At 42.1% G+C, this 139345-nt stretch overlaps 2 protein-coding genes across 6 annotated transcripts; both read left to right on the forward strand.

Moving 5' to 3' along the window:
* Nucleotides 1–767: 767 nt before the first annotated feature.
* Nucleotides 768–103106, forward strand: ULK2 (unc-51 like autophagy activating kinase 2). 5 transcript variants are annotated; one of them, XM_060203172.1, is made up of 27 exons: nt 768–1416; nt 2821–2913; nt 4404–4445; nt 23994–24026; nt 24583–24619; nt 32126–32299; nt 33081–33154; nt 35337–35438; nt 37217–37275; nt 39015–39097; nt 40681–40728; nt 41084–41172; nt 48370–48541; nt 56496–56556; nt 65546–65653; nt 66691–66836; nt 67867–67947; nt 73171–73451; nt 73905–74092; nt 74799–74902; nt 78634–78783; nt 82068–82276; nt 85107–85285; nt 86603–86721; nt 87551–87708; nt 99588–99723; nt 100819–103106. In XM_060203172.1, exons 1-27 carry the CDS (start codon nt 1327–1329, stop codon nt 100878–100880), a joined length of 3078 nt encoding a protein of 1025 aa, XP_060059155.1. In that variant the 5' UTR covers nt 768–1326; the 3' UTR covers nt 100881–103106. The 5 variants fall into 5 exon arrangements, with proteins under 5 accessions (XP_060059155.1, XP_060059154.1, XP_060059156.1 ...); XM_060203171.1 differs by having other exon boundaries at nt 769–1416; nt 65516–65653; XM_060203174.1 differs by lacking the exon at nt 768–1416 and adding an exon at nt 21818–21927 and having other exon boundaries at nt 2819–2913; nt 65516–65653.
* Nucleotides 103107–129128: 26022 nt separating this feature from the next.
* On the forward strand, nt 129129–137125 carry ALDH3A1 (aldehyde dehydrogenase 3 family member A1). Its single transcript, XM_007526172.3, has 11 exons — nt 129129–129239; nt 130523–130689; nt 131633–131864; nt 132258–132343; nt 132499–132707; nt 133077–133194; nt 134447–134588; nt 135090–135256; nt 135907–136006; nt 136751–136881; nt 136973–137125. The coding sequence occupies exons 2-11, from the start codon at nt 130528–130530 to the stop codon at nt 136985–136987; spliced, it is 1362 nt and encodes a 453-aa protein (XP_007526234.3). The 5' UTR covers nt 129129–129239; nt 130523–130527; the 3' UTR covers nt 136988–137125.
* The last annotated feature ends 2220 nt before the right edge of the window (nt 137126–139345 follow it).

Raw genomic sequence — 139345 nt, forward strand, 5'->3', positions numbered from 1 at the left:
AAAGCTTTGGACTCTCATGCATGAGGTCCTGAGTTCGATCCCCGATAACACATGTGCCAGAGTGATGTCTGGCTCTTTCTCCTATCTTTCTCATAAATAAATAAGATCTTTAAAATAAAAAAAAAAGGTGTGTGTGACTTCATCTTCTCAGAAGGATGAGTTTGTCAGAGACCCACAGCTGAATGACAGCTCCCCAACATTTTTCTAAGTCATGCCAAGGGACAGCAATTGCTTTTCCACGGGGAGCTGGGGGGCCTGACCATCCTCTCTTGGGCTGGGGCAGGGCAGAAGGGTAAGGCCAGCTCCTAAGCTTCTCCTGGCCTCCAGGTCCTTTCTGGCTCTTAGCTCTAAGTAACATCTATGTCACAGTAGGCATGCGGAGACCGATCCTGGGGCTCAACCTACACCCCAGAATCGGTAGGCCTCAACGGTTCCTTGGAAATAGTCTTGAACTGCCATAAGTTCCCCACAGAAGCCCAGCATGTCCCCCCCGACCCCAGCCATGTGCATAGCCACCCCCCACGCACCAACTTCTGCAGAATTGAGCTGTGAACTCAACAGGGTCAGGGATCCAGTCTGGCAGCACGGCCTCTGGTTTCAGTGTAGGCTGCAGCGGGTAGCTAACTTGAGCTATGCGGACTCGCAGCCCGCTTCTCCGCCACGCTGAGGGCCTGGAGATTCCGCAGCGATGGTTACTGGGGGCCTTCAGGAGTGTGCGCACTCCTTTTCCCGGCGGAGGCAGCGGGCGGCCGCGCGCTGTGTCCTACAAATCTTGCTGACGTCGCGGAGGCGGGCAGTCCTCGCGGGAGCGGCCGGGCGCGCTCCTGTGCGTTGGGCGCAGCCGGGAGGGAAGCGCGCGGGCTCTGCCCGGGCTGTGACGATCCTAGGGCGGCGGCCACAGCAGGAGCGCCCGGGTAGGCTAGCCCCGAAGCGGCCGGAGCAGCGGGGCATGGGGAGCATTGGACTCCTCGCCTCTCTCGAGCGCGCGTGTGACTCCGGGCGCGAACACTGACGGCCGCGGCGCCCCTGGCCCGGCTTCCCCGAGGCCGCTTCGCCAGGGAGCCCGTGGCCGGCAGCGGGCCGGGCCATGAAGAGAGCCTGGGGTCGGGCCAGGCCTCGCTGACCTCGGCCCCGCTTGGTAGCCTCCCCCACCCCCGCCGCGGCCTCTCGGCATGAGCGCCCGCCCCAGCTCGGGGCCCCGGCTGCCCCAGTGCGGCGGCCCTCGGGCGCGTTCCGGGCCTGGGGCCCCGCGGTGCTGATCCCGGCCGCCGCCGCCACCGCCGCCCGCTCGCCTGGCCGCCCGCTGCTTGCCCCCGGGACGCGGCCATGGAGGTGGTGGGCGACTTCGAGTACAGCAAGAGGGACCTCGTGGGACACGGGGCCTTCGCCGTGGTCTTTCGGGGGCGGCACCGCCAGGTGAGCCCCGCCAGCCGGTTGGGCTGATGCCCATGCCCACGCCCGAGTGTGCGGGCCGCATTCGGGCCGGCGGGCTTGGAAGTCTGGGCTCCCGACGCGCGCTAGGAGCCGGGCGGGGATTGTCTGCGGCGGGGCTGTGCTCCACCCCTATGGCCCTGCTCCACCCCTGTGGCCCTCCCCCCTCGTGCGCACCCCGGGAGCCACAGTGCTCAGCGGGGCTCGCCCCCTGCCCGCGGGAGGCAGCTCCCCGAGTCAGTGCGCCCCGAACCCCAAAGACGCACCTCCCCCAAAACCCACTGGGGCGCGGCAGGAACCTACCCGGGTATCCACCCCGCCCCGGGCACTTGTGAGGCGGCAATCGCAGAGCTGATGTAACCCAGGCGGATTCCCACCTGCGCCAGGTTCTTACCCCCCCCCCCCCCCCAGGGTGCAGGGTTGTCACATTCTCAGCACTGGTCCCTCTGCAGCCAGGCCTGCCCCAGCCTGCCTGCCCTTTCTTGGAAATCGGCTTCAGCTGGAAAAGATGGTTGGACGATCCACCCCCCCCCCCACTTTAGCCCAAATAAACAAAGCATGTTCAAGCCCTATTTTTTTTTTCCTTCTTCAACTTTTGCTGTGTGGCAAACAGGGTCACACGAGGTTTTAGAATCTAAAGAATTTGGAAAGTCACCTCGGGAGTGGAAATGTTAGTGTAGGGCTTGGTAGTTGTAGTCGTTACCAAGAGGCTTATTTAGAATGGGGTGACCAGATTGCTCACCAGAGGAGGAAATATATGCTTTTCACCTATTATTAAATAACTTAAAACTCAAGTGGTTAAAAAAAAAGCTGGGGGAGTTGGGCAGTAGTGCAGCGCGGTTAAGCGCACGTGGTGCAAAAGGCAAAGAACATTGTAAGGATCCTGGTTTGAACCACTGGCTCCCCACCTGCAAGGGGAGTCGCTTCACAGGCAGTGAAGCAGGTTTGCAGGTGTGTTTCTCTCCCCTCTCTGTCTTCCCCTCCTCTCTCCATTTCTCTCTGTCCTGTCCAACAATGATGACATCAATAACAATAATAACTACAACAATGAAACAAGGGCAACAAGAGGGAATAAGTTTTTTTTTTTTTTTTTAAAGTTGGAGTCTGGTTTAATCCTGCCAGCCTATCAAATTCTGTTCTCAGTTAACCATATACCACCTTCCAGTTTATTAGCCACATTCCTCTGTAATGTAAATGGCTACAAGCCATATTCTCTCTAACCCCAATGCTGGTTACTTAGTGGGCTTCATATTATTTTTAGTGTCTAGTTCTATAGAACATTAGTTTGCTTCAGTATGACTTATGAAATAATTTTTCAAGGTTCCCCCCACCCAGGAATTAGCCGTGTGGAATAATTTCTAGGAGTAACAACTGTTTTTTCCTCTTCAGAAAACTGATTGGGAAGTAGCTATTAAAAGTATTAATAAAAAGAACTTGTCCAAATCGCAGTTACTGCTGGGGAAGGAAATTAAAATCTTAAAGGTATGTTTTCTTTCTTCTGTGGCTTTTGATAGTAGGTGAGACTTATTTTAAACTAAATACATACATGATGCTATGCTTTGAGATTTAGCAGTGGGGCCCAAGTTTGAGAATTTTCACCTGTTGTTCTCATTTTTGCATGCTGAATATTTTGAAAGATCGAGTACTCTGAAGCTATTTTTAAGATAGATGTTTGTGGCTCTTGGCCATGCTTGGAACGATTCTTTGAAAACATTTGAGTGTCTGGTAATTTCAACATTTCCCTGGTTGTGCTATTGCTTGAGAAGAGACTGGTCTGTTTTACACATTATCTGCCTCATTACTTTTTTTTTTTTTTTTTGTGGTGAATGGGACAGTTAGGATTTTTTTTTCCTTGTTACATTGAAGAGAGTTTCAAAGTTTCAGGCAGTTATTTAAATGACATGCTTTGAGGGAAAGAAAAAAGTGTCCCCATGTCAAATGTGGAGAATCTTGTTTACTAAATACTACTTGGAGAGTCACAAAGCTCTTGGCTCATTAAAACAAAGACTGAAAAAATGATGCAATGATGAAACTGGATTAGATGTATTTAACCCAGTGTTTCCCAAACTAATTTGAGCATGGAAACCTCATCTCACATCTGTTTTCATCAAAACAAGTAATCAGTTCAGAGCTCTTTGGTAAGAATTTTCTTGAGGCAAATAATTTACTTTTAAAGAGCTCTCTGGGGGCATTATATCTATATTGTTAGAAATTGTATATTAAATTTAGAAGGCTAGTAGGAAATCTGTGACCATATTATAACATTTATCTGTGACTAAAAAGTTCTCATCTTCTTAAGACTTTAAAAAATAAGATTGGAGAGAGAAAGGTTTCAGGTCCTAGAAGACAGAGTGGGGTTTGAATTGTTATATGAAAAACTGAGAAATGCCACACATGTTCAAACTATTGTATTTTCCTGTTGACTGTTAACCAATAATCCCCCAATAAAGAAATAAAAAAAAAAAAGATTTATGCCTGAGATTCTGTGGTCAGTCTTAGACATTCCATGCAGATTAATAAATAGTGAGACGGTGTTTTGTTTTTCATTGTTAATGAGAAATAAAATAAAATCTGGGTATACATTTTTAAAAAAAAGGAGTGGAAAATATTTAGGCCCCAAGTAAGTTTGATCAGGTACATTCCTTTCATTTATTGTTATTATTATTTTTACCAGAGCACTGTTTAGCTCTGGTTTATTGTGGTGTGGGGGATTGAACCTGAGACTTTGGAGCCTCTGGCATGAGAGTCTCTTTGCATAACCATTATGCTATCTACCCTCTGCCTGATCAGGTACATTTCTAACTCCAAAGTAGATTGAATTGTTCTAATGCAGCAAAAATTAAAAAAAAAAGGTATATCAGAAAAAGTGTATATTTATATATCTGTATATATTTAATTTTATTTGCATATTGAATTGTATTAGCATTGTGAAAATAAATACAGATGTTTTAAATTCCCAATTTCTTTAACAGGAACTTCAGCATGAAAACATTGTAGCACTCTATGATGTTCAGGTATCTTATTTTGTTTTTTTTTAAATGTGCATGTCTGTTAATATATTAAGAACTTAACATTTGGGGACTGGGCAGTAGTGCAGTGGGTTAAGTGCACATGGCGCAGAACATAAGGATCAGCTTAAGGATCCTGGTTCAAGCCCCCGGCTCCCTACCTGCAGGGGAGTCACTTCATAAACGGTGAAACAGGTCTGCAGGTGTCTATCTTTCTCTCCCTCTCTCTGTCTTCCCCTCCTCTCTCAATTTCTCTCTGTCCTGTTCAACAACAACAAAAGCAATAACAGTAACAACGGCAACAAAAATGGGAAAAATGGGGATAGGAACAGTGGATTTGTAGTGCAGGCACCAAGCCCCAGCGATAAGCCTGGAGGCAAAACACACACACACACACACACACACACACACTCACACACTCACACACACACACACACACACACACACACACACACACACACACACATATTTAAATTAATCATAGTAGAAAATTGCCTTATTGTTCAAAAGATGTGGCTTGAATTGCATCTTTAAAATGTCATCAGGCAATAGGATAAAATAATGTCTACTTGAGTAAATTTATTAACAGTCATATAATATATGGATAATATTGTTTTAAGTGGAAAAATATTGATAACCAACTCTAGCATTTCTGTGAAAAATGTAGAAAGGGTATGTTTTATGGACCTATAAGAGATCAGAGTCCTTTTTCTTGTTCTTATTTGTAGATATTAGGAAATAAAATAAACAAAAACTAGAAAACCTCATATTCACCAAGATGGAACTGTGATAGCATTTTGGCACAGGTTAAAGTTCATTTTATTTTGAGGTGCCTGCTCTGGTTTCTGAATTCGTTTTTTTTTTTTTTTTGTAAGCCAGAAAACACTGCTCAAATCTGGTTTATGGTAGTGCTGGGGACTGAACCTGGGACCGAGGAGACTCAGGTGTGACAGATCTTGTGCATAAACACTGTGCTATTTCTTTCTCTAGCCCTAGTTTCTGAGATCAGATGAGTTCAGGCATGTTCAGGGTGGTATGGCCACAGACTGAATTTTTTTTTATGTATGTATATATTTATTTATTTAAAAAAGGAGACATTAACAAAACCATAGGACAAGAGGGGTACAACTCCACACAATTCCCACCACCAGATCTCTGTATCCTGTCCCCTCCCCTGATAGCTTTCCTATTCTTTTTTTAATTAATATTTTTTATTTTATTTTTATTTTTTAAATATTTATTTTTATTTATTTATTCCCTTTTGTTGCCCTTGTTTTTTTTTTTTTTTTTGTAGTTATTATTGTTGTTGTCGTTGTTGGATAGGACAGAGAGAAATGGAGAGAGGAGGGGAAGACAGAGAGGAGGAGAGAAAGATAGACACCTGCAGACCTGCTTCACCGTCTGTGAAGCGACTCCCCTGCAGGTGGGGAGCCGGGGTTCGAACCGGGATCCTTATGCTGGTCCTTGTGCTTTGCGCCACCTGCGCTTAACCCGCTGTGCTACAGCCCGACTCCCAGCTTTCCTATTCTTTAACCCTCTGGGAGTATGGACCCAAGGTCATTGTGGGATGCAGAAGGTGGAAGGTCTGGCTTCTGTAATTGCTTCCCTGCTGAACATGGGCATTGACTGGTCGATCCATATTCCCAGCCTGCCTCTCTCTTTTTATAGTAGGGTGGGGTTCTGGGGAAGTGGAGCTCCAGCACACATTGGTGAGGTCGTCTGTCCAGGAAGTCTGGTCTGCATTATGCTGGCATCTGGAACTTGGTGGCTAAAAAGAGAGTCAACATACAAAGCCAAACAAATTGTTGAATAGTCATGGACCTAAAGGCTGGAATAGTGCAGATGAAGTGTTGGGGGGGGGGGTACTCACTGCAGACTCTTGTGTACTTCTGCTTTCAGGTATATATTTTGCCCTAGTCTATGGATACGTGTGAACATATGCTCTATCTCAGGGGACCTGGTCTATATCTAGGTTTTGGTACTTTGTTAGGAAGTGAACTGCCTGGAATGGATTTAGAGCATATTATGAAAGGAAAGGTCTCACCCAAGTAATGAAGCTGAAGGGTTGTCATTCCACACCTGAAGTCTCTGGACACAGTCTGAAGTGAAGCGTGCTGAGGTGGTATTTGTTGCGTTGATTAGGTTGGGATTGGTAGATGCAATATTATTTGGTATGAATTAAGAGAAGCTTGCAGGAAAGTGCGCCCCACCCTAAGGTTCCAGGACTGGGGGAAATATAGGCTTTATAGTGGAAATCTGAGGTTCCTTTTGTCTTGGGGTTCAAGAAGACAATAGTTACTATTATAATCACATTGTTAATTGGGTTAACTTTGAAAAATCCCTTTGTTAGGATTTGCTGTATAATACCCAACATCACCATAATTTATGTCCTTTGATATTATTTGTGTATAGCTGTGCCACTGGTTGCTTCTGTTCTCCCTGGTCTATGCTTTTGAGAGAGTCAACATATCAAAGACTCAGCATATGTATTAAAAAGACTCAGTCTGTGCTTTAAAAAGTTTGAGACATACAATCAATTTTCCCCTCTCATATTAATTAAATAGAGATTTATATGACTACAGATTAATAGGAGTGTACATAAACACCATTCCCACCACTAAAAGACTGTGTCTTATCCTACCCCCACCCCCGTCTCCCCCCACCGCCCTGGGAAGCTGAATATCCACCCTCACCCTTACCCCAGGGTTTTTACTTTGGTGCCCTACTCCAGATTTAGTCAAATTCTGCTTTTAGTTTCCCTTTCTATTCTTCTTTCTCAACTTCTGTTGATGAGTGGGATCATCCCATACTCATCTTTATCTTTCTGACTTAGCTCACTTAACATAATTCCTTCTAGCTCTGTCCAAGATGGGTCAGAGAAGGTGGGTTCATTTTTTTTCTTTTTTTAGTTATCTTTATTTATTTATTGGCTAGAGACAGCCAGAAATTGAGAGGGAAGAGGGGGCAACAGAGAGGAAGAGAGACTGATTCACCACTCATGAAGCTTTCCCCTGCAGTTGGGGACTTGAACCTGGGTCCTTGCATATTGTAACATGTACGCTCAAGCAGGTATGCCACCACCCAGCCCTTATTTTGGATTTTTTCTTTATGAAAGACTTATTGCTAATAGTATTTTTTATAGAAGTACAACTTGACTCATTAAATTTCTGTATTACATTTCCTTTTTTGTATAAGTGTAACACTGACCATATAGTTGTTTCTTTTTTATTTTTATTTATTTATTAATTTTTTTAAATTTAATTTAATTTTGTTATTTTTTATTATTATTTTTATTATTATTTTTTCCTCCTCCAGGGTTATTGCTGGGCTCGGTGCCTGCACCATGAATCCACCGCTCCTGGAGGCCATTTTTTCCCCCCCTTTTGTTGCCCTTGTTGTAGCTTCGTTGTGGTTATTATTATTGCCCTTGTTGACGCAATTCGTTGTTAGATAGGACAGAGAGAAATGGATAATAATAACAATAATAACAATAATAACAATAATAACAACAGGGAGTTGGTGGTAGCTCAGTGGGTTAAGTGCAGGTGGCACAAAGCGAGGACTCTGGTGTAAGGATCCTGGTTCAAGCCCCCAGCTCCTTACCTGTAGGGGAGGTGCTTCACAAGTGGTGAATCAGGTCTGCAGGTGTCTTTCTCTCCCCCTCTCTGTCTCCCCTCCTCTCTCCTTTTCTCTCTGTCCTATCCAACAACGACGACATCAATAACAACAACAATAATAACTACAACAATAAAACAACAAGGGCAACAAAATGGAATAAATTAAATAAAAAAAATAAAATAATAACAATGATGACGATAAACAGCAAGTTCAACAGAAAGGGAAAAAACATCCTCCAGGTGCAGTGGATTCGTAGTGCAGGCACTGAGGTCCAGTGATAATCCTGGAGGCAAAAAAAAATCACTAGCATACTGACTGTATTTGTGCTTTATTTACCTTTTCGTGTCTCTTCTCTGACTTTATTGTCTGACTTTGTGATACTTCTGCTGTGTTCGTTTTTCCTGCTTATTTCTTTGTGATTAGTAGTGCTTAAACCAGTTAGGAATATAGTGACAAACCAAATAGAATAGTTCTTACCTTTGTGCTCATAATATGTTGGATAAGGTGACATGAAGAGAATGGTTACTAACTATTAACTATAAGTTTGCATAATGCCATTAGAGAGAACTACTAGAGGGGTCTGAAAGAAACAACATGGGGGCTGGGAGAAGCAGGACAACCCACTTTGGGGCCGGATAAGGTTCCTGAGAAAGGGGAAAGAATGCAGGGCTTTGGACATTTATGACACTACTGAATGGACTCCTAGGCCTAACATTTTTTCCTCCTCCTTTTCCCCCATCCCTCACCCTCTGCCTCCTCTACTATCCCCCCTTATTTTTTTGCCTCCAGAGTTATTGCTGGGACTCAGTGCCTGCACCATGAATCCACTGCTCCTGGAGGCCATTTTCCCCCATTCTGTTGCCCTTGTTGTTGTAGCCTTGTTGTGTTTATTGTTGTTATTGTTGATGTCATTTGTTGTTGGATAGAACAGAGAAATGGAGAGAGGAGGGGAAGACAGAGAGGGGGAGAGAAAGACACCTGCAGACCTGTTTCACTGCCTGTGAAGCGACTCCCCTGCAGGTGGGAAGCTGGGGGCTCAAACAAGTATTCTTACACCAGTCCTTTCACCTTGCACCACCTGCGCTTAACCCGCTGCACTACCGCCTGATCTCACCCCCTTTTTTTGAGAGACAGAGAGGAGAGAGATTACTGCACTGCTCCACCATTGTTTCCTGATTTGTCTCACTTGGCATGTTATCTCAAAAGGCATGGCTTCATCTTTTTTAATGATTTTTCAAATGTTTTAATTATCTTTATTTATTTATTTGATAGAGACCATCAGAAATTGAGAAGGAAGGAGGAGATAGACAGAGAGACACCTGCAGCACTGCTTCACCACTTGTGAAGCTTTCCCTCTGCAGGTGGGGACGAGGGGCTTGAACCTGGGCCCTTGTGCATTGTAACTGGTGAGCCACCACTTGGCCCCGGCTTCATCTTTTTAATAACTGAGTAACAGTCCATCAAGCTTATATTGCACAACTTAATATAACAAAGCCACATTATTATTTTTTTTTTTTGTGCCTGAAAATGAACCCAAGGCTTCATACATGAGAATCCTGTGCTCTATAGCACTTTACTACATCCCTGCACCTATATCATCCAACTCATCTCCTTCACCTAATTACCTGTTAAAGACTTCTCCAAACTCTTTTCTATGTAAGATGCAACAATTCTCCCCACTAACAGCATACAAGTGCTCCTGGAGGCAGGTGGTGATGTGTCTGCTCGAGCATACACATTACCTAGCACTAGGACCGGGGTTCAAGCATCTGGTCTCCACCTGTAGTGGTAAAAACAGTGCTTGCAGGCCTGTCTCCTCCCACCTCTCTGTCTCCCTCTTCCCTCTCAATTTCTCTGTCTCTATCCAAAAAAAAAATATATATATATGAATATAAAAACAATAAAAAACCAAGTGCTTCTAATTTTGCATTTTCAACAATATTTGTTGTTTCTTTTGTTAATAATCAGTATTTTTTTCTGAAACTTTATTTTATTTGATAGAACAGAGAGAAATTGAGAGGGAATGGGGATTGAGCGGGAGAGAGTGACATACACCTGTAGCACTGCTTGTAAAGTTTTCCATTACAGTTGGGGGCTAGGGGCTTAAACTTACATCCTTGCACATGGTGATCTGTGCACTTAACCAGGTGTGCCACCCTCTAGCCCTCTATTTGTTGTTTCTGCTCTTTTGTGATACTAGTATGAGGTGATCTCTCATTATGGCTTTAATTTGCATTTCCTTAATGTTAAGTGAGCTTGAGTATTTTTTCATATGCCTTTGGGCCATCTATATGTCTTTGGAGAATGCCTAAATGAGTTTTAAAATCAGGAAAGTGATATTGTGTCTTTTTAAATAGGTGCATATATTTGAGTATTCTGAGCATGAAATACATATTGTCAGTGAGGGATACTTACTTGAATGATTGTCAGTGGTTGCAGATACCCACCTCTTGACAGTTTTTTAGTATAGTGAGAAAAAATAATAGATAGTGGTAGCAAAATTAAAATATCTGGGAAAGCGAGGTTATATTCAAAGTCTTATTATTTCATAAAACAATTTTCAAATAAAGACTGAGATCTAGGGCAGGGGAGACAGCATAATGATAGCAAACAGACTCATGCCTGAGGCTCCAAAGTCCCAGGTTCAATTTCCCACACCACAGAGCTGAGCAGTGCTCTGGTGTTTCTCTCTGTGTGTGTCTTTCTCTGCATGTCTCTCTCTCAAAAAAAAAAAAAAAAGACTGAGATCTATAAAATAAGCAACAGCAGTCTTATAACATTCAGATTAAAATATATAATTCAAGAAATAGTGAAGTGTTTTGATTAGGAAGAAATTTTTTTAACCCGAGCACTGCTCAGCTCTGGCTTATGGTCATGCTGGTAGTTGAACCTGGGACTTTTTAAAAAATATATATTTTATTTATTTATTCATGAGAAACGGTAGGCGAGAGAGAGAGAACCAGACATCACTCTGGTACATGTGCTGCCGGGGATTGAACTCAGGATCTCAGACTTGAGAGTCCAATGCCTTACCCAGTGTGCCATCTCCTGGGCCACGGACCTGGGACTTTTAAATTTCAGGCATGAAAATCTTTTTTTGCATAACCATTATACTATCTCTCCAGTCATAACTTTAGTTTTTAAGTCTTTTTCCTTTATTTTCTTATGCAAGTGGGAGACATGAACCAAAACACCTTTCCTTCATTTTTTTATGATTTTCCATTTGTTTTTGTCTTAAAAATAAACAGATCTGGGAGTTGGGCGGTAGTGCAGCGGGTTAAGTGCACGTGGCACAAAGCACAAGAACAGGCATAAGGATCCCGGTTCAAGGCCGCGGCTCTCTACCTCAGGGGGGTCGCTTCACAAGCCGTGAAGCAGGTCTGCAGGTGTCTATCTTTCTCTTCCCCTCATCTCCATTTCTCTCTGTCCTAACAATGACGACATCAATAGCAACAACAATAATAATAACTACAACAACAATAAAAAGACAACAAGGGCAACAAAAGGGAAAATAAATAAATTTAAAAAAATTGAAAAAAAAAAACCCCACAGATCTGTCTTCTGGCAAATAATGCCATGAGCAATTGATAGCTATAAAAAGGAACAGACATTAATATAGACCATAAGTTATATGACTGTTATGTAATATGTTGGGGCGGGGGAAGCCCAACCATTTACTATTACTTTTTGGCTTTGTTTTTGTGAGTTTCAAGAAGAAGCTAGGGTGATAGGAATCAGAAATTTCCTTTTGGTAGTTGGAATTGATAGCAAAAGGGGTATAAAGGAATGTTTTGGTATTAGGGCAAATGTTCTTTTTTTAAAATGTATTTCTTTATTGAGGAATTAATGTTTTACATTTGACAGTAAATACAGTATTTTGTACATGCATGGCATTTTCCAGTTTTCCATATAACAATACAACCCCCACTAGGTCCTCTGTCATCCTTTTTGGACCTGTATTCTCCCCCTCCGTCCCACAACCACCCCAGAGTCTTTTACTTTGGTGCAATATGCCTATTCCAGTTCAGGTTCTACTTGTGTTTTCTCTTCTGATCTTGTTTTTCAACTTCTGCCTGAGAGTGAGATCATCCCATATTCATCCTTCTGTTTCTGACTTATTTCACTTAACATGAATTTTTCAAGGTCCATCCAAGATCTGCTGAAAATGGTGAAGTAACCATTTTTTATAGCTGAGTAGTATTCCATTGTATATATATACCACAACTTGCTCAGCCACTCTTCTGTTGTTGGACACCTGTGTTGCTTCCAGGTTTTGGCTATTACAAATTGTGCTGCTAAGAACATATGTGTACACAGATCTTTTTTGTATGGGTGTGTTGGGTTCCTTAGGATATATCCCCAGGAGAGGAATTGCAGGATCATAGGGTAGGCCCATTTCTAGCCTTCTGAGAGTTCTCCAGACTGTTTTCCACAGAGGCTGGACCAGTTTACATTCCCAACAGCAGTGCAGGAGGGTTCTTTTGACCCCACAACCTCTCCAGCATTTGTTGCTGCTACCTTTTCTGAAGTGTGACATTCTCACAGGAGTGCAGTGATATCTCATTGTTGTCTTTATTTGCATTTCTCTGACAATCAAAGACTTGGAGCATTTTTTTCATGTGTTTCTTAGCCTTTTGGATCTCTTCTGTGGTGAATATTCTGTCCATGTCCTCTCCCTATTTTTGGATGGGTCATTTGTTTTCTTGTTGTTGAGTTTGGCAAGCTCTTTATATATTTTGGTTATTAATCTCTTGTCTGATGTATGGCATGTAAAGATCTTCTCCCATTCTGTGAGGAGTCTCTTTGTTTGGGTATTGGTTTCTTTTGCTGTGCAGAAGCTTTTTAATTTGATCTAGTCCCATAGGTTTATGCTAGTGCAAATGTTCTCATATGGATGTTTATACTAGTTCCAACACATTGAACTATACACTTAAATGTATGCATCTTAGTAGAGATAAATTATACTTAAGTAAATGCAAAGAAAAGGCCAGTAACAAGCAATAGTTGGGGAAAATTATGGCAGATAAATGGCTAATTTATCTAGATGGCTAATCTATCTAAAGCATGTAAATCCTAAAAAAAAAAAAAGTTGTCTTTTGGTTCTCCTAAGGAAATAAAATGACTTATGTGAAATTATGTTCACAAACAAGTGGTCAGGGAAATGTCAACTAAATACCAATGAAATGTCACTTGTACATGTATAGTTGCCATATTTAAAATAGTGTAGTCATCCTTACTGGTAGAAATGTGAATTGAAAGAATTTTTTTGGAACCAAGTCTGGCACTGTTTTGTTTCCATACCATGAAAGAATACTCTCAATATTTCAATCAAAGTAATGCTGACAGTATAAGTCAGGGCATGTTTATTCTCTGCCTGGACCCATCCTGTTCCTAAGAGTAAAAGCCAAAGTCCTTATTGACACAGTCTGACCCTGTTACCTCTGGCTCCATCTCCATCTTGAGACTGCTCCATGCACATATACCACTGCGTGGTTTCTGAAGCATTCCATGCTCTGCTCCTTTGTTCTGTTTTTCCTTCTGCCTAGGACCATCTTGCTGATAAAATGAATGCGCAGATATTTTTGTGTGTCTCTAGCATATCCATACAGATGTATCATCTAACTTCTTTGGATCTTTATTCAAACATTTCTAGTAATACTGTTGTTGTTTTTTTGGGGGGTATTGGCAAGGGGAGAGAGGGAGAGGGAGGAAGACTATAGCTCAAACCTGGGCCACACGTGTCAAAGCAGTGCACTATTCAAGTGAACTATTTTGCTGTCACTTCAATATAACACTTTCTTTAGGTACTCTAAATCAAACTGCAGTGAATTTTTTAGTGCCAGCACCTAGCCCAATTGATAATCCTGGAGGAAAAACAAAAAAAAACCCTGATATGTTTTGGAGTTTGCAAGGTGGCTCAGCCCTGGATCAGCCCTTGACACTATGTGAGAGAGTAAAAAAAGACAAAATAAGCTACTTTCCATGGATGGTGAAGTGCTTTGGTCTCTCACTCTTAAAAAAAAAAATTTAGGTCAGGAATACAGTCCTGTGGTAGAGCACATGCCTTACATGCATGAGGGCTTGGGTTCAATGCCCAGCAGCATATAAAAGCAGCAAGCTTATTTCTGATATCTGAGTTTACATCAGATCTCCTAGGTTAAGAGCTCAGTCCTATAAGGTTGTATGTATGTGTACACACACACACACACACACACACACACACACACACACACCATGCTGGTCACAAGTATAGCTTGTTACCTGTACTTCTGACTTGCTAAGTAGATAAAATTTTTGTTTTTAATATAATTTTTTTCCCCACAAGAGCACTGCTCAGCTCTGGCTTGTGGTGGTATTGGGGATTGATCTTGGGACCTTGGTGCTTCAGGCAGGAAAGTTTCTTTACATAACCACTATGCTATCCCACTAACCCTTGACCTGCTGGCTGTAGATCAGAGGCACCAACTGCCTTTTTGAGTTTTTTGATTTGTTAGATGGTTCACAGAACTGAGAGAAACATCTTACTTAACTACATTTCCAGTTTATTATGAAAATATACAACTTTAGGCTAGGGTCTGTGTGTGGTGAACCCCCCATTCAGAATGTGGAGCTTCTGTAGCTTTTGGGAACACCCTTCTAGAATGTTTGTGTGCTCATCAGCCTGGAAGATCTAACACCATCCTTTTTGGCCTTTATAGAAGGAAGCTTCCTCCATAGGCATCATCAGTTAAATCACTGATCATCAGTGATTTGTGGGGAGGGGAGAGTGGGACTGACATACCAATTCCTGGTAGCTACCCTTCATGCTTCAGTTATGAGGGGCCTTATCCCCTCCTCCATTGTTTTTTATTTGTTTGGCAGAGCATGTGTGATTCTACTGCTCCAAGCCATATATATATGGATGGATGAGAGAGAGAAGTACTGGAATATCTTCTGGTCTCATAGCACCTTCATGTGGTGTTAGCCCTGCATGTTACCCAGTGAATGTGTTTGTGCACTTGCTCACTCTCTCTGTACAGAACTGTTCTTAATATTGTTAAAAAGCAAAAACTCAGCCAAATAGATGGAAAGATCTAAGTAACTCTCCAAAGGCCTGTACAAAGTGAAAAGCTTTTATTGACAGAAAGAGGGTGAGATAAGGTAATATTTTCAGATTTCAGGCAAGTGCACCTTCCTTTGGGGAATGGAAGGAACCCATCAGGCAGATTACTTCATTAGTAATGATCAGGCTAAAGGTCACATTTCTGGGAAATGTGATTGCATTTCAGGTTGAGTATCATGCCTTGTTTTGCTGATGTGGGCGTTGATATGTGACTCCACATGGGCCCTGCTAGCACCCCCCTTTTAAAACAATATCAATTTCCAGTTTAGTATATGAAGTAAGACACATATTTTTCCTTTCTCAGTAAAGTGGAGATGATAACTCAACGAGGGCTACAGGAGTAATGTATCCTCTTTTCCTCATGCAGGAACCTAAAGTTGCCTTCAGAGTGGAGAATGAATTAGAAAAATTGGAGCAGAGACCAAACTTAATATATATTTCTTTTCTTTTTTATTTATTTATTTTAAATTCTTTTTTGTATTTATTTATTCCATTTTGTTGCCCTTGTTGTTTTTTATTGTTGTAGTTACTATCGTTGTCATTGTTGTTGGATAGGACAGAGAGAAATGGAGAGAGGTGGGGAAGACGGGGAAAGAAAGACTCCTGCAGACCTGCTTCACCGCTTATGAAGCAACTCCCCTGCAGGTGGGGAGCTGGGGGCTCGAACTGGGATCCTTACTAAGGTCCTTGCGCTTTGTGCCATCTGTGCTTAACCTACTGCACTACCACCTAACTTCCTCTTTTTCTAATTTTTTTTTTTAACCAGAGCACTACTCAGCTGTGGCTTATGGTGGTATGGGAGATTGAACGTAGTATCTTGTAGCCTCAGGCATGAGAGTTTGTTTGCATAACCATTATGCTATCTACCCCCAATTTAATATATATTTAAAGTTTATTTTATTTTACCAGAGCACTGCTAAACTCTGGTTTATGGTGGTGCGGGGATTGACTCTGGAACTTTGGAACCTCAGGTGCACGAGTCCCTTTACATAACCATTATGCTGTCTACCCCCACCCTGTTTTATTTTATTTTTATTTGAAAAAATATTTTTAAGAAATTGGCAGCTCAGGACTTCCAAGTGGAGGGCCCTGAGCTTCATTCCTGACACTGCATGTGCCAGAGTGATATTCCGGTTTTTTTCTTTCTCTCATCTTTTCTCTTATTGATAAATGAATACATCTTTAAAAAAAATTAATGGGGGGGGGCCAGGTGATGGTGCACCTGGTTAAGTGCACATTTTACAGTGCCAGGTTCAAGGCCCTGGTCCCCAACTGCAGGGAGAAAGCTTCACAAGAGGTTAAGCAGGGCTGTAGGTGTCTCTCTGCCTCTTTCCTTCTCTGTTTCCTCCTCCCTCAATTTCTCTGTCTTTATCCAATAATAATTAAATAAAAATATTTTAAAAATTGAATGGAGGTGGGAGTCGGGCTGTAGCGCAGCGGGTTAAGCGCAGGTGGCGCAAAGCATAAGGACCGGCATAAGGATCCCGGTTCGAACCCCGGCTCCCCACCTGCAGGAGAGTCGCTTCACAGGCGGTGAAGCAGGTCTGCAGGTGTCTATCTTTCTCTCCTCCTCTCTGTCTTCCCCTCCTCTCTCCATTTCTCTCTGTCCTATCCAACAATGACGACAACAATAATAATAACTACAACAATAAAACAACAAGGGCAACAAAAGGGAATAAATAAATAAAATAAAATATTAAAAAAACTTAAAAAAAATTGAATGGAGGTGTAGTTGGCATATAGCAGTTTCAGTTGTGTAACATAATTGTTATTAACTTAAAAAAGTAATAAGCTGGGAGCTGGGCAGTGGCACAGTGGGTTAAGAGCATGTGGTGTGAAGCACAAGGACTGGCAGAAGGATCCCAGTTCGAGCCTCCAGCTTCCTACCTGCAGGGGAGTTGCTTCACAAGTGGTGAAGCAGGTCTGGTCTGCAGGTGTCTATCTTTCTCTCCCCCTCCTCTCTCCATTTCACTCTGTCCTATCCAACAATGACGACATCAATTCTTCTTCTTCTAGCGTTTGCCCTTCTTCTGTAGCCAGTCAACAGTGTCAGGTTGAGCCTGATGTAAAGTTTCGAGACCTCCTTTGAATCTGGAGAGGTGGCAGTCGTTGACTATGTGGGTCATAGTCTGTCTGTAGCCGCAGGGGCAGTTCGGGTCGTCTCTGGCTCCCCAGCGATGGAACATAGCGGCGCACCAGCCATGGCCTGTTCGATAACGATTGAGGAGGGCCCAATCATAACGTGCTAGGTCAAAGCCGGGTTGACGCTTGCAGGGGTCTGTGATGAGGTGTTTGTTCTTTACCTCAGCTGACTGCCAACTCTGTTTCTAAGAGTCTGGAACAGAGAAGTTCAGTGTAGGCGTAGGGGACCAGATTGGGTGACGAGACGTCAAGCGTTGGACAGGGTGGGCGAAGATATCCGCGTATATTGGCACGTCCGGTCGAGCGTAGACGTGGGACGAATATCTGGCGGGGCGATGTTGCTAAGAACTGGCAGCCATGGAACCGGGGTGGAACGGATGGTTCCAGAAATTATCCTCATGGAGGAATATAATTTGGAATCGACCAAGTGGACATGGGGGCTACGGAACCATACTGGGGCACAGTATTCTGCAGTGGAATAGCATAATGCCAGAGATGATGATCGTAGTGTGGAAGCGCTCATGCCCCATGAGGAGCTGGCCAGTCTTGCAATGATATTATTCCTTGCGCCCACCTTTGCTGCAGTTTTTATGAGATGTTCGTGAAATGACAGAGTGCGATCGAGAGTAATGCCAAGATAGACTGGCTGGGCTTCATGCCGGATTCTCGTATCGCCAAGCTGCACATTAAGTTCACGCGAGGCCGAGGCATGGTGTAGATGGAAAACAGATGATACCGTTTTTGCAGTGCTAGGAATTAGTCGCCATTTTTTACAGTAATCAGATATCAGAGACACGTCTTTCGTGAGTGTTTCCTCGAGGATGTCGAACTTGGATGCCTGAGTTGCACAGCAGATGTCATCGGCGTAGATGAACTTCCTTAAAGAAATTTCTGGGAGGTCATTGATGTAAATATTAAATAGCGCAGGAGCCAGAACAGAGCCCTGGGGGAGGCCACTTGAGACAAGTCTCCATCTGCTAGACTTGTCACCCAGATGCACCCGGAATCTTCTGTTTTGGAGAAGAAACGATATAGTGTTGGCCACCCATGGAGGCAGGCATCTTGAGATCTTGACTAGGAGACCACGGTGCCAGACCGTGTCATAGGCTGCTGTGAGATCAACAAAGACAGCACCCGTCTTTAAATTCTTCTGGAATCCATAACAGCAATAAAACAACAAGGACAACAAAAAAATATAAAAAACCTTTTAAAAAAAATAAGTAATAAGCCCTCCCTCAGTAGAAAAAAGTGATTCAGGGGCTGGGGAGGTAGCATAATGGTTGTACAAAAGGCCACCATACGTGAGGCTTCCAGGTCCTAGATTTAATCCCCAGTACCACTATAAGTCAGAGCTGAGCAATGAATGCTCTTGTGGTGGGGGTGGTAGGAAGAAATCAAGTGATAAGTATATAAATTAAAAGGAAATACCTTTTCCTGATACTTTGTTTCTGTTTTTCAGACAAAATCACTGTTGTGCTTCCTTTAAGACTTAAAATTGATGTGTGTATACAGTTTTTAAAAAAATATTTATTGTTTATTCCCTTTTGTTGTTGTAGTTATTTTTTAAATTTTATTTATAAAAAGGAAACATTGACAAAACTGTAGGATAAGAGGAATACAATTCCACATAATTCCTACCACTACAACTCCGTATCCCATTGCCCTTCCTTGATAGTTTTCTTATTCTTTAACCCTCTGGGAGTATGGACCCAAGGTCATTATGGGGTGCAGAAGGTTGATGGTCTGGCTTCTGTAATTGCTTCTCCACTGAACATGGGCATTGACAGGTCAGTCAATACTCCCAGCCTGTCTCTCTCTCTCTCCCTAGTGGGACGGGGCTTTGGGGAAGGGGAGCTCCAGGACACATTGGTGGGGTCGTCTGTCCAGGGAAGTCAGGTTGGCATCATGGTAGCATCTGGAACCTGCTGGCTGTAAAGAGAGTTAACATATAAAGCTAAACAAATTTTTGACTAATAATGAACCTAAAGGCTGGAATAGTGCAGATAGAGTTGGGGGTGTGTGTCTCCATTTTGTAAATAGCTAGTAGGCATATTTTAGTTATATTCCAAAGGGCCCATGACTATACCAGTTTTTTTTCCCCTGAGGCTGAAATCTGAAATGCAGCTGGATACAAGTTATTGTCTGGGGAAATGATGTCATGGCTGGAAAAAAGACCAGAATGCTGGACCAGGGAAGAGAGTAGCTCCCAGATACGGGAAAGGTGTATAAATATTGTTGACTGTAAATCCCACTGACTTGATGTGATCTGGGGCCCGTATTCAGCTTAGGAGCCCAAGTGACCTGTAGATCTGAGCTCACATTCTGTGGTCATGAGTAGGAACGTTCCAGGCTGCCCCAATATCGACCCATCTTCCTCAGGTGTAGCATACTGTATGTTGTACAGCCTCCTTTCAGAGGATGGAACATTCTCTACTGTTGTTGATCCAAGTTGAGGGTCCTATGGTAGGCCCACAAAGGGGTCTGTTGTGTTGTTCCTGATAGAGATGTCTAGGTCTAGGTCCTGATACAGATGTCTAGGTCTAGAGATGTCGAGGTCTAGGCCCGTCACGTCTGTTTGGGAATCTTAGGACTCCCCGAATAGGGCCCCAGCTGATGGGGTGACTAAAGAGTCATCGTTAAAGTATGCCAGTCTCTTGCCCTTATTCAGCTTTTGCAGCCCTTGCTTTGCTAAGGTTAGCTTTGGAGTGAGTGAGGGAAGTCTAATAGGAAGTAGGTGAGGAGGATATCTAAGTAGACACTATTTCATTATGAACTTTATACTGACTCACTGTAGACTATTGTGTGCTTTTGCTTTAGGGTATATATTTTGCCCTGATTTATGGATACATGTGAACATATGCTCTATCTCATGGGACGTGGTCTATATCTAGGTTTTGGGACTTTGTTAGGAAGTGAACTACCTGGACTGGAATTAGAAAATCCTATGAAAGGAAAGGTCTCACCTGAGTAATGAGGCTGAAGGGTTGACGTTCCATGCCTGACGTCTCTGGACACAGTCTGAAGTGAAGCATGCTGAGGTGGTACACGTTGCATTGATTAGGTTGGGATCTGCGGATGCAATATCATTTGGTTTGAACTGAGAGAAGCATGCAGGAAAGTGAGCCCCACCCTAAAGGTTCCAAGGACTGGGGGAAATATAGGCTCTATAGAGGAAGCAGGAGGTTCCTGTTGTCTTAGGGTTTAAGAAAGCAGTAGTTATTGCTATAATCATATTATTTGGCAATTGGGTTAACTTTGAAATATCACTTTGTTTGGATTTGCTGTATCATACACAACACCACCATAATTATGACCTTTGACATTATTTGTATATAACTGTGCCACCAGTTGCTTCTGTTTTCCCTGGTCTAAACTCTTTTTTTATTTATTTTTCCCTTTTGTTGTCCTTACTGTTTTTCACTGTTGTTGTAGTTATTGATGTCATTGTTAGATAGGACAGAGAGAAATGAGAGAAATGGAGAGAGGAGGGAAAGACGGGGGGACAGAAAGAGAGACACCTGCAGACCTGCTTCACTGTCTGTGAATCGACCCCCCCCTTTCAGATGGGAAGTTGGGTGCTAGAACTGGGATCCATGTGCTGGTCCTTGTGCTTTATGCCATGTGTGCTTAACTGGCTGAGCTACCGCTTGACTGGTCTTTTTTTTTTTGTCTCCAGGGCTCAGTGTCTGCACCACAAATCCACTGCTCCTGAGACTATTTTTTCTCACCTTTTGTTGTTTTATCGTTGTAGTTATCATTGTTGTTATTGATGTCATTGTTGTTGGATAGGATAGAGAAAAATGGAGAGAGGAGGAGAAGACAGAGGTGGGGGAGAAAGATAGACACTGCAGACCTACTTCACCACCAGTGAAGTGACTCCTCCCTGTAGGTGGGGAGCTGGGGGCTCCAACTGGGCATCCTTATGCCTGTCCTTGCACTTTGTGCCATATGAGCTTAAGTCGCTGCACTACCACCTGACCCCCCCCCCAGTCTAATCTTTTAAGAGAGTCAACATATCAAAGACTCAGCCTGTGTATTAAAAAGACTCAGTCTATGCTTTAAAAAAAGTTTTGAGACATTCAATCAATTTTCCCCTCTCATATTAACGAAATAGTGATTTATATGACTACAAATAAATAGGAGTGTACATAAACACTATTCCCACCACCAAAAGACTGTTTCCCACCCCCCCCCCCCCATTAAGCGGGACATCCATCCTCACCCTCAACCCAGGTTTTTTACTTTGGTGCCCTACTCCATATTGTTGTAGTTATTATTGTTGTTACTGATGTCATCATTGTTGGCTGGAACAGAGAGAAATGGAGAGAGATTGGGAAGACGGGGGGAGAGAAAGACCTGCTTCACCGCTTGTGAAGTGATTTCGCTACTGCCCAACTCCCATACAGTCAGTCCCTCCCCCCCCCAAGAGGAGCACCAGGAAATGAATTAAGAACCTTGCATATATCTGATACTGCTTACTGGCTTCTCAGATCCAATGTTTTCATGTTTTATTTAGAGAGAGAGGAATGGAGAGAAAAAAGATGAGGAGAGATAACACAGTGCCCTCCATGGGTCTTTTCTGGTGCTATCTGTAGTGTTAGCATGTGGTACCAGGGATCAAGTATGGCAAGATATACACTTTCCCTGTTGACCCATATTCTAGGCTCCAAATCACTACTACTTAAATTTGTGCAGTGTTGGGGTTGGTCAGTAGTGCAGCGGGTTAAGCACATCTGGCGCAAAGCACAAGGACCAGCTTAAGGATCCCGGTTTGAGCCCCCAGCTCCCCACCTGCAGGGGGCTTGCCTCACAAGCGGTGAAGCAGGTCTTCAGATGTCTTTCTCTCCCCCTCTGTCTTCCCCTCCTCTCTCCATTTCTCTCTGTCCTATCCAACGACGACATCAATAGGCATTGGTGGTTCAGTGGTAGAATTCTCGCCTGCTCCGCTCCCTTTCCTTGTCACACCCTGATTTTCACCAGTCACTTTTCTCTCCACCCTCTCTACGTCACATCCTGTTCACACCCTACTTGGAAAATATATATAAAACAACATTGTTCGTTTTAGTTTTAGTTTAGCTTGGCTTAGATTGTGCTGCGTCCTGCGTGAATAAAGAGATACTGCCTACAGTTCTACCATGAGTCCTGGGTCGTCTGTCTCCCGTCAGTGAAGCTCAGCCGGACAACCGTGCCACCTCCTGGATCACAAATCGTTTCAAAGTGTTTTCTTCTCCTTCTCCTTTTCTTTCTCCTCCTTCTCCTCCCCCCCCCCCCCCTGCTCAGCTCTGACTTCTGGTGGTGCAGGGGCTTGAACTTGAGATTGTGGATCCTCAGGCATGAGAGTCTGTTTTGCATAACCATTATGCTGTCTACCCTCCGCCCACAAAGAGTATTTTTCTAGTGGCTGAGATTCCTTTTGAATTTTTTTCCTCAACAAGTGATAACATTGTCATATCTACAAATGAAAGATAAATTTTTCTTTAAGTCCATAAGAGAATTTAATTAAAAAAAATATATATATATGACCCAGAGGAGAGAAGATTAAAAAAAAAAAGGAAAGACATTCAGAAGTCATTATAAGGTGTAGTTGTGACTTAGAAAGGAAGAGAAGGCAGGTCCATAGGGAAAAAATGGGCAAATATATATAAATATAGATAGATATAGGGGCCGGGTGGTGACACACCTGGTTAAAGTGGACATGTTACAATGCATAAGGACCCAGGTTTGAGCCCCCAGTCCCCACCTGCAGGAGAAAAGCTTTGCAAGTGGTGAAGCAGTGTTGCAGGTCTGCCTCCCTCTCTGTCACCCCCTTCTGTCTTGATTTCTGGCTGTCTCTATCCAATAAATAGAGATTGAAAAATTAAAAAAAACAAATATATATGTAGAGATAGTTATAGAAACAATAGTCAACCCATATCTGACCTTAGGAGAACCACTGTAGTTTCCAATGGGGGGACTATGGGGACATAGAACTCTGGTGGCGGGTGTGAAACTGTGTGAAATTGAACCACTGTTATTTTGTAATTTTTGTAACTTCACTGGTATACTACTGATAATAACAACAATAATTTTAAGGCAAATGACAAAAAAGAAATACATTCATCAGTGATACATAAAGATTATGAGAAACTTTTCTAGGTAAAAAAAATTATTTAATGGATAGAGACAGAAACTGAGGGGGGGAGGAGATAGAGGATAGACCCCTGCAACACTGCTTCACCATTCTTGAAGCTTTTCCCCTGCAGGTAGGGACCAGGGACCTGAACCTGGGTCCTTGCACATAATAACATGTCTGGTTTACCAAGTGCTTTACTGCCTGCCCCCCAGAATTGAACTTCTAGTTGTATACATTAGTGTCATCAACTCTTGACTGGACTCTTATGCTGGGATGCTTTAACCATGGTTTGGGACTTTTTATTAATTTTGGGAGGGACAGAGAGAAATTGAGAGGGAAGGGGATGATAAAGAGGGAAAGAGACAGATAGCTGCAGTACTGTTTCACCACTTGTAAAGCTTCTTCCCTGTAGGTGGGGGCCAGGGGGTGAAACTGGGGTCTTGACACTGTTATGTATGTGCTCAACCAGGTGTGCCACCACCCAACTCCCAGTTGTAATATTTTTAACTATCATTATTTGTAACCTTATGCTTGTTTTTATCCCCTCTAATCTAAATGATATTTAATGTTTACTTTTCAGGAATTACCCAACTCTGTCTTTCTGGTAATGGAGGTCAGTATTATACAAGCTTGTTTTATTTCTAGTTTGCTTTAATTAATAGGAACTTAAAAAACTTCAATAGATTATAAATTGAATAACTGACAAAATTGATACAATGATTATATTCTGTGTTTTTATTTATTCTCTTTTGTTGCCCTTCTTGTTTTATTGTTGTAGTCATTATTGTTGTCGTTGTTGGATAGGACAGAGAGAAATGGAGAGAGGAGGGGAAGACAGAGAGGGGGAGAGAAAGACAGACACATGCAGACCTGCTTCACCACCTGTGAAGCGACTCCCTGCAGGTGAGGAGCCGGGGGTTTAAATTGGGATCCTCATGCTGGTCCTTGCACTTTGTGCCACATGTGCTTAACCCGCTGCACTACCACCCGACTCCCGATTATATTCTGCTTTATAGCAAGCAAATTAAAATTTTTTAATTTAAAATTGCACTTTTTAAACTTCACTTAGTTTATGTACAGATGACTTAAAGTAAAAATTAACTGATCATGAATTGAATTAATCTTGAATCAGTTTCGTTATTTTAACTACTTTTTCTTTTATGTGTTAGTATTGCAATGGTGGAGACCTGGCAGATTATTTGCAAGGTAATTTGTGTGTTTGTGTCTTTATTAAATAAAAGCTGTCTCTTTCACCCTGAGAGTTATTTTTGAATTATACTACTCTGTTTTTTGCACTTATGTAAATATAAAAATATTTGATCAGTGTTTGCATATATACTTACTGGTTGTGATTTTGTTCCTAATTTTTACTTGTGTTTAAAGATTTTTATGTGTGCCTTTAAGATTTTTTGAGAGATGGATCCTCTGAGAGAGGAAAAACAAAACAAATAGAGTATCTATTCTCCAAGATTCTTGGGATGCTATAAGTGAACCTGTAGTCCTTTTTCATTTCTTTCAAAATAAATGATAGTGGAATAATGTATCTAAGAATACTGATGTGAATGTTTCTTATGAATTTAAAAAGTTCTGAAGGATTTAAGGTAACACTGAAATTATTTTGTGGGGCTGGCAGTAGCTCAGCATGAATGTGTATGTTTTATCAGGGGTTCAGTTCCTGGCACCACATGAGAGTGTCATGGGCAGCACCAGGCAGAGGTGGGCAATCTCCTTGTATGGTGGAGTAGTACTATTTTCTTTCTTTAGTCTCTCTTCTGCTCTCTTTCTCTAAGCATAGAGAAAAAAAAAAAGGACCTGTGAGATCAGTGAGTGGTATTATTAAAAACAATTGAAAAAGGCTGTGAGTTTATGCTTGTATGCCTCATTAAAAAGAAATTCTAGGGGAGCTGGGCAGTAGTGCAGTGGGTTAAGCGCAGGTGGCGTGAAGCTCAAGGACTGGCGTAAGGATCCTGGTTAGAGCCCCTGACTCCCCACCTGCAGGGAGGGGGTCACTTTACAAGTGGTGAAGCAGGTCTGCAGGTGTCTATCTTTCTCCCCCCCATCTTCCCCTCCTCGCTCCATTTCTCTCTGTCCTATCCAACAACGACGACATCAATAACAACAATAATAACTACAACAATAAAACAACAGGGGCAACAAAAGGAAAAAAACTTAAAAAAAAATTCTAGGTTAGAGTGTTACGTGGAAAACTGAGAATTGTTACACATGTACCAACTACTGTACATTACTATCGGCTGTAAACTATAAATCCCCTCAATAAAGGAAAAAAATACAACAAATTTTTGACAACTGTAAGATTTTAGTATTAAAATTACTTGAATTGATATCCAAATGTATTTGGTATCCAAATATATTCATGTAGGATATAAAACACTGAGATCAAATTATCACCTTCCAGAATCTGAGAGGTTCACCAAGTAGAATGTACATTTGTTTGTATGTGAGGCCCTGGGTTCTTTCTCTGGTGCTGCATTAAAAAAAAACTAATGGAGAGAGGACTGGGCGGTAATGCAGCGGGTTAAATGCAGGTGGTGCAAAGCGCAAGTACTGGCATAAGGATCCCAGTTTGAGCCCCCAGCTCCCCACCTGCAGGGTGGTCGCTTTGCTAGCGGTGAAGCAGGTCTGCAGGTGTCAATCTTTCTCTCCTTCTCTCTCTCTTCCCCTCGTCTCTCGATTTCTTGTGTCCTATCCAACAACAACAGTTATAACAACAATAACAACCACAACAAGGGCAACAACAAGGGCTACAAAATGGGAAAAATGGCCTCCAGGAGCAGTGAATTCGTAGTACTGGCACTGAGCCCCAGCGATAACCCTGGAGGCAAAAATGAATGAATGAATGAATAAATAAATAAATAAATGGAGAGCAGGTGGTGGCACCCCTGGCAAAGCACAAACATTTATAGTGAGAATATTTTGGAGTCCTCAGAGTGGAATAGAAAACAACTAATGTATTAATTTTTAAATATTTATTCCTTTGTTGCCCTTGTTTTACTGTTGTAGTTATTATTATTGTTGTTATTGATGATGTTGTTGGATAGGACAGAGAGAATTGGAGAGAGGAGAGGAAGACAGAGAGGAGGAGAGAAAGATAGACACCTGCAGACCTGCTTCACCACTTGTGAAGCGACTCCCCTGCAGGTGGGGAGTCGGGGGCTCAAAACAGGCATCCTTAACACTGGTCCTTGCACCTTGCACCACCTGCGCTTAACCCGCTGCACTACTGCCCGACTCCCTAATGTATTAATTATTACTGCATTTCTGGGAGGGTTCACAGTAGGGAGAGTACCAGACTTGCATACAGAAGGTCCTGAATTTTATCTCTGGCACTACATGTGCCAGAGTGATTTTTCTGGTTCTCTCATTAATAATAAATAAACATTAAAAATAACAAAGCAAGGGTCGGGCAGTAACACAGTGGGTTAAGAGCACGTGGTGCCAAGCCCCTGGCTCCCTACCAGCAGGGGAGTTGATTCACAGGCGGTGAAGCAAGGTCTGCAGGTTTATCTGTCTTTCTCTCCCCCTCTCTGTCTTCCCCTCCTCTCTCCATTTCTCTCTGTCCTGTCCCAACAATGAACAACATCAGCAATAACAATAATAACCACAACAAGGCTACAACAACAAGGGCAACAAAAGGGGGTAAAATGGCCTCCAGAGGCAGTGGATTTATGGTGCAGGCCCACTGAGCCCCAGTAATAACCCTGGAGGCAAAATAAAATAAATTAAATTAAATTAAAAAAATAAAAATAAAACATTCAAGATCTGTGAGACAATAATATAAAGAGCTCTGGATTGCAACAGGGTAGGGTGGCTAAGCAGTAAGAGTACATGCTTTGCAGGCATGAGGACCTGGACTCAATTCTTGGCACTAGCCTCTCTATCTCAGAAAATCAATAGATTTTTAAAAAAAAATGTATTTATTTATAAAATGGAAACATTGTCAATACCATAGGATAAGAAGGGTACAATTTCCACCATCATAGCTCCGTATCCTATCCCCTCTCCTGATAGCTTTCTTATTCTTTAACTATTCTTAGTATGGACCCAGGGTCATTATGGGATGCAAAAGGTGGAAGGTCTGGTTTCTGTAATTGCTTCCCCGCTGAACATGGGCATCGACAGGTCCATCCATACTCCCAGCCTATCTTTCTCTTTCCCTAGTGGGGCAGGGCTCTGAGGAAGCAGAGGTCCAGGACATATTGGTGGGGTCATCTGTACAGGGAAGTCTGGTTGGCATCATGGTAGCATCTGGAACCTGATGGCCTCACCTGAACTTCCCAGTTTTGAAGCAGCCTCCTTGCAGAGCTCAGGCCATGGCTGTTGTCTCCTGAGTCACCATCTTGCTCAGCCCCCATCAATAGATTTTTTTTTTTTTTTGGTCACTGGACTTTCACTGCTCTGGGCTGACTTTTTCAGATAGGGGAGAGAGAGAGACAGAGACAGAGACAGACACACAGATGGGGTGTGGGGAGGAGACAACACAGCACAGAAGCATCCTCCAATATGGTGGGAAGCAGACTTGAACCTGGGTCTTATACATGCCATTGCAGGTGCATTATCCAGAGGATTTGTTTTTCTGGCCCAGTGGGAAGTGATCTCCACAGTAATTATATTCACAATAAGTCCAATTAATATCCACTCCAATTGAGACTTAAAAAAAAAGTTCTGTGGTCTGGGAGGTGGCACAGTGGTAAAGCTTTGGACTCTCAAGCATGAGGTCCCAAGTTTGATTCCCAGCAGCACATGTGCCAGAGTGATGTCTGGTTCTTTCTCTCTCCTCCTACCTTTCTCATAAATAAATAAAATCTTAAAAAAAAAAATCTATTGGGACTTGGGAGGCATCTCAACAGTAAAATACATATCTTCCTTCCATGAGGCTGTAGGTTCAATCCAAGCACTGCAGAACATGAAGATAATAAAAGACAAATAGAACATCACTAATGGTGGAGCTGTGCTCTAGCTCATCTCTTTCACATACACTTAAGCTAAAATTTGTTGATTTGCAACAAGGGCAACAAAAGGGGGAAAAATGGCCTCCAGGAGCAGTGGATTCATGGTGCAGGCACTGAGCCCCAGCAATAACCCTGGAGGCAAAAAAAAATTGATTTGATAGAAATTTCTAAATGTCATTTATTAGTAAGCAAAATGCAGTAAGAAAGCTCCTTTCAATTTACTAGTGGCAGAAAGGATGTGAAACTAGAAGGCACTGGTTCTACCTTCTCTCGAGTCTCTGAATATTGATTTCCTTGATGTTCTAAGTGATACAGATAAAAACACCTGGCAGCTGGGATCAGATTATGCTGGCTCTTTATCATTGGAGTATCAGTTTCCTTCATTAACAGAAATCCTGGTGTAGCAGATTTAAGTTAACTTAGATAGCATTTTTGTCCAGTATTGAACTCTGTATTTGATACTGTAAGCAATATTAGAAAACTGAGGTGTGAGGAGCTCCCTTAACTTAAATGTTGAATTTATTTATTTACTTACAGTAGCAGGGAATGAACCTGGAGTTTTGTACATGCATGATAGCACTACTGAATGATCTCCCTGGGCCATTTTTTAAAAATTCATTTTAGAGAGAGGGAGACTTACAGGGAGACATCATAACAACTTCCTGATCTGTGTTGCTTCCCCAGTGCCATTCATGGTACTCCCTTGTGTTAATAGTGAAGCCTAGGAGGGTCTTGGCACATTGTAAGGTCTGTGCTCTATCCAGTGAACTCTGTCCCCTGGCCCCTTAATTTGGATTTAGACAGCCCGGTTTACCCTTTCTCAGTTTATATTGAGTTGTCTGGAAAGTCATAATGCGTGTGTGTGTGTGTGTGTGTGTGTGTGTAGAAAAAAAACAGAAAGGTATGTCGTGACTTTTCCAACAACCCAATATTACTTAGGTCCAGTGTGATTTCAACTAGGGTTATTGAATATTTCCCTAGTCCTTCTCTGCCACAGTAACTTAGGAAATTCTTTGTATTTGGAAAACACTTGTGAAGACTTATATGGCTGACAAGATAGCTCATCTAGTTAGTGTGCTTGCTTTGTCAAGTTTGTGACCCAGCTTCAAGTCTGACCACCCCAGTGGAGGAAGCTTTGATACTTTGGTGTCTTTCCCTCTCTCCTGTTTCTCTGTCACCTTCTGTCTGAAAAAGTTGACCCAGAGCAGTGAAGCCCCAGTGATGACAGAAGGAAAACAAACTTGCAAACACTAAAAAAATAAATCCAGGGAGTCGGGCTGTAGCGCAGCGGGTTAAGCGCAGGTGGCGCAAAGCGCAAGGACCGGCATAAGGATCCCGGTTCGAACCCCGGCTCCCCACCTGCAGGGAAGTCGCTTCACAGGCGGTGAAGCAGGTCTGCAGGTGTCTATCTTTCTCTCCTCCTCTCTGTCTTCCCCTCCTCTCTCCATTTCTCTCTGTCCTATCCAACAACAACAACAACAATAATAACTACAACAATAAAACAACAAGGGCAACAAAAGGGAATAAATAAATAAAATAAATATTAAAAAAAAAAAATAAATCCAGTCCTCAAGGGCTGTGTAGAGCTGTACTGTCCAAGTTAGTAGACTCTGACCATATGTAGAGCTGTTGGAGGATCAAACTTGGGACTTTTTATTTTTGCCACTAGGGTTATTGCTGGAGCCTATACTTGCCCTGATGTCTGTTTTTTTTTTTTTCCTTCCTTCCTTTTCTTCCTTCCCTCCCCCCCGCTTATTTTGGCCTCCAGGGTTATTGCTAAGGCTCAGTGCCAGCACTATGAATCCACTGCTCATGGCAGCCATCCCCCCCATTTTTTATAGATAAGATATAGAGAGGGAGAGAAAAATATAGACATCTGCAGATGTGCTTCACCATTTGTGAAGCTCTCTCCTGCAGTGGGGAGCAGGGGCTCAAACCTGGATCCTTGCGGGGGTCTTTGCACTTAGTACATGTGCACTTAACTGTGTGCACCACTGCCTGGCCCCATTTTTTCTAATATATATATATATATATATATATATATATATATATGTATGTATGTATGTATGTATGTATGTATGTATGTATGTATGTATGTATTTTTTTTTGCCTCCAGGGTTATCTGGGGCTTGGTGCCTGCACTATGAGCTCACTGCTCCTGGAAGCCATTTCCCTCATTTTGTTGCCCTTGTTGTTGTTATTGTTGCCATTGCTGTTGTTGTTGGACAGGACAGAGAGAAATGGAGAGAGATGGGGAAGGTAGGGGGAGAGAAAAATAGACACTTGCAGATCTGCTTCACCGCTTGTGAAGAGAGCCTCCTGCAGGTCGGGATCCAGGGGCTCAAACTGGAATCCTTACACTGGTCCTTGTACTTTGCATCATGTACACTTAACCTGCTGCACTACTGCCTGGCCCCTTATTTTTTTTTTAAATAGAGGAGAGAGAGAGAGAAAAAAAACACCCACCTGTAGCATTGCTATACCATTTGTGAAGCAACTTCCCCCTGCAGGTAGGGACTGTGGGCTTGAAGCTGGGTCTTTGCTCATAGTAATATGTATGCTGTACTGGGTGAACCACAGCCCAGCCCCAAGACCTCATACTCAAACATTGGTCTTTAAAAAAAAAAGAAAAACTCCAGGGACTGTGGTTCAGTCCACAACACCATAAAAGCCAGAGCTGAGTGATGCTCTGTTAAAAAAAAAATTAAATTTGTGATTGATAGTGGGTTTGTAAGATTGCAGGGTTCCACACTGTAGCCACCACCAGCGTAGTGACCCTTCTCTCCCACATCCCCCAAATAGCCACCATAGTTCTCACAAAGTCTTAGAAACAGTTTCCTCCTCCTCCTCCTGCTGCTGCTGCTCCTCCTTCTCCTTTTTGCAAGTTCATGTGTATCATTTCTCTGGATTTTACATATGAGTGAAATGATCGGGTAATTGTCTTTCATCTCTGTACTTATTTTGCTAAGCATAATTACCTCCAGTTTCATCCATTTTGTCCCAAAGGACTCAAAGTCCTCTTTTATATTTGCAGAGTAGTATTCTGTGGCATAAAGATCCCTTAATATCTTTAGCCAATTATCTGTTGATGGGCATGTAGGCTGCTTCAACACACTGGCTATTGTGAATAATGCAGCTATGAACATAGGGGTTTTGTCCGTTTTTAATTTGTGCTCATGTACTGGTTGGAATTACTTATGGGCTTTCATCCCAGTTATTTGACTAACATGAAGGTAAACTTACTTTTTAGTTTGTTGAAGATACTTAATTTATTGAGCACCTGTTATATTCAAAGTAGTATAGACACCTTCAGCAGAAATAATGGCACAGGAAAAAACAAAGGGAAAACCAGTGAAGAAAAAAAAGAAAATATAAACCAGTTTTCTATTAAACAGATTAATTTTTGAGATATATTGTCTGTTTATAGACTTAAATTATTATTACTATTTTTTATTTTTAAATTATCTTTATTTGATAGAGACAGAAATCAAGAGGGAAAGGGGAGGTAGAGAGGGTGAGAGACACCTGCGGTACTGCTTCACCACTTGTGAAGCTTTCCCCCTGCAGATGAGGACTAGGGGCTCAAACCTGGGTCCTTGTACATTGTAACATGTGCGCTCAACCAGTGAATCCAGCTCCTGCTACTTCTATGTTTCCTAAAGAACTCAATTCTGTTGATAGAATGTACGGATGGGATTTGACTCTGTGTGCTAAAATATTTGTGTGGCTTCTTTTCTCCCAGCTAAAGGAACTCTTAGTGAAGATACGATCAGAGTGTTTTTGCATCAGATTGCAGCTGCCATGAGAATTCTGCACAGCAAAGGAATAATCCATAGGGATCTCAAGCCACAGAACATCTTGTTGTCTTATGCCAATCGTAGGAAGTCAAGTGTCAGTGGTATTCGCATCAAAATAGGTAAATGGCTGTTTATTATTTAAGACAAAAGACACTTTGAAAGATTATTTCTGTTCATTTTAATTTAGTTTTGTTAGGATGGTGGATTTTATTTATGCACTTTCGATTCAGTGAGGTACCTATATGTGTATTCCTTTATGTTACTGGCAAAAGATATGTTGGGAGCTCTCAAGATGCATCACAGTGGCAAATACTGCTCATCATAGGGAGGCTGATATCCTATGGTTGCTGGCAGCAAATTAGCAACCCTGATTCTTTATAGTTTTTGAAATTTTAACACAGGGCTTGAACAGACCATTTATTTCAACTTCCTTATTTGGCATTTTTAGTACCTTTGTATCTTAAACTTATTTGAAGCAGTTTGTAATGCTAGATTTGCCTTAAAGCTGTCCTTTTGGTTGTCAGGAAAATAATTTTATCAGTATTTTAATAGATTCCTGATATAGTTTATACCTAGTATCTGGAAAAGTTTCACATTCTACACCTAGTATCGATATTTCTGTGTTAATAAGTCATGTACCAGAAGCAGCATTTTCTCAGGTAATGTTTGGTATTCCTTGGCTATGAAACTAGTAGAATAGTGACCTTCAGATTGGTGGTTTCTACTGCTTCTTAGTTTGTTAAAATTGAGTTGCTCCTTTTTTCTTTGGACAATCTTATTCAGTAAGCTAATTGCTCCCAGTTCTTTCATGCCTTCATCTTGAACAGTCAGTCATATGGTCACTGTTGAGTGTGATACAGAGGTATCATTTGTTTTCCTCCTTTTTGTTTTGTGAAATAGCGGATTTTGGTTTTGCTCGATACCTGCATAGTAACATGATGGCTGCAACCCTGTGTGGGTCCCCGATGTACATGGTGAGTGAGTGTTTGCATCCTTGAGTGTTTAGAGCATGAGCTGTAAACATTGGAATTAAAGTGCTGTGCTTTTCCAAGCAAGATGTGACTTTAAATATAGCCAGAATTGCTGTCATACTGTAATATAAAGACATTGTTTACTTTAACATAACGGGCAATAAAAGTAGTCTTTTAAAAAAATTTTATCATGGCACCAGGCGAAGCTTCAGTGTTCTGCTGTCTCCATGAAGAAGTTGGCTCAGGAGAGCTGCAACCAAACGTGTGAGGCTCTAAAGCAGGGGAAGAAAATAAATTTAAAAAAATGATGCACTTAATGTATAATGTTAGAAAAACCTGTTAGGGATACCTCTTTACCTATAAGATATCATTATCATCTTCATCTTCTCCTTCTCCTTTTTCTTCTCCTTCTCCAAGTCCTCCCCCTCCTCCCTCTCCTCCACCTCCTTTTTCTTTTTTTCAGATTATCACAGCTGTTTCTGTCATTACCAAATTCATTTTAACCATACCTTGTTCCACCACATCCACCAGCAATTACTGCTGCCACCAATGCTACCTCGGCATCCACAGTCCACAGTGCACCCACTTCCTCCATTGGCATACATGACAAACCTTTGGTGCAATTAGCATTTGGTTCTTTTGCTACAGGATAGTCTTTGAGGGTCCTAATTGTCCAGAATAGTTCCTCAGATTACTTGCTTCAAACATTTAATGAAGAGCCTCCACAACTGCCCTTTCAATTTATAAAGAAATGGAGAGAGACAGAGAAGGAGGGACACCATAGACAACATTGCTTCATCGTTCATGGAGTTTCCCCTTTGTGCCTTATACTTGAACTGTGATGGGAACTTGAACCCAGGTCCTCAAACATAGTAATGTATGTGCTGTCTACTAGTGTCATTTTTTGTATTAAATTGAAAGCTTTCAGGGTTGGGGAGGTGGCTCTGCAGCAGGGCACATAACTTACATATTTGAGGCCCTGGGTTCAGTCCTTAGCAACACATGAGAAAGCAGAAGGACAAAACAAGTGGAATTCTACAAACAGTGTGGTGGTGCTTTGATCTCTCTTTTACAAAGAAGTGAAATTAAAAATTGAATCAGCTAAGTGGTTCTGTCATAGAGTGCATGTCTTGCATACATGACTCCCCAGATTAGTTCCCTGACACTGCAGAAAAATAAGTAAATTAGTAAATAAATTCTTTCAAATCACAGAATAGGGAAACAGAAACTTAGATACTTACTATTCATATTTAATTAAGTTAACATTTGACAACAATTTGCCATTGTTACTGTTATTTAAGAAGTAAACTATTGGGGGGTGGTTGGGTGGTGGTGCATCTAGTTTATAAAATCAGTAGAGTACATGCCACACTACAGTTTCATGGTAACTGCCCCTGGAAGTGGTTTTCTGGAGTGTTTCAGTAGTGGAGGGGGGTCTGGGGCAGGAGGCAGGGTTTCCATTGAACTTTGGTGGAAGAATATTGGTACTTTTTTGCTGGGTATGGTGTGGCAACATTTTGAACAGATGTGAAATTGCATCTTTTTTTTTTAATATTTATTTATCTGTTCCCTTTTGTTGCCCTTGTTTTTTGCCAGTCCTTGCGTTTGCGCCACCTGCACTTAACCCACTGTACAACCACCCGACTCCCTTGAAATTGTATTTCTAAAACATTTATGGTCTTAAACCCAAGGTCACCTAAGAAACAAAGTGTAAAAAAAAAGAAAAAACTCATATTTTTTGTAGTTTCTTTGTACCTCTCTTTTCACATTTCCTATTCTCCTGTTCTTGCACTCCAGGAGTATCTTCTCTCCTATAATTTGTGTGAATTTTTATTTCTTTAAAAGAAAAACAATTTTGAGAAGGTGAGTGCTGAGGATAGAACCTAGGATCCCACTTATGTGAAGCATGCTGTCTACATCTTAGCTACTTCTCAACCTCCTTTGTTATTATTTTAATATACTTACTGTATTTTTCCATATTAATACATACAAGTGTTTGTTTCTAAAACTTGCTTATTTTCATGTTTCATTGTTTTGAGATTTAGCAGTATAGGAATGTAGTGGAAATGTTATAATGTGTGGTTTCTATTTTAATATTTTCACTAGGAGTGTGACCATTACCAGTTAATGAAGATTACCAATTTAATTAAATAAATAGTATGTGCTGTTTGAATGTTCTCCTCAGGCTCCTGAAGTTATTATGTCTCAACATTATGATGCAAAGGCTGACTTGTGGAGCATAGGAACTGTGATTTATCAATGCCTTGTTGGAAAACCGCCTTTTCAGGTAGACCTGACTTTTTTCTTAGTGTGCTCTGTATTGGGGTCTTATTTCATAGTTAAGTCTGACTTATGAAATGGAAAATAATTTAAAAGCTCTGGTTTTTTTAAAAATTTCTTTTTTGATTTATTTTGATTTTGTTGCAGACAAAAATTGCTGTGTGAGCCATAGCATGTTTTGCTTTTTCCCCTTATAATCTGCTTTTCTTTATAGTTTAACTGGGGTGTGAAGTTAATCATGTTTCCTAGACTGTTGAAAGCTAGCCAGGTGGAGGGAAATGGGTTTCTTGAAATTTACTTACTCAAGCTAGGACTGATCTGGTAAGGTCCTTCAAAACTGTCACCACAACTCTTTCACTGTTGAGTGAGAGGTAATTATTATTCAGGCCTTTGTAAACTATTTTGGGTCTTTCTTCCTCTCTACTAATGTACTGTCAAAATGAAGCCTTCTAAAATAAGCTCATATGATCCCTCTTGAAGTATATTGCCTAGTTATAGTGAGGTCTTTTCAGTCTGAAAACTGTATAAAGTGAAATCATTTATCCATATAGTATTAAAATATTCAGTGATACAGCCAGGTTAAACACTTAATTTCCCATCTAGTCTGTGTTAGCTGTACTAATTGAGCATCTCTCATCACTAGGGCACTGCTTATTGCTCTGCTTATTGCAGAGACTGAGAACTAGCAGCATGTTTAGTGATTTTTCTTCAATATCTGGAAGGTTCTCATCTAATTTAGAGGCCAATTTTGTATAATTAAAAATGTACCTACTGGGTAGATCATGCACTCTCTTGAATAGAGATATCCTATCCTATCCTATCCTATCCTATCCTATCCTATCCTATCCTATCCTATCCTATCCTATCCTATCCTATCCTATCCTATCCTATCCTATCCTATCCTATCCTATCCTATCCTATTCTCCCCTCCCCTCCCCTCCCCTCCCCTCCCCTCCCTCCCCTCCTTTTCTCTCCCTTCCCCTCCCCTCCCCTATTTCTACTCTGCTCTGCTCTACTCTACTCTACTCTACTCTACTCTACTCTACTCTACTCTACTCTACTCTACTCTACTCTACTCTACTCTACTCTGTTTTGGCCAGAGCACTGCTCAGCTCTGGCTTATGGGGGTGAAGGGGATTAAACCTGAGACTCTGGAGCCTCAGGCATGAGGGTCTCTTTGCGTAGCCATTATCCTATCTACCCCTGCCCTTGAATAGAGATATTTCTAGGGGTCCAGGCAGTGTTATACCAGGTTTAGCACACATAGAATGAAGCGCAAGGACCTGTGCAAGGATTCCTGTTCAAGCCTGGTCCCCCATCTGCAGGGGAGTCGCTTCAAAAGTGGTGAATCAGGTCTCCAGGTATCTGTCTTTTTCTCTCCCCTCTCAGTTTCTCTCTGTCCTATTCAATAAAATGGAAAAAGTGGCCTCCAGGAACAGTGGATTCATAGTTCAGGAACTGAGCCCCAGTAATAACCCTGGAGGCAGAGAGAGAGAGAGAGAAGGGGGGGAGGTCTTTTCTAGCCCCAGTGATAACCCTGGGGGCAAAAAAAAAAGAGTCTTTTCTAGTTTTCAGAAAATATACAAAAGGCCCAGATATGCAGACTCTGCATAACAATTTCAGAGGTTTAAAACATGCCCATTGAGTATACCTCTTTCAGAACTCCATGCTTTCTAATTCAAAAATCTATGTGCTGTTGTTCCTTAGTAAGAAATGAACATTGATCATAGGATTTTGAATTTTTATTCACATTGTTTAGGAAATTAAACTTTTCTTCCCCAACAGGCCAATAGTCCTCAAGACTTAAGGATATTTTATGAAAAAAATAGGAGTTTAATGCCTAGGTAGGTGTCTGATTATACTGGTCTTACTTGTGATTGCAGATTTTTAAAATTTATTCCCTTTTGTTCCCCTTGTTGTTTTGTGATTGCAGATTTTACTGGGTTTTATTTGTAAGTACAGTGCTATTTACTTAAACTATATGTTTTATATATTTTCATGTTGAGTCTTTTTTTCAGATAACAGCAGTGTGAGAGCATTTGCTATATCGGTAATCTGAAAATTACTCATGTAGCATACATGCAAATTACTAGTGCTTGCGTGATGTATCACTTTCATTTTCCTATTATTAAATTAATTTAAAAAACACTATTCAGTTCTAACTTACGGTGGTGCTGGGGATCAAAACTGGGACCTTTGAGCCTCAAACATAAAAATATTTTGCATAACCATTATGTTATCTTCCAGATTCCCCACTCATTTTAAAATACAAAATATATTCTAAAGAAAAAAATTAAGTTTTATGGGTTTTGAGGGAAGGAGGATGTGAACCTGTGTAGAGTGCATAAAGTTGAAAGTCAGTTATGCCCTAGGCCTTCCTGTACTTGTTAGGGATAATAAGAGTCTGTTATATATCTTTCCAAATCTTTCTTTGTGTGTGAGTACATTATACATGTTTGAGTGCTTGCTTATGTGCATATTTATACACATGCAATAGTCTAACATCAATTATATTATGCTTTGTAAATAGTTCTGTAACTAATTTTTTCTTTCTTTAAATTTTTTTTTAATTATCTTTATTGGATAGAGACAACCAGAAATCAAGTGGGAAGGGGAGATAGGGAGAGAAACAGAGAGATACCTACAGCCCTGCTTTACCATTTGTAAAGCTTTTCCCCTGCAGGTGGAGACTGGGGACTTGAACCAGGGTCCTGGTACATTGTAACAAGTGTGCTCAACCAGATGTGCCACCACCTGGCCCCCAACTAATTTTTTCCTTTACATTGTAAACTTTTTTTTTTAATTATTGTAAACTTTGTTCAGAGAAGGTATATAGAGGACTGTTGCATTCTCTTAAATGACTACATATAATTCCATGGTTAGATGTAGGATATTCTATTTAGTCAGACCCCTGTTTTCATTTTTTGGTTACTGAAGACTTTAGTTGTGTGTGTATGCACACACAAGCTTACATGCACCCTTGTAGCCACAATTGTATTTATTAGGATAAACCCCTAGTAGTGGCCTTGTTGGATTGAAGTGTGTGTACTCCAGATTTGCTATTCCAGATTATACAGCAGTGTTTCTTTCCTCACAGTTTATTAAAATGATATATTATCAGATTTGATACCTCACAGATGAAGGGGAGCCAATTAGCTATTAATTTAATCTGCATTATTCTCTTTACTAGTGATATTGGCTCTTCTGTGATTTTTTTTCTATACATTGTATATTTCTATTACTTGAGTATCTTTGTCTCATCTTTTTTTTTTTCCATTGGAGTCTTAAGAGAGCTATACTTCTATTTGTTTAATCTCTGCCTTTTCCAGGTAGAGTTGGAGATGACTCTTTCTAGTAGAGAACTTAATAGCTAGTATCAGTGTAGGGTTGGAAAACTCTCTTCTTCTCTTCCCCACCTCAGGAATAAGACTTTTACACATTGTTTTCTTAGTGTAAAATGTAGCGTTTATAAAACTGCATATACATTTTCACTTACCATAGTGAAGGCAGAAGTCATATAATTAATATATCTGTTTACTCAGCACTTAGCTTATTCTTTTTTTTTTTTTTTCCTTTCCCCCAGTATTCCCAGAGAAACATCACCTTATTTGGCTAATCTCCTTTTGGGTTTGCTTCAGAGAAACCAGAAAGATAGAATGGATTTTGGTAAGTAATATTTTAAAATTTTTCTTACCTAGTTTCTTAATATCTTTTCTGTTTCATGCTTATCAGGTCTTCTGTAGAAGTAAACATAAAGTTTATATATCAAATAAAAAATTATGTCTGTTAAGTTTTGTTCTGAAAAAAAAAAGATCTAAGGTAGAAAACTCTATGTATCTACTCTGAGGAGCTTTGACTATTTATTTCAGTGAAACTCATAGGATCCTTTGTGGAATATAATTAACTAAACCTATTTAAGTATGATCCTGATTTTGTGTTACCTAATAAACCTCCTTGTTGGCACTGTGCTATGGTCATTTCTAGCCTATGACATTTAGTTTCATACAAGTTTAAGACTTAATGATAGGAAGAATGTTTTTAGGTTTAAGATTGTTATTTATTTTGCAGTACTGTGGTCTTGAAATTTCACCATTCCCTTTAGGCTGACTTTTTAAATTCTTTTTACTTCAGATAGAGAGGAAGGGAAGAAACAGTGTATAGCAATGGAGGTCCCTCCAGTGCTGTGACATTCTCATGTGGTCCTGCACTAGGGTTCAAACTCATGTCACATACATAGCAAGACACACACCTTACTGGGAGAGCTATCTCTTGGTCCCTTTATTATTACTCTATTAAGTTATTTTTTATGGTATATAGAGAGACAGACCATAGCATTGCTCTAGTACATGCAGTGCTAGGGATCAAGCGCAGGGCCTTATGCTTATTAGTCCTGTGCTCTATTGCTGAGCAAACTCCCAGACCACCACAGTCTGTAGGATATATATAGTTATCCTTATTTTTACTATTTTGCCAGATCTCTGCTCAGCTCTGGCTTATGGTGGTATAGGAAACTGACCCTTGGGCTTGAGAGCCTCAGTCATGAAAGTCTTTTACATAATCATATGCTATCTTTCCCATCCAATGATGAAGCACTTTAAACATATAGGAAGGTAAAGAAAGTAATAAACCAGGTGTTGGGCAGTGAAACACCTGGTTGAGTACACGTTACAAAGTATAAGGACCTAGGTTTGAGCCTCCACTCACCACCTGCAAAGAGGAGGCTTCATGAGTGGTGTATGAAGTCTGTAGGTATCTCTCTGTCTCTTTCCCTCTCTACCTCCCCCTCCCCTTTGAATTTTTTTGTCCTGTCTAAAAATAGGAAAAAAAAAAGTAATAAACCACCATATGCTTTCTTCATTTTTGTCTCAATAGCATGCTTAGTATTTAGTTTCACCCTTGGTTAGTTACTAAAGAAATAGTTGACACTGTTATTTTTCCTAATGTGAAGAGAGCTTTGGGAATATTGTGCCAGCTTATATTGTGCCAGGATTTGGGTCTGAGGCTACAAATCCTCTGCTTTACCTGCTGAGCTAACTCCTGGCCACACAATAGCTTTAAAATTGATTGACTGTATAGATGATTTATTAAAGTAATGTTTTTTTCACATTTAAAGAAGATGGAGACTGTATAAAGAAGTTATTGCTAATTATTTATGATCTCAGGGTCATTTTGTTGAATGTACCAACAAGATAAATATATATACTAGTCAACATCAGTTTAAAGGCAGCATTCTCATTTTTTCATTACAGAAACATTTTTTAACCATCCTTTTCTTGAACAAGTTCCAGTTAAAAAATGTGAGTATCCAGTTTTATTTTGTATTTTTGTCTAGAGGGTGAATATAAGTTTAAGGGAAAATTAGTTTGTACCACAAAATTAATTTCTGGTGTGCTTCTTGAGATGTCATTGAATCTTTCTTAATTTCTGTAGTTGTGTTTGTTTACTAGCAATTGTTTTTCCTTCCAAATCTAAGTTGAAATAGTTTTAGTAATTGATGCATTTTTAGTTTCTTTCATGGGAACTGCAATAAATAAGGTGGATGCAAAATTTTGGCTAACACAAAGATGTAGTAGTCTTAAAGGGTTTTTGCTGTGAGACAAATCAAGTAATTGCACCACAAGTGGTATATTTCTTTACCTGTGTCTTCCCCAGCCTGCCCAGTCCCAGTGCCTGTGTATGCTGGCTCTGTTGCTGGAAACTCCTGTGGCAGCTCTCCATCTTGTCGTTTGGCCTCTCCACCAGTAAGTTCTGGTTTTATTAATAATAATTTCAGACTTGGTATTATGGAATCTGTTCACTAACAGCCTGCAAAAATCCGCTTATCTTCTTTATGTATAACGTTTACAGGAATAGCTGAAATTTAGGGGTAAAAGTGTTATTGTTGGGTCAGACAGACTTGGATTTGGACCTCAACTTTTAGTTATGTGAGCTTCAGCAAGAAATGTCACTTCTCTGGATCATCTCCCTCTGAATAGTTAGTAGAGTTATTTCACATGCCCTATGGAGTTGGGGATGATGATTGCAAATGAGTAGTGCTTATATAGGTGAATAGGTATTAATTAAAAAAAATTTTTTAAAAATATTTATTTATTAATTTTCCCTTTTGTTGCCCTTGTTGTTTAACATTGTTGTGGTTATTGATGTCATTATTGTTGGATAGGACAAAGAGAAGTGGAGAGAGGAGGGGAAGACAGGGGGAGAGAAAGACAGACACCTGCAGACCTGCTTCATCGCCTGTGAAGCAACTCCCCTGCAGGTGGGGAGCCAGGGGCTCGAACTGGGACTCTTTTTTTGTTTGTTTGTTTCATTTTGTTTTTTTATTTTTATTTTTATTTTTATTTTTATTTTTATTTAAGAAAGGAGACATTAACAAAACCATAGAATAAGAAGGGCACAATTCCGCACAATTCCCATAACCCAATCTCCACATCCTACCCCCTCCCCTGATAGCCTTCCCATTCTCTATCTCTCTGGGAGTATGGATCCAGGGTCGTTGTGGGTTGCAGAGGGTGGAAGGTCTGGCTTCTGTAATTGCTTCCCCGCTGAACATGGGTGTTGACTGGTCGATCCATACTCCCAGTCTGCCTCTCTCTTTCCCTAGTAGGGTGGGGCTCTGAGGAGGTGGAGCTCCAGTATACATTGATGGGGTCGTCTGTCCAGGGAAGTCTGGTCAGCATCTTGCTGGCATCCGGAACCTGGTGGCTGAAAAGAGAGTTAACATACAAAGCCAAACAAATTGTTGAACAGTCATGGACCTAAAGACTGGGATAATGCAGATGAAGTATTGGGGGGTATTCCCTGCATGCTCTTGTGTACTTCTGCTTTCAGGGATATATTTTTCTCCTAGTTAATGGGCACGGGTGAACCTATGCTCTATCTCAGGGGACCTGGACTATATCTAGGTTTGGGGACTTTATTGGGGAGTGGAACACCTGGAATGGAATTAGAGAATATATGAAAGGAAAGGTCTCACCTGAGTGATGAAGCTGAAGGGTTGTCATTCCATACCTTAAGTCTCTGGTCACAGTCTGAAGTGAAGCATGCTGGGGTGGCACTCGTTACATTGATTAGGTTGCAGTCCGCGGATGCAATATTATTTGATTTGAATTGAGAGCAGCATGCAGAAAAGTGGGCCCCACCCTAGGGTTCCAGGACTGGGGAAAATATAGGCTCTATAGTGGAGATGTGAGGTTCCTGTTGTCTTAGGGTTCAAGAAGACAATGGACAGTTGTTATTGTTACATTATTTGGTGATAGGGTTAACTTTGGAAAGTCCCTTTGATAGGGTTTGGGGTATAATACCCAGCATCTTGTATATAGCTGTGCTACCGGTTGCTTCTGTTCTCCCTGGTCTAGGCTTTTGGGAGAGACAACATATCAAAGACAGCCTATGTATTAAAATGACTCAGTCTGTGTTTTAAGAAGTTCTAGACATATCAGTTTTTCGCTTCTCATATTAATTAAATAGTGGTTTATATGTTTACACTTTAATAGGATTGTACATAAACACCACTCCCACCACCAAAAGACTGTGTCTCATCCCCACCCCCCACTCCCACCCCCCCACTCTCCGCTGTGCTGGGAAGCCCAATGGCCACCCTCCCCTTCACCACAGAGTTTTTACATTGGTGCCCTGCTCTCGATTTAATCAAATCCTGCTTTTAGTTTCCCTTTATATTCTTCTTTCTCAACTTCTGTTGATGAGTGGGGACATCCCATACTCATCTTTATCTTTCTGACTTAGCTGACTTAACATAATTCCTTCTAGCTCTGTCCAAGATGGGTCAGATAAGGTGGGCTCATTGTTCTTAATAGCTGCATAGTATTCCATTGTGTATATGTTACCACAGCTTTCTCAGCCACTCATCTGCTGTTGGACACCTGGGGTCCTTCCAGGTTCTAGCTATTATGAATTGTGCTGCTATGAACATAGATGTACAAATATCTTTTTGGTTGGGCATTATAGAATCCTTGGGGTATATCCCCAGGAGAGGAATTACTGGGTCATATGAAGGTCTATGTCTAGCCTTGTGAGAGTTCTCCAGACTGCTCTCCAGAGAGGCTGGACCAGTTTACATTCCCACCAGCAGTGTAGAAGGGTTCGAACTGGGGCTCGAACCGGGATTCTTATGCTGGTCCTTGCGCTTTGCGCCACGTGCGCTTAACCTGCTGCGCCACCGCCCGACTCCCTAATTTTTTTTAAAAATCTGAGTACTATAAACTTCAGTTTGGAGTTTCATGGTGCATATAATTTTCAGTGGTGGAGGAAGTGTGACCTTTGAGGAAGATCTCATTGACTTAGTCTTGAGCACTGGTGCTTTAAGTTTGCTCTGATATTACCAAGCTATTTCTTCCTTGGCAATCTTCCTTTCTGTCTTAAGTGTTTCTTCCTGGTCCTGGGAACTTCTGGTTACTACTTTTCCCTGTTACCTCCCTGGTTTTTACCTTGTCCTTTTCTGTCCTTTCCTGGTCTGACCTTTCCTGCAAATCTCTGTTTCAGGCTAGGAGGGCTGTGATCTTGAGACTTCTGTAAGCTGAAGGTTTAATGGCTCAGAATTCTGTCAACTGTTGTATTTTTCAGATTAGCCTAACTGACATGAATTTGTTGACTTCTTTGGCAGAAGAGTAGGAATCCTTAAAAGGAGGTGATGTGTAATTAGTAGGTGAAAGTAACTCAGAAGTTTAGTTGCTTCTGCATCCCTTTCTTGTCATGCTAACTATGACAACTGACTTAATTTCACTAACTTGTTTCTCAGTTGTAAAGCCAGTATAGTGTATTGACTTCATAGGGCTTTTTAAAGATAATAGAGAAAAAAAATGCTTACTTTATCATGTGACACAGAATAACTAGGGAACAGCAATTGTTAACATTTTTATTATATTCCTAATAAAAATAGTAACCCATAGCTAGAGCAGATGCTGAAGAAACCTATTGGAAACATACAAGTCCTAAAACCTGCAAAAACTTTTTTAAAAAATTTCTTTATTGGGGGATTAATGGTTTATAGTTGACAGTAAAATACAATAGTTTTACATGCATAACATTTCCTATTTTTCCACATTACAATACAACCCCCAGTAGGTCCTCCTTTGCTATCATGTTCCAGGACCTGAACCCTCCCCCACACCCCAGTCTTTTTTTTTAATTAAAAAAATTTTCCCCTTTTTGTTGCTCTTGCTGTTTATCATTGTTGTTGTTGTTGCTGTCATTGTTTTTTTAAAACATATTTTTGTTTATTTCCTTTTGTTGCCCTTGTTCTTTTATTGTTGTAGTTGTTGTTGTTATTGATGTTATTGATTGTTGGATAGGACAGAGAGAAATGGAGAGAGGAGGAGAGAAAGATAGACACTTGCAGACCTTCTTCACCGTCTGTGAAGCTACTCCCCACTGCAGACAGGGAGCTGGGGGCTCGAACCGGGATACTTACATCGGTCCTTGCGCTTTGCCCTACATGTGCTACATGTGCTTTGCCCCACTGCGCTACCGCCCGACACCCTTGCTGTCATTGTTGTTGGATAGGACAGAGAGAAATCTAGAGAGGGGGAGAGAAAGATAGACAGCTGCAGACTTACTTCACCACCTGTGAGGCGAACCCCTTGCAGGTGGAGGAGCCAGGGGCCTGAATCGGGGTCTTCACAACCAGTCCTTGCACTTTATGTGCGCTTAACCTGCTGCGCCACCACCTAGCTCCCACCCCAGTCTTTTACTGTAGTGCAATACATCAACTCCAGTCCACGTTCTGCTTAGTGTTTTCCCTTCTGATCTTGCTTTTCAACTTCTGCCTATGAATGAAATCATCCCATATTCATCCTTCTGTTTCTGACTTATCTCACTTAACATGATTCCTTCAAGCTCTGTCCAAGATAGCCTGAAAAAGGTGAAATCACAATTTTTAATAGCTGGGTAGTATTCCATTGTGTATATATACCACAACTTAACTCAGTCACTCATCTGTTAACAGATACCTGGGCTGCAAAAACTTTTCTTGTACAATCCTGCAGACTCAAACCAAACAAAAAAAGTATATGGTCTGTTAATAATTTAGATTATATTCCCATGAGTTAGTTTTTTTTTTTTTTTTTCTTTTTCCTCCGGGGTTATTGCTGGGGCTTAGCGCCTGCACTACAAATCCACTGCTCTTGGAGGCCATTTTCCCCATTTTTGTTGCTCTTGTTGTTACATTTGCTATTGTTGTTGGATAGGACAGAGAGAAATTGAGAGAGGATGGGAAGACAGAGGGAGAGAGAAAGACACCTGCACACCTGCTTCACTACCAGTGAAGCAACCCCCCTGCAGGTGGGGAGCCAAGGGCTTGAACTGGGATCCTTATGTTGTTCTTCACTCTTTGCGCTTTGCGCCATGTGCACTTAACCTGTTGCACTACCACCCACCTGCTCCTCCCTCCCTTTTTTTCCTTAACCAGAGCACTTTTCAGCTTTGCTTCTGGTGGTGCTGAGGATTGAACCTGGGACTTTCGAGCTTCAGTCATGAAAGTCTTTTTGCATAATTTTTACCTCCTCCACCCATATTCTTATGAGTTTAAAACTGAAAAAAAGGAAATAAACGTCTCTGTTTTAATATGGAAAAATTAAAAAGCATGGGTTTGAAATGATGTGGGGAGAAACAGAGGAATTTATTAACATGGACAGACTGCAGACTTTATGTGAAACTATAGGCGTGAAATGGCTGTAGTGCTGGCCCTGATGTTTGATTACTCTAACTTTGGCTGCTCAGTTTTTCACCCAGCAAACTTGGTTCATCACTCACCACTCAGAGAAGCCAGTACTGACATTGAGGAGATTTTCATCCAGAAAAATATGATGGGTTTTCTTTTGGGGGGTGGGTTAGGGAAGGATCTTCCCAAGAGAATGTCCTATTACATGAGAGTTCTCTAAGCCATTCAGTGTGATAGATGTGGAGAGCATTAGTAACATGTGGAGAAGGTGAAGCTAGAGGGAGGGGCATACTGTGTCTGACAGGATTTGGGCACTGAACAGTTCAAGCTTTATCCGTAAAGCTACTCAGCGCTGTGTAAATGATTCACTGGTAGAAGTCTGTCTTGGAGACAAGTAGAGTTTCTACTTGATGGAGAACAATCTTAAGACTTTTGTAGCTCTTTTGTTTGAAAATGAGAACCTGAAATAAGGCAGGAGAGGAGACTATGAGGGGCTAGATAAGAGAAGTTTGTAGAGTATGAAGATTACTGATTGTGGGAAGAGGGAAACATTGACGGGAACTGAATCCACGTGTGGTGAGGAAGTCACTGAGGGAGCACAGGGAGGAAGGAGCATTTTAAAGTACAAAGGTAATGAATTATTGTTGTATGGGTGAGGACATGTTGCATGGGCAAGTAAACAGGGGCCTGGAGCTCATTGGAGAGAATCGGCTTCAGAATCATCATTAGATAAATGGTATTTGAAGATTATCACGAAAGTATACAAAACTGTGTTCTAGGCATTTCATATTGTACTCCTTTCCTTTAAGGGACAAAGAAGCTGGTACCAGGCAGAATAGCTAGAGTGTTAAGCCACAAATGACTCACAGAAGGCAATTTCATTGGAGGGTAGAAGGCAGGAAGTTGATTAAGGGGTACATAGAAGGTGAGGAATTTGACTTAAGAACAGTGATCTTAAACAATGAAACAAGAGAAGATGGTAATAAAGGATGGCAGGAGTTTGAGATGTGGGAAAAGTAAACATGTTAATGTGTAGGGGTATAGAATGGAAGGGAGATTAGCTTTGAATATGAGAAAAGCATCAGATTTCCATGAAGGTGTTGTGGATGCTGATCACTTTATAAAAGCAGAAGTCAAAAGTTCCTGCCTGAACCACTAGAAAGACATTGTGTAGCTGTGAACTCAGAATCACATCTCAGCTTGATTGCTTGTGTGATCTCACGCAAATTCCCTCTTTTGAGATTTTTATTCTTTTGTGTGTGAGATGGATTTCAGAGTAGGGCTGAAGTTAGCTAACACATGGCATGGTCTTCACGGTGCCTACCCCAATGGTTGATGACTTTGAAAGGTTAGTTCTTGCTTCACTCCTTCCTCAGGACATAAAATCTCTTCAAAAAGTTCTAGGAAGATTATACACATTGAAAGGCATACACGAAAATGATGGATGGATAAATAAAGGAGCCCTCAGGATACTTGAGACTTGGCTTAAAGAGCATTGTGCAGTATTTATCCTTTTCTTAAATGGAAACCAAGATTAATCAGGGCATTAGGGAACTTAAAACACTAACTTATTAAGTTAATTGTTTTTGAAGACTATTGTAACTTCAAACACTATGAATTCACTAATATCCTTGAACTAGGCAAACACTAAAAGATATAGTTTAGCCCCAGATAATTTATTTAAATGTATTTACAGCTTTTCTTCCCTTCTTTTTCTGTCTTCTATAAAGCAGCTTCTTCCTCTAACAAAAGAAACACACCCACACTTCTGAGGGATTCCAAATGTTTCTATGAATTATCTTTTTAAATATAACATGTTCTTTTATTTTCTCATGTACAATGTTTTCTTCAGTAGAGATTTAATCTTTGCATGAGCGCCAGATATCATTAGGTAAAAAGCCCCTGGGCATTTTGGTTTAGTCACTAAGTGAACATTTATTGAGTATGCTGTGCTAGGTAGGCTATAAGCTGGAAGTGTGGATATTAAGATTTTTAAAAATTCACTCTTAAAAAATTTAAGGAGACAGACATGTACATGTGACAAGTAGTATGATGATATTTTTCTGTATAATTTTTTGAAGTTTTTATACAAAAACACTTTAAACTTTGCTTTTCTAAGGGAGTTTCCAGAAAGTTTTTTTTAAATCTTAGATGATATTGAATTTTATGCCTACATTTATGACAAAAATTACTTAGTTTAATGACTATTCTGACTTGAATTGTAGTATTAGGCCAGTTTTAATTATGTGTTGTTAATTTTTAGTCCCTTCCAGATATGCAGCATGTTCAAGAAGAAAACTTATCCTCCCCACCACTGGGTCCTCCCAACTATCTACAGGTGTCCAAAGACTCTGCCAGTACTAGTAGCAAGAACTCCTCTTGTGACACGGATGACTTTGTTTTGGTTCCACACAACATCTCATCAGACCACTCATGTGAGAATCTTTTCTACTTGTACACATTGTATTCTTAATTTACTAGACTACTACTAAAATATCTCTATACCATACCCTCTTAAAAGACACCTTTTTTAAACGAACATTTTATTTAGTTGTTTGAATTCCAAGAATTGTAGTTCTGACTTTACAAAATTTTCTCAGTGTTACTCCATAAAATAATAACTTGGAATTCTGAAGAGAGATGAAAACTTTATAGAAAATGATCACAGATTCTATTTGTATCTAAACAGCACAGTAGACAAAGCATTGTTGACTTGAAAGAAAGGAAGATTTCATTTGAGGGGGAAGAGACAAAACAAAACAAAGCAAACTAGGAGTAAAATGATTCTTAAAAAAATAATCTGGTATGGTAGGGCAGGTGGCTCAGCTGTAGAACACAGGACTTGTATGTGTGTGAGCCCCGTTTTGAGCCCTGGTACCATATGTGCCAAAGTGAAGCTCTGGTAGTTCTCTCTTGTTAGAATATTTTTATTAAAAGAAAACCAGATGTTCTTCAGAAGACACTGGTCAGAAATTAAGTATTTAGGAAGAATATCAGAAAAACTGAATTCAAGATGCCTTGATACGGTATACCTAGTGTTCTTTGAATAGTGAAGGGAAAAATAGAATAGGCAACATCACTTAAAAAAAAGTGTTTTGGTTTGGTTGTGAAGGAAGGAATAAGCTGGAAATTGATCAGTGGTGGTGGTGATTGGCAGGGTTGCCAGAGATTGAACCCAGGGCTTCACACATCTGAAGCTTGTGCTGGAAATTGACTGCCTTAATAATATCAAGAGGAGTTCATGCAGACAAAGTTGATGTTTGTTCTTTTCCAGTGGTTGGACAAATTTTATATCAAAAGGCCTGTTTTTGTCAAATACTTGTTTAAGCAATTTGAAAATATTTGAAAATATCATATGAGAGTTTCATAAGAGAGAAAACAATAAAACTAGAGCACTACTCCAGCTCCTGGCACTGGGGAAAGAACTTGAATCTTCAGCATTCAGGTCCTGTGCTCTCTCTACCAGTTGAACTATTTCCTCAGCTGCCTTATTCTCTAAATTGTGTGTTTGAGAGAGAGAGAGAGAGATGGGGGAGAGGGAGAGAGAGAGAACATAATAATTATCTTCCTAATTTTTATGCAGTGCTAGGAGCAAACCCTGAGCTTCATTCATTCAGATGTTTACTGCTAAGCCCTTTTGCCCCCAGGTTCTTAATAACTGCCTGTGCTAGGCACCTTGCTAGTTTTTGTGAAGGTCACAACCCCAGACCAAACACATTTGAAGATATGTTGACTAAAGAAGGGAAACCAGCAATAGTAGATAGCAGTTTATAGCCAGTGCTGAGATTAGAACTGACCTTTAAAACTCATCTATTACAGTGGTTTTTATCTTGTTTAAAAAATAATTTAAATTTAAAAGAAATTATTAAATATTTCAAACAGAAAAAAACCACAGATAATTCAAGTCATCTACCATGCTAATTTTATGTTAATATTATGCAGTATTTATTTAGGAAATCTTCTTTTTCTGTTTAAATGAGAACACTATTCAGCTCTGGCTTATGGTGATGCTGAAAATTGACGTTGGAGCTTTGGAGCCTCAGGCATGAACGTCTTTTGTACCAGTATAACTGTTACGTTATTTCCTTAGCCTGCAATATTTATTTTCAGTTTTTTGTCTTCCACTTTTCTTCTACTTTTAGCTATTTTACTCAGTGGTCAGGTCATAATGAATACAAAATCAAATTATTTTTAAAGAAATAACTATCCCATTTACAGTAAGGTATTAGGAAAATTAATAGCATTAATAACAAATAATGAAATCTTTAATTATAAAAGAACAGAGTAGTATTAGTATCCTGAATTCCTATATTTTACTACCTTTAACACCATTGTTGTTTAATTACTAAAGAGCAGGAACTTTAAAAAATCATCTTATTAGGGAAATAGTGAACAGTTGTTGACATGTGGGTTCAGTTTCTTACTGATGGATATCAGCATACCACTCCCACCACAAACCCTGGACTGGTCTCCATCGTGTTCTGGCTACTTGATGCATTCCCCCACTCCCATCCTCCCCCTTATCTTTTGCTTTGCTCCAGTAAAACTTACCCAGTCAAAACTTCACTCTGGGGGACCAGGCGGTGGCGCAGCTGGTTAGGTACACACATGAAGGTGCACAAGGACCCAGGTTCAAGCCCCCCTGGTCCTCATCTACAGGGGGAATGCTTCACTCTCTCCCTCTATAATTTATAAGTGGAATCATTCTGTATTCATCCTTTTCCTTCTGGCTTATCTCACATCACATGATTCCTTCAGGCTCCATCCAAGACATGGAAAAAGGTTTCCTGATTTCTTGGCAGTGGCGTAGTATTCCATTGTTATATACCAGAACTTCCCCTCCTCTCCCTTCCTTTCTTCATTTCTTCCTCTCTCCCTTCCTTCCATCTTTCCTCCTTCCCTCCCTCCCTTCCTTCCTTAATGGATAGGGACAGAGAGAAATTGAGAGGGGAGAAGGAGATAGAGAAGGAAAGAGACAGAGACAGACATATAGCCCTGGTTCACCATTTGTGACGCTTTCTCTCTGCAGGTGGGGACCAGGGGCTTGAACCTGAGTCCTTGCACACTGTAATGTGTACACTTAATGTACACTTAACTTGCCCCCCAACTTTATTAGCTACTCTAAATGTATTTTTTAGACATGGATAAAATGACATATAAAATGCTGTAGATAAACTAAAATCCCCTTGTACAACTTTAGCTCTATAAAATATTAATATAAACAGATTCTAGGCAAATAATAGTCTGCTATGTTTTTCCAAAGTGGTTATAATGGCATCTTCTAAAAAAACTTTTATTTTTATATTTAACTTTACATGGAAATCACCTTTGTAGATGGAATTAGGGTAGGAGTCTACCAATTAATTATCCCAGCGTTCTTTATTGAATGTTTTTTTTTTTCACTGATACACACTTCTCTATTTGAATGTCATGTTTATATAAAGGATTTGGTTTAAGATTTTCTATTCTGGTTCATTGTGCTATTTTTTAAATTTGTGTGTGTGTGTATGTATGAGAGAGAAGGGGGAGTTAGTGGAGAGTATTTTTATTTTATTTATTTATTTAGATTTTATTTATTTATTCATGAGAAAGATAGGAGAAATAACCAGGCATCACTCTGGTACATGTGCTGCCAGGGATTGAACTCAGGACCTCATGCTTGAGTCCGGTGCTTTATACCACCTCCCAGACCACATGGAGAGTATTTGTAATATTCTAAAGAATCACCTGGGGAGTCGAGTGGTAGCGCAGCGGGTTAAGCGCATGTGGCGCAAAGCGCAAGGACTAGTGTAAGGATCCTGGTTCAAGCCCCTGGTTCCCCGCCTGCAGGGGAGTTGCTTCACAGGCGGTGAAGCAGGTCTGCAGGTGTCTGTCTTTCTCTCCCCCTCTCTGTCTTCCCCTCCTCTCTCCATTTCTCTCTGTCCTATCCAACAACAATGACAGCAATAGTAACTACAACAATAAAACAACAAGGGTAACAGAAGGGAATAAATAAATATTTTTTAAAAATTAAAAAGAATCACCTGGGCTATTCTTAGCACTATTCTTACAACATATATTTTATTTTTATGACACACACAGATATGGAGAGGCAGAGATCAGAGCACTACTCAGTTCTGGCATACATGGTGGACTTGAGACCTACTATATGCAAGTCTCATGCTCTACCACTGATGTTCCTCTCCAGCCTCATCCCATATAGTTTAAGTCTTGGCTTAATAAATCCTGCAAAAAAAAAAAAAACATTTGGGGATTTTGATAGGAACTGCATTGATTCTGTAAGGCTTATCTAGGATTTAAGCCACTTAGATCTTTGCAGTATTGTTTACTCAAGTGTTTTTGTGTGTTTCTTCACATAGTTTAGTTTATTTATTATGTTTTAATACTATTGTACTTTCCACATAAAAGACATCCATCTCTTCTGTTTCATTCTAGTTACCTTTGCTTTTTTTTTTTTTTTTTTGGTTCTTGTATAAATACTACCATTTTTTAAATCTTTTTTTTTTCTTCTTCTTCTTCCAAAACTGCTTCTGTCAGGGTCTTTGTGCTGCCAAGTTTCAGACCTCAAACTTGAAGAAGTCATAGCATCTGTTAGTGGTCACACCCTTACTGTTAAGAATTACTGTGGAGGAAGTTGACTTAGTCGGTAGTGCAGTGAGTTAAGCGCACATGGCACCAAGTGCAAGGACCAGAGTAAGGATCCCGGTTCGAGCCTCTGGCTCCCCACCTGCAGGGGTGTCACTTCACAGGCGGTGAAGCAGGTCTGCAAGTGTCTATCTTTCTCTCCTCCTCTCTGTCTTTCCCTTCTCTCTCCCTTTCTCTGTCCTACCTAACAACAATAATATGAATAACAACAACAATAAAAAAATAAGGGCAACAAAAGGGAAAATAAATAAATAAATAAATAAATATTTTAAAAGGTATTGAGTATACAAAATATATATTTAAAGATTTTAGAGATAGAATGAATAGCAGAATTGGGAGGCAGGTACTGAGATTTTTTCATGTTGTCCCTGCCCCCCCCCCAAAGGCAAGGCCTCCCCTCTATCTCTGTCACTCACCAAATTGGTGTGTTTGTTACCACTGCACCTCCATTGATAAGTTAGACTCACCCTAAGCCCAGAGTCCACTCTTGATGTAGTACAGTCTGTGGGCAGATAGTGACATATATCCATTATTATAATATTATAAAGAGTGTTTTCATTGCCTAAAAATCTATGTTTAGGCCAGGGAAAAAGCTTAGCTTGTATTTCATTAGCTTGCATACCTGAGGGTTCAGAGATCACAGGTTCAGTCTCTGGTACCACCTTATGCCAGAGTTGAGCAGTGCTCTGGCCTTCTCTTCTTCTTCTCTTTCTCTTTTCATAATAAATAAATTAAATCTTTTAAAAAAACATATCTGTGATTTACCTATTGTCCTTCTCTGCCAAGCCCTAGAAACCACTGATGATTTTGTTGTCTCTGTCATTTCACTTTTTCCAGAATGTCATATAGTTAGAATTGTATAGTATGCAGCTTTTTCAAATTGACTTTCACTTACTAATATGCATTGAAGTTTCTTCCCAGTCTTTCCATGGATTCATAGTTCATTTATTTTTAGTGTTGTGTAATATTCCATTGCCAGGATGGTTTATCCATAATAGTTTATCCATTCACCTACTGAAGGATATTCTACCTCACCTCACGAAGTTATGGCAGTGTTGAATTAGCCTACTACTAGAAATAACCATATGCTAGGTTTTGTGTTGACATAAATTTTTACTTCATTTGGGTAAATACCAAGAAATATAATTGCTGGATGGCATGGCATGATTGTTTATCTTTTTTTAAGTGTTTTTAAATTTTTAAAAACTTGTTACTTATTTTATTTTATGAAGGGGGAGACAAAGATACCTGCAGAATAGTCCCATTGCTTGTGACACTTGCTCCCTGCAGGTGGGGACCAGCAGCTTTAAAAAAAACAGGTCTTCTTGCATGGTGATGTGCTCTGTACTGGGTGTGCCACCACCTGGCCTCAATTGTTTATAGTTTTCTTTTTTTTTAAGTTTATTTATTTATTTATTTTGCCTCCAGAGTTGTTGCTGGGGCTCAGTGCCTGCACTATGAACCCACTGCTCTTGGAGGCTATTAAAAAATAGCCTTTTGTTGCCCTTGTTGTTTTATTGTTGTTGTTATTGCTGTCATTGTTGGATAGGACAGAGAGAAATTAAGAGAGGTTGTGAAGACAGAGGGGGAAAGAAAGATAAACATCTGCAGACCTGCTTCACCACTTGTGAAGTGACCTCTCTGCAGGTGGGGAGCCAAGGGCTCAAAGCAGGATCCTTGTCCTTGCACCGCTCCTTGCAGTTTGCGTCATGTGCACTTAACCCGCTGCACTACTGCCCAACCCCCAATTGTTTAGTTTTCTAAGAAACCATCAAATTATATTACAAAATGATTGTACTATGTTATATTCCCATCATCAAAGCTCTTGTTCCATACTTTCACAAGCATTAGTGCTGTTGGTATTGCATTTTTTTGGTTCTGATTGTTGTTTTAATTTGCATGTCTTTTAACAACATGTGATATGAAGTATCATTTCATATGCCGTTCACCATCGTTTTTGGTGAGGTGTCTGGTAAGATTCATCAAGGGGCCAAGCGGTGGTGCACCTGGTTAAGTGCTCATATTACAGTGCACAAGGATCCAGGTTCAAGCCCCTGGTCCCCACATGCAGGGGAAAAGCTTCATGGTTGGTGAAGCAGGTCTGCAGTTCTCTTTCCCTCTCTATCTCCTCCTCCCCTCTAAATTTCTCTGTCTCTATCCAATAATAAATAAATAAAATACTAAAAAAAAAAGATTGATCCCTCAAATTATAATGAATGTAGCTTACTTGTTTATGCAAGAGAGAGAGAGAGAGAGAGAATGAGAACCAGATCATTGACTTAGCACTGTGGTGCCAGAGGTCAGACTCAGGACCGCATCTTTGAAAGTCTAATGCCATATCCACTGTCAAAGAAGTCCATTGTGTTAATCAATTTATTTCTTTCATGTTGGCATCATGATACCCAATCAATGTTTCAATATCCATAAAAATCTATTTTTATGATGCTCCATTGAATCTTAGTTCAAGACATCTTGATAGTAAAATAATTTCCTGTTCCTAAGCATGTCATAGCTCTATTTGTCCTAGTTTTCCTCAATACAGGTCTTATATACATTTTGTTAGATTTATATCTAACAAAATGTATATAAGTGGGTTAATGCCAGTGGTATTGCATTTTTAATTTTAAATTCCACATGTTCATGGTTGATATGTAGGAAGACAAATGGCTTTTCTTTTTTATATATTTATTTATTCCCTTTTGTTGCTTTATTGTTGTAGTTATTATTATTGTTATTATTATTATTATTGTTGTTGTCATTGTTGGGTAGGAGAGAAATGGAGAGGAGTGGAAGACAGAGAGGATAGAAACCTGCAGACCTGCTTCACCGCGTGTGAAATGACTCCCCTGCAGGTGGGGAGCCGGGGGCTGGAACCAGGATCCTTACGCTGGTCCTTGCACTTTGCGCCACCTGCACTTAACCCACTGCACTACCGCCCAACTCCAGACAAATGGCTTTTGTATATTGAACCTTGTATCCTGCAGCCTTGACTTTATAACATTACTTCCAGGAAAAATTATCTTGTTTTTTTCCCCCCAGATTTTTTATATAGATGATCGTGTCTTTTGTTGTCAGTGTTCAGGGCACCAGTAGGCCGGCTAGCTTCGCAGCGATAGACAGACGACCAGGGACACAAGGCTGAGCGGAGAAGCAGTATTTCTTTATTCACTAGTGAAAGGTTCAAAAAACTAATCTAATCTAAACTAATCACAACTCAAATCTGTCTTGCATCCTTCTCCTCCTGCGGCAGAGTCAGGAACCCAGGAAGTACGTAGGATAGGGGGATAGGGGGCGGGGAGAAGCAAGAAGCAGGAAAAGCCAAGGACTAAACCACAATCTCCCAGAGGCAGGGGGAGTGAGACCAAACCAATGTAACAGTATGACCATGTAAATAGACCACAACTTCAAGCAGTGTACAGAAGGGATCCTAGAAGCATACCAACAGTCTTTAATGTGCAAAAAGTCATTTTTATGTTTTCCTTCCCAATCATTTAACTTTGATTTCTGTTTAAATGTGATGTTAGCTGTAGATATTTTTGTAGCTATGCTTTATCAAAGTGATTTAATTAGGAAGTAACTGTGTTCTGTGTTTACTTTTGTTACCCATGAGTGAAATTCCAACATAAATATATGGTAAATTTGCACTGTGTTCAGTTTGCTTGCTAATAATCAAATTGGGACAAGTTAGTTTTGAGGGGCACATGATGTAGCAGAACTGATAATATTCTTATCTTTTTCCTTTAGATGATATGCCAATGGGATCTGCTGGCAGACATGCTTCAAATGAGTTCTTGGTGTGTGGAGGGTATGTTTTAATGTGTGTGTGTGTGTGTGTGTGTATGTGTATATATGTGTGTATGATTTTTCATATTTGTCATAAGGCTAGAACTTTGGTTATATTTTTGATTCTAAGTTTCACTTTGCTTCACAATTTATTATTTCTCTTTAAGTTAAAAAAAATTGTGATATAAAAGCCTCATAAAGGAGCTAGGTGGTGGTGCACCAATTGAATGCACATGTTATAATGCTCAAGGACCCAGGTATGAATCCCCGGTCTCCACCTGCAGGGGGAAAGCTTTGCAGGTGGTAAAGTAGGGCTGTAGGTGTCTCTGTCTCTCCCCTTCTATCACCCTCTTCCCTCTCGATTTTTGGCTGTCTCTATCCAATAAATAAATAAAAGGAAAAAAAAACACATAAAATCTATCTTGGTCATTTTTTATTTTTAAAATACTATTTATTATTATTGGATAGAGACAGAAATTGAGAGGAGGGGGAGAGACAGAGAGACAACACCACTTGTGAAACTTTCTCCCTGTAGGTGAGGATCATGGGTTTTAACCTGTGTCCTTGTGCACTGTAATGTGTATGCTTAACCAGGTGCACCACTGCCTGTCCATTTCTAATATACAGTTATAGTACATTATATATTCATAGTGTTTTATACTATTAGGACTTGCAAAACTAAAACACAATACTCATTCATATCAGCACTACTCACTCACCCTCCATCCAAGTAAACTTATGCTTTCTGTTTTTATGAATGTGATAATTTAAGTACCTTTCATAAGTTGGAATCAATCTGCTTGTGTATGTGTGAAAGAGAGAGGCTTGTTTATTTTTGCCTCAGGTTATTGCTGGGGCTCAGTGCCTGCACTACAAACTTTTTTTCCCCCCGTTTTATTGGATAGAACAGAATGTAATTGAGAGGGGGGGAAAGATAGAGAGAGGGAGAGAAAGGTAGACATCTGCAGACCTGCTTCATCTCTTATGAAGCAACCCTCCTGCAGGTGGGGAGTCCGGGGCTTGAACTGGGATCCTTGCATGGGTCCTTGTGCTGTGTAGTATGTGTCCTTAACCCAGTGTGTTGCCACCCGACCCCAGAGACTTGTTTATTCTACTTAGCATAATGTTCTCAAGATTCATTCATATTTTAACGTGTCAGAATTTACTTCCTCTTTCTAGCTGAGTAATGTTCAACTATTTGTACACTCCACATTTGCATATTCCTTCCTTCCTTGATGGATGTTGAGTTGCATCTGCTTCTTGGCTGTTGGTTTCCTTTATTCTCTTGCTGTGTCCTTTGAGCACAGATGTTTTAAAAATTTGATATAGTCTCATTTGTGTATATTTTATTATGTTGTCTGAATTTTGGTGTCATATCAAAGAAACCATTGTCAAATCCAGTGTCATGGTGGTTTTTTCTTATTTTCTTTTTTGCCTTCAGGGTTATCACGCTGAATGCCAGCACTATGAATCCACTGTTCCTGGTGGCTATTGTTTCCATTTTTTAAAAAAATATTCTTTATTTTCCTTTTTTATTTATTTTCCCTTTTGTTGCCCTTGTTTTTAAATTTTTGTTGTAGTTATTATTGTTGTTGTTATTTATGTCATCATTATCATTATGTTATCAGAAAGAAATGGAGAGAGGAGGGGAAGACAGAGGGGGAGAGAAAGATAGATACTTGCAGTCCTGCTTCACCACCTGTGATTTGACTCCCCTGAATTTTATTGGATAGGACAAAGAGAAATTGAAAGAGGAAGGGAAGATAAAGGGACAGGGGAGATAACATAATGGTTATGCAAACTGATTCTCATGCCCAGGTTCAATCCCCTGTATCACCATAAGTCAGAGCTGAAAAAAAAGAGGGAGAGAGAAAGATATCTGTAGACCTTCTTCACTGCTTGTGAAGTGACCTCCCTACAGGTGGGGAAACGGGCTCAAACTGGGATCCTTGAACAGGTCCTTGCACTTCATATTATGTGTGCTTAACTTGGTGCGCTACCACACAGCCTCCTTTTCTCTTTTGCTTATAATGTATTTGTATAGCTTTGATAGTGTTGTGACTCAGAAAATGAGTTTGGTAATGTTTCTTTCTTTTTACTTGTTTGTAAGAGTGATATTGGTATTAATTTTCTTTTTATTATTATTATATTTTGGTATTAATTTTCTAAGTGGTAGGTTTCACCAGTGAAGCCATATTGTCCTCCTTGTGCTTTTAATTGTTTGGAAGTTTTTTTTACTGAAGATTTTGACTTCTTTACTAGTTATAGATTTGTTCAGACTTTTCTTCATGAGACAGTCTTGGTAGGTTTTAATCTTTGTAGAGCTTTACTAATTTTTTCTAGATTATTCAGTTTATTGGCAAACAATTGCTCATAGTTTATATTGTAATCTTTTTATTACTGTGATATTAGTTGTAATGTCCCCTCTCTTGTCTCATTTTTAATCTTTATTTATTTATTTTGAAGATACAGAGTGAAATTATGAGGGAAGGGGGAAATAGAGTGGGGGCGAGACAGACACCTGCTTCATCACCCTGCAGGTGGGGATCAGGGCCTTGAACCCAGATCCTTGCACACTGTAATGTGTGCTCTTAACCAGGTGCACCACCATCTGGCCCCCTATCTTTTTTTTTTTAATGAAAGCAATTTTTAAAATTTTTACTGGTGACTTAATATTGATTTACAAAATAGCAAGATAATGGGTAGCAACTATGTACTGTTTCCACCACCCATTCCTTCCATTGTAAAGTATAGCAGTTCTACTAAGGTTGCAGATATGGGTTAATAATTATTTCTATAACTATCTGTCTATATTTGTATGTATTTGCCCATTTTTTCCCTATGGTTCCATCTTTACTTCTTTTCCAAGTCACACATACACCTATTACTACTACATCTAAATGTTCCTCCCCTTTTCCTCTTCTCTTTCTGGGTTCTAGTGGATTGGAGTTCAGAGCCTTCTGGTCATCTTCCCCCTATCATTTCTTCCCCTCTGGGAGTATGGACCAAAATTCTTTTTGGGTACAGAAGGTGGGAGTTTTGGTTTCTGTAATTGCTTCTCTACTGGACATGGGTGTTGGCAGTTCAATCCGTACCCCTAGTTTATTTCTATCTTTCCCTGGTAGGGCACTGGAAAGGTTGAGGTTCCAAGACACATTGATGAGGTCGTCTGCCCAGGGAAGTCAGGGTGAAATCATGATAGCTTCTATGAAAGCTATTTTTTCTTACATTACATAGTATTTTTATTTTATTTATTTATTGTGGATAGAGACAGAAACTGAGAATGAAGGGAAAGATAGAAAAAGAGAAAAATACCTGCAGCACTGCTTCACTCATGAAGCTTTGATCTGTGCAGATGGGGATCAGGGACTTGAACCAGGATCCTGGCATATTATAACATATGCACTCAGCCAGGTGTATCACCTCCCCCCTCATTTCTTTTCCATTTAGTTTTATTGAGGTATGTCAGATATCACTGTATAACTCGATGATTTGACATATTATGAAACTTTTAAATTTATGGTTTTGTACATTTGAATTTTTCTGTTCTCAGTTTCTTCTTCTTCTAGCGTTTGCCCTTCTTCTGTAGCCAGTCAACAGCGTCAGGTTGAGTCTGATGTAAAGTTTCGAGACCTCCTTTGAATCTGGAGAGGTGGCAGTCGTTGACTATGTGGGTCATAGTCTGTCTGTAGCCGCAGGGGCAGTTCGGGTCGTCTCTGGCTCCCCAGCGATGGAGCATAGCGGCGCACCGGCCATGGCCTGTTCGATAGCGATTGAGGAGGGCCCAATCATAACGTGCTAGGTCAAAGCCGGGTTGACGCTTGCAGGGGTCTGTGATGAGGTGTTTGTTCTTTACCTCAGCTGACTGCCAACTCTGTTTCCAAGAGTCTGGAACAGAGAAGTTCAGTGTAGGCATAGGGGACCAGATTGGGTGACGAGACGTCAAGCGCTGGACAGGGTGGGCGAAGATATCCGCGTATATTGGCAGGTCTGGTCGAGCGTAGACGTGGGAAATGAACTTAGATGATGCCGCATCCCGACGAATATCTGGCGGGGTGATGTTGCTAAGAACTGGCAGCCATGGAACCGGGGTGGAACGGATGGTTCCAGAAATTATCCTCATGGAGGAATATAATTTGGAATCGACCAAGTGGACATGGGGGCTACGGAACCATACTGGGGCACAGTATTCTGCAGTGGAATAGCATAATGCCAGAGATGATGATCATAGTGTGGAAGCGCTCGCGCCCCATGAAGAGCTGGCCAGTCTTGCAATGATATTATTCCTCGCGCCCACCTTTGTTGCAGTTTTTATGAGATGTTCGTGAAATGACAGAGTGCGATCGAGAGTAACGCCAAGATAGACTGGCTGGGCTTCATGCCAGATTCTCGTATCGCCAAGCTGCACATTAAGCTCACGCAAGGCCGTGTTCTCAGTTAATCAAGTTAAAGATTTTTTTTAAAGATTAATTATCTAAAAAATTCCAAAAATGACTGTTTTTTCTTTTTTTTTTTTTCCTTTTTTTATTTACTTACTTTAATCTCCTGCTATTTTTGGACCTAGTTTCCTTGGTCCATACTCCCAGAAGGATAGAGAATAGGAAAGCTATCAGGAGGGGATCAGATAGGGAGTTCTGGTGGTGGGAATTGTGTGTAGTTATACCCTTCTTATCCTGTGGTTTTTTGTCAGAGTTTCCACTTTATAAGTGAAAATTGAAAAAAATAAAGAAGAAGAAGAAGAAAGGTGAAAGCAAGAAGAACTCCATAAATAGTGGAGTAGTACTTTTGTATCTGTCATCTCTCCACTAAGAAAAAAAAAAAGTATGGTGTATTAGTGAGCAATTCCACTTATCTATAAATAACAGGACCCTGACTGTAGTGTTGAATACTAGCAAGTTAGCTGTCGGGTAATTGTGAGGATGTGGTTGAGCTTAGCAGGGCTTGACTTGAGGGGACACCCATCCTGTCAGTCTTTCTTTCTCTACTGAGAGGTCGAGCGAGGAGGGACACAACCCCCCAAAGTTTGCCTCCTCTTATCAGACTCCCTGCCTCACAAAGCACCCTGCATTCCTGATACTATGGCCTGCTCCCTTATTATCTACATAATTATTGTTTTGCCTGAAAGATCCCCACCCATTCCATTCCTTCAGTCTATCTTCTTTCTACCCTCAAGACCCTTCCTGCCTGCAGGGTATTATTAATCCTACCAGTTAAAACCCTCGCAACAGCTGCTAAGGAAGTTCCTATCTTTCCCAGCCCCCTTTCGCCTTTCTCTGCCCCTTCCCAAACCATGTCAAGCCATTTCCGTTTCTGACTTGCCACTTCCGTGTCTGACTCTTAAAAGCCTTGGCTCTCTGATCAATAAAGATTTGAATCGCCTGACCACCAGCAGCTCTGTTCCTGGGTCATCTCTCTCGCATCGCTGAGTGAGTAGCTGCCCAGGCTGGCTCCAGTCGTGATCTCTCCAACCCGGAGAGTACGCACTTGAGAAGAGGCATGATACCCCCATGATAGCCCGGCAGTTAGCATGAGGAGAAGTCAAGATAAAAATTGGCTGCCTTTGTTTCTGAGGAAGTTAAGTGTCTTCATTCAGTTCTCTTGACTCTTCAAGGTTCCACTGGTCCTGAAATGAATGCAGCCAAGAATGGTCCCAGCTGTGACTATGGACTACAAGCTCAGGCTGACAGGGACTTAGAGGTTACATAGGCTTCTGTGCTAAATATGAATATATATGGGCCCTGGGTCAGATCAATGGAATAAACAGTTAATTGTATTTATATACTTTCTTCAAGTTTGGGATCTACTCTCTGCTCTAGTCCAGCTTTTTAGTTGTATTCTCAACTCTTGGCACCATCTTCTAAGACAATATTTTTAGTCCACGTGCATGCTAGTTATTAAGCTAAGGCAAAAATAACTAAAGTCATGGGCCCCTTGAAACAACCTAAAGTAGACTTTCTAGCTTTTTTCAACCCCAGGATCCCTAATCTCATCTGCTCTATTCCTACTTTTTGGTTTCTGCTTTTTTTTTTTTTTTTAAGCTGTGAGATTTTTTTTTAAGTTAATTAATTAATTTGGTAGAGACAGAGAAATTTGGAAGGGAGGGGGATATAGAGAGGTAAAGAGACAGAGAGACACTTGCAGCCCTACTCATGAAGCTTTTCCTCTGCAGGTGTTGACCAGGGGCTTGAACCTGGGCCATTGTGCACTATGCTTAATCGGGTGCATCACTGCCTGGTCCCTGGTTCCTGTTTATTAAACATTTTGTCTTGATTTATATCTTATCACCTTTCATCCACCAGGTTTCAGATACTAATATGATTTCATCTTGACCTCTCTGGTCAGATGATCTCACCAAAGTGTTGTGGAACCTCACTTCTCCAGAGCCCCCCTACCCCATTAGGAAAATATAGAAATAGGTTGGGGGTATAGATTGACCTGTCAACATCCATGACCAGCAGAGAAGCAGTTACAGAAGCCAGACCTTACACCTTCTGTACCCCAAAGGAATTTTGACCAATCTCCCAGCTCAGGGAAGAAATGATATGGGGAAGATGACCAGAGGGCTCTGCACTCCAATTCCATCATGACCTAGAGAGAGAAGAGGGAAAAACAGCATTCAGAAGTACTAATAGGTGTTTGTGTGACTTTAAAAGGAAGAGAAGGCAGGACCATAGAAAAAGTGGGCAAGTAAATATAGATGTGTAGTTATAGAAATAATAGTTAACTGACATCTGTGACATTGGGAGAACTATTTCAGTTTCCAGTGGAGGGAATGGGGACACAGAATTCTGGTGGTGGGAATGGTGTGGAATTATACCCCTGTTATATGATAATTTTGTAAATCAATATTAAATCACTAATTAACAATTTTAAAAAGTTCTATAATAACACCTGGAGTTCCAGCCAGCATACCCACCTTCCAGGTAGAAAGAAGGCAGAAGAAAGGATAGATATCTTCACCTAGACCTCAGTGACCAATAACAATACGTCCCTAGTGTGATTATAAGGGAGCCAGAGAGAGATGTGTCACAGTTTAACTGGGTAAATCACCTGGAAAAATTGACTTCTGTTAGTAAGAAACAAGGGACAAGTGGGTTTTAGGAAAACAACTAAAAGTCTTGCTATCGATGAAATTTTCTTTCTTTTTTTTCATTTAGAAATGAAGTATTTTTAAAAGTTTTTTCTTAATTTAAAAAAATTATCTATTTGTTGGATAGAGAAAGTCAGAAATAAATAGGGAAGGGGGAGAGAGAGGAAAGAGACACCTGCAGCCCTGCTTCACCACTTGAAAAGCTTTCCCCCTGCAGGTGGGGATCAGGGGCTCAAACCTGGGTCCTTTTGCCTTGTAACATATGTGTTCAACCAGGTGCACCACCATCCAGCCCTCCAGAAATGAAATATTTTTGTGGTTCAAAAAGTTCTAAAGTGAGACTTGAGTAAACACAATTGTTGTCTTTTTAGATAATTAAGTATGTTACCTCTTTAAAAATTTTTTTTTTCTATTTATTTTGATGAGGCGTAGAAAAATCAAGAGGAGAAAAGGAGATAGGAGTAAGGAGGGACAGACATAAAGACAAGCAGTGAAGAAGCAGAGGTACAAGGACAGGGAGGAAGAGGGGGAGAGAGAGAAAGAGAGACATTCCACTTAGCTTTACTGTTATGAAGTATTCCCCCTGCAGATGGGGACTAAGGGCTTGAACCTAGATCCTTATGTATGGTAATGTATATGCTTAACCAGGTGTACCAACACCCAACCCAGTGTTAATTCTATTTTTTTAAATATTTATTTATTTATTCTGTTTTGTTGCCTTTGTTTTCCTGTAGTTATTATTGATGCCATTGTTGTTGGATAAGACAGAGAGAAATCGAGAGGAGGGGAAGACAGAGAGGGGGAGAGAAAGACAGACACTTGCAGACCTGCTTCACTGCCTGTGGAGCAACTCCCCTGCAGGTGGGGAGTCAGGGACTTGAACTGGGGTCCTTACACCCAGCGGCCCGCTGTGCTCCTGCCTGACTCCCAATTCTTTCCATTTTTAATGTTGTATGTCATTGGGGGAGAGTGGGAGATTTGTGTAGGTTTTTTCTAAATTATAAAGGGTAATTTATTGAAGCTCAAGTTTGCTCCTGATGGCTCATAGTATATTGTATATTTGATTGAAAGTTGTCTAAACACATGGTATCTCTGATTTTTAGAAAAGCAGGGAGGTAGGTTACTACAGAAACTAAATAGTGATGCTTCAAAATGTAAACCTGGGCCAGAGAGCTAGCTCACCTGGGAGAGCACCTGCTTTGCCATGTGTGCAACCTAGGTTTGAATCCAGCCTTCATTGCACTGGGGAAAAGCTTCAGTGCCTTCTCATAACTCTGTCTCTGTCTGAAAAATTCGCTACAGCGCAGTGAATTCCTTCCAGCAGGGGTGGAGGGTAAGGGGATGGGATGGAAATTGATGCTCTCAAAGCATGTAACTGATCTAACATTTATTTTATTTTTTATGGGAGTGAGGAAGACACCAGAGCTTCACTCAGTTCTGACATATTTGGTGCTGGAGCTTGAACTTAGGGCCTCAGGCATTCACATCCTTTACTTCTGAGCTATCTCCCTGGCATTATCCAGTATCTTTTCCTATGGGGGTATGTGTGTGTGTTTATATATATTTTTCTTGTAGCAATGAATAGCAGACTATGAGTGGAAGAATGTGTTTTGTTGACTTATTCACTGTTACAGAGGAATGGCTTTCCAGTTCTTATACTTTGCACATGCATATGAAAGTCAGGAGTGTTCTTTATATGACACATAATTTGGGAGCAGTGTGTGATCTGTGTACTAAGGTACATATTGTTACAATGATAATTTCTTAGTCACTTAATGAAGTGATCATTTGGCATTTTCTAGAAATTTCCCTAAGTATCACCAGTGGGTCAAATGAAAGAAAAATGGTCTTACTGATATTTCTTTCCTTTTTAAATGAATTGCAATTGTAGGCAGTGTCAGCCTATTGTGTCACCTTACAGTGAAACAGCACCAATTCCAGTTCCTACTCAGATCAGGAATTATCAGCGCATAGAGCAGAATCTTACATCTACTGCCAGCTCTGGCACAAATCTGCATGGCTCTCCCAGGTAATTTTTAGTGATTTTCATCCTTTCTAAATTCTTTTAGAAATTGCCTCATTGTCACTGTTGAAAGAAATGACTTTCCATGGCTAGGTTAGGGTCTTTCATATGTATATTAGTGTTCACAATTAAATAATCAAAACATATTTTGTAATGTATTTAAATTATATTTAAGTTTGGCAGGGTGATATAATATGATATGTATATATATTTTCCACAAATACACTTTTTTGCCTCCACCCCCACAAATATACTTTTAATAGCCAAGGAAGAACTTATTTTAAAAAATGGAATCCCGTGGTCTGGGAAGTGGTGCAGTGATAAAGCTTTGGATTCTAAAGTAGGAGGTCCAGAGTTCGATCCCCGGCAGCACATGTGCCAGAGTGATGTCTGGTTCTTTCTCTCTCCTTCTATCTTTCTCATTAATAAATTAATAAAATCTTTTAAAAAATGGAACCCCACCAGTATAGTATATTATTTAAATTAAGTTCATGCTTGACTTAATAAGAGTTATATTTGATAAGCCCATCTTAAGGTGAAAGTATTCTAAGTTGAAAAAGGTTAATATACCTAGTCTATCCATTATTATAATTTGGCCTAGACTATCTTCAATATGCTCTGAACATTAGCCTGAAGTTAGGCAAAATATTTGAAGACAAAGCCTATTTTTTATCACAAAGTGTGGAATAGCTCACATAATTCATGGAAGTCTGTCCTGAAGAGTGTTTGAAATGTTGAAGTAGAATGAATTGCTGGATGGTGGGGATGCTACAGTGATAGGATCATTGATTTCTCTTTTCTGATGAGGTTGCAGAATAGCTGGGAGATTACTTAACTGCATGAGCACCTGGTTGACTGGGAACTGAGGCTCATTGCTGTTGTCCAGCATGAGGACACTAGCCCAGGGGAGATCAGAACTCAAAATTTGGAGTACAGTATCTACTGATTGGTGTATCTCTTTCACTGTAAAGGGGGAAAAAACAACACCAGAAATAGAGTTCTGAAACCTACCTAAGAGGGTATAACTTGTTTCTTCATTCCAGATCTGCAGTGGTACGAAGGTCTAACACAAGCCCTATAGGTTTCCTCCGGCTGGGGGCCTGCTCACCAGCACCAGCAGACACAATGCAAACAGCAGGACGGAGACTCTCCACTGGGTCTTCCAGGCCTTACTCACCTTCTCCTCTGGGTAAAGAGAGTTTAAGGAACTTGTTTGAAACGTTTTCACCACAGAAATTTGACATGGCTTTCAGTTTAGGAGTATTTGTTCATCAAATCTCAGCTGATTGAGAATCATATCCCACCACTTTAGTGCTACACTTGGGTCTCTGTGGAGACACTCTGTAAAGATCTCTTAGAACTTCTGTTGGAAATTTAATAATATGGATCTTAGGGTGAAAGGGCACCTCCTCTGGATTTGGATTCTAATTCCAGAGTCAGAAACCCTAAATGCAAAATTAGGGAAGCAGTCAGAGATTAGGTCCTGAGGAGGGGCCTTCCTTGAATGTCCAGGCACAGGCTGGAGAACTCTTAAGTATCCCAGAGACTGCTATGAGGTGTTAGCACTGTCACCATGAATTTTGTATGTTTGGGATACACCCACCCCCATCAGAACTCCTGGGCCTTATTTCAATCCTTCTCACTCTTCCCACTCCTAAAATTTCTCCCCATTTTAGTCCTACTGTAGCAGTTTTGACTGGGAGTGGGGTCTCTCTCCTTTGGACTGATGGATGGATGGATGGATGGATATAGATATAGATACAGATCTGTATAATGCAGTTTTGAGATATGCCTAGGTCTTGAAACCTACCTCCACCTGTTATTACCTACATCAGTGCTGTCTCTCAGATTCTGTAATGTGTGCACTCAACCAGGTGCACCACCTTCTAGCTCCTTCATATTCTGAATTCTTAGTTGTATAGGTCTATTTGGTCAGTATTGGTCTATCTCAAGGTAGGGCATATTTTTTGTCTCACAGTTTCACTAGAAACTGGTTTTAGATATGCTTCTCTGTTTGGCATGCAGTATCAAGGAATTAACTCTTGGGACACCTTGCTTGAGAGTCCAATGCTTTAGCCACAGCACCACCTCCTGACTACAACAAGTAGAACAAATTGTAAACTTAAGATAAGGTGAAACGTGCACTGTTGTTGCTGCCTACCTCTGTCTTACTGGTTTTGAATAATTTATCTTTGCTTTCCCTGTTTCTCTCTTCATAGTTGGCACCATTCCTGAGCAGTTCACTCAGTGTTGCTGTGGGCATCTTCAGGGCCATGAATCCAAGAGTAGAAATTCATCAGGTAGGAGGTAGATTTGACATGTTAACAATTTTGATGCTGTCATAAGTTTTTGAGTTATACTTTTCTAGTCCTATCCAAAAAAGGGAAGAACTGATGTAATTGTTGTTCTTTTAGAATCTTGGTATATTGTGTTTAAGCATATAATTTAGCCAATCAATTACCTTTTGGGGGGTTTGATTCCTTTATGAATGAAATTCCTTAGGATTTACTTTTCATGTCACAGAGTTAATGAAAATCAGTATAGAAAATAAGAGCTAGCAGTTACCGTCAAGTGAAAATGAGATTTTATTTACTTTGTTACATATACAAGAAATCCTTTTTTGGGAGTTGGGCAGTAGTGCAGTATATTAAGCACATGTGGCACGAAGTGCAAAGACCAGCATAAGGGTCCTGGTTCGAGCCCCCAGCTCCCCACCTGCAGGGGAGTCGCTTCATAGACGGTGAAGCAGGTCTGTACGTGTCATTCTCTTCCCCCTCTCTTCCCCTCCTCTCTCCATTTCTCTCTGTCCTATCTAACAACGACGGCATCAATAACAACAACAATAAAAAACAAGGGTAGGGAGTTGGGCAGTAGTGCAGCGGGTTAAGCGCAGGTGGCACCAAGTGCAAGGACTGGTGTAAGGATCCTGGTTCGAGTCCCCGGCTCCCCACCTGCAGAGGAATCACTTCACAGGCAGTAAAGCAAGTCTGCAGGTGTCTCTCTTTTTCTCCCCCTCTCTGTCTTCCTCTCCTCTCTCCATTTCTCTCTGTCCTATCCAACAACGATGACATCAACAACAATAACTACAATAATAAAACAACAAGGGCAACAAAAAGGAATAAATATTAAAAAAACAAGGGCAACAAAAAGGGAAAATAAAAAAAAATTTTAATCCTTTTTTAAAGGGGTCATGATGAACACACACATGCACATGTGTGTGAGTGCGCAAAACCAGCTCCTCATTCATCTGTAACTTAACTGCCCCCAGGTCATTTTTCCTTTCAGAGGAAGGGGGGTGACACCTTAGTACCTGATCTTCTTTCAAGCCATAGCACCTGCCATGTGGTGCCAGGGCTCAAACCTGGACGAGGCATGTGCCCTGCCTAGTAAATCTCTCCCTCTCTCTTCTTCTCTCTCTCTCTCTCTCCCTCTCGTTCCCTCTCCCTCCCTCCCTCCCTCTCGCTTTCTCTTTCTTTCTTCTTACTTTTTTAATTAGTGATTTAATAAAAAATAAAGACTTCCTCCCTTGCAAGTGGAGACCAGGGACTTATTTATAAGATTATAAGATAATGGGGGCCAGGCAATAGTGCAGTGGCTTAAGCACACATGGTGCAAAGTGCAAGGACTGGCGTAAGGATCCCGGTTTGAGTCCCTGTCTCCCCACCTACAGGGGGGTTGCTTCACAAGCAGTGAAGCAGGTCTACAGGTATCTATCTTTCTCTCCCCCTTTCTGTCTTCCCCTCCTCTCTCTATTTCTTTCTGTCCTCTCCAACAGCGACAGCAATAACAACAATAAGGGTAGCAAAGGCAACAAAAATGGGGAAAATGGCCTTCAGGAGCAGTGAATTCATGGTGCAGAACCAAGCCCCAGCAATAACCCTGGAGGAAAAAAATATATATAATAGGAATGTAGTCCATACTGTTCCCGCCACCAGAGTTCTGTGTCCCCATCTCCCTCCCATGGAAACTGCAATAGTTGTCCTAAAATCACAGACATGGGTTGACTTTATATCTATATCTAAATTTTTTTGTCCATTTTTTCTACAATCCTTCCTTCTAAGTCACACCTACACTTATTACTACTTCTAATTGTCCTTCCTTCCCCCCCCCCCTTTTTTTCTCTTCTCTCTTAGATAAGAGTAATAGCGACTTTTTTTCTCTGGTGTTTTCCAGATTCATTTCCCTTTCAGTCATGGTATGAAAACAAAGATTCCTGGTGACAAACATTTCAGGTCCTAGTGGAATTAGGGTCATCCTTCCCTATCTTTTCCCCCTTTGGTAGTATGGACCAAAATCACAGTTTTGTAAATCAAGTTAAAAAAATTAATTTAGCATAGAGACAGAAATTAAGAGAGAAGAGTGAATAGAGGAGGTGGGGAGAGAGAGAGGGAGACAGAGACCTATAGTACTGCTTCAGTGCTTATGAAGCTTCCTCCCTTGCAAGTGGTGACCAGGGACTTAAACCCAAGTCCTTGTACATTGTAACATGTGCACTTAACCAGTGGCACCATCATCCAATCACCCCATAAGTCGTTTTATCATATGTGCATTTGAAGAGTTACTCAGAAAATAAGTCATATTTTGTATTTTCTTAAATAAAACAGACATAAAACTACAATTGCTTTCTCTAGATCACATTTTGCCACCCATACACTTATATGTGTATGTTTATGGATATGATGGAATTTAAGTCTGGGAGATTATATACCAAATTTAGGATAAGATTAAGCCAGAAGAGAGGTCCATAACAAAATCTCGATTTGTTTCTGTTTTTGGAAAGATGGTGAGTTCACTAAGACTGGTAAATTAGTCTCTGGTTCCCACCTGCAGGAGGAAAGCCTCACAAGTGAAGCAGTGCTGCAGGTGTCTCTCATTCTCTTTCCCTGTTTATCTTTACCTCTCAATTTTTCTCAGTCCTATCAAATTGAAAAAAAGAAAAAGGAAATTAAAAAAAAGTTTGCTCAGAGCCCCAGTGACAACTCTGATGGCAAAATAATAACAGCAACAATTTATAAAAATAGATTGATGGGTTAAAAATATATTGATGGGGGGCATCTGGTGGCACACCTGGTTGAGCGTATATGTTACAGTGCACAAGGACCTGGGGTCAGGTCCCTGGTCCCCACCTATAGGGGGAAGCTTTGCAAGTGGTGAAGCAGGGCTGCAGGTGTCTCTGTCTTTCTCCCTCTCAGTCTCTCCTTTCTCTCGTGATTTCCAACTGTCTCTACTGAATAAGTAAAGATAATTTTAAAAAATTTAAAAAAATAGATTGGTAGTCTTTAGCATTACTGATGATAGTTTCACTTGAACTTGTAACTGGAGCCAAAGATTAGTGACCCATAAGTAGGCAAGAACAGGAGGTAGGGATGGGAGTGTGGCCCACTGTTTATGACATCATAAACAGGTTGCTCCCAAAGAGATAAGGGTTCTCCACAGGGACAGATGTTTTCTTTGTGGAGACAGTATACTTTTAGATTTTAAATAAATTTAATTGATGAAACTGATAAAATAATATTCATATGCTTGCTGTTTTTAGATTAAACCAAGGAAATATTTTTCTTTTTTTTTTTTTTACATTAAAAAAAATCTATCTGTCAGAGCCAGAACATCACTTTGGCACATGCAATGCTGGAGATCAACTTGGGACCTCTGCCTGAGAATCCAGCGCTTTATCCACTGTGCTATCTTCTGGGTCACTCTTTCCTACACTTTATAAACTGTGTTTATCTATATGCCCATCTATTTGTCTTTTTATTATTATTATTTATTTATAAAAAGGAAACACTGACAAAACCATAGGATAAGAGGTGTGAATTCCACACAGTTTCCACCACCAGAACTCTGTATCCCATCCCCTCCCCTGATAGCTTTCCTATTCTTTAATCCTCTGGGAGTATGCACCCAAGGTCATTGTGGGAGGCAGAAGGTAGAAGGTCTGGCTTCTGTAATTGCTTCCCTGTTGAAGATGGATGTTGGCAGGTTGATCCATACTCCCAACCTGCCTCTCTCTTTCCCTAGTGGGGTGGGGTTCTGGAGAATCTGAGCTCCAAGATACATTGGTGGGGTCTTCTGTCCAGGGAAGTCTGGTTGGCATCATGCTAGCATCTGGAACTTGGTGGCTGAAAAGAGTTAACATATAAAGCCAAACAAGTTGTTGACTAATCATGAACCTAAAGGCTGGAATAGTGCAGATGAAGAGTTTTGGGGGGGTGTCCTCTGTTCTGTAGATAGTAGGCATATTTTAGTTATATTCCAAAGAGCCTGTGGCTATACTAGTTTTTTTTTTCTACTTGCCTTTTTAACAAGGGTTTATTCTGGGTTAGTGTCAATTTTTTTTCTTAGTTCCTGTATGAGAAAAGAGCATTACATTAGTATACACAAGTGTGTGAGTAGAATTCATCTTGTTCATTGTAGGTTTCTGTTTTTCATTGATTTCATTATTTTATATTTTTTTGCCTCCAGGGTTATTTCTGGGGCTATGTGCCTGCACTTCGAATCCACTACTCCTAGAGACCATTTTTTACCTTTTGTTGCCCTTGTTTATTGTTGTTGTTGTTATTATTGTTGTTATTGCTGTCATTGTTGGATAGGACAGAGAGAAATTGAGAGAGGAGAGGACAGATAGGGAAAGATAGACACCTGAAGACCTGCTTCACCACTTGTGAAGCGACCCTCCCCCCCTACCAGTGGAGAACCAGGGGCTTGAACAGGGATCCTTAAGGCCTGTCTTTATGCTTTGTGCCATGTGCACTTAACCTGCTGCACTACTGCCTGGCCCCTATTTTTTACTTTATCTATTTATTTTTTTTACCAGAACACTACTCAGCTCTGACTTATGGTAGTGGGGGGATTGAACCTAAGGCTTTAGAGCCTCAGGCATGCGAGTCTCTTTGTGTAACAGTTATGCTCTCTACGCCTCCCTCTTCATGATTTCATTCTTTTTTTTTTTTTTTTTTCCTCCTCCAGGGTTATTGCTGGGCTCGGTGCCTGCACCATGAATCTACCGCTCCTGGAGGCCATTTTTTCCCCCTTTTGTTGCCCTTGTTGTAGCTTTGTTGTGGTTATTATTATTGCCCTTGTTGACACAATTCGTTGTTGGATAGGACAGAGAGAAATGGAGAGAGGAGGGGAAGACAGAGAAGGGGAGAGAAAGATAGACACCTGCAGACCTGCTTCACCACCTGTGAAGCGACTCCCCTGCAGATGGGGAGCCGGGGGCTCAAACCGGGATCCTTACGCCGGTCCCTGCGCTTTGCGCCACATGCGCTTAACCCACTGCGCCACTGCCCGACCCCCCATGATTTCATTCTTAACCATATACTTCTCACTCATGTGAAACAAAAAATGTCAACCAATTTTCAAGACTGGGAGAAATATAGTGATTATCTATGGGTGTGAGGATGGGGACACAGACACATTTGGTGATGGGAGTGGTGAAATTAAAATAAAACAGAAGAAGAATTATCAGTTCTTGCCCCATTCTTTATCACTTTGAGTGAACATTGCCTCCATTTTCCTGATAGGTTCTCCAGTGCCTCCAGCTCCATCACCACAGTCTCACTTACTGGGTGCTAGGCTGCAGAGTGCCCCCACACTCACTGACATCTACCAGAACAAGCAGAAACTCAGAAAGCAGCATTCTGACCCTGTGTGCCCATCTCATGCTGGGTACAGCTACTCACCTCAACCAAGTCGGCCAGGCAGCCTTGGGACCTCGCCCACCAAGCACCTGGGGTCGTCTCCACGCACTTCGGACTGGTTCTTCAAAACTCCCTTACCAACAATCATAGGTTCTCCTACTAAGGTGTGGTTGTTAAACCCATTGTGAGCATTAAGTGGGGCACATAGTACCCGATGCTGGGCCACACCAAACCACAAGAGAAACTGAGAAAAAAAGTCTGTTATTTGGGGGTACTGGAGGAATGGTACAGGGACCACCTGGGAAGGTCAGGGCAAAATGCAGGCTGAGAGAACAGGTCCTAGGCCATTAACTTGTCATTAGGGTTTGTGTGTGCATAGATTCAGGTTTCCTGGACTGGATCAGTCAGTTGAAACCAAAAGGTTTTGGGTATGTCCTGTGGGAGACTTACCTAAGGGGTGGGCAGTGAAGGCCCCAGAAGGTGGGGGAAACTGTTACCATCAGACCTGTTGGGGAGCTCATATCAGGGACTCTCAGTGTCCATGCCCCTCATTACCAAGCCTAGCAATCCCATGCTTCAGATAGCATAGTAATAATCTTGCATTTGCTTTTTTCTAGACCACTGCTCCTTTCAAAATCCCTAAAACCCAAGCGTCTTCCAACCTGCTAGCCTTGATTACTCACCACGGGCCTGCTGAGGGGCAGTCTAAAGAGAGCAGTGAGCCTCGGGAATGTTTTCACTGTCTGTCAGTGCAGGGCGGCGAGAGGCAGAAGTCTGAGCAGCAGAGCAAGGCGGCATTTGGCAGGTAGAGGATGCCAGTGCTTCCTGTCCACGAGCATGGAAACTGGGAAATTGTATTTTTCTCTCATAAAACAACCCAGCCATATTAGTTTATAACTAATGATATGAGTTGAATACATCTAAGATCTTTATTACCCATAGTTCTTCTAGTAACTGTAAATATAAACCCCTTCCTGAATTTCCCATTTTATATTTTAGTTACTGAAGTTTATGTCTACCTTGAATTGTTTGATACCTGTTTGTCTCTGTTTTCTGACTTTCCAATCACCCTTTTTTGAATTGGCTTAAATTACAGTTGCTATTTAAAATGTCTGCAGCATGTGCTCTACCTCTGAGCTACATCTTGGCCCTAAGTGTCTGGATTAAAAAAAAAAATTTTATATTTATTTATTTATTGTCCCTTTTGTTGCTCTTATTTTTATTGTTATTGTTGTTATTGATGTTGTCATTGTTGGATAGGACAGAGAGAAATGGAGAGAGGAGGGGAAGGCAGAGAGGGGGAGAGAAAGACAGACACCTGCACACCTGCTTTACCACTTGTGAAGTGACTCCCCTGCAGGTGAGGAGTTGGGGGCTTGAACCAGGATCCTTATGCCAGTCCTTGCACTTTGTGCCACCTGCACTTAACCTGCTGCACTACCGCCCAACTCCCAGGTGTCTGGATTTTTAAGCATATACTTTTCCATTGTTAACTTCACTCTTCTTTTTAGATCTGTCAGTACTGGGAAATTATCAGATCAACAAGTAAAGGCACCTCTAGGAGGATATCAGGGCAGCATGGACAGTTTAAATACAGAACGACCAATGGAGATTGGTAAGGAAAATCAGCCTCTTTTTACTGGGTTGTTCTTAGCACGTGCGTTCATTTCCTGTTATTGCTGTGACAGATAACCATAAGCTTGGTGACTTAAAACAGCACAAATGAATTCTCACAGTTCCACAGCTCAGAAGTTGAAAGTAGTCTCACTGGACTGAAATGAAGAGATGACAGTGTTGCATTTCTTTTGGAGGCTGTAGGGGAGATTGCTTTTCCTTGCTTTTCCAGCTTCTAGAGACTATCCTCACTTCTTGAAGTAGTGTTTACTTTCCTTATTATAGCTTTTTATTTTCTTCTGTCAGGGTTGTGTCCTCATACAGTACAGTTTTACTGTTCTAGGCTGCTTTTTCATTCAACTAGAGAGATAGAGGGTGTGATAGCACAGTTTTCTTTTTCTTTTTTTTTGTCCATTTCTTGAGAGATTTAATCATGTGAACAACTGTGCTTAGTTATCTCTCCCATTTGTGTACTCTTTTATATATATTTTTTTATTTAAGAAAGGATAAATTAACAAAACCATAGGGTAGTAGGGGTACTACAACTCCACACAATTCCCACCACCCAATCTCCATATCCCATCCCCTCCCCTGATAGCTTTCCCATTCTCTATCCCTCTGGGAGCATGGACCCAGGGTCATTGTGGGTTGTAGAAGGTGGAAGGTCTGGCTTCTGTAATTGCTTCCCCACTGAACATGGGCGTTGACTGGTCGGTCCATACTCCCAGTCTGCCTCTCTCTTTCCCTATTAGGCACAGTTTTCTTAGGTGCCATAGTTCCTCCCTTGTGGTATTGGGGCTCAAATCTGGGATTTGTGTATGGCAAGGCTGGTGCCATACCTGGTGAGCTGGCTCTCCTGCTCACAGCATCTTTAAAATTGCTACTTGGAAGCATGTGTTCACTCAATTGGATATTTAAGCCCTCTCAAGGGCAGTTTTTGCTGCCTGCTTCTCTTTCTGTGACTCATCACTCTCTGCTAGCATATGCCATACTTATTTGCACTCAAAACTGGACTCTAGTATTTTAGTAGCAGTAGTGAATACTGGTCCTCAAAGTTCCCAACCTCTTATTTTAATTTTGGCCCATGAAGTGTTGTGGCCCCCATTGTGAGCTTCTGATATCATTCCTCAAAGGGTACAAGCTTGGGGCATGTGTGCCATCCTCCTGAGTGACAGTGGTTTCAGTTGGACTCCTTTTGACTATCCCATCTCTCAGACTGCTTCTCCTGATACCACACACAGTCTTGGGATCCAGTGGTGGTCAGCAGATTCTTTTATAGTCAATGAATTGTTAGGATATAAATTGTCTGGACTCATCTAATTACTTTAAAATTTTTTTATTTTATTAGTTATTTAATAATGATTGACAAGGTTGTGGGATAAGAGGGGTATAATTCCATACAATTCCCACCACCAGAGTTCCATAGCCCATCTTATCCATTGGAAGGCTCCCTATTCTTTTTTTTTTTTTTTTTTGCCTCCAGGGTTATTGCTGGAGCTTGATGCCTGCACCACAAATCCTCTGTTCCTGGAGGCTTTTTTTTTTTAAATTTATTTTTTATTTCCCCTTTTGTTGCCCTTAGTTTTTTTTATTGTTGTTGTAGTTATTGTTGTTGATATTGATATTATTGTTGTTAGATAGGACAGAGAATAATGGAGAGAGATGGGGAAGACAGAGAGGGGGAGAGAAAGATAGACACCTGCAGACCTGTTTCAGTGCCTGTGAAGTAACTCCCCTGCTGGTGGGGAGCCTGGGGCTGGAACCAGGATCCTTATGCCTTTTCTTGTGCTTCACGCCATGTGCGCTTAACCCACCGCACTATCGCCCGACTCCCGGAAGGCTCCCTATTTTTTTTTTAAGATTTTTTTCTTAATATTTATTTCTTTATTTATTCCCTTTTGCTGCCTTAGTTGTTTATTATTGTTGTTGTAGTTATTATTGTTGTCGTTGTTGTTGGATAGGACACAGAGAAATGGAGAGAGGAGGGGAAGACAGAGAGGGGGAGAGAAAGATAGATACGTGCAGACCTGCTTCACCTCTTGTGAAGCGACTCCCCTGAAGGTGGGGAGCTGGGGGCTGGAACTGGCATCCTTATGCCGGTCCTTGCGCTTTTGCGCCGTGTGCACTTAACTTGTTACGCTACTGTCCGACTCCCGACTCTCTGTTCTTTATCCCTCTGGGAGTATGGACCAAATGTCTTTATGGAGTGCAGAAGATGGGAGGTCTGCCTTGTGTAATTTCTTCTCTACTGGACATGGGTGTTGACAGGTCGATCCATACCCCAGTCTGTTTATATTTTTCCCTGGTGGGGTTCCAGGATACATTGGTGAGGTCATCTGCTCAGGGAGGTCAGGAAGGCATCTTGGCAATATCTGTAACTTGGTGGCTGAAAGCATTAATCTTTGAGGTCAGTCTTTCTTGAACCTTATTTATGTCGCAGTGGGGCTCATCTTAACTATCTCTTTCTTGGGTGTCTTGTTAGTCTTATATTTGGTCTCTCTGGTAACTTGTTCTCACCAGGAACTGGTCTTCTTATTTACCATCAGAATTATTGTTTTTGATGGTGACTTTAAGTGTGCATTTCTTTCTCTCTTTTTTTTTTTAGATTTCATTTAACAAACACACAATTAGTGGGCTGGGGAGATTGCATAGTAGTCATACAAAAAAACTCATGCTTGAGGCTCCAAAGCCTCAGATTCATCATAAGTCAGAGCTGAGCAGTGCTCTTCTCTTCCTCCTCCTTGTGTCAGAGGCTGAGGGGCTGAACTTGGGCTAAGAAACCCCACACCACCAAACCAAACAGTTGTCCAATTTTTGGATAGGACAGAGAGAAATAGAGAGAGGAGGGGAAGACAGAGAAAGGAGAGAAATATTTTGAATCAATGACCTTATTTTTTAGCCAAGATCTTAAAGTTTTTCCTACTATCAAAAGTTTTTATTTTCAGAAACTGAAGCTTCATGATTTAGAGCTAGAATCTGTGAGTCAAGAGATGTGGTTCAGTGGTAGAATGCATGTGTTGGCATAGATGAAGGCCTAGGTTCAATCCCTGGCATTACATAAAAGCAAGAAATCCAAAAATCATATTATATATCATGAATGTCTTCCCCTCCTCTCTTGATTTCTCTCTGTCCTATCCAACAACGACAGTAATAACAATAATAATGATAAACAACAAGGACAACAAAACAGAAAAAATAGCCCCCAGGAGCTGTGGATTTATAGTGTAGGCGCTGAGCCCGGGAGGCAAAAAAAAAAAAAAAAAATATATATATATATATGATATGGTCCTTTCTCTTTTTAAGATTTCAGATTTATTTTTATTAACACCTGCCTCTTCTATGATCTCAGAAATGCAATGCTTTTCAGATGTTTGAATTAAAATTGGACAACTGTAATTCCGTTTGGTTTGATGGTGTGGGGTTTCTTCTCTTAGCCCAAGTTCAGCCCCTCAGCCTCTGACACCTGTCCAACTCCTTAGATATAAATACAGAAGAAACTGAACATGCAGCATTATTGTTAAGATTCATACCTGTGAAGAAACTACAATAAAATATAGTTATACATTCTATAAGTGTAAAATACTTTTATAGAGAGCTATGTTGGCTTTTCTGATTTTTAAGAGTAGTAAATACTGATAGAATAAAAGCTATCAGAGAAGCCTTCCCACCCAGTCATCCCCAGATGTAATAACCATAAGAATAACATACACTGCTGTGACCACTTTGCTACAGCCCCTGCCGGAGCCTGTGGTGGAATGCTGGCACCTGCAGGAGGAGCGACACTGAGTCCCCGGACTGCGCTGTTCACTGTAGGCTCCCCTCCACACTGCTCCATGGCCCTGGCCTGCACCCATATGGTCCTTCGAGCGAGAACCACCTCAGGTGAGGGCCACTTAATCTTACTCTAGCCTTTGGAATGCAGTGTTATGGTAGTGGCTCAACAGCACTTCTCTGGGCTCTAGTTACTTTACCACTGAGTAGAGATAACAATTTTCTTTCCTTAAAGGATAAGAAAGAGTAAATAAGGGGACTGGGTGGTGGCAAACCACATAGTAGGAAGTGCAAGGATCCCAGTTTGAGCCCCTAGGTCCCCACCTGCAGGGAGGTCTCTTCACAATGGTGACACAAGTCTGCAGGTGTCTTTCTCTCTCTCCCTCTCTGTCTTCCCCTCCCCTCTCAATATCTGTCTTACCCCCCAAAAAAAATTAGAAAAAAAATGGCCATAGGAGCAGTGGACTCGTTAGTGCAGGCACCAAACCCCAAAGATAACCCTGAAGATAAAAAAAAAAAAAAGAAAAAAAGAAAAGAAAAAGAAAGAAAGAAAGAAAAAGAAGGAAAAAAAAACAGTAAATGAAGTGCTACTTGTGAAAAATGCTTTGTAAATATCTCTATTACTACTGCATATATATTATAGCATTATGGTACATGTTTGACTTCTCCATGATAAAGCAGTTATGCATATATGATGCTTCTTAGCTTATGGTGAAGATTTATTTTAGTATATTACCATAAATAAATTTGTTCTTATTCTATTTGTTTATTTCGGATTAAGACAGAGAAATTGAGAGGGAAGGGGGCAGCAGAGAAGAGGAGAGACACCTGCAGCACTGCTTCACCATTCATGAAGATTCCCTCCTATAGATAGGGACCAGGGGCTTGAATTGGGTCCTTGTGCATTGTAACATGTGCTGCACTCAACGAGGTGCACCACCACCCAGTCCCTCAAGTAAATATTTGGAAATTACAGATTGTTGTTTATTTATGTTCTTTCAGAAACCTAAATATAGTGGTCCAGGAGGTGGCGCAGTGGATAAAGCATTGGACTCTCAAGCATGAGGTCCCAAGTTTGATCCCTGGCCAGGAGGTGGCGCAGTGGATAAAGCATTGGACTCTCAAGCATGAGGTCCCAAGTTTGATCCCTGGCAGCACATGTACCAGAGTGATGTCTAGTTCTCTCTCTCTCTCCCCTATCTTTCTCATTAATAAATAAAATCTTACAAAAGAAACTCAAGTATTACTTTTAAATGTATTTAATTTTATATACTTTAAATAAGTAAGCAGACTGGTTATAGTGTCAGTGTTCTATAAATAGGTTGTTAATACGAAACATTTTTACATTGGATTTGAAATGCTATAATGTCATTTGCTATCATCTTGAATATTTTACCTTGAATCCTTTAAGTTCTGTTATGCTAAATAAGATTTTAGTAGATAAATAAAGTATATGAATAGATAAGAGTAGAAGTTTCACATGTAAAACTTGGACTGGCTTTTGTACATTGCACCAATGCAAAGGACGCAGGAGGAGGAGGACAGGGAAGGGATAGGGAATGGAGGAGCAGGGAAGCTTTGGGGTAAAATAAATAAATAAAATAGCAGAAGGTTTTTTTTGTTTGTTTATTATCTTTATTTATTTATTGGGTAGAGACAGCCAGAAATTGAGATGGTAGGGGTAGGTAGAGAGGGAGAGAGTCAGACACCTGCAGCACTGCTTCACCACTTGCAAAGCTTTCCCTTGCAGGTGGAGACTGGGGGCTCGAACCCAATTCCTTGCGCCTTGTAACTTGTACACTCAACCAGGTGCACCACCACCTAGTCCCTTAAGAGCAGAAGTTTCAAAAAATAGAGGAGTGGAGCTCTTTGTTTTTAAAAGAAGATAGAGGGGCCAGGTGGTAGTGTACCTGGTTAAGTGCTCATATTACAGGAGATAAAATAATGGTTCTGCAAAAGACTCTCATGTCTGAGGCTATGAAGTTCCAGGTTCAATCCCCAGAGCTGAGCAGGACTCTAGTTAAAAATAAAATTTGAAAAAAAGAATTAATTAGAAAATGCTATTTTAAGAAAGTAAGTTTATAAATACCTATTAGCTAAGTCAGTGTTTAAGAAATACATAATGCCTTGTGTTTTTGTGGGATATGTGTGCTACTCATGCCTGTTTTAATGTGACAGTTCTTACAAAGAAATATAAAAATGTTAGAATACTTAATTTACAGTAGTCCCATTACTGGTTTACTGGAGACTTGTGAGTAGGGAGAGAACCCTTGGCCTTAATCATAACCCTATGCATCTGGCCCCCCTATTACTGTTCATTGTACCATTTTAGAGTATTTAATCCCAATAAATTACTTGAAAGAAGGTAAAACTGGATTTCAATTTTGCATGTACTACTTTAAAAAAAAGAGAAATGTGTTATTGGAAATATTATGATGCAGTTTTGCATAGGAAAACATAGAAAAATACATCATACCTTTTCTGACAACCCAATAGTCTGAATGCTTTAAAGTAAGCATTATATATGTAGAACTACTAGGTAGCCATTGAGGTTTTTTTTTTTATTTCTTCATTGGGGAATTAATGGTTTAGAGGGTTTTTTAAATTGCCGCCAGGGTTATCGGTTGGGCTTGGTACCTGCACAATGAATCTATTATGCTTGGCAGCTGTTTTTTCCTTGAAATATATATATTTTTTATTTGCTAGGACAGAGAAATTGAGAGGCAGGGAAGACAAAGAGGGAGAGAGAGACAGACACCTGCAGCATTGTTGCACCACTTGTGAAGCATCCTCCCTGCAGGTGAGGAGTGGAGGCTTAAACCTGGGTCCATGTACATGGTGATGTGTGCTTAATCAGCTGTGCCACCACCCAGCCCCCCCTTTGAGTTTTCTGACTAAGAAGACTATGGAGTAACAGAGACAAATGTATAGAAGATTGCTGACAATCTTCAAAAACTAGCTAAGCTTTCCAAGGATATGGTTCAGTGGGCAGAGCTCAGGACCTGCTCACACAAGTGAGGCTCCAGGTTTGGTCCCTGATGCTGTTTATGGTCAGAGTACTGTTCTTATTTCTCTCTCTCAAAATAGATCCTTTTAAAAAACTATGGCAATGTCTATAAAAAAATATATACATACAGGAAAGGAATAGAGGTCATCACGAAAAACACCTCTTCTGTTCCTTTATTGGATGCTGATGTCTTTTTTTTTTTTTTCCTTTCTTAACCAGAACACTGTTCAGCTCTGGCTTATGGTGGTACAGGGGCTTGAACCTGAGACTCTGGAACCTCAGGCATGAGTCTGTTTGCATAGCCATTATGCTATCTACCCTCCACCCAGATGCTGATGTCTTAAACCTGAACTAACTGGGCCCTGTGCCATGTTCTGTTTCCCTGCAGTGGGCTCCAGCAGCTCCGGAGGCTCTCTCTGCTCAGCCAGTGGCCGTATGTGTGTAGGCTCCCCACCTGGGCTGTACTTGGGGTCTTCCCCTCCTGGAGCAGAAGCAGCTCCTAGCCTGAGATACATGCCTTATGGTGCTTCACCTCCCAACTTAGAGGGGCTCATCAACTTTGAAGCCCCCGAACTGCCGGAGGAGACACTGATGGAGGTAGAGAAGAGACTTTTGTTCCATGTCAATGCAGTGCTAGTACTTGGAAGTTTCTAGTGTTGGTGGATGAACAAAACATTACTGAAAAATCTGAAGTTTCCTCTTCTTGTTAACTTTTTCCCTCGTGAAAACATTACTTATGTTTTAGAATAATATTAACAGTGACATTCGTAGCATGTATTGATTCATAGAAAGTAGCATATAGATTTTGTTTCTTGACTTACCTCACATTTATTCACTACTTAGGATTTTGCAAGTCTATTCTAAATAGTCTTTGCAAGTCTATTCTAAAAACCTAGTCTTTTCAAAACTTGCTTTTCTAATGCACTTAGATGTATTGGGTTGTCAGACAAGTCATGTTCTATTTATCTCTTTCTCTATGAAAAACACATCATGATTTTTCTGACAACCCAGTAGATTAGAAATAAAATAAAGCATACTGCCAACTTGATCACAGACACTGAGAAAGAAACTGCTGAGCAGAGGGGTCATTCGCACTTGTAGGTCAGTACCTTATTACCTCCTTGGAGCCAGTTCTGCAGGGAAATGCATCATCATCTGAGGCTTGCTAGCGTGATTCTGTCTCAAGGCTGCTAAAGACACTGCCAGCTCACTCTAGTCCTAGTTGTAGGATAGCATTCATTGCCCTACAGTGTGTCCTCAGTTCCTGAGTGCAATACTAAATTTTCTTGCATTTTTAATTGATACAAAAATTTCTCCACATTGAACCTCTAACATTTTTATTTTGTATGGATTTTTTATTTTGTATGGACATTTCACTAAACATTTATGAATATTGCATGCAGAATTTTATTAGTGATTTGCAGTAAGTTTGGAAACATGTAATCCAATAAAGATTGGATTTTTCTCCAGTTCTCATCAAATTAGACCAAGTTTGCACCAGCATGTCTTTCTTTTCTTTTCTTTTTTTTTTTGTTCTGATTTGAATTTTTTAAATTGATTTAATAATTATTGACAAGACTATAGGATAAGAGGGGTAAAATTCCACACAGTCCACACCACTAGAGTTCTGCATCCCATCCCCTCCATTGGAAGCTTTCCTATTCTTTATCTCTCTGGGAGCATGGACCCAGGATCATTAGATCATTATGGGCTGCAGAAAGTAGAAGGTCTAGCTTCTGTAATTGTTTCTGTACTGGACATGGGTGTTGGCAGACTTAGCCATATCCCCAGCCTGTTTTTTTTTCTTTTTTAAAAATATTTATTCCCTTTTGTTGCCCTTGTTTTATTTTTTTAGTTATTGTTGTTGTTGGATAGGACAGAGAGAAATGGAGAGAGGAGGGGAAGACAGAGAGTGGGAGAGAAAGATAGATACATGCAGACCTGCTTCACCACTTGTGAAGTGACTTCCCTGCAGGTGAGGACCTGGGGGCTGGAACAGGCATCCTTATGCCGATCCTTGCACTTTGCACCACCTGCGATTAACCCTCTGCACTACTGCCCGACTACCCCCAGCCTGTTTCTATCTTTCCCTAATAGGGCAGGGCTCTGGAAAGGTGGAATTCCAGGGTACATTGTTGAGGTTGTTTGCCCACACGTGTGTTTCTAATGTATTAAAATATTAAGCTCAGTATGCAGTCATAGAGCTAAGACTAAAAATTTGTTTCATTTACTTTCCTATCTCTAGGCAAATGATTTTCATTCTTTTTAAACTATAAGGGGAGAGTAAGAAATTTATTCTTTCTTTTAATTTTATTTTATTTATAAAAAGAAAACACTGACAAAACCATAGGATAAGAGGTGTGAATTCCACACAATTCCCACCACCAGAACTTCGTATCCCATCCCCTCCCTTGATAGCTTTTCTATTTTTTAATCCTCTGGCAGAATGGACCCAAGGTCATTGTGGGATGCAGAAGGTGGAAGGTCTGGCTTCTGTAATTGCTTCTCCACTGAACATGGGTGTTGGCAGGTTGATCCATACTACCAGTCTGCCTCTCTCTTTCCCTAGTGGGGCGGGGTTCTGGGGAATCTTAGCTCCAGGACACATTGGTGGGGTTGTCTGTCCAGAGAAGTCTGGTTGGCATCATGCTAGCATCTGGAACCTACTGGCTGGAAAAAAAAAAAGAAATTTATTCTTACTTGAGATTTCAAAATATATTTATATCACAAAATTTATCTCAAAACAATTTTAATTATAGATTATCAATATTTATCTCTTCAACTAAATAGATAACAGAAACTTAGAGCTTTGGCATGAGGATTCATGGTTGGCTGGAAACCCTTCAGATATCAAATTAAAACATCTCTGAAATCTTACAAGTAAAATTCATCAGGAGTGTGGCTTTGTGTGTAAAATATTTATATCTTGATAGCTGCTTTGTTATGTTTGTCACATTTTATCAGTGTATTATTTTAACCACTCAGCAATTTTTTGTGTGAAAGAATAGTAACTTCTCTTTCTGAATCTTTATTTTCATGCACGCAGACAATATATGTATATAGCCAACACTTGGTCTCATTTGTGTATATTTTTTCCACTAGTTTTCCGGAAGTTAAAAACCTCAATCTCAGGGCCAACAAGATAGCTCACCTGGAGAGTGCGCCTTCTTTTCATGTGCATGGCCCAGACTTGAGCCCAGAGCCCCTGCTGATTTGGGGAAGGCTTTAGTGCTGTCTCTGTCTCTGAAAAACTTGGCCTGGAGTGTTGACACCCCAGTGGCGACAAAACCCTTAACCCTTTGATCATTTTGATATTCCTAAGACTAAAGAAAACTAGTAATGAATGTGTTTATTGAAGATATGGAAATATGTGCATGAACCTCTACTTAACCTGCAAATTTCTGTGACAAATGTGCCGTTGCTACAGCAAGAACACACGGACACCTTGCGCCACCTAAATGTGATGCTGATGTTCACAGAGTGTGTGCTAGACCTAACAGCTGTGCGTGGTGGGAACCCAGAGCTGTGCACATCTGCAGTCTCCCTGTACCAGATTCAGGAGAGTGTGGTCGTGGACCAGATCAGCCAGCTGAGCAAAGACTGGGGGTAGGTGCCTTCACTGCATTTCCTTTCTGGGTTCCATATGCTTTCTGTAAACTTGTGTCTGAGATGGAGGTCTGGTCACCTACTAAAGATCATTTTGCATTTCAGAAGCTTAGGGGATGGTCATTGTATAAGGGTTGGCTTTATGAGCCAAGACTGAGAAGCTAAGTGACCTCAGTAGTGCTTTTCCATTGAAAATGTGTTTTTTTTTTAAAATTTTTTATTTATAAAAAGGAAACATTGACAAAACCATAGGATAAGAGGGGTACAGCTTCACACAATTCCCACCACCAAACCTCTGTATACCAACCCCTCCCCTCATAGCTTTCCTACTCTTTAACCCTCTGGTAGTATGGACCCAAGATCATTGTGGGATGCAGAAGGTTGAAGGTCTGGCTTCTGTAATTGCTTCCCCGCTGAACATGTGCATTGACAGGTCGATTCATACTCCCATCTTGTCTCTCTCTTTCCCTAGTGGGGAAGGGCTCTGGGGAAGCGGAACTCCAAGGCACACTGGTGGGGTTGTCTGTCCAGGGAAGTCTGGTTGCATTCTGTTAGCATCTGGAACCTGGTGGCTGAAAAGAGAGTTAATATACAAAGCCAAACAAAGTGTTGGACAATTATGGACCTAAAGGCTGGAATAGTGCAGGTGAAGTGTTAGGGGGTCCTCCATTTTGTAGATAGCTAGTAGACATATTTTAGTTATATTTCAAAGGCCCTGTAGCTATACTAATGTTTTGTTGTTGTTGTTTGGTTGGTTTTTTGCCTGAGCCTGAAATCTGACATGCAGGTGAATCCTAATTATTGTCTGGGGAGATGATGTCATGGCTGGGAAAAGGACCAGAAAGCTGGATCAGGGAAGAGAGTAGCTCACTAATATGGGAAAGGGGTATAAATATTACTGTAAACTCTCCATTGAAAACATTTACTATTAAGGAGATTGTATTGATTTTTATCTGGGTGTATCTGCTGTATTTAGAGTATATGTACCTATTTTCATGTTGAACATTCTCTTGATAAGAGTTGTTTGTGCATTAAAAAATATCAAGAGGAATGATAATCATTAGGCTGTTTTGTTTGGTTGGCATATGTGCTCTTTCACCACTGCAGGTCAACTTTTTCAGATATAGATGGAGAGAGGGAGAGACACCACAATGAAGTTTTCCCCAGTGCAGTAAACTCTCATGTAGTGTGCTTGGCAAGACAGACACCCTACAGGGTGAGCTGTGTCAACAGCCCCAGAAAGGCTGGTGGATTGTGGAGAGTGTGTTGCATGTTAGTGTCAACACTGGATAACATTTTGCTCTCTCCTGGGTGTAGGAAGGTGGAGCAGCTGGTGTTATACATGAAGGCTGCACAGCTGCTCGCAGCCTCTCTGCATCTCGCCAAAGCCCAGATCAAGTCTGGGAAGCTGAGCCCATCCACAGCAGTCAAACAAGGTACAGATGGAATTTTAGGTTTACCTCCCCAGGTGCTGGAGCTGCCCCTCCCCACTGCACTAAGAAAGTAGTAGTAACTTGTTAGGGAAACGTTTAACTGGACAGTTGTTGTTTCATGGGTACAATCAAACATTTCCTCAAAATAGGTGCCAGCACACCTCCTCCCCTGAGCTCTATTCCCCTACCCCCTTCAGTCTACCCCCTTCAGTCTCATCCCCTGCCCCCAATAGTGTCCTCAGATCTGCTAATTCAGGTCATGGATTTGTTAACATTTCATCCTGTCCCCAAAAGAATGTTTTTGAAGAGGAAATTAATGTTAGTAAATATCTTAAATGATGCCAGCTTTTCTTTTGAGAGTCCCAAGTTCATCATTCTCTCTCTCTCTTTAATGCAACAGTAGGGAACAAAGCTAATGCCTCCCTCCTGAGTGACACCACTGAGCCACTGCCTCAGCCATTTTTTGTTCTCTAGTTTTGGAGCTGTTTAGGGAACATCACTCTCCAACTATGACACAATCTCCATGGACAATCGAACATCACTCTGTCATCCATGAAGTTCCCCTTTTTGTCCTCGGTGCTGCCCATGGTGTCTGTCCTCTGTGGACCCTCCCTGAGTGGGCCTCAGACATGCATTCATTCTACCACTGAGTCACCTCCTGGCTCCTTCATTCTTTTAACTCAAAGCATGGGAAAATCTGATTTCCATTCTTCTTTTTTTTTTTCTCTCCTAATGATCATTTAGTGTCACTTTTCCTCATTGAACAGAAAAAAGTACCTAGGATGGTGATTTTATTTTGAGAGAAAACTAAATTACTTATTTCTTATTTCAGTTGTCAAAAATCTGAATGAACGATATAAATTCTGCATCACCATGTGCAAGAAACTTACAGAAAAGCTGACTCGGTTCTTCTCTGATAAGCAGAGGTTTATTGATGAAATCAGCAGTGTGACTGCAGAGAAGCTCATCTATAACTGTGCTGTGGAAATGGTATCCCTTTTAAGGTTTACTAGCATTTCATGCTGATGATATTTCCGAGTGTCTTCCAGATTGAATGCCTACTTAGCATGATCTAGTTGCTGGTAAAGACTATGTGGCACCTCTTCCAACTCCTGAATACTGAGATCACATTTCAGTGAAGAATAATTGCAGTGTTTTTTTTTTTTTTTCTTTTCTTTTCTTTTTTCTTTCTTTCTTTCTTTCTTTTTTTTTTTTTTTTTTTTTTGTGACCAGGACTTTACTGGGGCTTCTTGCTTATGGCATCCCACTGCTTCTGACAGACTTCTTCTCTTTCTTTTTTCTTTTTCTTAACAGAAAGTGAAAGGTCGAGAGGAAGAGACAGAGAAAACCATTCCATTGCTTGTAAAAATTCCATTTTGCCTGGTGCTCCCATGTAGTGGCTGGGGACTCAAATCCTGATCCTTGTTTATCAAGTGTGCACTCTGCTTGGTGATTTATCTCTAACATTTAACAGCTACATTAAGTACATTGGTTACCATTATTAGCAACGTTATTATCTCTTTAAAAGTTTCTAACATTGGGCAAATATATTTTTATAATTGGCATCTAAAGCTCTATATCTTTTTGTACTTTTCTGCTACCTAAGAGTCTTGACCAATTCATGTGCTTAGATTACACTTATTTAAATATAGAAACAAGTAATTCTAAATTTCCAGTTGTCTGATTTTACTGCTGGAAAGACTTTGTTTTCTGCCTTCTGGGGAAATATCGCTCTGAATATAGATTGAATTAGGGACTGTTAAAGAAGTAGTTAACTGGGAAAATTAATTATTAATTAACCTTATTTTATTACATTAATGTACAGACCTTTATGTCCTCCAAAGTTCATCCAATTTTTTAAAATTTCTTTATTGGGGGATTAATGTTTTACATTCAACAGTAAATAAAGTAGTTTGTACATGCATAACATTTCTCAGTTTTCCACATAACAATACAACCTCCACTAGGTCCTCTGTCATCCTTTTCCAGGACCTGTACTCTCCTCCCCACCCACCTACCCCCAGAGTCATTGACTGGTGCAATATACCAACTCAGTTCAGATTCTACTTGTGTTTTCTCTTCTGATCTTGTTTTTCAACTTCTGCCTGTGAGTGAAATCATCCCATACTCATCTTTCTGTTTCTGACTTATTTCACTTAACATGATTTCTTTAAGCTCCATCCAAGATGAGCTGAAAATGGTTAAATCACCATTTTTAATGGCTGAATAGTATTCCATTGTGTATATATACCAAAACTTGCTCAGCTACTCATCTGTTGTTGGACACCTAGGTTGCTTCCAAGTTTTGGCTATTATAAATTGTGCTGCTAAGAAGATAGATATACATACAGAAATCTTTTTGGATGGGTGTGTTGGGTTCCTTAGGATAGATATATCCCCAGGAGAGGAACTGCAGAATCATACATAGGGTAGGTTCATTTCTAGCCTTCTGAGAGTTCTTCAGACTGCTCTCCATAGGGGTTGGACCAATTTACATTCCCACTAGCAGTGCAGGAGGGTTCCTTTGACCCCACAACCTCTCCAGCATTTGTTGCTGCTACTTTTTCATTCTCACAGGAGTGAAGTGGTATCTCGTTGTCTTTCTTTGCATTTCTCTGACAAAGACTTGGAGCATTTTTTCATGTGTTTCTCGGCCTTTTGGATCTCTCTGAGGTGAATATTCTGACCATGTTCTCTCCCCATTTTTGGATGGGGTTATTTGTTGTCTTGTTGTTGAGTTTGGCAAGCTCTTTATATATTTTGGTTATTAGCCTTTTTTCTGATGTATGGCATGTAAAGATCTTCTCCCATTCTGTGAGGGGTCTCTTTGGATATTGGTTTCTTTTGCTGTGCAGAAGCTTTTTAATTTGATGTAGTCCCATAGGTTTAATTTATTTAATTAATTAATTTATTCCCTTTTGTTGCCCTTGTTGGTTTATTGTAGTTATTACTGATGTCGTCGTTGTTGAATAGGACAGAGAGAAATGAAGAGAGGAGGGGAAGAAAGAGAGGAGAGAAAGATAGACACCTGCAGACCTGCTTCACCGCTTGTGAAACTACTCCCCTGCAGGTGGAGAGCTGGAGGCTCAAACCGGGACCCTTATGCCGGTCCTTGTGCTTTGCGCCATGTGTGCTTAACCTGCTACGCTACTGCCCTACTCCCTTATTTTATTTTTTTTAATACTTATTTATTCCCTTTTGTTGCTCTTGTTGTTTTATTGTTGTAGTTATTATTGATGTCGTTGTTGTTGAATAGGACAGAGAGAAATGGAGAGAGGAGGGGAAGACAGAGAGGGGGAGAGAAAGACAGACACCTGCAGACCTGCTTCACCCCTTGTGAAGCAACTCCCCTGCAGGTGGGGAGCCGGGGCTCAAACCGGGATCCTTATGCTGGTCCTTGTGCTTGGCCCGCTGCACTATCGCCCGACTCCCAAGTCCCATAGGTTTATACTTGCCTTAGCCTTCACTGAAGATGTCTTTAAAATTTATGCGGAAAAGAGTTATGCCAATATTTTCCTCTAAGTATCTGATAGTTTCTGGTCTAACATCCAAGTCCTTGATCCACTTGGAATTTACATTTGTGTTTGGTGAAATATAGAAGTCCAATTTCATTCTTCTGCATGTTTCAACCCATTGTTTCCAACACCATTTGTTTAAGAGACTCATCTTTTCCCATTTAATAGTCTGGGCACCTTTGTCAAAGATTAGAATATCTATATGTATGGGGGCTTACTTCTGGGTTCTCAGTTCTATTCCACTGATCAGTATGTCTATTCATGTTCCAGTACCAAGCTGTTTTGATTACAGTAGCCCTTTAATACAAATTGATATCTGGGAGTGTGATGCCTCCAGTTTTGTTCTTTCTTCTCAAGATTGTTTTGACAATTCTAGGTCTTTTCTGGTTTCAGATAAACATTTGTACTATTTGTTCTAGTCTCCTAAAAATGTGGTTGGCATCTTGATGGGGAGGGATAGCATTAAATTTGTATAAGGTTCTCGGTAGTATATTCATTTTAATGATGGTAATTCTCCTAACCCATGAACATGGAATATCTTTCCACTTCTTTGTGTTTTTTTCCATTTACTTGAGTAGTGACTCATAATTTATAATATACAAGTCTTTCACTTTTTGGTTATGTTTATCCCTAGATATTTTAATGCTTGTGTTGCTGTAGTAAAAGGAATTGATTTCTGGATTTCATCTTCTTCTAACTTAGTGTTTGCATAGAGGAATGCCGCTGACTTTTGTGTGTTAATTTTGCAGCCTGATTCCATAGGTTTTTCTATGTATACTATCATGTCATCTGCAAATAAAGAGAGTTTTACTTCTTCTCTTCCAATATGTATCCCTTTAATTCCTTGCTCCTGTCTGATTGCTGTAGCAAGAACTTCCAACACTATGTTGAATAGTAATGGTGATAGTGGGCAGCCCTGTCTAGTACTTGATCTGAGGGGAAATGCTTCCAGTTTTTCACCATTGAGTATGATGTTGGCTGGAGGTTTGCTATATATGAACTCCAGTATCTTGAGGAATTTTCCATCTTTTCCCATTTTTTTGTGGCATTTTGATCATGAAGGGATGTTGTATTTTGTCAAAGGCTTTCTCGGCTTCTATTGATATAAGTATGTGGTTTTTGGTCTTGATATGGTAGATCACATTGATTGTTTTACTATTAAAACAACCTTGCATCCCTGGGATAAACCCCACTTGGTCATGATGAACAATCTTTTTTATATACTGCTGTATCCAGTTGGCTAGAATTTTGTTCAATATTTTAGCATCTATATTCACCAGAGATATTGGTCTGTAGTTTTCTTTTTTGGTTGTTTCCCTGTCTGCTTTTGGTATCAGAGCAATGCTGGTTCATAGTAGCTGGAAGGGAGTATTCCTGTGTCTTCAAACTTCTGAAAGACTTTTAAAAGCAGAGGTATTAACTCTTCCTTGAAGGTTTTATAGAATTCATTTGTAAAACCATCTGGTCCAGGACTTTTCTTCTTGGGAAGTTTTTTGATAACTGTTTCAATTTTGTTAGCTGTGATGGGCCTGTTCATATTATCTAGTTCCTCTTTATTTAATTTTGGAAGTTTTTAGGCATCTAGGAAATCATCCATTTCTTCCAGGTTCTATTGTTTCGTGGCATATAGTTGTTCATAGAAGCCTCACATGATATGTTGAATTTCTGTGGTGTCTGTTGTGGTGTCTCTTCTTCATTGAAAATCCAATTTATGGGAGTCGGGCTATAGTGCAGCGGGCTAAGCACAGGTGGGGCAAAGCACAAGGACTGGCATAAGGATCCCGGTTTGAACCCCAGCTCCCCACCTGCAGGGGAGTCGCTTCACAGGCGGTAAAGCAGGTCTGCAGGTGTCTGTCTTTCTCTCCTCCTCTCTGTCTTCCCCTCTCTCTCTCCATTTCTCTCTGTCCTATCCAACGACGACAACAACAATAATAACTACAACAGTAAAACAACAAGGGAAACAAAAGGGAATAAATAAATAAAATAAATATAAAAAAAAGAAAATCCAATTTATTTAGGTCTCCCCTTTTTGTTTTGTGAGTGTCGCTAAAGGTTTGTCGATTTTGTTCACTCTTTTGAAGAACCAATATTTACTTTTGTTGATCTTTTGTATGGTTTTCTTATTTTCAATGTTATTTATTTCTGCCCTAACAGTTATTTCTGTCGTTCTGGTTGCTTTAGGGTTCCTTTGTTCTTCTTTTATGTCTTTAAGGTGAGCAATCAAGCTGTTTATTTGTGCTTTTTCTTGTTTCCTAATGTGTGCTTGTAGGGCTATGATCTTCCCTCTCATTACTGCCTTTGTTGTGTCTCACATATTTTGATAGCTTGTGTCTTCATTTTCATTGAACTCTGGAAACATTTTGATTTCCTTTATTTCCTCTTTGACCCAGTAGTTGTTAAGTAGTGTTCTGTTGAGCTTCCACATTTTGGTACTATTACTAATCATTTGTTGATTGTTAAGTGTTGTTAAAGTTCGGGGTGCCAGCAGGCCGGGCTAGCGTCGTGGCGGTAGACAGAGACAGAGACTTGGGGACACACGGCTGGGCTGAGAAGGTGCAGTTTAATCTTTATTCACAAACAGGCAAATCACCACACCATGTGCTTCCCCATCATTCTCCCTCCGCCGCTGCTGCTGGGACTCTCGACTTCCTTAGCATAGGGGGCGGGGAGAAAGCGGGTGCGAAACTAGCAAGGGCCAAACCAATTCTCTCAGAGGTCGGGGGGATGGGGAGCAAACCAATATGAAACATATGAAACATACCAACAATTCCCCCTCTGTTTTTAACTAAATGACCACAGTATCAGGGGTGTGGGGTGAATAGAAACCTATATTGTACAGGCATTTTCAAAAAAGAAACTGGCACAAACATGGAGAAACATGTAAGTGAGTAACAAGAACCAGTGTGCTGCCAAGGGAAGGTCTGAGGGGGCCATTTTTTGCCTCTGTGGGCAAAACTTTATCAGATTAAAAAAAAAACATTTCCTTCCTCTGGGGGGCATACTTGCCTCGACGGGCATTTTCTAGCATGGGGGGAGGGTGAGGCCTAGAGTCCCAAGGCATGGCTACAGTCAGTCTTTAAGAAACCCAGCAGCATAAGGGAAGCTGCTAGTTTTGTGCAAAATGTCCGAGGTGGACTCACTCTGATAGAAGTCCAAAGCAGATGTCCACCGAAGAACTGCCAGGGGGTGAATTGTTGTACGTCTGTCTCGATGGGGACTGTCAGCCATTGGAATTCTGCTTTTCTGTAGAGAACTTGACAGCTTCAATTCACTTATTTATGAAACAAAACTTGTAGCAGGTTAGAAGTTTACCACAATTGATAACTCTATCACAATTGAAAGTTCCTTCCAGCAGGATTCCAAGGCTATTTAAAGTTCAAACAATAAAATGTGGAAAGGCAAACATGAACCATAGAAAGAAAAAAGCCTCAGGCATGAGAATTATTAGCATAACCATAACAACCTAACATTTCTAATTCAGAAGGAATTTGAGACTTTTACATATCAACAACGTCTTTTTAACCTTTTGTTACACCCATTCAAGATGGAGACACACTCTAGGTGTGCGCAGGTTTTTTTTTTTGACCAACTTAGTTAAAATATATTGATATTTAAACTAATTTTTACCTCAGACTTTAAATGTAAGTTAATTTTATCTTTATGAGAATTACGTTGAAAACCTTTTTCATTTAACTCTGGCTGGTAAGAATATAGCCTTAAAGTTATATTTTTAACCTTAAAGTTAATGTTATCAAACTTTAAACACACACGTAAACATGGTTTTTAATACACAAGGAGAGAAACCTTTGTTGCGAAGACATGTCATTTTAAACATGAATTTAGATCTGTACTGTTTTAGTTGTTGGGGGGGGGGGTCACCATCCGGAGGTGGCTTCCCGTGCAGCTCCACTTCTAGGAATTGTAGGTTGAAATCTCTGGATGAATCTCTGCGTGTTCTAGCTCGTCTGCCTTCAGACCTGAGCTGAGGATCTCGGCCAGGGGGCCCAGTTTTGGCAGGGAGCCCGCGGTCTCCGGGGGGGTCCGGGATCTGCCCAGACTTCATAGCATGAGGGCGGGCGGGCCAGCCGTGCAGAAGGCACGGCCTGAGGTGCCACGGGGTGGCGGCCAGGATAGGCTGCCGCGGCCCTGCCTCATGGCCCTGCCATGTCGGCCAAGCAGCATGGAGGGAGCCCACGCCCAATGCCCCATGCCACGCGGCGGAAAGCTGGCTCCTGCGGGCTGGCGTTGGGCTCCTGTGGGCTGGCGTTGGGCAGAAACCACAGAGTGGTCCAGAGATAAATGTTCCAGAAACAGTGAAACAGTCTTGTGAAGAAAGGGCAGAGGCCTTTGGAGATCTTTTCACAAGCAGAAGAGAAGGCCGTAGTGCATAGGTAGCCAAATTATCTTCACTTATCTGAGAGATGCGCAGGTCAGGTCCACGTGGGCGCCATTTGTTGTTAATGTTCGGAGGCTCCAGCAGGCCGGGCTAGCTTTGAGGTGGTAGACAGAGACAGAGACTCAGGGACACACGGCTGGGCTGAGAAGGTGCAGTTTAATCTTTATTCACGAACAGGCAAATCACCACACCATGTGCTTCCCCATCATTCTCCCTCCGAGGCTGCTGCTGGGATTCTCGACTTCCTTAGCATAGGGGGCGGGGAGAAAGCGGGGTGCGAAACTAGCAAGGGCCAAACCAATTCTCTTATCTCTGTCCTCATTTAGCTCCCTTATGTCTTTATTGATTTTCTGCCTGAATGATCTGTCACATTGAGAGAGTGGGATGTTGAAGTCCCTTACTATGACTGTGTTGCTGTTAATGTATTGCTGTAGCTCTTTCAGTAGATGTTTGATGTATTTAGATGGCTTCTCATTGGGTGCATAGATGTTAATAATTGTTAAGTCCTCTTGATTGACTGATCCTCTGAGTAATGTCCATTCCTATCATTTTAAATTTTATTTATTTATAAGTCTATCGTGTCAGAATGAGAATAGCTGTTCCTACCCTTTTTTGTGGGGTTGTAAAATAGTTTACCAACCTTTCACTTTGAGTCTGTGTTTGTCTGAGTTATGTGGGTTTCCTATAGACAGCATATTGTTGGGTTGTGTTTTCTGATCTATCTTTCTACTCTGTGCCTTTTAATAGGTGAATTCAGGCCATTGACATTTATTGATATCATAGATTGAAGATATTTTAACGCCATTCTTTTAGATTTTTAGAGTGTTCTGATATATGGAATATTTATGGTGGTCTGTTTATCAGAGACCTTTCAGACTTCTTTCAGGGCAGGCTTGATGATAGTTTATTCTTTCAGTTGTTGCTTGTCTAAGAAGGTTTGTATGCCTCCATCTGGTCTGAATGACAGTCTAGCAGGATACAGTAGTCTTGGTTGAAAGCCTTTCTCATTGAGCACTCATCTTGCCATTCTCTTCTGGACTTTAGAGTTTGTGTGGAGAAGTCTGCTGCTAATGTTATGGGTTTCCTCTGTAAATGACTCTTTTTTTTTTCTCTTGCAGCCTTCAGGATCCTTGCTTTATCCTTATTCCTTTTTCATTCTGCATATGATGTGTCTTGGTGCCTTTAAGTCTAGGTTAATTCTGTATGGGACCCTCTGGGATTCTTGAATCTTTATGTCTTTGATGTTGTCTAGACTAGAGACGTTCTCATCTATTATGTCCTGTAGAATGCTTTCTTTCCCTCCCTCTCTTTCTTCCTCTGGTAAGCCAATAATGCATATATTATTTCTTTTGAAGTCATTCCATAGGTCTCTGTTGTTGTTTTCAATATCTATTAACCTCTTTTTGAGATCTCTTCTTTTTTAGTTGTGTCTAATTTGTCCTTGATCTTGCTAATTCTGTCTTCAGCCTCATTTATTCTATTCTCTCTCCCCTCTACTGTTTTCTGGATTTCATCTATTTTGTTACCCTGTTCTGATACTGTTTTAGCTTGTTCAGCTAGTTGTGTTCTTAGCTCAGCTATTTCAGCTTTCAGCTCTCTAATACCCTTGAGATAATTAGTGCTTTCTTTTAGAGTCTCATTTGTTGTTTCTGCATTTCTGATGACAATTCTTTCAAACTCTTTCCTCACTCCAGTGACTATTTCCTTAACTAGTGTTTGGATGTTGACCTCATTATTCCGTGCTTCAACCTTTGGGGGGCCTATAGCTGGACTTTTATCCTGGTACATTTCTCCAATATTTCTTCTTGTTGATTTAACCATTCTATATGGTATGTTATGAGGTCCCTCTCTCAGTACTTTTCAAATTACTGATCGCTCTTGCCTGGATTGACTTGTGTCTAAGTAAGGTACTTAAAGAGTTCACAGTTGTGGAACTTAACTATTTTTTCAATATTATTTCAATCCCTGAGTTGGAGCAGAGTGGCTGTTAAAGCCTCTTTTGTTCTTTTTCTTCCCTGTAGGCTATGGGAGGCTGAGGGCTTTTAAACTCTTAAGTAGGCTTCTTAGCTTAATCATTCACTCCTGAACAAGAGATAAAGCAGGGTGGGGGAGAGATAATACAGTGGTTATACAAAAGAGTCTTACACCCGAAGAATCCAAAGCTCCGGGCTCAATTCAGCTTCTCTGCCAAGTCGGGCAGCACTGCTGGGCCCTGTGAGTTTCTAAACAAGTCCTGTTTATAGTCTGTAGGTTCTGAGGCAAATTATTCACCATGTTCTCATCAGAAGAACAATATGGAATGGCTCCCACTATATAGCCCCACTGCTAGTCCACCCAGTTGTACCTCTTCTGAGTTTCCTGGTCAGTTCTCTGTCTCCCAATGTCAGCACAGGGTCTCCCCGCTGCTGCTCCAGCCTCTGAGGCCAGTAGGAAATGAGACTCACAGTTGCATTTGTTGAGCCTTAGGGGAGTCCTCTCCTCCCTTCAGCAGTCTTTTTGTTGGTAAAACATACTGGAGGTGGTACCTCATCTGTCCATTAGCCACACATGTTTTCACTTACCAGTGATTTGGTGGGTTCCTGAAATTGTCTTGTCCTGTCTTGTTGCAGTCCCAGGTGATCTCCTTTGGTATTCCTAATTGACCCTCATCCACTTTTAATTGTACCATCACATTACAATTTTGGCTTTATTTTAAAAACTGTATTAAAACAGTTATATATGAATGTAATTTGGTATATGAACTATAGACAAATACATTATCTTGTTTTGTAATGTTGACAGCACTAATTAACATCATGCCACTATATATTAGAATTAAAGTTTTCTATTATAATTTTTATTATTTTATTAGTGATTTAATAATGGTCTATAAGATTATAACAGGGTCATAATTCCACACCACACCTGCCACCAAAATGCTTTGCCCCTACCCCCTTAATAACACCATAATTCTCACAAAGTCTTAAGGGAGAGTTTGCTTACTTTTTTGTTCTTTTTGCAAGTTCATGTGTCTCACTTATATGTACTCATTTTTAGCAAAACTTCCTTATTTTCTTCATTAAGCATAATAAATTCCATTTCTATCCATTTAGTCACCAAAGATACAAAGTCATCTTTTAAATGCAGAGTAATATTCCGTCAAATATATATCTCATAACTCCTTTATCAAATTATCTGTTTCTAAAGAGATTTTTGTCAGAAAAATGTCTTATTATAGGTAATATAGCTTTATTTTGTGAGAAAAGATATGTAGCCCCAGAAAGTTCCCCCTTTAACACTGGTTGCTTATTAGCATACTTAGATATCCACATACTTACTTCTGTTTATTTCTCCTTGTTTTTCATAGTTAGGATGAGATGTATCCATTTTATTTATCTTAATACAAGAAATTTAAACATTTTTTGAAAGAGAATATATTAAACTAGGGTACTATATTACTGACAGTGCTGAGCATTAATGATTAAAGGGAGAATTGTTAATGCTACTGGGAAATCTCAAACACTGCTGTCCCTTCTTTCGGAAAAGTCTCACCCACCTGTCTCATGGCTAGGCTGACTCCTACTCTGACTTTATGACTAAGCCTAATGCCAACTTCTGGAGGCTTCCCCTCTCTCCTCTTCCCACTGTTAGGTTAGATGCTTCTCCTAAGTGTTCCACACTGTTGAGGGTTTCCTCCTATAATATCACACACCCTATGGCATTACAATAGGAGGTTTTGCAGGACTGTGTCTCCCCCCAGACTGTGAACATTATGTTGTATACCTGGCACTTAGTGTGTAGTAAATATCTGAATGAACGGCTGGCTATACCTGAGAACAACTAGGAGAGAAAAGCTGATAAGTTACTTGTAACATCATTTAATTACTGGGTTGTCGAAAAAGTCATTAAGCATTTTTCTGTTTTTCTGTGCCATAATGTGTCATGACTTTTCCAACAACCCAATAGTTTGTTGTAACAATTTCTTTTTGCATGTGTGTGTGGAGCTGGGATCTCAAGCAAGTGCAATTTCACCACTTCTGGACCAGTTTTTCAGTTAGGTAGAGAGATAGGGAAATACCATAGTACAGAGCTTCCCCCAGTGCCATGGTACTCCCATGTGGTACTGGGACTCATTCTGGGCTGTATGCATGAATGATGTGCACCCACCTGGCATGAAAATAAGTTTTTTAGTGAAGTTGTAGAAAAGCCATTGTAGAGGTATAATGTTACAAATCTTGAATCCAAATACATAAGACAACTGTATTTTAAAGCAGAGTAACTCTTTTGTCAAGAAACTCCTCCCCAAGTGGTCCGGGAGATGGCGCATTGGGTAGGGCATTGGACTCTCAAGCCTGAGGTCCTGAGTTCAATCCCCGGCAGCATATGTGCCAGACTGGTGTCTGGTTCTTTCTCTCTCTCTCTCTCTCTCTCCTATCATTTCTCATGAATAAATAAAATATTAGAAAAAAAAAAAGAAACACCTCCCTAAGCATGGTTGGTGGCACACCTGGTAGAATACACATATTACTGTGAGGACCTGGGTTCAAGCCCCTAGTCTCCTGTAGTAGTTGGCAGGGGGTGGGGTGGCGTGGGCACAGACTTCATGAGCAGTAGCAAAGTGCTGCAGGTGTCTCTCCTCTATGTGTCTCTCATCTCCCCCCCCATACACACACACACACACACACACACACACCCCTACCAAAAACAAAAAAATGGCCACAGGGAGCAATAGAATCATACAGGCGCCAATTCCCAGTGATGACCCTGATGGCAGAAGGAAAAGAAAAAGAAACTCCTTAATATCATTTATCTTGATGAATCTTTGTTTAATCTTTCTAATTTTATAGTTACCTTCTTATAATAAAATGTGTAAGCTTTAGATAGTTTAAAGCAGCATTGGGTTTTAAATCCAAATAAATGGGCTCTTACTTTCTCAGAAAATTTGTGAGAAAAATTTTGTTTTTGTTGACTGTCACTAGGTTCAGTCTGCAGCCCTTGATGAGATGTTTCAGCAGACAGAAGACATTGTTTATCGCTACCACAAGGCAGCCCTTCTTCTAGAAGGCCTAACCAAGATTCTGCAGGACCCAGTGGATATTGAAAATGTACATAAATGTGAGTTGACCAGGACCAACAATGCCTTGTTGGTTGCAACTCATTGTCTACAGACCTGGTAGTAGTAGCTTGTGAGTGTGAATCTTAACTTTCCAGCCTTACACAAACCACTTACCTGTTCTAGTCTCAGTTCTTTCTTCTCAAAGCTGGGGGAACAGTACTTGTTTTCAGGGTGTGAGGGCTGCAGATGATGCTTATGAAGTTAGGTGGTTTTGTCATTGGTCTTTACATTTCTAATCTGCGTTACTGTGTTGTGTTTGTGTATATAGAATAAACTTATTATTTTATTTTATTGATTGAAACAAGAGAAAACTCAAGCAATGGGGGAAGATAGGAAGTGAGAAAGATACCTCCAGCACTCCTTCACCAATTGTGATGCTTCTCCCACCTGTGGGTGGGAATTAAGAGGCTTGAACTTGGGTCCTTGCACATGGTAACATGTGTACTCTTTTATCAGGTACACCACCACCCAGCTCCATAACTTTATTTTTTTTTATCCAGACCACTGATCAGCTCTGGCTTACAGTGGTATGGGGTCTTGAACCTGGGACTTTGGAGTCTTCAGCATGACAGTCTGTTTGCATAACCATTATGCTATCTACCCCATAACTTTATTGTTATTGTTATATGCAACCATATTAAGTCTTGTGGTCATAGTGCTTGGAGTCTTCCCTGAAGACTTAGTTACTTCCCACTGAGTAGAGCATGATAGGATGCCCAGAGGATACTGTTATTTCACCCTGTGCCTGTTGGTCTGGGTTTTGTGGAGGGATGCCAAGGAATCTGTGTGGTCATATCACCCTCTGAAAAGCCACAAATGGGCTTTGAAATTGTGAACACACTAGCTATTAAAACCATGTTGTGTTTAACATGCTAATCTAAATGTCACCACAGTATAGCAGTCAGTGACAAATCACATCTAAACAGTCACAAGGCAGGAATAAGAAAGTGCATTCAAAACAACTGTTCACTTTGGAGCAGTGACAGAACAGAGACAAGGTTCTAGGTAGACCCAGTGATTTTTTTTTCCATTAGTTTTTTTTTTCCGTATGGTTTTGAAAATACAATCTTTATGATGACTTGTTTTGTTTCTAGATAAAACTAGTATTGAAAGAAGATTGTCAACGCTCTGCTATAGCACCTCCTCAGCCATGTGAACTGCAGCAGGTGGGACTCAGGCTCAGTGGTGGGACGTGAGGGGAGGCGGAGTGGCAACCAGGGCTCTTCCACCTGGCTCCAGAAAACTGTAGTTTCTCAGCTGCTGACTACCAAAGAACAGGCAGTCATTTCACAAAGGAAGACAATACAATAACTACATATGTGTAGGAATCTGCCTTACTGGAGAAGTCACCCTTTCCCTTTCCTTCATAGAAGCAGCAGCCAAGTGTATTCCACTTGACTCTGTCTGAACTTGTTATATACTTGTACCTTAGAACTAGAACTATCTACAGTTATTCTTAAGAATAATTGAAATGAAGTAAAGTGAGTGGCTTTCATTCAGATCACCAGAGTAGTGTGTGAAATCCCACGTGTTTACTGAGTTTTAAGTAAAAAAAAAAAAAAAAAGAAAGAAAGAAAGAAAAAAAAAATATATATATCTTATCCAGGCAGTGTGATACTTGGGGTAATTTGTTCACATATGAGGTGCATCCTTCTACAGCTCAGGAAGAAACAGCCTAAGAAGAAAAGAAGGATGGCTCTTGGAAGAAATGGTGAAATCTTCAGTTGGATCTGATGTGGACACATGTTAGTCTTCTAAAATCTTTCCTATTGCACTAATTTATTAAAATCAACTGTGTATTGGATTTTGCAGTTTAAAACTAACTGAGGCACAATGGACTTGTTTAAAACACTTTATTTGATTATATACATATACCCTTTCCAGAATTCACAAGTAATCTCTAGTAGACTTTTAAATGGTAAAAACTTGTTCATGTGAATCTTTGCATTTTGTTTAAAGTACTCATCTACACCTATAGATTTTCTCAGTGGCATCTTGAGTTGCTGGTGGTTTACCTTGGTTGCGTTTTTTTATCATGCATGCAGAATGTGCATTGATGCCTGTGGCTTAGGTGATTTATCCCAGACTAGGTTCCCTTGGGTGTATTAGAAGACATACCAGTTGAGGTACTCTCAAAAATTTGATTAGGGCTGAAACAGAATTGGTGATCTAAAGACTCATTTAATAGTGTAGAGGTTCTACATGATGTTAGTGAAAAGTGAAGTTTGTTTGCTCTTAGCAAATGGCGTAGCCGTCTCCATCCTACTGTGTATTTTCGTGTTAGTTCTGGCAGTTCACCAAGTAGCTCATCATGGAGAGTGTAGCCAGCTGACATCCCTCTAGGAAGGTCCTACAGTCTCTCACTTGGTTTCTTTTACTTACCTGCTTGGATACTTGAATAAAAAACCCAACAGTTTTAATCCTTTTATCTTAATCCTTTTCAGTACTTACACTCTGACAAATTGCACAGAAGCTCTCTGGCATTAATCTAACTTTAGAGTACTGATAAAACAAAGGCATACATGTTTTTACTTTACTTTCACAAAGTAATACAGTTTCTACCTTATTTATCTGTATGAAATTCCAGCAGTTAATTTGAACATTTATTTATATGATGTTTGTACTTTTAGGTCTTTAATACAGTGTTTCTACCTCTCATTTGTAACCGCATGCATTATTCTTGAAACTAGGTAAAAACTCACTAAATTGTTATGTCATAAACTTTTTATTATTGCCTGTACAGATGTATATTAAGGTCAAATAAAGCTGACAAAGTGTTTCCAGGATGAAACTGGGTCCCTATTATATGATTTTTCAAGCCAGGCTCTTGCTCAGTGAGTTTGGAAGCTTGGTCTTTATTCCCTCTGTCTGCCCCAGGAACTGGAGTCCTGCTGACTGTTGTGCAGGCTGATTCTGCCCCTTCTTGCAGGTTGATTCCTATTCCTTGATGAGGGACTGTTGTAAGCACTGTGACTAGCGAGTCTCTTATTTTGTATCACTTTTCCGAGTTTACAGGATGCTTTCCATTATGTTTTCAATTACCACCCCTTATTATCTCAGTTCATTCTCACCCCTGCTACTCTTAAAAAATATATACATAGGATGATGAGACAGTGGGTTTCACAGTGGGGTTAGTGTCTTCACAGTGAGCGAGTGACTGATCTGCAGTCATTTAACTCAGGAGATGTTTCAGCCATATTCTGTGACTCCACCTTGACTTTCCTTCCTCTTGTAATAAAGCTCTATGGTGTGTGTGCAGCAGTGAGGTCTGACAGCAAAAAACAAACTGTAAACCCATGAACTCTGATGATACTTCACTTTCAAGGCCAACTGTTTTAAGAGACTTTTTGCCTTGACTACAGCAATAATAAATAAATGCTCTGTTTCCATGAGTATGTTTTAATTTTGTATCATCTATTTTATTAAATAGAAATATCCCAGGTCTGTCCATTCCTGGGTTAACACTTGTATCCAAGCCATAGCCTGGAAAACTATTAACCACCCAGCTATAAACAAAGGTGTAACTAGTAGGTTTGCTAAAAGCCTGTTCCTGCTGTAAGAATTCCCTTTAATTGCAGGAGTAAACAAACTTACTAGTTTTCATAGTCATCAGTATGTTCTCACTCCCCAAGAATACTACAGCAACCCAGAAAAGGGGTTATTGTGAGGGCTGGGACAGACTCTGTCTTCCACAGGATGTTAAAAGAAAGAGGAGTTGCACATGAGTCAACGAAAGTAATGACTCAAATAAATACCAAAAAGAACCCAAAAAAACCTTAAGGTGGAGACCTAGGGAGTGACAGGATTCCCAGACTTGAGGTCTTGAGTTTAATCCCCAGCATCACAAGTGCTAGAGTGATAATCTGATTCTTTCTCCCTGTCTGTCTCATTAATTAAATATATACAGTTTAAAAATCCCTAAGGTGGTAGAAGTGATTTATTTATTTAGTTTTATAAATATTTATAAAATATTTATAAAATATAAAATATTTTGTTGCCCTTGTTTTATTGTTGTAGTTATTATTGTTGTCATTGTTGTTGGATAGGAAAGAGAGAAATGGAGAGAGGAGGGGAAGACAGAGAGGGGGAGAGAAAGAGAGACACCTGCAGGCATGCTTCACGGTGCAGGTGGGGAGCCGGGGGCTCGAACCAGGATCCTTACGCCAGGCCTTGTGCCACCTGCGCTTAACCCACTGCGCTACAGCCCGACTCCCCATAGAAGTGATTTAAACTTAAGCTTTGCAAGAAGATCTGTCTCTTCTTCCCTGTAGCAGTGTTAAATTATTTCTGGAGTAAAGCAAGGTTATCAAGGAGTAGCTTCTGCTGGCAGCACTGAGGCTGTCCAATTGATAGGGAGGGGCTTCTCTGCAGCCCCTATGCCCACGTTTTTCCTAGATGACCTTGAGGCAATTTACCTGTGGGTTCTGGATCCTTGAACCTGTAGTCAAAGAAGCTCCTGAGCAGCAACAAATGCTGGAGAGGCTGTGGGGACAAAGGAACCCTTCTGTACTGCTGGTGGGAATATAAATTGGTCCAACCTCTGTGGAGAGCAGTCTGGAAAACTCTCACAAGGCTAGTCACGGACCTTCCATATGACCCAGTAATTCCTCTCCTGGGGATATACCCAAATGATTCCATAACACCCATCCAAAAATATATATGTACACCTATGTTCATAGCAGCACAATTTCGTAATAGCTAAAACCTGGAAGCAGCCCAGGTGTCCAACAACAGATGAGTGGCTGAGAAAGCTGTGATATATATATATATATATATATATAATGGAATACTATGCAGCTATGAAGAACAATGAACCCACTTTCTCTGACCCATCTTGGATGGAGCTAGAAGGAATTAAGTGAGCTAAGTCAGAAAGACAAAGACGAGTATGGGGTGATCCCATTCATAAACAGAAGTTGAGAAAGAAGAACAGAAAGGTAAACTCAAAGCAGGATTAGACTGAATTTGGAGTAGGGCACCAAACTAAAAACTTCTGGGTTGAGGGTGAGGGCGGATGTTCGGCTTCACGGGGTGGTGGCAGGGTGGGTGGGGTGGGGCTGGGGGTTGGATGCAACACAGTCTTTTGGTGGTGGGAATGGTGTTTATGTACACTCCTATTAATTTGTAGTCATATAAACCACTAAGTAATATGAGAGGGGAAAAACTGAATGTCTCAAACTTTAATATACAGACAATAGGCTGAGTCTTTGATATGTTGACTCTTAAAAGCTTAGACCAGGAGAACAAAAGCAACCGGTAACACAGCTATACACAAATAATGTCAAAGGACATAAATTATGGTGATGCTGTATTATACAGCAAATCCTAACAAAGGGATTTTTCAAAGTTAACCCAATTGCCAAATAATATGATTATAGTAATAACTATTACTATTTTAAACCCTAAGACAGCAAGAACATCCCATTTCCTCTATAGAGCCTATATTTCCCCAGTCCTGGAACTTCTAGGGTGGGGCTCACTTTCCTGCATGCTTCTCTCAGTTCATACCAAATGATATTGCATCTCCTGATTCCAACCTAATCAACACAAGTACCAACTCAGCATGCTTCACTTCAGACTGTGTCCAGAGACGTCAGATGTGGAATGTCAACCCTTCAGCCTCATTACTCAGGTGAGACCTTTCCTTTCATAGTATTCATTAATTCAATTCCAGGTGGTTCACTTCCTAACAAAGTCCCAAACCCTAGATATAGACCATGTCCCATGAGATAGAGCATATGTTCACATGTATCCATAAATTAAGGCAAAATATATACTCTAAAGCAAAAGTACATAAGAGTCTGTAGTGAGTCAGTATAAAGTTCATAGACCCCTTCGTGGGCCCTCCATAGGACCTTGCCCTCAACTTGGATCAACAATGGTAGAGACTGTTCCATTCTCTGAAGAGAGGATGGGCAACATACTCTATACTTCACCTGAGGAAGATGGGTCCCGAAATTGGGGCAGCTTAGAACATTCCTACTTATGACCATGTGAGCTCAGATCTTCAGGGACGCAGAGGTCACATAGGCTCCTAAGCTGAATATGGGCCCCAGATCACATCAAATCAGTGGGGCTTAGAGTCAATATCTATACACCTTTCCCATATTTGGGAGCTGCTCTCTTCCCTGATCCAGCTTTCTGGTCCTTTTTCAGCCATGACATCATCTCCCCAGACAATAACTTGGCTCCACCTTCATATCAGATTTCAGCCTCAGGGGAAAAAAAAACTGGTATAGTCATGGGCCCTTTGGAATAACTAAAATATGCCTACTAGCTATCTACAAAATAGACACCCCCCCAACTTTTCATCTGCACTATTCTAGCCTTTAGGTTAATGATTAGTCAACAACTTGTTTGGTTTTATATGTTGTATTTTTTCAGCCAGCAGGTTCCAGATGCTACCATGATGCCAGACAGACTTCCCTGGACAGATGACCCCACCAATGTGTCCTGGAGCCCCACTTCCCCAGAGCCCTGCCCCATTAGGGAAAGAGAGAGACAGGCTGGGAGTATGGATCGACCTGTCAATGCCCATGTTCAGTAGGAAAGCAATTACAGAATACAGACCTTCCACCTTGTGTACCCCATAATGACCCTGGGTTCATACTCCCGGAGGGATAAAGAATAGGAAAGCTATCGGGAGGGGATAGGATACAGAGTTCTGTTGGTGGGAGTTGTGTGGAGTTGTACCCCTCTTATCCTATGGTTTGTCAGTGTTTCCTTTTTTTTCTTTTTATAAATTATTTATTTAGTATTGGGTAGAGAGAGAAATTGAGAGGGAAGGGATAAAGGGAGAGAGACAGAGACACTTGCAGCCCTGCTTCACTACTCGTGAAGGGCAAAAGAGTCTCACTTAATAATGACTTTTTAAGTCAATATCATACTACCCCATCATCTGGGGGCCCTAGTCAGGGAATCCTTGGATTCCCACACACAAATATGATGGGTCTAGACCTCTAATAAATCACTCTCTACACAATCAATGGTCACTTCCATCAGGAACAGCATCATAAACCCTCTTGTGGGCCTTCACAGGACCTTGCCCTCAGCATAAAGAACAAAGGGAGGCAGGGGTATCCTGCCCTACCACTGAAGGAAGACTGGTCCTGAAATGAGTGCAGCATCAATGTTCCCAGTGGCCATGAATTGCAAGCTCAGACCAATAGAGACTCAGAGGTTAAATAAGCTCTGGTGCTAAATATAATTATAGATGGGCCCTGGGTCAGGTGGGTGAGGTAAACAGTTAATTTTACTCGTAGATTTTTTCCCCCAAGAATGGGAGCTACTCTGCCCTAATTCAACTTTCTAGCCCTTGTCTCTACTGATACCATCTTCTCAGACAATATCTAACTCCATGTTAGCTATCAAACTCAAGCAAAAAACTACTGTGGTTGTGGGCCCCTAGGAACATGTTTAGAATGAATTCCTAGCTTCTTCCTACCTTAAGATCCTTATTCTCATCTGCTCTACTACTTTTCATTTCCTGTTCATTCATCATTTTATCCCACTTGATCTTACTGCCCTTCAGCCACCAAGTTGCACATGCTATCATGATTCTGTCCTGAATTCCCTGGACAGATGACCTCACCAATGTGTTTTAGAACCTCACCACTTCAGAGCCCTGCCCCACTAGGGAAATATGGAAACAGGCTGGCAGTATGGATCAACATATCAAAACCCATGTTCAGTGGAGAAGCAATTACAGAAGCCAGAACTACCTTCTGCACCCCCAAAACAATTTTGATCCATACTCACAGTGGGTAAGAAACGATAAGGGAAATAAGACCAGAGGGCTCTAAACTCCAACTTCATCAGGACCTGGAGAGAGGAGGAAAAAGGGAGGGACATTTGGATATAATAATAGGTGTATGTGTGACTTGGAAAGGAAGAGATGGGATCAAAAGGAAACAAAAGGCCAAATAAATACAAATATAGACAGATAGTTGTAGAAATAATAGTCAACCCATTCTACAACCTTGGGAGAACTGCTGTAGATTCTAGTGGAGGGACTAGGGATCCAGGACTCTGGTGGGAACAGTGCCCAGTTGTACCCCTGCTATCTTGTAATTTTATAAATCAATATTAAATCATTAAAAAAAAGAAAAGTGCACTGTAGGCAAACTTTCTGCAGTTAATATGTCATAAGTAACTTGTTAGTGTATTCTCATGTATGTTTATTTTTGGTGCAAGGGATTAAATCCAGGGACTCATATGGGCAAGACTTGTGCTCATTCAGTGTACTACATCCCTAGCACCCGTGAGTCTGCCCAGGCTCCTTGGGAAGATGTCAGTGCCAGCTGCCCCACATCCAGCTGTGTGCCCCTGGGTGCATGCCCAGACTCCACATCTGTTCATGTTTGCCAAGCGGGGGCAGGGTCCAGAGTCCCAGCTAAGACAAACAAGTCCCTGTGTGGGAAACTCTGTATGGCTTTTGTGCATGAGAAATGTCAGTCCACCTCTCATTGTTTTGGGGTGGAGGGGCAGAGCACAATTTGTTTTGTGCTTGTGTGAGGCAAAGACAGAGAGCTCACTAGCACCATGTTGGCCCTGGCCGGACAGCATTTCAATGGGCACAGCTCCTCCATGCTCACCCACTGTGCTCCCTGCCCATGGACAAAGACAGGCTGGGGGAGTTATTCCCCTATGAGAAAGGCCACATTGCTGAATTATGGCAGAAGAGGCCTCTGCTGAGGGCTTGGACAGCCAGGCTCTACAGATGTGCCCCGGGACTTGCTCATCCTTAGGGGACCCTCACCCCTACTCCCTGTTGTTGGGGGCTGGGCCCACTGCCCAGGAAGTCCAGGCCATTGTTTCCATGAGAGTCTGAGCGGGTCAACCCCAGACCCTCCCCCCCCTGTGGGCTGAGATATAGCAGGTCCATCCTGACTTCTGGAATTTATGACTTGGACCCCTGGACATAGGTGCCTCTCTACACATGCCACCCTTCCTCCCTTTTTAAACTAAGACCATAAATTACTGTGTATGGCTAACCTGAAAACTGCCAGCAAACATCCTGATTGCTCAATTGCCTCTCTTCCCCCCTGCCTAAGGTGCCTGAATCTACTTCTGGAAAAATACACATTGTGAAGCTTGTGATGAAACCTTGTATGGTAACTCCTCACTTGTGATCAAATGGTTTGTAGGTTAAAATGTGACTATGCATTGTGTTGCTTTGTGTTTGGGTTAATGATTACCTTAATCTCCTGCCTGTGCAATGAGTATACCTGCTAGATTTCTCTCTCAATAAATGAGTTGCCCCACGGAGGATCTCCCAGAGCTGACTGCTTGTCTCTCTGAGCACTTGCCCTCACCACGCGGAGCTACCCTAGGACTCTGTTGCCCAACAGCCGGGGAGGCAGGGGACCTGGAGCAACCAACCAGCACCCTGTCACCCTGTCCTTTTTTTAAAATTAATTAATTTATTTATTCCCCTTTGTTGGCCTTGTTATTTGTTGTTATTGATATTGTCATTGTTGGATAGAACAGAGAGAAATGGAGAAAGGAGGGGGAAGACAGAGAGGGGAGAGAAAGACAGACACCTGCAGACCTGCTTCACCGCCTGTGAAGCAACTCCCCTGTAGGTGGGGAGCCTGGGCTCAAACCAGGGTCCTTACACTTGTCCTTGTGCTTTGTGCCATGTGCTACTGCCCGACTCCTGCACTCTGTCCTTCTAACAGCACCTTTCCAGGAAGAGGGGACAGAAGAGGGTTTATTTGGTTGTTTTTTTGGTTTTTTTTTCAACTTCTAGGTTCCTGGACTTTTTGAAAATTAAAAAAAATATTTATTTTCCTTTTCATTGCCCTTTTTTATTGTTGTAGTTATTGTTGTTGGATAGGACAGAGAGAAATGGAGAGAGGAGGGGAAGACAGAGATGGGGAGAGAAAGATAGACACCTGCAGATCTGCTTCACCGCATGTGAAGCAACTCCCCTGCAGGTGGGGAGCCAGGGGCTTGAACCGGGATTTTTATGCCGGTCCTTGCACTTTGCGCCACTTTTTTTTTAATTAGTGATTTAATATTGAATTACAAAATTATGAGATAATGGTTACAATTCTGCTCCATTCCCACCACTAGAGTCTGTGTCCCCATTCCTTCCATTGGAAACTGAAGTAGTTCTCCCAAGGTAACAAATATGAGTTGACTATTATTTCTATAACTATATTTATATAAATTTACCCATTTTTCTATGATCCTTCCTTCTCATTTTTTTACTGTTACATTTTATTGTTATTTATTTATAAAATAAAAAATAACAAGACCATAGGATAAGAGGGGTACAGTTCCACACAATTTCCACCACCAGAGTTCCATATCCCATCCCCTCCCTTGAAAGTTTGCTTATTCTTTATCCCTCTGGGAGCATGGACCCAGGATCATTATGGGGTGCAGAAGGTGAAAGGTCTGGCTTCAGTAATTGCTTCCCCACTGAGCATGAGCGTTGGCAGGTGCATCCATACACCAAGCCTGCCTCTCTCTTTCCCTAATGGGGCAGGACTCTGGGGAAGCAGGGCTCCAGGACACATTGGTGAGGTCCTTTGTCTGGGGAAGTCAGGTTGGCATCATGATAGCATCTGAAACTTGGTGGCTGAAAAAGCATTAAGATACAAAGCAGGAAAAATTGTTTAATAGTTAGGAACCTAAAGGCAAGGATATAGCAGGTGAGTTTTGGGATCTCCATTTTGGAAAAAGCTAGTAGGTCTATTATAGCTATATTCTAAGGGGACCATGACTTCACCAATTTTTGCCTGAGCACAACAGCTAACATGCAGGTGGGCCAAAGGTATTGTCTGGGGAGATGGTGTCAGAGTTAGACATAGGACTAGAAAACTGGATCAGGGCAGAGAGTAGCTCCCAAAATATGGGAAAAGAATATAAGTATCATTTTAAGGTGTCTTTAAAAAATTATTTATAAAAAGGAAACACTGACAAAACCATAGGATATGAGTGGTATAATTTTACACAATTCCCACCACCAAAACTCTGTATCCCATCCCCTCTCTTGATAACTTTCCTATTCATTAACCCTCTGGCAGTATGGACCCAGGATCATTATATGGTGCAGAAGGTGGAAGGTCTGGCTTCTGTAATTGCTTCCCCACTGAACATGGGCATTGGCAGGTTGATCCATACTCCCAGCCTGTCTCTCTCTTTCCCTAATGGGGCAGGCCTCTTGATGGGGTCTACAGTCAACAATGTTTATACAGCTTTCCCATATTTGAGAGCTACTCTCTTCCCTGATCCAGCTTTCTTAGCCCCCTTTTCAGCCATGACATCATATCCCCAGACAATAACTTGGGTCCACCTACATATCAGATGTCAAGCTCAGGAAAAATCTTGTATAGTCATAGGCCCTTTGGAATATAACTAAAATAGGCCTACTAGCTATCTTCAAAACAGAGACCCCCCAACTCTTCATCTGCAATATTTCAGCCTTTACGTTAATGATTAGTCAACAATTTATTTGGCTTTATATGTTAACTCTTTTTTCAGCCACTAGATTTCATGATGCCAACCGGACCTCCCTGGGCAGACAACCCCACCAATGTGTCCTGAAGCCCCACTTCCCCAGAGCCTTCTCATCCTTTCTAAGTCACACACCTGTTAATACATCTGAGTGTCCTTCCTTTTTTCCTCTGAGAGTTTTTTTTTTTTTTTTTTTTGCCTTTTGGTGCCTAGCTGTATCCTATATCAATCCTTCCCTAAGAAGCAAATTTCAAGAGGTAAGGAAGTAGAAGAGGTGAGGACTTTTGAAGTCCCTCTAAAAACCCTGGTGCCATTCCTTAGGGAAATAGAATAAGTGGTTCTAAAACAGTGTGGAACCACAAAATAGCCAGAGCCATTATGAGAGGAAAAAAATGAACACATCAGCATGCTCTCTGACTTCAAGCTATTCTTCAAAGCAATGATAATTGAAAGGGTGTGGTATTGGAACACAAAGAGGCACAGAGAGAATTGATATAGAAGAGATGGGTAAATTCAGACTGGCTGGTTTAAGCAGAAAGAGATTTACACAAAGAGACTACGTATGCCGAAGGATTTGGAGGGAGTCCTGGAGATCTGAGAACAAAATCAGAAATCAGATCACAGATCTGGGAAAGCCAGGGCATCCCTGCATTTCTCAGGCAGCCACTATGTGGGCTAGCCACCATGAAGATCCCTCCTTTGGAATCATCTCCCCTCCTTTGGCATATAGTATAGTTCTAATTGGTGGAAGAGATTGGATGTGTGAGGGTCTGCATAGACAGTGGGGCAGTGGGGAGTAACTCATTCTGCCATGTATGGTCAGGAGCTGGAAGCAGCTAGGCCAGAGAAAATGGAGAAGAGGGAAGGAGCTTGCCTAGCACCTGCAAGTGGGCAGAGTACTGCAGTTCTGTCAGTGGACACTAGAGGGAGCTCCTGAACAGAAGGCCTTTTTGAGCCAGCCAGCTAGCCTCTCCTGGGCTGCCTTTTTTTTTTTTTTTTTAAGTATTTATTTTATTTATTCCCTTTTTTGTTGTTGTTGCCCTTGTTGTTTTATTGTAGTCGTCGTTGTTGAATAGGACAGAGAGAAATGGAGAGAGGAGGGGGAAGGCAGAAAGGGGGAGAAAAAGATAGACACTTGCAGACTTGCTTCACCACCTGTGAAGGGACTCCCCTGCAGGTGGGGAACCAGGGGCTTGAACCAGGATCCTTCCACCAGTCCTTGTGCTTTGCACCACCTGCGCTTAACCCATTGCACTACAGCCCAACTCCTCTGGGCCGTCTCTTGCTTTGCCCCTTTGTCATTTGCTCTTGTGCCAATTATACCTGAACCCAGCAAAACAATTGTTCTAACACCCAGCCTGGAATCAGCAGAGCCCTATCCTATCCTGCATGTGCTGCCCCCTCTCAGGACACAGCAGACTGACCCCATGCAGCAACCAGGACTACCCTGCCGGCTCTCCTCCCTGCCTGTGCCCACAGTAGCCCTCCATATGAGCCTCAGGGGGTCCTTTTGTGTTGTTTATTTATTTATTTATTAAAAATTTTTTATTTAAGAAAGGATTAATTAACAAAACCATATTTATTTTTTACCAGAGCTTGGCTCTGGTTTATGGTGATGCTAGGGATTAAACCTGGGACTTCTGGGGCATGAGGTCCCTTTGTGGGGACCTGGTGGCTGGAGAGGGTGGGCTGCTCACCTCTCAACAGATGCTGTGGGAGAGCTCACAAATGTCTCTTCTGAGATCCAGGAACATTCAAGATCTAAGTGTGAAGTGCAGAAAATGGGGGTCATTCAGGGCAGAAGAGAAGGACAGGGCAATGGACTCTCCCAGCCCAGGGAGCCCAGGACCATGGTCCCTCAGAAGGAGGTTGTGGGCACAGACTTGCCCTGATCTACTCTGGGTAGAAGAAGGGCCAGTGTAATAGATTAATGGTTAGTGCACTGCTTTGCTGTGTGTGTGACCCAGGTTAGAATCTGACCCCCCAATCATATTGAGGGAAGCTACTGAGGCAGTAGCACCCACAGTAACAGTAACTCACCAGTGGCCCATGCATGGACAAACAATGGAAGCACAGACATCCATGGGTGTTATTGAGAAGCCCACAGGCTGGGGGATAACTCACACAGGCAGAACACACACTCACCTTACCTGGGCTCAAGCTGACACAGCTGCAAACACTAAGACCCAAGTACTCCTGGACAGACAGCTCCAGAGCTGTTCCCTCCTGGTAAGCAGGGGATACAGCTCTAAGTATTACAGCTCCAAGTGCTTCAGCTCCAGGGTGCAGCAGATCTAAAGTCTGAGGCTGTGACCACGTGGAAAGCAGGGAAATACTTTATTACACCATTATTACAACAGAGATGCCTAGCTCACTCCTGCTACTTCAGACCACCTACCTGATTTGGAAAGGGCGTGTATAATATAAATATATATATATAGGCCCTGGGTCTGGTGGGTGGAGGTAAGTATTTAATTTTATTCATATGATTACTTATTTTGCCTCCAGGGTTATTGTTGGGGCTTGGTGCCGGCACTAGGAATCCACAGCTCCTAGAGACTGTTTTTTCCCCTTTGTTGCTCTTGTTATTTACTGTTGTAGTGGTTATTATTATTGTTCTTGCTGTTGTTGTTGGATAGGAAAGAAAGAAATCAAGAGAGGAGAGGAAGACAGAGAAGGGGAAAGAAAGACAGACACCTGTAGACCCATTTCACCGCTTGTGAAGCGACCCCCCTGCAGGTCGGGGGCTGAGGACTGGAACTGGATCCCTGAGCCAGTCCTTGCACTTGGCGCCATGTGCGCTTAGCCCACTGTGCTACTTCCTGACCCCCCTGGTTCCTGTTCATTAACCATTTTGTCTCACTTTATATCCTGCCTTCCAGACACCAAGTTACAGATGCTATCATGATTCCATCTTGACTTCCCTGGGCAGAAGACCTTTCCAATGTGTCCTGGAATCTCATCTCTCTAGAGCTCTACCCAACTAGGGAAAGATAGAAACAGGCTGGTGGTATGGATCAACCTGCCAATGCTCATGTCCAGCAGAGAAGCAAACAGAAGCCAGAACTCCTACCTTCTGCACCCCCAAAACAATTTTGATCCATACTCCCAGTGGGGGAGAACTGATAGGAAGAAGAGGATAAGAGGGCTCTGAACTCCAGCTCCATCAGGACCCACAGAGAGAGAGAGAGAGAGAGGAGGGAAAAAGGAGGGACATTTGAATGTAGTAATAGGGTTATATGTGATTTGGAGGAGAGGCCTGGACCTGGAAGAAAAAGGAGGCAATTATGTACAAATGTAGACAGATGGTAGTAGAGATGTTGTTTTTGCCTTCAGGGTTATTGCTGGGGCTCGATGCCTGCACTACAAATCTACTGTTCCTGGAGGCCATTTTTTCCGCTTTTGTGCCTTGTTGTTTATTGTTGTTGTTGTTGTTATTGCTGTTGTTGTTGTTGTTGAATAGGACAGAGAGAAATGGAGAGAGCAGGGGAAGACAGAAAGGGAGAGAGAAAGAGAGACACCTGCAGACCTGCTTCACTGCCTGTGAAGTGACTCCTCTGCAGGTGGGGAGCCAGAGGCTCGAACCAGGATCCTTACTCCGGTCCTTGAGCTTTGTGCCAAGTGTACTTAACCCACTGTGCTACTGCCTGCCCCCCATAGAGATGATGTTTAACCCATTTCTACAATCTTGGGAGAAATGTTGTGGCTTGCAATGTAGGGACTGAGGATTTAGAAATCTGGTAGTGGTAACAGTATGGAATTATACCCCTGTTAACATGTAGTTATGTAGATCAGTTATCAAAACACTAACAAAAGGAATTAAAAAAAAAAGAAAGAAAGAAATAAGTAACCACCAGGAATGGTGAAGAAGGACTGCAGGCACTTAAGTTTCCTTCCATGTGGCTAGAGGCTATCATGAGCTGGCTTCAGAAGAGTACTCACTGGGACTGAACTGTTCTGTTGTTCTCAAAAGATCTCTGACCTTTTAAAAAATTATTTTTAAATGTTATTTTATTTTAATGTGAGAGATACAGAAAGGAAAACCAGAGCACTGCTCAACTCTGGCTTATGGTGGTACTAACTGGGGATTGAACCTGGGACTTCTGAGAGGACTAGAAATGGTTAGGTGCAGGGGACAGAAAGCAGGCTGACTCAGGTTGTTGACCTGTGTTGACATCAGGTTAAGGATTCCAAGTTAAATGTGATGTGCAAATGAACAGCTAAAAGTATAAAGAAGATCAAATAGTCTGTACAAATGAAGCACAATGATGGTTGAACACAGGAAGTAGAAGTAGCAGCAGAAATGTAAATACTGGATTAAAATACATTTACAGGGCCAGGGAGGCAGTGCAATAGTTATGCAAAACACTGCCATGTCTGATGCTCTGAAGTCTATGTTCAATCCTGGGCACCACCATAAGCCAGAGCTGAGAGTAGTGACCTAGTTAAATAAATAAAATTAAATTTAAAAAATACATTTTTAGATGGCCAGAGAAATAGTTCAGCTGGTAGAGCACTGGGCTTGCAGGTCTAAGATTCCTGACATTGAATGTAGCAGAGTGGTGCTCTGGTTTCTCTTTCATTCTCTCTCTCTCTCTCCCCCCTCCATTAAAGTCTTTCTCTTGGAAGGTGGAGGCACAGAACTTTGGTGGTGAGTGCAGTGTGGAACTATGCCTATACAATCTTGTAACCTTTATTATTTACAAAAATGAAAAAAAAAGAAGTCTTAACTAAATCCTAACAAAACTTAACTAAATCCTAACAAAACATTTATGGTGAGTGATTTCAATACATATCTGTCAGAATTCAACCAAGTAAGTTGAAATGATACAGAAGAATAATCAACACATTTAATTAATTTTTATTTTTACTTATTTATTTTATAGGACAGAGAAATTGAGAATGAATGGGAGGTAAAGAAAGACATACCTGGGTCCTTGTGTGTTGTAACAAGGGTACTCTATCAGGTGTGCCACCACCCATCCCCTCAACACATTTAATTTAATAAGTATTCATTCTTACATTTATGTTCCTTTAACAACTACAGAAACTAATGTTGACTACAAAGAAAGATTGCACTAATCCAGAAAAGCAGAGGGAAAAGCCATATTATATTCTGATAAAATTGGTAAAAATAATAAAAATGTATAATTTAAATAACAGTAAAGGCAACAAATGCAATATTAATTCATTAAATATTAGGAAACAGATATTGGGGCCAGGCAGTGGCACACTGGTTGAGCACACACATTATCATTAGCAAGGACCCAGGTTCAAGTCCCCAGTCCCCATCATCAAGAAAGTGTTGGGGCTATGTGTAAGCTTGATAGAGCTTAGGGAGAACTCCCTCCCATCCTTGGATGGAGGTCTGAGAAGATACCCTGTTGTTAGTCTCTCTCAACCGAGGTGAGCAAAGGGGAGAAACACTCTCTCAGACTAAGTTCTTCCCTTCTTGACTCTCAAGCACACAGAAACCTCAATACCCTTCTCCATTAACTGCAGGCCACATGGCTGCCTGCCTTACAGTTCATTCAGAGTTCACATAGTCATCCAGAGTTCACACAACCACCCCACTTCTGATTACTAGAGAAAGCACACTCCATCACACACCTCTCTGACAAGTTAGTGAAGCACCAAACTTTATTTCCTTATAGCTTTGATACCTACCATGCTCTGTGTATCTTTACCCTATCTCACCCTGCTGACTTAACCCCTATGTTTCTCTCAAATACCTTTGGATAATTAAGTTGCTTGCATCATGGAGAATAATTGTCTTGACCTTTATGTATCTCATCAATTCCTGTCATACCAGCCCCCTACCATAGGGGCAAGCTGACCTTTAAGAAACCTGTAATTCCTGACATGTTCTTTGTTCATATGTTCTTTGTTTGGTTTTCTATTTAAACTCTTGCCCACCTGCTAATAAATGAGATCTGAGCACGCTGCAGTCTCCCCAGTGTCTTTGCTTTGTTTCGTCCCTTGAGCGAGCAAAAGAGAACCAGTCAGTTGCCTTCCTGCTGGAGATCACCCCGCCAGAACGCCGACAGGAAAGGAAGCTTCATAATGAATGGATCAGTGCTGCAGGTGTCTCTCTTTCTCTCTCCCACTCTATTTCTGTCTCCTCCCCTAATTTCTATATCTATTTAAAAAAAAAAAAGCTGTAGGGAGTGGTTGATTTGTTGTGCAGGCACCAAGCCCTAGAAATAAATCTGGTAGAAATTAAGTGTAGAAGGAGGAGGTGAGGTGTATTGCACCAAAGTAAAAGACACTGGAGTGGGTGGGGGTAGGGTTCAGGTCCTGGAATATGAAGGCAGAGGACTTAGTGGGGGGTGTATTATGTGGAGAACTGGGGAATGTTATGCATGTACAAACTTGCCTTTGCTGTCGACTGTAAAAGATTAATCCCCCAATTAATTAAAACAAATAAAGTAAAATAAAGGAGGAGGAAGTTTAGGAAAAGGAGGTGGAAAAGTGGAGGAGGAAAAGGGGGAGGAGGAGGAGAAGAGAGGAATAAAGAAAAGAGGAAATAAATGAAGGAAGGAAGGAAAGAAAGAAAAGAGAAAACACAAACTGAAAAGGCATCATGAGGAAAATTAAATGTAAATTTATCAGAAAGCAATGAAAATTAGAATTCTTTATCACCAAACCTCTAAGACATTGCAAAAACACATTAACTGGAAATTAAAAAACACAAATTCTTCAGTGTTAAAATAGGAAGACAAATAATAATAAAAAGACTCACTCAGTTGAAATAACAAAGGTGTCAAGAATGATAGAACCTGAATGAACTTGAAAGGAAAATCCACATCTCCACCCATCCTTCTGTTAGGAGAGAGAAGCACGAATTGCATTTTGCCAACACAATGAGCACAAACACCTGGGTTCATCATGACTTGCACTTTGTTTGCTGGAGGGAAATGAGACAGCAGAGAGACATGAGTTGGGATGGAGGAAGGAGAAACAGCCGACAGGGAAGTAGTGCAGAGGCTAGCATGAGGTCCTGAGTTGCAGAGTTCCATGTGCCAGAGTGAAATATTCTCTCTCTTCATGGGAGCTTCTCTCTGCCTTAATCCAACTTTCTAGACCTGTTCTTTACTCTGACATCATTTTCTCAGACAATATTTTTTACATATTTTTTTTATTTTATATATATTTTTATTTTTTAAATATTTATTTATTTTCCCTTTTGTTGCCCTTGTTTTTTATTGTTCATAGATTGGTGTTTTAGATGCCTTTGTGGAGTAAGAAGTTTTAGCTAAGTTTGAATTTAGTCTTAGGAAAAGGCATTAAATTATTTCTGTATATTATATAGTAGATCTCTACTTTTTTTTGAATAACAAATCTAGCTTCTCTGTACAAACTTAGAATTTATCCAAAGATTTCATCTTTTTATCTTATATTTCTTAGAAACTTAAAGGGTATATACTTTTTTATGCCTTTTAGCTCAAGCAGCATCTATATAAATATTGACTTTTTTAGATGTTGTAGTTATAATTGTTATTGATGTCATTGTCAGATAGGATAGAGAGAAATTGAGAGAGGAGGGGAAGACAGAGAGGGGGAGAGAAAGATAGACACCTGCAGATCTGCGACTGTGAAGCGACTCCCCTGCAGGTGGGGAGCCAGGGGCTCTAACTGGAATCCTTACGCTGGTCCTTGCGCTTTGCGCCACATGTACTTAACCTGCTGCACTACTGTCTGACTCCCAGTTTTAAAAGTATTTTTCATATTACAGAATTGCATGTCAATGGGGGTTTGAATCCACGCCATTCCCACCATCAGAGTTCTGAATGGTCACTCTCCTCACTGCAATGCACCACTGTTCCCCTAAAGATTTAGACATGGGCCAACCATCTTCTCTACAACTATCTGTCCACATTTATACATAGTTGCCCCTTCTTTTTCTGGTTCAGTCCTGTCTTTCCCTCTAAGCCATTCATGGCATCATAACTACCTCCATATGTCCCTCTCCTTTTCCTTCTCTCTCTGGGTGCTGATGGAGCTGGAGTGCAGAGTCCTCTGATCTTCATCCTATCACTTCTCCCCCTCTGGGAGTATGAATCAAGGCTATTTATGAGAAGCAGAAGGTAGGAGTTCTGGCTTCTGTAGCTGCTTCTCCTCTGAGCATGGGCATTGACAAGTCTATCCATACCCTCAGCCTGTTTCTATCTTTCCCTAGTGGACCAGAGCTCTGGAGAGGTGAGGGTTCCAGGACACATTGGTGAGGTCATCTGCCCAGAGAAGTCAGGGTGGAGTCATGGTAGCATCTGCAGCCTAGTGTCTGGAAGGTGGCGTGACCAAAGTTGAGACAAGTTGAGACAAGATGGTTAATGAACAGGAACCAGAAAGTAGGATCAGAACAGATGAGCTTAGGTAGAAGGTAGAAAAAAGCTAAGAGAACAATTTTAGGCATGTTCCTGGGGGCATACAACTATAGTAGTTTTGCTTGAGTTTGGTAGCTAGCATGAGGCTGGATGAGAATATTGTCGGAGAGAATGGTGTCAGAGTGGAGAAAGGGGCTAGAAAGTTGGATTAGGGAAGGGAGTAGCTCCCATTCTTATAAAAAAGAATTTTGTGGCTAACATTAACTGTTTACCTCCGTCCACTTGCTCCAGGGCCCATATGCAAATGCAAATTTATATTTAGTGCCAGAATCTATGTAACCTCATTGGTCTGAGCTTAGAGTCCACCTGCATATCAGATTTCAGGCTCAGGGAAACAACAACAACAACAACAACAACTAGTATAGCCACAGGCCCTTTGGAATATAACTAAAATATGCCTATTAGCTATTTACAAAATGGAGGACCTTCCAACTCATCATCTGCACTATTCTAGCCTTTAGGTCCATGATTGGCTTTTTATGTTAACTCTATTTTCAGCCACCATGTTCCAAATGCTACCATGATGCTGGCCAGACTTCTCTGGACAGATGACCTCTGGACAGTGTGTTCTGGAGCTCTGCTTCCCCAGAGCCCCACCCTACTAGGGAAAGAGAGAGGCAGGCTGGGAGTATGCACCGACCAGTCAATGCCCATGTTCAGCGGGGAAACAATTACAGAAGCCAGACCTTCCACCTTCTGCATCACACAATGACCTTGGGTCCATACTCCCACAGAGATAAATAGGAAAGCTATCAGGGGAGGGGATGGGATATGGAGATCTGGTGGTGGGAATTGTGTGCAGTTGTACCCCTCTTATTATGGTTTTGTCAATGTTTCCTTTTTATAAAAAAAAGAAAAAAAAAGAAACATGATAGCTAAGGCTTGTTTTGTTTGCTTGTGTGTTTATTTAGTGATTTTGTGAATCATGTGTGATTTCACTGCTCCCAGGCTCATTTTCAACTGAGGTGAGGTGATGGAGGGTAGGATATGGGAGGTATACATTGAAACTTCCCCCAGTGCCATGACACCCTTTTATGGTATCGGGGTTCAAACCAGTCTTGTGTAGGACAAGGCAGGTGCCCTACCTGATGATCTATCTCTCCAGCACAAGACCCCCTTCAAAAAGAGGGAATATTTGTTCATTAACATGAGAGAGGAAAGAGAAGCAAATCACTCTGGCACATGTGATACTGGGGACCGAACTCAGGGCCTCTTGCCTGAGAGTCCTAAGCTTTATGCACTGCTCCACCTCCCAGGCAGCTAAGACCCCTTTATTGAAAAGCAACAGTTTCCCACAGTTCATTTTCATTTTCACACACAAATTGAGGAAAACCCAGAAAACGTGAGACAATTGCACAAGTGCTGGATTGAAGGAGAGAAAACAGAGCAAGTGGGAAAGAAGGCTGTGGCCTTGGTGGCTGCAGAATCATATTGCCCATGTGCAGCAGACAGACCTCCTATAGCCTCTGGCCAGCCTCCAGTGGGGATGTGGGGCTTGCTGCTCTGCTCTCAGCCACCTCTCTGCACTCTGAGGCTGCCTGCCAGCTGGCAAGCTCTCATCTGCCCTCCTGTATGCTCAGCACCCTGGCCAGGAGGTGGGTGGGGAGCCATGGGAGGAGCTGGGCCCTCCCATGGGGTGACTCAGACTGTGGTGCCTAGTTCACCATGACTTGCACTTCGTGGCTGTCGCTCCAGCTCTGACACTCCACTTTGCTGCCCTTTGCCCAGGCTCTGTGGGACTACATGGGTGCCTTCCCAGCAGAAAGGACTAGGGGTCATGACAAGGGTCCCCTGGCCACCTAGCATCCCCTGCCCCCTCTCCCCAGGCTGCCCCCCTGCAGCTCCCTGAAGAGGGACAGATGTAGGGCCCAGGTCTGTGTTTTCCCAGAAGCCAGCAGAGATGGCTTCACTGCTCTCCAAGGAGGGGCTTTAAGTCAGAGTTGCCCAACACCTAACATCTAGAGTCCTCTTGAAGCTCATCACTGTCACTCTTGGCTCAGGCACCCTCTGCTGACTTCAGGGCTTGGAGGACACCAGGGGAGGGGACCCTAATCTCAGATTCCAAGTGCAGCTGGGTGAAGCCAAGTTTGCCTGGCCCTCTCTCCAGCATCATCCTCTGCAGGTCAGCATGCTTGGAAGATTCTTTTAAATTTTTTCCCTTTTATTTGATAGGACAGAGAGAAATCAAGAGGGAAACAGGAGATAGGGAGACAGAGAGACACCTGTAGCAGATTCATTGCTCATGAAGATTCCTCCTTGCAGGTGGGAATTAGAGGCTTGAACATGGGTCCTTGCACATGAAGATATGTATGCTGAACTTGGTGTGCCATTGCCCCACCCCCCAGGAAGTTTCTATGTTAGGGTCCTGGGCTAGCTGGAGGGGAGTGTCCAGGGCCATATTTTTCCCTTCTCTCTCTCTCAATCTCTCTCTCTCTCTGTCTCTCTCTCTTCTCTCTTCTCTATCTCTCTGTCAGAGCAGTGTTCCAGTCAGCTCTGGCTTATGGTTGTGCTGGAGGTTGAACCTGGGACCTTTGGAGCCTCAGGTATGGAAGTCTTTTTGCATCATCATTCTGCTGTTTCCCCGTTTTACCTTTAGTTAATAATTTTTTAAAAGAAACAAGGCTCTTGGGGGTAACACATGAAGGCTAACGACATACTTCCCAGCACTTTCTGTTTTAACATTCTCTGGTCTTATTTTCAAGACTCTGTTCAAGTGTGCTGTTTTTGTTTGTTTTTTTTTTCTGTCTTTAAATCTCATGTCCTGTTTTCACAATGTATGTCTCACCAAGCAGAACATCAAGGACAAATGTCACCATCTCCAAAGGAGTGAGCCCTGGGTCAGGGGACAGGTAACTAGCAAAATAAATCAGAGGCAAACAAGCATGAAGAAAGTCCACAACTTTTCTGTTGGTGAATTTCCTAATAAAGTCCCCCTTTGCTTCCTTCCATGCTTTGCTTGTTGGTGAATTCCTTCACAGACCCTTGACACCAGTCATATAGCACTGCCCCTAAGATAGGACAGTGGATCTTGGTGGGGAGGTGACATCTGTGGGGGAGGGACACATTGGAAGGCAGGGAGTTCAGGCAAATCCTGAGAGCAACGTCTGTGTGCTAGGGGTCAAGGGGACAAGGAAGATAGAGAAGCACAGCCACCAGGAGGCTAATGGGGCTGTCTCAGGTGACCAAGGTCAAAGTCCCCTCACTATGTATTGGGTTGTTGGAAAAGTCATGGTGTATTTTTGCATAGAAAAATACATGATGGGGAGCCATGCAGTAGCACTGTGGGTTAAGCCCACGTGGTGCAAAGCCCAAGGACTGTAAGGATCCCAGTTCGAGCCCCAGCTCTCCACCTGCAGCGGAGTCTCTTCACAAGCAGTGAAGCAGGTCTGCTGGTGTCTATCTTTCACTCCCCATTCTGTCTTCTCCTCTCTCTATTTCTGTCTCATCTGACAATGACAACAGCAATAATAACAACAACAACAGGGGCAACAAAATGGAAAAAATGGCCTCCAGGAGCATTGGATTTGTAGTGCAGGGAACCCTGGAGGCAAAAAAAAAAAAAAATTACATGATGATTTTCCTGACAGCCCAGTATTAGGAAAACTAGCAGCCAGCAGAGCTAGGACTAGTTCAGCAGCAGCAGAGCTAGGACTTTCATATGGGAGGCTCTGGGTTCAATCCCTGGCACCACATGTTCTTTGTTTCTCTTGAAAGATAAATTAGTAAATCACTCTTGAGTCAACTAGGAAAACCCTAATTGTATTCCTCTTATACCACAATCTCATTATTAAATCACTAAAAAAAAAAAAAAAAAAGAAAGAAAAGAAAGGCCAAGATGCAGTAGAGTCTGGCTTCCCCCCCACCCCACACACACACACTAGAAAGATAACATTACTGGATTTTTTTTTCTTATTTTGAAGTACAGATTTTAAAAAATATTTTATTCCCTTTTGTTGCCCTTGTTTTATTGTTGTAGTTATTATTGCTGTTGCTATTGAGGTCATCGTTGTTAGGACAGAGAGAAATGGAGAAAGAAGGCGAAGACAGAGAGGGGGAGAGAAAGATAGACACCTACAGACCTGCTTCACCACCTGTGAATCGACTCCCCTGCAAGTGAGGAGCCAGGGGCTCGAGCTGGGATCCTTTTGTCAGTCCTTGTGCTTTGTGCCACCTGCGCTTAACCCGCTGTGCTACCACTTGACTCCCACATTACTGGATTTTTATGGCTCACACCAACCATCCCCTTTCTGTTCCAGGACCCCATTGCAGCTGCTATTGTATCTCCCCTCCACCCTTATGGCTCAGGTCTCCCTTGTTTTGATCTTGACAATGACAAGTACTAGTGACATGTTGTGTAGAAGGGCACCCATTGGGGTTTGTCCTATGTTCCCCCTTGTGCTGGTGACAGGAAGACCACAGGGGCAGTGCTATTTCTCTTCAACATGTGGCCACCAGGACTTCTCACTGATGGTGATGATCTTGATTGCCCAGCCGAGGCCTGGCTATCAGGTATCTCCTTGGTGCACAGACTCCTTCTGGAGGCACTCTGTCTCCTTCAGAAGGTCACTAAGAACAGCCCATATTTAAGACGGAGCATTGACATAACATTTCTTTCAGGGTACACTGTCCACACACCTTATTTCAAATTTCTCCACTTATCTATTTTCCTTTTTAAAAATATTTTTATTAACTTTATTGAATAGAGACAGCCAGAAATCAAGAGAGGAGGGGAGATAGGGAGAGAGAAAAAGGGGAGATAGAGAGGGAGACAGAAAGAGACACCTGTAGCACACCTTCACCACTTGTGAAGCTTTCCCTCTGCAGGTGGGGACCTGGAGTTCAAACCCAGGTCCTTGCACATTGTAACATGTGCATTCAACCAGGTGTAACACCACCCAGCTGGAGACTGAGCTCAGGACATTGTGCCAGAGAATCCAGTACTTTATCCACTGTGTCATCTCCAAGGCTGCCAATTTTCCTATTTCCTATTCCCAGTCATCCTTTGCTCAAATTTTTCCTCAGAGTGAAGATACCTAATGTAAATATTTTAGTAGCTTTATTGGGAGAGTATTCAACACCATATGTATACCTTAAGTGTACAGTTCACTGTTTTTAGTTTTTTTGTGCAACCATAACCACAATCTTATCCTGGGTGTTTTGTTGTTCCTCACTTCAAGGTAACTCATGCACCCAATCCTGACTCCTCTCCCCTAAATTCTTTCCTTCAGTCTTAGGTGGATATAGATGCTTATGTGTATGTATAAATTTACCTTCTTTGGACATTCCATACAAACAGAGCCATGTCCTATGTAGTCTTATGTGCCTGGCTTTTTGAACTTAGCAGAGCATTTGTAAAATGTATTCCTGTCTGTAGTGCCGGGATAGCCTGAAGGTGCTTCTTCCCGAGCAAGTGCTCTCTGGGTTGGAGAGAACTCAACTGGAGCCAATCTAGGCTGCTGTGTGGGAGAGGGATCAGGAACTCGAGCCGAGCTAACACAAGAGATACACTCTGGAACCCTCAGAGCCAGAAAGCAATTCCAAGTGTTTTTACTCAGAAAAGCAGCTTGTATATATATACTAGCCAAGTAGGGTGGAAACAGGGTGTGACGTAGAGAGGGTGGAGCGAAAAGACTGGTGGAAATCAGGGTGACTATGGGAGGGGGTGGAGCAAAAAGACATTGTGAACCAGTGGGGATTAAACCAATGCCCTGGAGGAAGGTTGGTGCTTAGTTAACAGTGGTTTATGTAAATAGACCGCAGCTTTGAGTGGGATCAAACCAATGCCATGCAGGCATGCTGGTGCTTAGTTAAGCAGGATTAGAGACAGAAGCTGTAAGCAGGGGGAGCTGGCATACTACCCAACACTTTAATATATGGCAGAATGTAAGTCCTTTCTATGACTGATAAGATTTCACTGTAGACATCGGATATGGCACATGGTTTATCCATTCATCAATTGGTAGAGCTTTGGGTTGTTTCCACATTGGGAATATTATAATGTATGCATTTTTGTGTGAATCTATATTTCATTTCTTCATTCCCTACCCCAATCTCTTCATCTCTCTTATTCCACGCACATTCTTTCCAGCTTTATACCTAGCAGTGGAATCACTGGGTTCTATGGCAATTGTGTATTGAATAACTTGAGGGACTGCTCCAACAGTGAGCAAAATTTTCTAAAGTCATTGTACCACTTCTTCACCAACACTTGTTATTGTCTTATGAAAAAATATCTAGTCATCCTGAGTGAGTGTGACATGGTATTTTATTTGGGCATTTCCCTGGTGATTAATGATGACAAGCATCTTTTCATCTGCTTATTGATTATCTGTAGATTGTTTTTGGAGATATGTTTGTTAGAATCCTTTATCTATTTGTTTAAACCAGAGCGCTTCTCAACTCTGGCTTGTGATAGTGCTGGGGAATGAACATGGGGGTTTTGGAGTCTCAGGCATGAAAGGCCTTTATACTATCTCCCTGGCTCTTCACCCATTTTAAGTTGAATTATTTGTCCTTTAATTGTAATAGTTTTTGCAAAACCTGGTAACTAATTCTGAAAATCAACTACAAGTTTTTCTCTCATTCAACATATTTTAATTCTTTTTAAAAATTGTTAGAAAAGTCTTGGCTTATTTTTGCATAGAAAAATACATGATGGGGGATAAATACATGAATTTATTTATGAGCAAGAGAGAGAGAGAGAGAACATGTATGCACACGCAGGCCTGGCCTCCATAGTTATATAGGTTCCCCAATCTGCCAAATCTGTAGAACAGATACTAGGTTCACTTTCAGAGGTAACGCAGACAGTGCCTGAACTCACAGAGATAAAACTGGAACCTAATTCATTGCCTTCAGAGAGAGACCAGCACCAGGTAAGTCAGCCACAGGGACAACGCATAGAGCAGCAGTTTGTCAGCTTATGGAGAGAGAGAGCGAGAGAGAGCCCTTACATGATGGCAGTCTCACCTAGGCAGAGAGAGCACAAGCCATGCCACAGGTCTGGCTTATTAACACCCAAGCCCTGCCTTCTTTTCTTCTCTCTCTCTCTCTCTATATATATATATATATATATGAAATATTGACAAGACCATAGGATAAGAGTGGTACTCCTTCCCTCTCTCTCTCTCTCTCTCTCTCTCTCTCTCCCTCTCTCTCTCTCTCTATATATATATATATATATATGAAATATTGACAAGACCATAGGATAAGAGTGGTACTCCTTCCCTCTCTCTCTCTCTCTCTCTCTCTCTCTCTCTCTCTCCCTCTCTCTCTCTCTCTCTATATATATATATATATATGAAATATTGACAAGACCATAGGATAAGAGTGGTACATGTCCACACAATTCCCACCACCAGAACTCCCTGTCCTACCTCCTCTCTTGATGGCTTTCCTATTCTTTATCCCTCTGGGAGTATGGACCCAGGATCATCATGGGGTGCAGAAGGTGGAAGGTCTGGCTGCTGTAATTGCTTCCCCACTGAACATGGGCATTGGCAGGTCAATCCATATTCCCAGCCTGTCTCGAGAGAGAGACTTATGCCTGAGGCTCTGAGGTCTCAGGTTCAGTCTTCAGCACCACCATAAGCCAGAGCTGAGTAGTGCTCTGGTAATAAATAAATAAATAAATAAAACAATAATAAACAAAATAAAGTAATAAAAAGAAAAAGGAAAAGAAAAAAGTTTGCTAGCTTTAGGTGAATTTGCTAGAAATCATCTTGTTAATCATGGGTCATGTGTCTTAGTCCAAGTCCAAACCCTGCCCACCCACTGTGGAATGATCTGGACACTGGGTTGTTCTCAGTGTCTGCTAAAGGCCTCCTATGTTCCAAGAGCTCTGCTCAGTGCTAAGATGGAGCTCCCTGCCTCAAGAATTCCAGAAAGGGGTTGGGGGGGGAGGTCACAGAGGACAAAGGGATTAAAGGAAAACAAACAACATATAATCACACAAGCTATGGCCTATTCCTGGAATAAGAGTCACCCTGGTACTGAGTAGGAGGGAAGTGATCCAGGACTGGAGAACAGTATGTGCAAAGGTAGGGAACTGCTGGTAGATCAGAAATGAGTGAACATAATGGAAAGTAGTATGAAATGAGGCTGAGGAGTTACAGATAGGTAGGGGCTAGTGAGCAGGGACATAGGCAGAGCAAGCTGGTGGCAGTGACAGTGGTCACAGGGACAGAGTGTGGCAGTCTGGGCTAGGAAGCTCTTGGGGTAGGTTGTCAGAGCTTGCCAAAATTTGCATCAGAAAAATGTATGCCTGCAAGACTTTATTTGGCAGTGCCAGTGGCTACCAGAACAAAACTCTTCACTCAGCCCAACCCAAACCAAGACCTCAGGATCTTGTCTCAGTAGGATTTCTAGGCCACTGGCTCTGTTACCACCGAGCCTGCACCCACAAGCATATCATGGGGCCACACACCACTTCAGTTGCTTGGCATTGTCACAGCCTTGTTGGGAAGGCCACCTTCATGCCACCAGGTGGAGGAGGCAGTGTGAGGTGTGGAGGAACCTGATTGCCAGTGGGAGCTACAGAGGACTCAGGAAGGCAGGTGGATCCAAGGGCAGGGGCTTCATATCTCTATTCCTCCCCACCTTCTGCTACTTTCCAGATAAGAACGCTCGGTCCCAGAAAATTTTATTTATTTAGGTATGTGTGTGCGCGAGTGCATAAGAGAGGACACTCAGGGGTCCACCTAACCTGAAGTCTCAGGCATGCAAGTTGTATTCTCCACACACAACCATCTATCTCCCTGGCCCTGGTCTGGTAATTTTTTTAAATTTTATTTATTTATTATTGGATAGAGACAGAGAGAAATTGGGGGGGGGTGATAGGGAAAGACACCTGTAGCCCTGCTTCACCACTCATGAAGCTTTCCCCCTGCAGGTGGGGATCAGGGACTTGAACCTGAGTCCTTATGCACTGTAATGTGTGCACTTAACCAGGTGCACTAACGCCTGGTCATCTGGTATGGTAATTCTTAGCTGCATACCTAGAAGTCACAATTTTCAGCCCAGACATCATGAAGACTATGCCCATAGCCCAGGAGGGGAGGTTGTACAACGGATAAAGTGTTGGACTCTCAAATGTGAGAGTTGTATCCCCAGCACTGCATATGCCAGAGTGATGCTCTGCTTCTCTCTCCTTCTCTCTTGTTAATAAATATAAGAAAAAGCTCCCCTGATTTGAGATCTCTGGCACCAGTGCACAGGGCATGGGGTCCAGGGGGCTGAGGGGTCATGGTAGAGTGGCGACTGGCCACAGGGAAGTAGTGTACAGTCATGGTGATGGTGACCCTGACAGCCACACTTTGGGAACGTGGACTTGGCCCAGCAGGGCGCATGAATCAGGACCCCACACTCAGGGCAAACACAGGGTTCCTCCAGCAGGCTAATGGAGCCCCACCCAGCTTCACACACACACCCTACACTCTGAACACTGCAAAGCAAAGCTTAATCCTCAAGCTGGGATGCAGGAAGCAGAGGTCTGGATTAAGCTACACCCCACATTTGAGTCTATTCCTTTTTTTTTTCCTCTCCTGGTTACACAGATTTCCTGGGCGGGGAGTCCTGGGGCCTAGGGGGCAGGCCTGTCATTAAATGGCAACCCTTTTAGCTGATGCTCATTCCTGGACACCTGCCTGGATGAGGCAAGGAGAAAGGTAATTTCTTCCTTCTCATCTCCTGCACCCTCCCCCCCACCAGCTTTGTCTTTTTCTTGGGGAAAATGCTTTCAGGAGAAGCAGTGTTCTCTCTGTGGTGGCTCATCCACCTCCCCACCTTCTCCTCCGGTTTGCTGGGCTGGGTGCCTGGGGGTGGGGGTATGGGGAGGCAAGGCCCCACCTGGGCCCAGGAGGAGGGATTGAGGAGTCCCCTGAGCTGGGTAAAAAACCAAACCTGGTTTTGTGCCCCTGAGTTAGAAATCAGCATCTAGCATTTGTCTGTGGATGGACCCTCAGGGTGTGCCCTTCCCTTGGCTGTAGCACAGTTCACTGACCTGCATCTTGCTAGAGGACACTTAGGTAACTCTGAGGTTTCTCCATGACACACACTAGGATGAATATTCTTACTCATGGATGCCCAGAAATGCTGTGATCTCTGTAAGCCCCTGAATGTGACCCTGCCATGGCACAGAGAAATTTGCTTCAAGACTTTTGCTAGAAGTAGACAAATGACACTATACCCCACTCCCTACCCCTTCCACCCCAGATGACAATGTATGATGCTCTTCTTGAAGCCACCTCTGCTCTGGAGCTCAACAGCACCAGAGGGGGTGCAGTACCTATGGTGCTTGTCTGTTCTGGAAAGGGGATCTGTTGGGCATGCAAACACTGCAATGTTTGCCTGGGAGTGTCACCAGCTGGGAAGGCTGAGGAGGCTGAGGAGGCTGGGAGGCTGGGAGCCCACCAGTGGCATTCCTTTTCTGTTTGTTGGCCCTCACTATTGATGTGTTTGTCATTTGCTCAGAGGAACATCTAGGTGACTAGGTTAGGGGACTGAGAAGACATCCACTTCTGTGTCCTTGGAGGTGATATAGCACTGGACTTGCAAGCATGAGGTCCTGAGTTCAGTATCCAACAAGGCATATTCCAGAGTACCTTTCTCTTTTTAAATAAACAAATCTTTCATTAAAAAGGCTATTTTGGGCGGGGTAGATAGCATAATAGTTCTGCAAACAGACTTTCTTGTCGGAAGCACCACAGGTCCCAGGTTCAACCCCCAGAACCACCAGAAGTCAGAGCTGAGCAGTGCTCTTGAGAAAATAAAGGAAGGAAGGGAGGTAGAGAGGGAAAGAAATTAAAAATGGCATTTCACTGGCCTCCCAGGGTTAGATTCCCGCTGCTCTTCCACACGATTACAGTAGCGTGGGCACCGTGGCCTCCGGTCCCCAGGACCTGTGGGTGCTCCTCCCAAGCCCACTGCAACCTTCTTCCTCTTCCTCCAGGCACCATGAGCAAAATCAGCGAAACTGTGCAGAGAGCCCGGACGGCCTTCAACTCAGGCAAGACCCGCCCCCTGCAGTTCCGCGTCCAGCAGCTGGAGGCGTTGCGGCGCTTGATCACCGAGCGCGAGAAAGACATCGCAGCTGCGCTGTGCGCTGACCTCCACAAGGTGCCCCTCCTTCAACTTCTAGAATCTGGGCTATAGGCCTGCCAAGGCACACATGTCCTGCCTAGTGTACTATTTCTTCGGTCCTATACCCACTTCTTCAAGGTGGTTTTCTTGGGGTTCTGTGGTGGGTTTAGTACTGTGTCATCTGTAAGGGTCCTCTCAGCTCCCAACTCACAAAGGACCCTCTGTGACAGCCTGGAGACCTCACTGATCCTCTGTCCTGGGCACCCCATAAATGGCCCTTTGTAGCAGCCCTAGTCACCTAGGCAGCCCAACATTCCAGGTTATCTGTAAAATGACTTCTAGGGGCCTGGGGGTGCCACCCCTGACTGAGAGCACATTTTACAATGTGCAAGGATCCAGGTTAAGCCACTAGTCCCCACCTGCAGGGGAGAAACTTTACAAGTAGTGAAGCAGTGCTGCAGGTGTCTTTCTTTTCCCCTCTTATTCTCCTTTCCCGCTCAATTTTTCTCCGTCCTCTCAAATAAGGAAAAAAGAAAAAAGTATTAATAAATAAATAGGAGGCTGAGTGCTGGTGCACCTGCTTAAGTGCACACAATACCAGGCTCAAGGACCTGGGTTCAAGCCCCTATTTCCCATCTGCATGGGGGAGCTTCACGAGTGGTGAAGCAAGTACTGCAGGTAACTCTCTTCCTCTCTCTCCTCCCATCCCTCTCAGTTTCTCTGTCCTACTAAATAAAGGGGGGGGGGGAGACTGGCAGGAGTGTTGGGTTATTAATAAACAAACAAACACCCCCAGCAGCTCAGAACCACAGATCACATGTCTGTTCTGTAGGTTGGAAGACTGAGGTGGGGGGCCTTCAGGGTCAGATATCTAGGGTGCAGGGAGCAGCCAGTGGGGCCCAGCCCTGGGAACCTTTACCTCAGGGCTCTGACAGAGTAGCTTGGCTAAGTTGGGGAGCTCACACAGCACCTCCCACAGAATGAGTGGAACTCCCACTATGAGGAGGTGGAGTATGTCAAGGAAGAGATTGACTACATGATAGAGAAGTTGCCTGAGTGGATGGAGGATGAACCAGTGGAGAAGACCTCCCGGACCCAGCAGGATGAGTCCTTTATCCACTCGGAGCCCCTTGGCGTGGCCCTCATCATTGGCACCTGGAACTACCCCTTCAACCTCACCATCCAGCCCATGGTGGGCGCCATTGCTGCAGGTACAGGGCTCTGGCCTTGTTGCCCACCAGGAAGTGGAGGAGGCAGGCCAGTCTGATGGCTCTGCCTTTCCTGGGGACTGTGGTCTCTATAGCCAGTACTCTTGTACCCAAGGCCCAGCCTATCCCTCTGCCAGCTAAGATGTGGAGAGAAGGGGAAGAAAGGGGAGGGTCCTCATACCAGGAGGGGTCAGTACCTCCTCCCCTTCCTCCTCCTACTCTCCTGGAGGAGGAAGTCTGGAGGGTCAAGTGGTAGGATTTCTATAGATGTGCCATGTATACACAGCCCTGTCCATGCACCCAGGACTCAGAGGTCAGAGGGTGCTCCCAGCAGGGTCACTGGCCTAGGGTGGGGCAACCTGGGCATTACCTTGCCTTTCTCCCCTTGTTCCACAGGTAATGCTGTGGTGCTCAAGCCCTCAGAGCTGAGTGAGAACATGGCACAGCTGCTGGTCACCATCATCCCTCAGTACCTGGACAAGGTGCATCCTTGGAAGGCTGGGGGGGCAGTGACTCCTTGCGGCTTGGGGCCATGAATGCTCTCTCCTTGGGGGAGCCCCAGAGTCAGGAGGGGGGTCTTCCAGGGTGAGGAGTGGCCAGGCCTTGCTGAGTCTTCATTCTCTGCCCACCACAAAAGGATCTGTATCCCGTGATCAATGGCGGGGTCCCAGAGACAACAGAGCTGCTAAAGGAGAGGTTTGACCACATCCTGTACACAGGCAGCACGGGTGTGGGCAAGGTGATTATGACGGCTGCCGCCAAGCACCTGACACCCGTCACCCTGGAGCTGGGAGGCAAGAGCCCCTGCTATGTGGATAAGGACTGTGACCTAGACACTGCTTGCAGGTGAGGGGATAGGCAAGCAACATTGCTATCATTCCTATCCTCATAGGCGGGGATTTGAGTAAAGGACAGGGGTCCCCAGCAGCCATGATGTTTGGCTGTGCAGAATCAGGGGTGTGACCAGAGATGCCCAAAGACTGGCATTCTAGCCATCCCTCCAGTACCCCCACTGCCGAGGTGACTCAGTGGTGCCAGGGCATCCTCTCCTACCTGTAATCATTCTACATTACTCTGCTCAGCCTGGGCTCCAGGGGCCTGTGGGACATGGAGGGAGCCCTTGGTGGCCTCTGGATTAAGCTCCTCAAGCCTGGTGGATTTCGATAGAAACTTGCTCCTGAGGCCTGGGCCCTCAGCTTATACTCCTCTTTGCAGGCGCATCGCCTGGGGGAAGTTCATGAATAGTGGTCAGACCTGTGTGGCCCCCGATTACATCCTCTGTGAGCCCTCCATCCAGGGCCAGGTGGTGGAGAAGCTCAAGAAGTCCCTGAAAGTGAGTCCTGTGCCCTGAGGGTAGGGGTGGGTGTTTGACACCTGACTGCTAGCACATAGCTGATGCAAAGTCCTGTCTCCTGCTTCAAAGAGCTCCAAAGGTTGCACATTCACTAGAGGCAATTTGGAAAAAATTTAAAGGCCAAAAGAAGTAGGAAGAAGTCTCCATCCAGAATCCTCGTGCTGGGTTTCCTTGTGTTTTCTTTATTTATTTGCATATTTATTTCTATTTAATTTTTCTCTTAGATTCATTATTTATTTTTATTGCCTCAAGATTATCACTGGGACTCAGTGCCAGCAAATCCACAGCTCCTGAAAGTGATTTTATCCCTTCCTCCAGTTCCTTTCTATTTTATTAGATAGGGCAGAGAGTAATTGACAGAGGAGAGGAAGATAAAGAGGGAGAGAGAAAGATAGACACCTGCCTACCGGCTCCACTGCCCCCATTCAGGTAGGGAGTGGGGACTTAAACTTGGGTCCTTATGCTTTCTAATGTGTGTGCTCAATGCCACCACCCAGCCCCCAGATTTATTTATTTATGAGATAATGGAGGAGAGAGAGAAAAACCAGAGTTTCACTCTGGCACATGTGATGCTGGGGGTTGAACTGGGGACCTCATTCATGAGGTTCTATTGTTTTATTCACTGCACCATCTCTTGGGTCGCAATTTATTTTTAAATAGATTTTATTTTATTTCATTTTTATTAGTGAGAGAGGGGAGAGAGGAGTGGGGAGAGGGAAGAGGAGAAGGAGAGAGAGAGAGACAGAGAGGGAAGGAGAGAGAGAGAGAGAGAGAAGCAAAGCATCACTCTGGTATATGCTGGGGATTGAACTCAGGACATCATGCTTGAAAGTCCAGTGATTTATCCACAATGACACTTCCTTGGTTGTTATTTATTTATTTGATCATCACTATGGTTTTACTATTTCAGGCTGACTTCTTCAGACAGGAAGAGAGAAATGGGAAAAAAGTGGGGAAGAGGGGAGAGAGGGAGAGACACCACAGCACAGAAGCTGTGGGGACTAGGCTTGAACCTGTGTTGCATGATGGGTAAAGCAGGTGCCCTTCCAGGTGGGCTATCCCATGTCTGCCTACCATGAGCAACCAGCCTGGCCCCCAGGCCTGCCCACACAGTTGAGTCACTGCCCTCCCACAGGGCCCAGCTGTCTCTAGCCTCACTGCTCCACTGTCCACTGGTGGCTGTGTGCACCCCAGCTAGTGTCCCTTCCTGAAATCCTGCTTGTGCCTACAGGAATTCTATGGGGATGACCCCCAGAAGTCTCATGATTATGGAAGGATCATTAGCCCTCGGCACTTCCAGAGAGTGATGGGCCTGATCAAGGGCCAGAACATTGCCCACGGGGGCACTGGGGATGAAGCTGAGCGCTATGTAGGTGCGTGCTCAGGGTCCCCAAAAGCTAGTGGCATGTAGGCCCCGATACCTGATGGGGAGAATGTAGGAAGGCACCTCTGAGCAGAAGGAGAGCCCCTTCCCAACACAGAAGCCCCTTTCCCCCAAAAGGCTGAGAGCCCCACTCCTGTGTCCCTCCATTCCCCATCAGCAGGACTTGTGGACTGCAGAAGCCCCAGGAGCCCCAATTATGGGCATGGGGATGGGGGGGGGGTCCAGTACTTGGTTTTGTGGTCTCCAGTTGGACCTCCACTTGGCTTTCTGTGTCTTAGGGAGAATGAGGGGCTCCAGCAGGGCGGTGAGGTACCATGGGGGTATAGTGCATATCTCTGTGGTGAGGAGCCTGAATTCAGAATCACCCCCAAACCAGCCAGGAAGGAGCAGGACCCCTCAATCCTGTGGAGGCATTGCAGGAGGCAACAGAGGCCTGGGAGGGCAGGGGTGGGGAGGCTCCTGTTCCTCTGACCCCTGTGTCCCTGTACAGCCCCCACCATCCTGATGGATGTGGACCCGCAGTCCCAGGTGATGCAGGAGGAGATCTTTGGACCAGTACTGCCCATCGTGTGTGTGTGTGGCCTGGAGGAGGCCATCAGCTTCATCAACCAGCGTGAGAAGCCACTGGCGCTCTACGTCTTCTCCTCCAATGATAAGGTGGGCTGGTGCCACTGTTGTCCCCACCCCTAAGCTCAGGCCGCCCAGTCCTATGGTTGTGACCTTGTGCAGGGAACAACTCCTTCCACAGTGACACCCACTCACAGAAGTGAATGGGGGCTCCTTTATGCTTTGATTTTTAAATTTTTATTTATTTTAATGAGAGAGATACAGAGGGAAAGATACAGAGAGACCAGAGCACTGCTCAGCTCTGACTTATGATGGTGCTGGGGACTGAACCTGGAACTTCAGAGTCTCAGGCATGAGAGCCATTTATAGCACCATTATTTTATTTTTCCCAACCCTTTTAAAGATCATATTCTGTACTTTTAATTTTTGTTTATTATTTGATTTGATAGGACAGAGAAATTAAGAGTAGAGGGAGAGATAGGGAGAAAGACACCTCTAGCATAGTTTCACTGCTCATGAAGCTTTGCCCCTACAGGTGGGGACCGGGGACTTAAACCTGGGTTCTTGTCCATTGTAATACGTGCTCTACCAGGTGCACCTCCACACGCTTTGTTATTCCCTTATTCCCCCCCCCAAACCAGATCTCTAGTACCACCTTGTTGCTATGGGACATATGCAGACCTAGTGGGGTGTCCCGGCAAGCTGGGCAGAGAGACTGAGGCCGAGGTGAACTCTTGCAGGTGATTAAGAAGATGATCTCAGAGACATCCAGTGGAGGGGTAACTGCCAACGATGTGATTGTTCACATCACCGTGCACTCCTTGCCCTTCGGGGGTGTGGGTGAGTCTGGGGGCAGGGATTGTCTGTATTCCTACCTCCTCCATGTGCCTCCCACCTTAATACACCCTGCCCTGGGGATTCAGGAGGGTTCTGGGGTCCCTGAGTGGGCCTGGCGGTCTAGGTGCATCTGCATCTAGGCCAAGGGCATAGGACTCACACAGGTGCTAGAGTGCTAGGCTGCCCCCCCCCCCCCATACTATCCCAGGCCTGGGTGTCCCCAGGCACAGGGGAGAGTCCTGAGGGTGCCTGGAGGGCTGCAGGCCTACCTGGAGTGCTGAGTGGTGCCAGGATAGCCTGAGGGTGCTTCTTCCAGAGCAAGTGCTCTCTGGGTTGGAGAGAACTCGACTGGAGCCAACCTAAGCTGCTGCGTGGGAGAGGGATCAGGAACTTGTGCCGGGCTAGAATCACAAGAGAGAGACTCTGGGACTCTCTGAGTGGGAAAGCAATTCCATATGTGTTTAATCAGAAGAGCAGCTGTATTTATACTCGCCAAGAAGGAAATAGTGGGGTGGAAACAGGATGTGACGTAAGAGGGTGGAGCAAAAAGAGAGTACAAACTAGTGGTGGAAACAGGGTGTGACAAGGAAAGGGGGCGGAGCAAAAAGAGAGTGCGAACCAGTGGGGATTAAAGCAGTGCCCTGTAGGCAGGGAGGTTCCCAGGTAAAACAGTGATTATGTAAATAAACCACAGTGTTAAGCAGGGGGGAGCTGGCGCACTGCCCAACAGAGTGGCTCCTCCTGTAGGGCACAGTGGCATGGGCGCCTACCATGGCAAGAAGAGCTTCGAGACCTTCTCCCACCGCCGCTCCTGCCTGGTGAGACCCTTGACCAATGATGGCGCCCTCAAGGCCAGGTATCCACCCAGTGCCACCAAGGTGAGCTGAAGGCCAGCAGGGGACTGGCAGGGGGAGTGGGCTGGAGGTGGGGGTACAAGGAGGGGGCCTCACCCCTTAATGTCTTACACAGCCTACCTACTGCTGAGGGCCTGGCCTGGCCCACCCCAGCCCCTGGAAGAACTACTCCCCACCTCCTTCCTGCTCTCTTCCAGTGGTTCTCAGGTGATAGCCCTTCACATGATTCTAGCCCCAGTGCCAAATACAATAAAATTCTCCAACTGGACATGTGTGCATGCACCTGTGCTTCCTCTGCCTCCCTCACCCCACAGTCCTCTCTAGTCCAGGCCCTTGCCCTCCTTGTGGGCACCCCAACAGGCACAACCCCCCCACCCCAAAGCCTCACACCCATGTGGAGTCTTTTGTGCAAGAAGTGCCGGTGTTGGGGAGACACCTGTCTCTCTGGATGTTGAGGTGGCAGCTCCATTTCTGCTGTGTCCAGCAGAGGGGTGGGAGGTATGGACTGAGGGTAAGGAGCCCTAAGGAGCTGCACAGAAGGGAACACACATCCTGGCTTGGGGATGCCAGGGTGCTGCTCTGGGGGCAGATGGATAAGAAACCAGCCCAGTCCTAGGTCCCAGGGTGCCCTGAAGTCTTTGGCCAGGCTATCCTCAGACCTAGGAGTCTGGCTGAATGGCAGGGGACCTGGGCAGCCTCAGAGAGGGAAGTCTGAAGTGGGGTGGGGGGAGTGGTGGTGGCCAGAGCAGGGTTCCAGATCTAACCTGGACTGGCAGATACAGGGGGCTGATGATTTTATTTATTACACATAAATAAAATTTGACATAAAGCAGAAAGGTGAGAGAGACAGAGAGAGAGAGAGAACAAGAGCACCAATATGGTACATGCAGTGCGGGTGATGGAACTGGGAACCTCAAGCATCAAAGTCAGATGTTCTTCCAGTTAAACCATTTCCCCAACCCTCCTCTCTCTCTCTCTCTCTCTCTCTCTCTCTTTCTCCCTCCCTCTCAAAACTTATTTGAGGGGCTGGAGAAATAGCTCCTGTAGGACATGTGACCCAGGTTTGAACCCCTGCACCACACAGGGATGCCAAGGCACCCGAGGAAGCTTTGGTGCTTTATCCAAGTTGTTGATCCAAGTTGAGAGCAAGGTCCTATGGGGGGCCCACAAAGGGGTCTATTTTGTTTTTCCTGATAGAGATGACTGGTAACAATGGAGAGAGGGATTTATTCGAGGTCTAGGTCCATCATGTCTGTTTGGGAATCTCAGGACTCCCCGAATAGGGCCCCAGCTGATGGGGTGGCCTGATAGTGACTGAAGAGTCATCATTAAAGAATGCCAGTCTCTTGCCCTTATTCAGCTTTTGCAGTCCTTGCTTTGCTAAGGTTAGCTTTGGAGTGAGAGAACTGTAATAGGAAGTAGGTGAGGAGGGTATTTAAGTCTAATTAGATACTATTTTATTATGAACTTTATACTGACTCTCTGCAGACTATTGTGTACTTTTGCTTTCAGGTATATATTTTGCCCTAGTCTATGGATACATGTGAACATATGCTCTATCTCAGGGGACCTGGTCTATATCTAGGTTTTCGGACTTTGTTAAGAAGTGAACTACCTAGAATGGAATTAGAGAATACTATAAAAGGAAGGGTCTCACCCGAGCGAGTAATGAAGCTGAAGGGTTGTCATTCCACACCTGAAGTCTCTGGACACAGTCTGAAGTGAAGCATGCTGAGGTGGTACATGTTGCGTTGATTAGGTTGGGATCAGCAGATGCAATATTATTTGGTATGAATTGAGAGAAGCATGCAGGAAAGTGCACCCCACCCTAAAGTTCCAGGACTGGGGAAAATACAGGCTTTATAGTGGAAATGTGAGGTTCCTGCTGTCTTAGGGTTTAAGAAGACAATAGATAGTTATTGCTATAATCACATTATTTGGCAATTGGGTTAACTTTGAAAAATCCATTTGTTAGGATTTGCTGTATAATATGCAGCATTACCATAATTTATGCCCTTTGACATTATTTGTATATAGCTGTGTCACCGGTTGCTTCTGTTCTCCCTGGTCTAAGCTTTTAAGAGAGTCAACATATCAAAGACTCAGCCTATGTATTAAAATGACTCAGTCTGTGTTTTAAAAAGTTTGAGATGTTCAATCAATTTTCCCCTCTCATATTAATTAAATGGTGATTTATATGACTACAAATTAATAAGAGTGTACATAAACACCATTCCCACTACCAAAAGACTGTGTCCCATTCCACCCCACCCCCTTCCCACTGCCCTGGGAAGCTGAATGTTCACCCTCATCCTCTCCCCAGGGTTTTTACTTTGGTGCCCTACTCCAGCCCCCAGCTTTTTATAGGTATTTTATTTTATTTTTATTAATTTTTAATATTTATTTATTCCCTTTTGTTGCCCTTGTTTTATTGTTGTAGTTATTATTGTTGTTATTGATGCCATCATTGTTGGATAGGACAGAGAGA

The sequence above is a fragment of the Erinaceus europaeus genome, chromosome 12 (genome assembly GCF_950295315.1).
Source record: "Erinaceus europaeus chromosome 12, mEriEur2.1, whole genome shotgun sequence".
Classification (NCBI taxonomy): Eukaryota; Metazoa; Chordata; class Mammalia; order Eulipotyphla; family Erinaceidae; genus Erinaceus; species Erinaceus europaeus.

Coding starts and splice junctions, on each gene's coding strand:
- ULK2 (XM_060203171.1), top strand. CDS start 1,327: ATGGAGGTGGTGGGCGACTTCGAGTACAGCAAGAGGGACCTCGTGGGA. Junction 24,620..32,125: donor CCTGGCAGATTATTTGCAAG/GTAATTTGTGTG, acceptor CTTTTCTCCCAG/CTAAAGGAACTCTTAGTGAA. Junction 78,784..82,067: donor TCGAGCGAGAACCACCTCAG/GTGAGGGCCACT, acceptor GTTTCCCTGCAG/TGGGCTCCAGCAGCTCCGGA.
- ALDH3A1 (XM_007526172.3), top strand. CDS start 130,528: ATGAGCAAAATCAGCGAAACTGTGCAGAGAGCCCGGACGGCCTTCAAC. Junction 131,865..132,257: donor GGTGGGCGCCATTGCTGCAG/GTACAGGGCTCT, acceptor CTTGTTCCACAG/GTAATGCTGTGGTGCTCAAG. Junction 134,589..135,089: donor TGAAGCTGAGCGCTATGTAG/GTGCGTGCTCAG, acceptor GTCCCTGTACAG/CCCCCACCATCCTGATGGAT.